The 116,851-nt window shown below is 34.6% G+C and overlaps 10 protein-coding genes and 1 non-coding gene across 26 annotated transcripts; 5 read left to right on the top strand and 6 right to left on the bottom strand.

Annotated features, from left to right (window-relative positions):
* Positions 1 to 4,807: 4,807 nt before the first annotated feature.
* LOC132639991 (uncharacterized) lies at positions 4,808 to 13,767 on the top strand. Of its 2 annotated transcripts, none has more exons than XM_060356388.1 (12): positions 4,808 to 5,236; positions 8,341 to 8,487; positions 8,652 to 8,766; positions 8,879 to 8,973; positions 9,428 to 9,540; positions 9,801 to 9,838; positions 10,173 to 10,408; positions 10,787 to 10,880; positions 10,972 to 11,162; positions 11,615 to 11,834; positions 12,146 to 12,313; positions 13,057 to 13,767. In XM_060356388.1, exons 1-12 carry the CDS (start codon positions 5,015 to 5,017, stop codon positions 13,209 to 13,211), a joined length of 1,794 nt encoding a protein of 597 aa, XP_060212371.1. In that variant the 5' UTR covers positions 4,808 to 5,014; the 3' UTR covers positions 13,212 to 13,767. The 2 variants fall into 2 exon arrangements, with proteins under 2 accessions (XP_060212371.1, XP_060212372.1); XM_060356389.1 differs by having other exon boundaries at positions 4,809 to 5,236; positions 9,437 to 9,540.
* Positions 13,768 to 26,986: 13,219 nt separating this feature from the next.
* LOC132642151 (protein terminal ear1 homolog) lies at positions 26,987 to 29,210 on the top strand. Its single transcript, XM_060359414.1, has 3 exons — positions 26,987 to 27,101; positions 27,552 to 27,714; positions 28,452 to 29,210. Exons 1-3 carry the CDS (start codon positions 27,028 to 27,030, stop codon positions 28,635 to 28,637), a joined length of 423 nt encoding a protein of 140 aa, XP_060215397.1. The 5' UTR covers positions 26,987 to 27,027; the 3' UTR covers positions 28,638 to 29,210.
* Positions 29,211 to 29,911: 701 nt separating this feature from the next.
* Positions 29,912 to 36,949, bottom strand: LOC132639990 (probable LRR receptor-like serine/threonine-protein kinase At5g63710). 3 transcript variants are annotated; one of them, XM_060356387.1, is made up of 12 exons: positions 36,743 to 36,949; positions 35,126 to 35,287; positions 34,628 to 34,760; positions 34,454 to 34,525; positions 34,130 to 34,273; positions 33,775 to 33,846; positions 33,427 to 33,492; positions 32,394 to 32,464; positions 32,183 to 32,326; positions 31,555 to 31,896; positions 31,077 to 31,471; positions 29,912 to 30,464 (listed from the first exon to the last, which is right to left on the bottom strand). In XM_060356387.1, the coding sequence occupies exons 1-12, from the start codon at positions 36,753 to 36,755 to the stop codon at positions 30,153 to 30,155; spliced, it is 1,926 nt and encodes a 641-aa protein (XP_060212370.1). In that variant the 5' UTR covers positions 36,756 to 36,949; the 3' UTR covers positions 29,912 to 30,152. The 3 variants fall into 3 exon arrangements, with proteins under 3 accessions (XP_060212370.1, XP_060212369.1, XP_060212368.1); XM_060356386.1 differs by lacking the exons at positions 33,775 to 33,846; positions 34,130 to 34,273 and adding an exon at positions 36,285 to 36,445; XM_060356385.1 differs by lacking the exons at positions 33,775 to 33,846; positions 34,130 to 34,273.
* A 5,943-nt stretch (positions 36,950 to 42,892) lies between these two features.
* LOC132639989 (probable LRR receptor-like serine/threonine-protein kinase At5g63710) lies at positions 42,893 to 49,199 on the bottom strand. Of its 4 annotated transcripts, none has more exons than XM_060356381.1 (11): positions 49,040 to 49,199; positions 47,563 to 47,724; positions 47,065 to 47,197; positions 46,891 to 46,962; positions 46,564 to 46,707; positions 46,298 to 46,363; positions 45,257 to 45,327; positions 45,029 to 45,175; positions 44,404 to 44,745; positions 43,923 to 44,317; positions 42,893 to 43,379 (listed from the first exon to the last, which is right to left on the bottom strand). In XM_060356381.1, exons 1-11 carry the CDS (start codon positions 49,050 to 49,052, stop codon positions 43,068 to 43,070), a joined length of 1,857 nt encoding a protein of 618 aa, XP_060212364.1. In that variant the 5' UTR covers positions 49,053 to 49,199; the 3' UTR covers positions 42,893 to 43,067. The 4 variants fall into 4 exon arrangements, with proteins under 4 accessions (XP_060212364.1, XP_060212365.1, XP_060212366.1 ...); XM_060356382.1 differs by having other exon boundaries at positions 45,029 to 45,172; XM_060356383.1 differs by lacking the exon at positions 46,298 to 46,363.
* Positions 49,200 to 55,819: 6,620 nt separating this feature from the next.
* On the top strand, positions 55,820 to 58,352 carry LOC132642150 (uncharacterized). Its single transcript, XM_060359413.1, has 3 exons — positions 55,820 to 56,229; positions 56,825 to 57,264; positions 58,050 to 58,352. The coding sequence occupies exons 1-3, from the start codon at positions 55,948 to 55,950 to the stop codon at positions 58,099 to 58,101; spliced, it is 774 nt and encodes a 257-aa protein (XP_060215396.1). The 5' UTR covers positions 55,820 to 55,947; the 3' UTR covers positions 58,102 to 58,352.
* A 725-nt stretch (positions 58,353 to 59,077) lies between these two features.
* LOC132639988 (protein trichome birefringence-like 14) lies at positions 59,078 to 77,149 on the bottom strand. Of its 3 annotated transcripts, none has more exons than XM_060356377.1 (5): positions 76,918 to 77,149; positions 63,122 to 63,378; positions 61,762 to 61,965; positions 60,681 to 60,876; positions 59,078 to 60,381 (listed from the first exon to the last, which is right to left on the bottom strand). In XM_060356377.1, exons 2-5 carry the CDS (start codon positions 63,276 to 63,278, stop codon positions 59,553 to 59,555), a joined length of 1,386 nt encoding a protein of 461 aa, XP_060212360.1. In that variant the 5' UTR covers positions 63,279 to 63,378; positions 76,918 to 77,149; the 3' UTR covers positions 59,078 to 59,552. The 3 variants fall into 3 exon arrangements, with proteins under 3 accessions (XP_060212360.1, XP_060212361.1, XP_060212362.1); XM_060356378.1 differs by lacking the exon at positions 76,918 to 77,149 and adding an exon at positions 74,855 to 75,093 and having other exon boundaries at positions 63,122 to 63,458; XM_060356379.1 differs by lacking the exon at positions 76,918 to 77,149 and adding an exon at positions 74,855 to 75,093.
* A 5,194-nt stretch (positions 77,150 to 82,343) lies between these two features.
* On the top strand, positions 82,344 to 84,804 carry LOC132639986 (10 kDa chaperonin, mitochondrial-like). Its single transcript, XM_060356376.1, has 3 exons — positions 82,344 to 82,522; positions 84,161 to 84,300; positions 84,390 to 84,804. The coding sequence occupies exons 1-3, from the start codon at positions 82,418 to 82,420 to the stop codon at positions 84,436 to 84,438; spliced, it is 294 nt and encodes a 97-aa protein (XP_060212359.1). The 5' UTR covers positions 82,344 to 82,417; the 3' UTR covers positions 84,439 to 84,804.
* Positions 84,805 to 90,486: 5,682 nt separating this feature from the next.
* On the top strand, positions 90,487 to 94,920 carry LOC132639985 (protein disulfide-isomerase-like). Its single transcript, XM_060356375.1, has 11 exons — positions 90,487 to 90,682; positions 91,550 to 91,580; positions 91,672 to 91,959; positions 92,387 to 92,572; positions 92,664 to 92,789; positions 93,122 to 93,256; positions 93,361 to 93,480; positions 93,923 to 94,040; positions 94,130 to 94,242; positions 94,340 to 94,580; positions 94,716 to 94,920. Exons 1-10 carry the CDS (start codon positions 90,531 to 90,533, stop codon positions 94,574 to 94,576), a joined length of 1,506 nt encoding a protein of 501 aa, XP_060212358.1. The 5' UTR covers positions 90,487 to 90,530; the 3' UTR covers positions 94,577 to 94,580; positions 94,716 to 94,920.
* A 957-nt stretch (positions 94,921 to 95,877) lies between these two features.
* Positions 95,878 to 98,022, bottom strand: LOC132639984 (protein DOG1-like 3). 8 transcript variants are annotated; one of them, XM_060356367.1, is made up of 4 exons: positions 97,830 to 98,022; positions 97,636 to 97,694; positions 97,168 to 97,231; positions 95,878 to 97,041 (listed from the first exon to the last, which is right to left on the bottom strand). In XM_060356367.1, the coding sequence occupies exons 2-4, from the start codon at positions 97,644 to 97,646 to the stop codon at positions 96,241 to 96,243; spliced, it is 876 nt and encodes a 291-aa protein (XP_060212350.1). In that variant the 5' UTR covers positions 97,647 to 97,694; positions 97,830 to 98,022; the 3' UTR covers positions 95,878 to 96,240. The 8 variants fall into 8 exon arrangements, with proteins under 8 accessions (XP_060212350.1, XP_060212353.1, XP_060212355.1 ...); XM_060356370.1 differs by having other exon boundaries at positions 97,168 to 97,318; positions 97,830 to 98,017; XM_060356372.1 differs by having other exon boundaries at positions 95,878 to 97,059; positions 97,636 to 98,019.
* LOC132642957 (U6 spliceosomal RNA) lies at positions 96,166 to 96,265 on the bottom strand. The gene has a single exon (XR_009583427.1). It is a non-coding gene; the product is annotated as a U6 spliceosomal RNA (small nuclear RNA).
* A 6,971-nt stretch (positions 98,023 to 104,993) lies between the features above and the next one.
* On the bottom strand, positions 104,994 to 111,583 carry LOC132639983 (diacylglycerol kinase 2). The gene is made up of 8 exons (XM_060356365.1): positions 111,427 to 111,583; positions 109,062 to 110,256; positions 108,194 to 108,569; positions 107,833 to 107,909; positions 107,409 to 107,528; positions 107,155 to 107,319; positions 106,486 to 106,623; positions 104,994 to 105,493 (listed from the first exon to the last, which is right to left on the bottom strand). Exons 2-8 carry the CDS (start codon positions 110,160 to 110,162, stop codon positions 105,338 to 105,340), a joined length of 2,133 nt encoding a protein of 710 aa, XP_060212348.1. The 5' UTR covers positions 110,163 to 110,256; positions 111,427 to 111,583; the 3' UTR covers positions 104,994 to 105,337.
* Between the last annotated feature and the right edge of the window lie 5,268 nt (positions 111,584 to 116,851).

Here is a 116,851-nt window from a genome sequence, read left to right as displayed (position 1 = left end):
TAAATAGTGGTGCATATATATCTACGTTACACCGGTGCAAATTTACCTTTTTCGCTAACGGAAAAATTTTATTAAAATTAAAGTCATTGTAACTTGTAAGGGTTTATTTGCATCTTTTCACAAATTTCATGGGTATATTTGCACGTTCTCACACATTAATGATTTTTGCCTCCTTTAATTCAGCGATTAGTTTGAATTTATTGTTTATATGACGAAATTTCTTTATGTGTCATCTTCCCATTAAATCCACCATAAATGCCCTTAAATTATTTTATGCATATGCAAAGAATAAATTGCAATTTGATCACTTACACTTATTAGGAATAAATAAGGAATCTTGAGTTTTTGAGAAACTTTTTAAATTTTTAATTTAAACCAACGAGACAATATGAGGAAATTAAGGGAAATGAAGAAGATGTTAATGGAGAGAATTCGGATCCATAAGTAGTAGACAAATGCTAAATATATGCTTCTTCCCAAAGTTACTGAAAGAAGTTGACAAGATAGCCTGGTCATTTGAAGAAAGTAAACCCCTCAGCTATTAATTTATACTTCGAATTTATATGGCTCACATTTCTTTTTAGTTAACCTCATAAAAAATAATACGTTTATATATTTAGAGGCACGTGGATATTGTATGTTGATTGACAAGAGGAAATAAAAAGAGAAGTGTGAGTAAATTGTGTTCATAAATAGAAAAACAGAAAAGCAGAAATGCAAATGCAGAAACATTAGTTAAACAAAGAAAAAAACAGAAACAAATAAAAAATTATTCTGAGCCCACAAGTTTCTTGTTTGTTCTTAAGAAATTTAGTCTCCTCATTGTTGCCCACGATAGAACGCATAATTATTCTATAATAGCAGCACTTGAAATTACAGAACTTCAGTGAACTTAAATGACAGAGCAAATGACACTTGTCTTTTTTTTTAGAAACAATGCAAAGAAAGGGGGAGAAATTTCATATTTTCAGTGCGTGAAAAAGTAAGGTCAAGCCTCTGAATTTATAAACATTAAAAGAGTGAGATGAACACGTGTAATCCCATGGGCGAATCATCTGAGGGTGTCAGGCGACACCGCTTCGTTGGGAAATTATATTAAATACACATATAAATAATTTTAGAAACATACATATTCTATTAGATAACATCACTTGACAACATGAAATACCTGCCCTGATGGTTAGGCCATTGATTTCAAGCTGAGGGTCAAAGGTTCGAAGTGCTAGTGCGCATTTTCCACAACTTTTTAAAGCATTTTTAAAATGGACCGAGCTTGAAACACACAATCTTTTTAAAAAATACAACTTTATAAAGTTATTCAAGACGGATTGAGCCTGAAACACACAATTTTTAAAAAATGAATTGAGCCCGTGAGGATTGATCCTTGTCCCCTTAGGTTTAAAATGGATTAAACCAGTATAACAATGGTTATTTTATCATAATCAATGCTATCATAATTAACTTAAAGCCAACATCTTGCAAAACATTACCCTCCCTTTTCACACACAAAAAAAGTTCCTCCTTTTTTTCTGGCGCTGCTTGCTATTAACTTGATATGTTAATGTTCATAATCTAATATTTGTTGAAATTCTATTACTTTTTACATAAATATATCTATGTTTAGTATAAAAATAGCGGATTCGATTGAACTTGTGGCACTAAGGCTACATCCACCAGTGACCATAGTGATATGTTGATCGCTTATTTAAATGTCGACACCGCTTGTCGAAATTCTTACGTAAGCCACTAGCCTTAGAGAATTGCAATGTGAGAGGTTGCTTTATTCCAAAAGGTATTCAGTTAATAGTGAATGATTGAAAGCTATATCGAGACACGAGAATTTGAGTTGATAAGGCTGAAAGTTTATTTAAAAGATATTCTTAGCAAGACAAGCAAAATATATTCTCAACAAGACAAGCAGAGTTAAGTAAAAATGATGAGCATACGAAATATGTTTCGTTTAGTCATGGAAAAAAAACGACCTTGTCCAGAGATAATATATGCAACTCAAAGTGACACACCTCACGCTTGGTTGCTTATATAGGTTTTAATTTCTCTACTCTACTTGATGTGCTGTGGACATGTGAGAAAGAGTGGGCATAACATTACCTAAAGCAAATCCATTGGACTGAGATCGTTTGATATGCGGATTAAATTATCCCGAAATTATAAGTCTTGGACTAATTTATTTCATTTGGGAGATGGGATAAGATTATCTCAAGGTTAGTAGGATATCTCATCCCTAAGATTGTGTTTCATTTTATACTCTGTTTGGTATAAGGTATAAATTTATCCCAAGATATATTTATACCTTCTACCAAATATGGTATAAAAAATTAGTGTTGGGATATCCAGCTTATACCACTCACCAAACGACCAGAAGTGTATTAATTACGCCTCGCTTTTCTTCTAGTATGATTTTTATAAATAGAGTTGCTCTTTATGTTGTACTTTCTGGTTTCCATGTAATTTCGATTATGTTTAATAGTAATAATGTAGTAGGACCAACCACTTTCGTTTTCCATTTCCCCATAAATGTTAGCTATGGCCATTTCAATATTAGTTGTAGCATTCTAGAGCCTGTTTAGATGGGTTTATGCTTACAAGCTGTTTTCAGCTTATAAGCTGCTTTAGATAAGCTAAGTCAAATGGATCCAATTATTTTTTTGAGTTTATTTTAAGCACAAAATGACTTTAAGCTGGCTAATTAAACACTCAAAAAAACTGAAAACAACTTATAAGTAATTTATAAGCAACTTATAAGTCAATCCAAACGGGCTCCTAGTCTCAAGTTAGTCATCAAACTTCTAAATCTCATCTCATTAACAATAAATCTACACTTCCTTTCCTTAAAAGTATAATTTGAAAATGACTTGGGCCCTTAACCCAAGAATTACATAAGTGTACAACAACAACGAATTATGTTAATCTTTATAAATGCAGTCGTACATGAACTTTTGGATAATGCGAAAAGAGCGAATTCCAAAAATATCAAAGTATTTGTAGTGATGTGTTTCAAGTGTTTTTGAACGAATTGAAAAACCTTTCTTCCTATACGCCTTCTCCCCTCATTCTAAAATTTTGTATGCACTTATTGGTGTGCACCAAATCATTCAAATTTATTATAGTTAAGTGATCTTAATAAAGTGAGGATGTATGTTAATTTACGGTGGTTGAGTGCTAAAGCAATATGCATGCAAACACATATCATGCATACATTGACTTGGTACACATCTCGGGTCCGAATAAATTTTATCTTTATTTAATAGGCTATGTACGCGCATGCTACCGCTGAACACCTTATTAAATCATAATAAGTTGATATAGTTTGGCGTAAATACAGAGTGTTACTTGATTTTTACCCTTTGAATAGTAAATTTAATCAACATTTAGTATTTATAATAAATTAATAAATGCATGACTTGTTTTCAAAATAAACATATTTTAGTACTTATCACGATTAACTTAGTATATACTATCACCCCATTAAATTACTATAACTTAAGTTGATATGATTAATACTAAATTTTAGGTTGAGATCATTTTTGCTTAATTGTCGCGTCCACTTTTAAGATTCCAAATCCCAAGTATACTCCTTTCCTCCCTCAACCCCCTTTCATAAAAAATATGTCCTTGTTCCAATCGCCACGAACTACGGCTAAACTTCAAATATTTTAAGCTTAATACATTGGTAATAGTCTCTTAAGTTGCTTAGTTAACTTCATTTAAACACTTGAACTACAACACATGATAAAATACTCCTACTAGACATTTTTGATTCAAAGTTCGGAATTTCATTTTGCGCGTGTTCTCAAATGTTTATTAGGTAATTAATTTAATCATACAAAATATGTCGATCTTCTTTAAATATACACATCAACCTTAATTAGAAAATGCTTTGAATTTTACAGATTATTGAGGCGAATGCGTATAATTAAAAGAAGTGACATATTTTAAGTGGTTAATATATCTACTTAATGAACATTTGAGTACACATGAAAAAGTTTTTTTTTTCCTTTCAAAATTGAAACAAAAAATGTCTAATAGGATCACTTTATCACATGTTTAGATGCTTAATTGGAGCACGCCGTAATTCAAATTTAGCAATAGCAATAGCAATAACAGGAGTTAGGAGGTAGGCCGAAGAAGAATTGGGGGAGGTGATTAGACAAGACATGATACAACTTCAGCTGATTGAGTACACGACTTTAGATAGGAAGGTATGGACGTCGAAAATTAGGATAATAGGTTAGTAGGTAGTGGTATTTAGTTATCGCGTAGTCTCTTCAATGTGTATTGCTCTTTATTGCTGCATTTGTTTTGCCTCTTGTTATTAGCAATATTGTTTAGTACTCACATATTTTCTTACTCTTCGATGTGTATTAACATTTATGTGGTATCTTGTTATTTTACTGTTATACTTCTTGATCTACTTCGAAGTATTTTTCTATTACTTTCACTTTACTTTCCTTTCTTTGGACCGAGAGTCTTTCGAAAATAACCCCTCTGCCCGCACAAGGACAGAGATAAGAAGCCCGTTTGGATTGACTTATAAGTTGCTTATAAGCTGTTTTCAATTTTTTTGAGTGTTTGGTTGACCAGCTTAAATATACTTAAAAAAATAATTAAGCCTATTTGATTTAGCTTATCTAAAACAGCTTATAAGCTGCAAATAGCTTATAAAACAAACAAAATAAATTGAGCTACGTCAACTTAATTTTTTTTTAGCTTATAAGCCGCATGTACACAGGCTAAAGATCTCAGTATTTAATACGGGTACTAATTAAATTTGAGGTTCATTTTGCTTAATTTTCGGGTCCGCTTTTAAGATTCCAAACAAGTCCCAACTACACTCTCTTCTCCCTCAAAAAATATCTCCTTGTTCCAATCGCCTCGATATTTATTAGAGTATATAAACCTCCACTCTCACATTTTTTCACTCTTTTACTTCTCTCTCGAGATATTTATCGCCGCCTGTAACTAATTGCACTGTAAAACCAATCTAGATCGAACGATGGCGCCACCGGCGAATGGAGGTGGCGGAGCAGTGGCGGCGGAGGCGGCGGCGCAACCGCAGCAACAGCGTGGAATTGGACAGATGTTGACCGGAGTAATAAGGATAGCGGTTTTCTGGTACTTTGCGTCCAAGTTTTTTTCGCCGAAGAAACCGATTTCATCCGATCCGTCTGTTCCTAATTTCCAGATCTCAAATCTGTTTCATAAAGGCGAACCTCTGGTTAGTTAGTTAATTTCATCTATCTATATGTAATTAGTTGTGTTATTCATCTAATTTGAAATTAGAATTAGTTCGTTTTAATTGTGTGAAGTCTATTATATATATGTATGCATCATGTCCTCGATCAACTGAAGCTGTGCTCCTGTCTATAAGTATTATTAGTATTCATCTAATTAGAAATTAGAAGTAAGTGCGTTTTTACTGTGTACAGTCTATTATATATATATATATGCATCATGTCCTGAACTAACTGAAGCTTGTCATGTCCTGTCTATAAGTAGTATTAGTATTCATCTAATTAGAAATTAGAATTAAGTGCGTTTTGACTGTGTGCAGTCTATATATATATATATATATATATATATATATATATATATATGCATCATGTCCTCATCAACTAAAGCTATGTCATGTCCTGTCTATAAGTAGTAGTAGTATTCATCTAATTAGAAATTAGAATTAAGTGCGTTTTGACTGTGTGCAGTCTATATATATATATATATATATATATGCATCATGTCCTCGATCAACTGAAGCTATGTCATGTCCTGTCTATAAGTAGTAGTAGTATCATCTAATTAGAAATTAGAATTAAGTGCGTTTTGACTGTGTGCAGTCTATTATATATATATATATAGATATGCATCATGTCCTCAGTTAACTGAAGCTGTGTCATGCCTTAATCAGTAGTATTCATCTAATTATAGAATTAGTGCTTTCAGACTATCTGCAGTCTATTATTTAAAGTTAATTGTCAAAAATACTCACCTAAACTATGACCTTTGCGCCAATTAGTGCATTCGGACTATGTACACGAGAATGATGTATAGTTGAGGTGTGAACTCGCTAAAAAAGTGATAGTTTAGGTTTTCCTCTATCTATCTGTAATTAACAGTAGTATTCACCTAATTAGAAATTAAATTAGTGCGTTTGGACTACGTGCAGTCAATTATACATACATATATATATATATATATATATATATATATATATATATATATATATATATATATGTATGCATCTTTTACATTTATTGAAGTATTCTAATCTAATTTAGCTGAAAAAATTAGTTAAATTGACTCTTGAAAAGCGAATTATATCACATAATGTGGGACGGAGGAAGTAGTATTCATGTAATTAGAAGCTAGAATTAGTGCGTCCAGACTGTGTGCAGTCGATTATATGTATGCATCCTTTACATATATTTAGTTATATGTATACATGATTTGATATGTATTTGAGTGGGATTACACTGGGTATGTTGTTGTGTTGTATACATGATTCGAACTGAAAGTAGTAAGTTTAGTTGAATCTGATGTTGAAGTGTGTAATACTAATAATCTATCCTAAAAGCTTAAGCTATTAGAGAAAGCACACTTTTGGTTAGTCTTCCTTTATCTATCTGTAATTAGTAGGATTCATCTAATTAGAAATTAGAATTAGTGCGTTTGGACTGTGTGCAGTCTATTATACTCCGTCAGTTCACTTTGACTTGTCACGTTTGACTTCTTGGGAGTCAATTTGATTAATCTTCGAAGCTAAATTGAGTTAGATTTGTTTAATGTTTTAAAATTAAAATTTAGATGTTCAAAAACTATATGAAAAACTACATCTTAAAATGTTGATCAAAGGCCATGTAGTTTGAGTAAAAGTGAACGGAGAGAGAGAGAGAGAGAGAGAGAGAGAGAGAGAGAGAGAGCGCAGGCGCGTGTGTATATATATGCATCTTTTACATTTATTTTTTCATATGAATATATGATTCAAACTGAAAGTAGTATAAGTTTAGTTGAACCTGTTGCGAAAGACTATATCAGCCTCTTATTATATAGAAATTAGAATTAGTGCGTTCAGACTATGTGCAATCTTTACTGGTCAAAGACACACACCTAAACTATCACCTTTTCGCGAGTTTCATACCTTAACTATCCATGGTTCCTTTTACCTGCCTAAATTATCATTCCTTTGTATTAAATACACCTCGATGCTGAGTTGGCCTCCACGCGTCTGCTGTCGATTGATTTCAAATATTTGGCCAACTCAGCATCGAGGTGGGTTCTCCATTTACCTACCTAAACTATCACTGCCTTTATATTAAAACATATCTCGCTGCTGAGTTGGCTTCCAGGCGCTTGTTGTTGATTGATTTCAAATATTTGGCCAACTCAGCATCGAGGTGTGTTCTCCATTTACCTACCTAAAATATCACCCCCTTTATATTAAAACACATCTCGATATTGAGTTGGCCTGCACGCGCATGTTGTCGATTGACTTCAAATATTTGGCCAATTCAGCATCGGGGTGTGTTCTAATACCAAGGGAGTGATAGTTTAGGTAGGTAAAGGGAACAATGGATAGTTAAGGTATGAAACTCGCGAAAAAGTGATTGTTTAGGTGTGTTCTTGACCAGTAACTCTTATTTTTATACATGTATGCATCTTTTACATTTACTTTTCATATGTTACATGGTTCGAACTGAAAGTAGGGAGTTCAATTAAACCTGCTACAAAGAGCTATATCAGCCTCTTATTATATAGATGCTGCGGTGTGTAATAATCCATCTAAAAGCTTAAGCTATTAGAGAGAGCATACTTCTTTTTTGCTCGAGTATATGTCAACATGCTCACCCGCGTGCACGGACACGAGATCTTTTCTCATTGGCTAAGCACGCAAAATTCTTTTTGATAATCATGGCGGTGAGATTCAAACGCAGGATTCATAACTATTTTATAAGTTTTAGAATTAGAATCTTGTTAGAAGAATCAAGGACTTTTGTTTGCCCTTTGAGATGTAAAAATGGCACTAAACCCTGCCTTTATGCTGCAGAAATCTATATCATTCTTACCTTTCTAAAAAAATATGAAAATAAATGGAAAAAAAGAAGACGAAATGCGGTCATTATGCAATGAAAATAAATCAATTGTGAAAATTTTGATGAATTAGACTGCAACGGGTTGAGGTAAAGAGTAGTGGGGGCAGGGGAGCCTTTATTTCATCTTTCCATTACACAATTATGCCAAGTATTTCTGAGAACTACTTTGTGAATACAACATCTTATTAACTACAATTATGCTCAACTTAAAAGTTTCTGGCATGGATTTTAATAGGACATGTGGCTCTATCTTTCCGAACAAGAAAAATTCAGTGATTTTGGCAATGAAGGTGCACTTATTTGGCATGAGGCAAATATACCATATGCAGTTTGGAGACCAGAGAGTACCAGGACTCTTTCTTTGAAGTATCAGCCATCTGAGGTACCATTAACTGCCTTTAAATGTGTTGTTCAATATGAACAAACATTTGATTCAGGATACTGCCGTTCTCTTTTGGATGCATGGGTCTTTACTGTCTTGCACTATCTTTTTACTTTGGCACAGTACTTATCAGCACTTGGCTACCTATGATTGTTTCCTCTCAGGCAGTGAAGAACAACGGGAGTCTTTATGCTCATGTTTTCTTTGCACGCTCTGGGTATTCTCCTGATCCAAATGATCCTGAGTATCAGCCATTGGCTGCTTTTGGACGGACATATTGTAAGATCTTGATATCAGTGAAGCTCTTGTCCTTATCTATGGTGAATTGGTGATAGAAGGTGGAATTTTGTGAGTGCCTAATTCTAATGTGCTTTTTTTTTTGTGAACTCAGCTATTGTGACATATTTACCCAAATCTAAAGCAAACAAGAAGAAGAGCCTTTTAAGAAATTCTGAGGACTCGAAGGAGGATGTCACCATTCCTGAGGTACACCCGTGTTTTTATATTTGGACTTGTGTTTCTATGTAATATCTGTGGGCTTTTTTTTTCTGAGACATTTGTTTATGCATTTAATGCCTGATGAGTTTCTTTCCTGCCTCCATTTTCCTCAAATTTACCCTTGAGATTCCTACCTTCTGCTCCCACCCAACAGAATGAGCCTTCTGACTGCAGAATGAATCTTCTGACTATTTAATTATGGCATCGGTTGCCAGCCATCGGAATGAATCTTCTGCCTATTTTACATTATGAAATCGGCCCCCAGCCAGAAGAATGAATCTTCTGACTAGTTTACGTTATTACATCAACTCCCAAGCCCATAGAATGGGTCTTTTGACTATTTTACATTGTGGTGTAATAAGTTTTGTTTGTGAATATGCATTGTCATCCCTTCACAATATATGACTTTCTATACCATGTAATCATGAGGTTTGATGAGCAGTTTCCTCAGGCAGTTCAAGAAGCTCAAGATGATCTTAAGGAGGATGGTCCTCCTGAATGGATTTCATATTGGAAACCTAATGTTACAATCAACTTGGTCGATGATTTCACAGGGTATGCCTACTTGACCAGCAATTTCTTATAGAGTTCTGGTTTGAAGAGTAAATTTGTTTTTATCTAGTTATGTTTTCTGTAACCAAATGAGAATGAGAATTTGACGTTCAGTATACTGCAGTTATATGTTTGTGTTATTTAACTAGATGTGTCTCTCTCTCTGATCTGTTTTAACTGTTTTTCCTTTTTCTGTATACAATTCTAACATACTGTTATTTCTCTTGTTTGTTTTTCCACACTCTGCTCTTTTCTTTTTTCAGATACACGGGAAATGCCATTCCACCTATTGTTGCTCCTTGTATCCTTTACTTCCTCCGTCTCTTTATTTTTCTCATGGGTTCCTTTTACACAATGCATTCAGCTAAAAAAAGTTGCAATAGTAAGATGCTTCTGCGGAAGGCAAGAATCATCTCAATTAAACTTGTGGAAGTTTTTTTTTTTTTTTTAATGAAATAATTGTGGAAGATATTAGTGAACTCTGAACTTGTTAGATGCAAGTTTATGATTTCCTTCATGCTGAATCCTTTCTTCTTCTGCTCTTTTATTTACTCTGTGAGTTGGCATCTTTGTCTGCTTTTTTTGTTCACAAAAGATATTTTCACACTGTTCAATTCCTTGACCTGGCTTGTTAGACATGAACATCGAATCTACAACAGGAAACTACTATCCGACTGTTTTCTTCAATGAGTTTTGGTTACTTAGGGATAAATTAATAGCTCTCAATGATACAGTAACAGAGGTGCCTCTGCATCTAGAGGTGAGTCCCATAAGCATGACAAAATGGCAGCTATTCCTGCAGATGGACCAGTCCTTCCAGATTCATCGTAGTTATGGTAGCATGCTCGAGGGGGAGTCTGATGAACTAAAGGTATCATTTACTTTGCTTTGCAGTACACATTGACGTAACATTTTTGCATGAAATATCCAGATGCGAATGATTTGTCGTTAACCCTGAGTAGTGTGTACACAAACATGGATATTATGCAGACAACTGAATATACTGGACATTACGAAATAGAAAAGCAGGAAAATCACATTATTGGTGTATATTCTGTTTATTTTATCTAGACTATGCGTGTTTTTTTCTGTTTGCATGTCCTGTTCCCCTAAATATTTCAAAAAGTTTCAACTCCAGAAGTCCAAACGAGTTGTGGCCATGATGTGAATTCTTAGCAGCATCTATTATTCTCACACAGTTCAACTGTTATTTATGTGTTTGACATGTGATTTATTACACTTTTTCCAGAGAGTGTTTTTGGAAGGAAATCCGTACCTTTTGGGGGTGACCATGATTGTCTCAGTAATGCATTCACTATTTGACTTCCTGGCATTCAAGAATGGTAAGTATAGTAGTGAGCATTTGGCCTTTTAAGGAAATTACAGGAAGTGTGGAGTAGATTGGAGTCAGAATAAATTTGATTTTCCTTGCAGATATTCAGTTTTGGAATAAAAACAAGTCCATGGAAGGGCTGTCTGCAAAATCAGTGGTCGTGAACTTTGTTTGCCAGCTTATTGTATTCCTGTACTTGCTCGATAATGATACTTCATGGATGATACTTGCAAGTTCCGGTGTTGGTTGTTGTATTGAGTTCTGGAAAATAGGGAAGGCCATGCACGTTGAGGTATGATCACTAATAATTGAGTCAAATTTTTGTTTAGCTTCTTAATTGCCAGTGGTTGGAATAATAACGTCTTCTAATTTCATGTTGGTGTTTGATTGTCAGTTATCTCCATTATTTCATTGTTTAACCCTTATATTCTTCTTTATTGACTAGTATTCAGGAGACACAAATACCCCAGACAGAGACAAAGTTCCATGTGTCCTTGTCTTACATAATTGCTTCTCACCTAATTGCTTCTTGTGGGGTCTCATATTATTTAGTATGATGAACTTGGAAATTTGAGTGGCTTAGGGGATAGAATACTTCATGGAAAACTAATTTATGATGAGTAATTGAATTCAAACTTATGAATGTCTCCTTCAGCACTAATTATTCTTTTTTACATACTGTGACTGGTTAAGCTTAAATTCAAACCACCAGTAGTTTTATTATTAGTTGTCCTTGATTTCTAGATTGACAGATCTGGTAGAATACCTATGTTGAGGTTCCGAGATAGGGAATCATATGCTGGAAATAAGACGAAAGAATATGATGATCTTGCCATGAAGTACTTGTCCTATGTGTTGTTCTTCCTTGCCGTGTGCTTTGCCATATACTCTCTAATGTATGACCGCCACAAGAGTTGGTATTCGTGGATCCTCTCATCCCTGACAAGCTGCGTTTATATGTTCGGTAAGTTTCTGTAGTATTTTCATATGACTGCTCTCCATTTCCCTTGACTCTTTATCTTCTGGTATTTAGGATCTTAATAACATAGTTCTAAGGCTCGCATTGCTTGAACAATGTGATGAACATTTTCAGATGATCTTGCAGCTGATATTACAATTTCCATGAATAGATATGTAGAGATGGAGAAGTGCACAGTTTGCACTTTCTATAAGCTTGTATTCTTAAAACCATTTAAAGCAGGGACTTCTAATGTCATATACTCCTATCACTTTGCTTCTTGTTAATCTTATTATTTTCTACTCTTACTGCTGCAGGTTTTATTATGATGTGTCCACAGTTGTTCATCAATTATAAGCTGAAGTCCGTTGCTCATATGCCTTGGAGGCAGATGACCTACAAATTTCTAAATACCATCATTGATGATTTGTTTGCATTTGTGATAAAAATGCCAATGCTACATCGGCTGTCCGTGTTCCGTGATGGTAAGTTTTTGAAGTAAAATTCTTTCTAGTCTATTGATTGTTTTTATTGGGTTAAGCAGTGGTGTCGTTCTCTTCCATGACTTTTGGAATCCAAGCTAGTATTGCCTGTTCAGTGCTGTACTTGAATTCATATTTGTATCATAAGCTCAAAGCCGAAGAACATAATATACTCTTTTTAGAGAATTTCATTGACCGTCTCAAATCTTTCCATTATGACACCAAAGCCAAGGTCTTGAGATTTTCTTGGTTAACCAAGTGACCAGCTAGATAAGAACATTCACGGAAAATGATCTATGACAATATTCCTTTAAGATGTCAGTTTTTTTTTAAAAAAGCAATATTCTTTTAAGATGCCAAGTATGTGTTTTCAGTGTTAGAGAATTCAATAGTGGGTACTATTTACATTTTCACAGAAGCTCGAACTCTTTAACCATTATAAAAGATGAACTTGATTATTTGATTGCAACAGCTTATATGCTGGATTCAGTTTAGAGTTTGCCATTTATAGGTGCTGATTGTGAAAGCCAAAGGAGCGGCGAACAAACATAGCTTGGACGATACTGTTCCTTTTACATCCTTCTTCAGCTTAAATGATGTAGTTGAGCCATTAATTTTTGTGGCGTCTTGTCTTAGACGTCTCTCATTGCAAGTGTTCTATGCGTTTCTGTGGTTCTATTCTGTTAGCTTTCACCCAATTGGCCAATTGGGTTACTGATATTTCATCTGCCTTTGCTGCTATGCAGATCTTATATTTTTAATATACATATATCAGAGATGGGTTTATCCAGTGGATAAGAAACGGGTGAATGAGTTTGGTTTTGCTGCGGAAGATGTGGATCAAGCTGCTAGTAGTTCAGATACTCCAGCATTGAAAGAAGAGGAGAAGAAAACTAACTAAGCTGAATTTTCACTTACGCTTTAGGACAACATCAATGAACTGTAAAGCTCAGAAAGACTTCGTTTTCTGTTTAAATTTTGTTTACGTTGTAATCAGAGGTCAGCTCAGGTATTCGCCGAAGGCTTCTAGCTTTTGCAAGAACTCAGCACCTGCCACCATGAAGGATTGCTTCTGGATGTTTAGTAATTTCTCAAGACCTTTGTTTAGCCATGTTCTCAGAGTTGAGTAGCTTCATCGAGAATCTGAAATCACAGGCAGACACTTGAGGGGGAGCTCTGGTACTTTCAGGACAGTAATCTCGTCGCCGTCTTCCTTAAGTTCCCATTCTTAAGTTCTTTTTGAAGCCAGAACACCAGAATTATTGTCCTAGGTTTTCTGGATTTGTTTTTCTTATAATGCTGTCGGAATCAAATGTTTCGGGTGTGACTATAGTAACTGCCTTTTGACTTTAGTAAATAGCAGTTTTTGAATAGCTTGCATATGTGATAATCAAACCAGAAAATATTGTACTAGTTAGTTTCATTTCAACGGGCACTTAGATCTGTTGATCCTCTTAGTAGCAGAATTTGCAAGTGGCATTTCAATATTTACATATGATTTATCTGAAAATAGTTCGAAGTGGAAGTGTCTGAATGTGAGAGAAAAAGTCTGTCCAACCAATCAATCACCCACGTTTTTTAGAAGTGAAAGGACAAATATAGTTCCTTGTGTTTGGGAATTCATCAATCCAATTTCAAGTTTGATTTGAAGTAGGCTTGTCGAGGTCGTATCGAAAACAATCTCTTTATCTCCTAAGATCTGTGTACATTCTACTCTCTTCAGACTTCACTGGTGGAATTACACTCTCCAAAGAGTAGCTCTCAACTTTAAAATCGATTACATTTTACCCAAAGTTAATATTTTGTAAAGAAGACAAACTTAATCCTGCCATATTTATATTTACCGACCAAATTTAATTCTGCCAATCATATTTATGTTTACCTGCTGCTTTTCATAAAATCACGTTACCATCAACTGATTATCTTTAACCTTCTGAACAGTGTATCTTACATTATTCATCAAAAAAAAAAAAACAATTAATGATTTGCTCATTTAGTAAATTTTTTTTAGAAATGAGAGTTTTGATTATTTTTGCAAATGGTGGAATTTCATAATTTTGAGAAAAAATATAAGTTAAAAATTTAAATTACATGTTCAAATAAATTTTTAATTTCAAATCAATGAAATCATGTCCAAAATGCCCTTAAATAGCGGTGTTCCTTTTAATGGCAGAGTTTGCAAGTTACATTTGAATGGATCGAAGTGGAAATGTTCTGAATGTGCTAGAAAAAAGTCTGTCAAACCAATCAATCATGCACGTTGTTTTTGAAAAGTGAGGAAATGACAAATATAGTTCCTTGTGTTTGGGAATTCATCAAAAATAGCCTTCTAGTTATAGACTTGAGCAGTTCTACTCCTTTATACTTACCAAAATTGAAAATCTTTGATGGAATATTGACTTGTAAGTAGCCATTTGAATTTGGGATGGATTTCTCCAATTCATTTCTCTCAATTCATATATTAAGAAAAACTCTGAACTTTAGGATTTTGACAATAAATTGTGCTAGTAGAGGTTCGAAGGAGACATGAACACTGATTCATTCGCTATTTAATACTCACTCCGTGCCAAAATAAGTATCGTTTTAGTTGATTTCAGGCACATTAAGAAATCAATAAATTCAATATATAATTAATTAAATCATCCCTATTTAATAAAAGTAATATAATTTTTTCCTCTTGAATATTCTGCATTTTATTAATCATTTTAACATTGGAAAACATTCTTTACAGATTCCAACAATACAAATATAGTGTGAATACTGTTTGATCGCTATAATTGTTATAACTCCAATTTTTTTACTATTAAACGTTTCTTGAGAATTGAACAATATTAAAAAAAATAGTTCTTTAATACAAGGAATAATTGGAAAAGATATACTACCAATTTTTATCTTAAATATCTAAAGCAACTGATTTTTTGGGACAGTTTTTTTTTTTTGATAAAGCAATGCGTATTTTGAGATGGAGGGAGTAAAATATAGAGTAAAATTAAGCATGTGGTATGAATGAGAAAAAGTGAAACATAATGGAACACCTAAATTATTCAGTTTCGATAAAGGACTTTTCATTCTTTTTCAAAAGTCAATAAAAACAACTTTCAAAACCAAACCAGGAGAACTTTTTTCTATGCAAAGTCTACTATAGTCCAAGACAAAAGTAACTCCTTTGTCCAGCATAAACTAGAACAAAAACATCCTCCTATTTTGTACATAAATGAATAGTTCACTTTGCTACTTTCTGAATCAGATTGGGATATTATATGGTACAAGGTATGGTGTGTTAGCTAAAACAGGAATGGTCAAACCAAGAAACAACAAAAATAAGCAAAATCTGAGAAATGGCAGTTAACGTAAAAGGATATAGCCAAATCTTCAAAACAGTGGAGTTGTTTGAATTACTGCATGCATATTTTCATTGAAATGTGAATAGAGTAGGTATTTTCATTGAAAAAGGAAACCTAAAGGCAAAATAGCATTAAATGATTTGTCAAAAAACACTGTCCACCAGCATGGTTTTGGTTTTTTAGTAGAAGCAACAAATAGTAAATCTTTGAGAGCAGTTGCTTGTTTTCATAGTCGAATAAGGAAACTGTCACTTGTGAGTTGGTAAACTGATATTTCGATTTCGATATTTCAAACATTTTCTACGTGACATATTTTATTGATTCAGTTTTATAAAAATGACATATTTTTATATTTAGTAAACATTTAATTTTAAATTTTCTATTTTCACCTTAATGATATTATTTATAGTCATAAAATTCTCAATGACTGATTAGATTACAAATTTTCAAAAGTCTATTTAAAAAAAAACCATACTCAATAAAATATCTTCGTATAAATTGTGACGGAGAATATTATTTATGAGTAGGTGCGCACTCTTTGGTAAATAGCAAAACTAAGGACTTTAGTATTTGGACTTCGATATTTCGGTACTCCCTCCGACTCAAATTATCCATCGTGATTATCTTTTATACGCTCTTAAGAAAGATTAATTAGGAGGAGTTTAATACTATTTAACCTTTATTGGTATTTGGACAATTATAACATTAATGCATGATTGAGGTGTTTGTAATCTTCAAGAACAATAATTATTAAGGGTTAAAAGAGAAAAGTATAATTAATTTTGTCTTGAACTTCTAAAATGATAAATAATTTGAGACAATTATTTTTAGAAATCACGACAGATGATTTGAAATGGAGGGAGTATTATTTAATTTGTGAGTAGGTGTGCTGCTTTGGCAAAAATTGAAACTAAAAATTTTAATATTTCGATTTTGATATTCCAATATTTTTTGTGCATAGGCATATACATGCTCTGATAAATATTGAAAAAATTGAAAATGTTGATATTCCAATATTATTTCGATTTTCTGTATGAATAAATACAACAACAACAACAACAACAAGCCCAGTATAATCCCACTATGTGGGGTCTGGGGAGGGTAGAGTCTACGCAGACCTAACCCCCACCTTGAAAGGTAGGGCGGCTGTTTCCGAAAGACCCTCGGCTCAAGAGAGGAGAGAAAGAAAGACAAGACAAGACAAAAGGTTAGATATGATCAAGCGTATTGAAAACAATATGAAAGCAAGGAATAACAAAACAAGAAAGTCATGGTAAAAGGAGAATTAACTGCTATAAATAACTATGAAAATGAAAACAATGAAGGTAAATAAGCCATTATTAACTTCTGTATGAATAAATAAAAACTTAAAAAAAAAAAAAGAGTTGTACTTGAGACTGACTGCAGCTTTTAGAGTGGTTGTGAAGTCAGAAGCATGCCATTTTGCTTATTGCAAATTCCTTCTTTGGAGTAATTTGGTCAGCCAAAGGACAAGTAAGGTTTCCTTCCTTGTTCATCTTTCTTTAGGCCTGGGACTAGTTTGTGGCTATGTTACATATTTAGGAAAAAGTATACGGAATATTAACTACTAATATGGATTACTATATGAAAATCTATACAGTAATACAGAAATTTATGTAATAATAAGTTAAGTTATCTAACTTATATACTTTCATTAATAAAAATTTGAGTTAAAAATGAACTATACGAGTTATAATATAATATATATATATATATATATATATAGCTTTACACTAGATATATAATATGAATAAGCTTTTATTTCAAAATTAATGAGATTTTGGGAAAGAGCTTTTGATTTGTTATTCTATTGTGGGATTCAAAGGTAGATCCAAGATTGTGACTTTAAATTTTACTTGCTCTGTCTCTCGAACTATTTGTCGTGATTACTAAAAATAATTATATCAAATTATTTGTTGTTTTAGAAGCTCAAGGCATAATTGCTTACCATTTCTTCGTTTTACCTTAGTAAATTTTATTATTAATGGAAATAACACATAAATGAAGTAAACATTTAATGGAGAGAGATTATAATTTAGACATAAATAAGGATAACCCCCTGTTTGGATGTTTGTTTCCCGTGGTTCTTTAATGTATGATTTTCTATGAAACCATGTTTGTATCCATTATTCTTAATTTATATTGTATGGTATTGTAATCTTGTAGTTATATAACCATGAAAAAGTTCAATTTTTGTAACCACGAATTTGGTGATTTTTGCGTGGTTACGTATTTCATTTCTCTATTATACCCCCACCCACTCACCACCCCAACCACCACCCACTACCCCTCGCCACCACCCAACCCCACCCTACCACCCACTACCCCCACCTCATTCCACAACCACCTGCCCCTCCACTATCCCCACACACTACCTTCTTATTTTTTAAAGTTCTTATTGTATTCTTTACCTGACTTTTATTAATATATATAAACTAATTTCTAATTAAGAGTTAAGGGTATTTTAATAAATTATATGTTATTATATAGTGTCATACAATCAAACTAAACGATAAATTTGTTATTAAACCACAATAAACGATACAGTCTATCCAAATATCGTGTTCATTAATACAGTATAATAAATATAACACCATACTGTACCATACCGTACTGTACATTAATGAACCACAGGAAACAACATCCATACAGAGTGTAAAGTAGTTAAAATACCCCTCTTAATTAATTTTTTTTAAGGAAAGTGTAAAACAAAAAAGCGATAAATAATTTGAGACAGAGGGAATAGTAATTGTGTGTTTAATCTTATCTTTTTATATACAGTATATACTCCATCAAGTTCGAATTATGTGTTCACTTAACTTTTTTCACATCTCTTAATAAAATATTAGCTATTTTTTTTTAGATATTTCGACCAATTTACTCTTATTTTATAATACTCTTGCTTATTTATTGCTTTGAGTAAATAGGGATGAATCTGATAAAAATAAATTTTTTTTTTCTTAATTTTGTTAAATGAACGCTTCGTGAATTAAAATAAAAAGATTAAATGAATACTTATTATGAACGGAGAGTATAATAGATTTGTAACGCATATTTAGGGGTCGTTTGGTGCATGGTATAAGCTGGAATATCCCAGCACTAATTTTTTATATCATGTTTGATAGAAATAAATTTATACCTTGTACCAAATAAAGTATAAAATGCATCTCATTCTAAGAGATGGGATATGGTATAAAATAAACCAAAAGATGAATAAATTAGTTCCAAAATTATTATAATCTCGAGATAATTTTGACTACCTACCGAATACCGCTTGGGGTTTTGCGAAAGTTATTAAAAGATGTCAAACTCATAATTTAGTGCTTACATTTCTGTGATTGAGACTAACAATTCTGAGATTGTTGTGTCACGTTGAGTATAATATAAAAATAACATCATACTGTAAAAATAGAGCATGCAGCTCAATGAAGCAAACATCTCGTATTTATAGTGAATCTGAAGCAAGAGCCACACCGTAAGAGGAGTTAGTTTTTACTTGTGCGAAATATTTACATCAAATCATATAAATTTATTATAATTAAATAATTTAATAAAATGAGAATATATAATCATAATTATGTTCTACATATAATCATATATTATGAATATAGCTCTATTTTCAGACTCCACGTTGTGAAATTTCACTGAGTTATTATTATTGTTGTATGAATATAGCTCTGTATAAAGACCAAGGGCAGATGCTCTGTACCAAGGGAAGATAAACTTTTAACACCAAGGTGTCATACCGACCCACATATCAGTATCAGCATCATCAGAAAAATAATATTCCTATATCACAATGTAATACAGTAGTAGTACATATTTAACCGAAATAAAATAATGTTCAACATTTCTTTTTCAATGTTATTAAGCTCTTATCCTTGTATCTAAACAATGGAAATGTGAAGACAAGAATTAGAGGATGATGGTCTAAATCACAAAAAATCCTCGAGAAAAGGTTGGGCCGCCGTAGAGGGAAATGCATTAAATGAAGGGTAATAGTTATAGTACACTTCATCATTACTCATAGACTTTTTTTTTTTAGTTAAATACCACTAAGAAAGTTAGTGGATATTTTTTTATTAATAAAAGCAAAGTACAATAAAACCAATGTTCCCGACAAAACTAAATGAAAGCAGCAAACAATATAAAGAAAAGGAATCTGGGTTTTCTAAATAAGCCCTTGAATCTCGATCAAAGAAAGCATCTCAGATGCAACTTAGCTACACTCCGCCTATAGAATGAAAGATCTGCACCCTTATCATTAGTCAGATTTTTTTTTAATTTTAATGCCACTAAGTAGGATTTAGTGGGTGTTATTTTAGTAAACTAAAATAATATTTAGTGAGGAACTTTAAAGATGAAGTACTAGTATGAATTGAGAAATAAAGGAAAATAAAAGTGAACGGAAATGAAAGTTTGAAAAAATAGCCTTTCAAATAAACACTTCTCTCACATTGATGGTTGAAAGTGTTATATGTGTGCTTATATTAAGCAACACATTCTCTAGTTCATAAAGGATTGAGAAGAGGACCACCCCTCGCGTCGTCGTCGCTTGGCTCTGCTTCGGATTTGGATTTGGTCAAATCACAAATGATTGATTGCTAATCTTTTTGGATCAAATTTATTTTATTTCCATTTTCCTTACTTAATGTTTTTAATCCGGAAATTAATTAATTCACGCGAAATTAACTTAATTCATTAAATTTGCGATTTTTTTTTCCATGTTCAGATCAAAAGAATTTTACGGTATAATTATGATTGATGTAAACGATCGATAAGTAAGGTTGAAGATTAAGGTGCCGTTTGGTCATAAAAATTATTCATCTTTTTTCGAAAAAAAAAATCACTTTTTTTTTAAATCAGCGTTTGGCCATAAAAATTTCGAATACAACTTCAAGTTGTATTCCGAAATATTAAAAACTTAAAAAACATATTTCACAAAAAACTACAATTTTAAAAATTATGACCAAGCACAACACCAACTCCAAAATTCTAAAAAAAAAAGTGATTTTTTTTTATATCTATGAACAAAAGACCTTAATTAACTACTTCACTTTTTTTTTTTTTTAAGTAACTTTCCACTTAGAGGACTTAGTGGATCTTTTATTTATTTAATAAAGAAAGCAAAGTAGTGTTTCAAATCAAATAAAAGACAACAGAACGGGGAAAGGGGAAAATGATAAGCATAGCAGGAGCTAGGAGCTTCTCTCTCCAAAAAAACCCAAATCGATCCTAAATCCTGTTTCTTCGATTGAATATCTGAGCTTGAATCTCCATATGAGTTGTCTCCTTTGTAAGACTTGGTCATCTTTGTAGTTGATTTGTCCCTGTTGCAGTTGTCACTTTTGTATTTCTTTCTTTGTTTGATTAATTATTTCAAATTTCTTATATAACACAAGATCAATGAATTCAAAAATTATAGTAATATTTTTGATAAAAATAGAGCTGTAAAAAATTGATCACGTTAAATCACTAAATCTACTTATTCATTTGTCCTAATTTACGCGGGACTTTTTTATATTAGATAATCTCATTTTTGATATACCATTAGATTTCTAAATTATTTTTATTGTCTAGTATGCTAAAAATAATTTTTTTATTACTTGTTCATTTTAGTATATCAAGAAAATTCTTTTTTTATGTTTCATTCTTAATATTAGCTACTCCTTCTCAATATTTTGTGAAATGCTAACGGTTTTGGGCATAATAATACTCCTATCTCAAAATATTTATCGTGGTTATTAAAAATAATTGTCTCAAATTATTTATTATTTTGGAGTTTAAATCATAGTGAATTTTTTTTTTTTTTCATTTTTATCTTAAAATAATTTTATTATTAATAGAGATGACACATAACTAGAGTGAATATTTATTGAAGAGATTATAAATTAGACATAAATAAGACTAAAATTAGTCAAATGTTGCTCATAATTAATATTTTTAAGGGGCTTGTAAAAAAAGATAAATAATTTGAGACAAAGTACATTATACATCCCTCCGAATAAAAAAGAATGTCCATTTAACATTTTTTTGAATAAAAAAGCGTGTTCACTTATCAAATCAAGAAATAATTAGCTTTATTTTTTCATATCTATTCATATTAAATGTTATGCGATGAAATTTAATAACTATTTAAATGGCAGTTTAACCAAATTATCTATTTTTATTTAAAAGTTAATATTTTTTAAAAGAATGACAAATAATTAAGTGGATACCTTTTTTTTTTAATTCGGGAAGATTATTATTTCTTACAACAATAATAATAACAATCTAGTGAAATTTCTCTGATAAGGACAGAGTGTATTATTTCTTAAAGTGTGCAAAATTTATTATGGACAAGCAAACATAAAATCGAGTAAATAGAACACCTATTTTCTTGAAATTTTAAATTCATAGCCATGAAAGTAGGGTATATAGGGTTTCCATCACACCGTGTGACAGTACGTAATGATTACCTTTTTTGGAGAAATGAAAGATTTCTCTCCGCATCTCCTTCCCTAAAATCACCAGTCCAGAACTAAAATACCCAAAAAAGGTATGATTGAATCAAATATCCCAAAAAAATTGCGATAAAAGTATTTTTAACTTAATTTTTTTTACTGTATTAAAAGACTTAATTATAATTGTGCAATTAAATCCTTTAATGCAGTATACTGCATTATAGGATTTAATATTTTTTTTTTATAATGCAGTATTTTACTGCGTCATAGAACTAGTAAAAAAAAATTTAGGTCAACTTTTTTTTTCAATATTTTGATCAATGATTAGTCGTGTGTCAAGACTTCGAAACGTCAATATTTTATATAGAATCTGTTTTTTTTTTACGTACAATAAGTAGGCTCAATACATCAAGGATACGTAAGCGTTTGGATTATCATTTTAGGGGTTGAAAAGGTGCCCGAAGTAAATTTTATTTGAAAACTTTAGATTTAAGTGTCTATCTTCATAAGATTATTTTAGTCAACTTTATATGTCGAGAAAATTAGTTAGCTTTATTTTCGAAAATTGAAACCACAAAAGTGAAATTGACATTCACAGCTACATTGCCCCAAAATTTTTACCTTGAAATCTATTGCGTATCATCATATTATAAGTAAAGAAAACTAAAAACTTCATGCCAATTTGGGGAAAATTGAAATTGAATAGGATAACATGTGTTTTTTTAAAAATCGGCTCGGCCAAACCGCCTTGCGGCCGTTTGTCTAGGTAGATCTCGAAAAAATACGCATAATTAAAAAAAATCACGTAAAACAGATATCCGAACGTAAAGTTATGACCGTCTAAAGTTTGACTACTTTACAACTAGCTTTTCTCTATGTATTTTTTAATACGTTTTTATCTAATTGAATTAGATTTATATTCAAAATAAAGTTATGTCTTGATTAAAAAATAACAAGCTTAAATCAAAACCTTAAAAAATAAAACACTTAAACCTAAAGTTTCCAAACAAAACTTACTTCGGGCACCTTTTTAACTCCTAAAATGACGATCCGAACATTTATGTATCCTTGATGTATTGAACGTACATTATAGTAGGAAGAAAAAAAAAATCAAATTGAATATAAAATATTGACATTTTGGAGTCTTGACACATGACTAATCATTGGTCAAAATATGAAGAAAAAAAAACACTAAGTGTTGCACAAAAAAGGTTTATTAAAATAAGATGTTGCGATCTTTTTATGGAAAACAAATAGTAAGTGTTCCAAGTGTGTTATTTTTTAATGCGTAGCTTTATTTCAAAAATGTTGCTAAAAAAAAAGAAAAAAACCCGTATATTCGAAATAAAGTTACGTTTTAAAAAATAACACGCTTAAATCTAGGGGTGGACGTTCGGTTCTTCGGTTCGGTTTTATCAAACTTCGGTTTGACTATTTCGGTTTTGATTTTTTGAAGGTGGACACCGAACACCGAACCAAACTAGTTTATTTCGATTTTTTGAAGTTTGGTTCGATTTTTTTGATATGATATTAGAAGCGATCTCATTTACACTAATCCATATTCTCAAAAGCAACAAAACATAAAACTAACAAATTAAAATTAAAATCAAACAAATAGGATACACAAGAAAAGAAAACCATAACCATAATATATGATTACTAGGTGTTATATACATAAAGTAAGAATAATTAAGAAAATGCATAAAAGACATACATTATTTCTAAAGACACATCATAGTCACCTTTCTTTGTTAAGGATATTTGATTTTTTTAACTGAAGTGAAAAATTAGAGATACAAAAGCAAAAGAGAGCTTATTACCATTGGGTTTTTTTTGGGCTTAAACTTAATGGGCCTGGACTATTTTAATGTTTTGGGTAATGTATAAATTTCGATTTAAATTTCGGTTCGGTTTCATCAAAGTTCGGTTCGACTATTTTGATTTCGGATTTTTGAAAGTGAACACCAAACACCGAACCAAATTAGTTTGGTTCGGTTCTTTCGGTTTCTTGAAGTTCGGTTCGGTTTGGTCCGATTTTTCGATTTTCGATATTTATGCCTAGCCCTACTTAAATCTAAACCCTAAAAATATAAAACTTTAAACTAATGACAACAAGTCCTCAAACAAAAAATGGGCAACTATGTATATGGAATACTTAAACATAAAGTTTTGAAACAAAACTTCCTTCAGACACCTTTTTAAACCCTAAAATGGCGATCCGAACGATTATGTATTCTTAATGTATTCAGCCTACATTATTATATGCAGAAAAAATATCAGGTTTTATATAAAATATCGACGTTTTGGAGTCTTGACACAAGATTAATCATTGGTCGAAGTATTGAAAAAAACACTAAGTGTTGAAAAAAAAAGTTGAGCTAATTTTTTTTACTGGGCATTTTTTTTTACTCGGCCCTATAACGCAGTATTTTACTCCGTTAAAGATACTTTTGTCACAATTATTTGGGGTATTTTGATTCAACCCCACTTTTTAGGGGTATTTTGGTTCTGGACGCCTCACACCCTCCCTGTGTATATACTCTCTCTTCGTTCACTTTTATTTGTCATTTTTTGATTTTGCACGCTCGTTAAGAATTAATAAATAAAATATATATTTTATCATAATAATTGTATTAATTTTTGTATAGTTTTAATAAATTTGAAAAATAATTTGAAAATGAGTAATAAATGTTTAGGATAAAACAAGAAAAAAAATTTGTCTTCTCTTGATATACTAAAATAGATAAATATAAATAAAAGTGAATAAGTAAAAGTGGTATACAGAATAAGTAAAAGTGAACGGAGAAAATAGTAACTACTCTGTCTCGCACTTTTTATTGCTCGAGAGTCAATTTAATTAACTTTTGAAACTAAATTAAATTACTTTAATTTAATATTTTAAAATTATAATTTATATATTTAAAAATTACATAAAAATATTATAAATTTTAATTTTCCCATACCAATTTGATAAAAAATACTCCCATCTTAAAATATTAATTATATTTGATGTAGTTTAAATCTAGAAAAGCCTAAAGTAAGCATATGCATAAATTGTAACAAAGGGAGTACTAGTGTATACTAGGTGGCAACAAAAGGTGGGGCTCTTTAATTTCTTCTGGCTATATATATAGGTATACATGTCCTTCATGTACTTGTAATTATATTATATACTCCTACTATAATGATCATGATTTAACCAGGAACGGGTAAAAGTTCATTCTCTCTCTTTTTCTCTTCTCCTCCTCCTTCTTCTTCTGATTTTAGCAATGACACCTACAATTTCAACTAAAAAAATACTTAACCCTGAGGCTGAAGAATTCAAACCAACTTACATGGAGAAAAATGGAGTGCCTTCTCTACCGCATCATATCTTTCACTCCACATCATTTGCTAGACAAGGTAATGAGTTAGTTGTTTATCAACCACAACAACAAAATAATGAGCTTGTTATGTATCAGCCACAACCACAAAATACTCAACTTGTTGTTTATCAGCCACCACCAGTGCCATCTTATTTATCACAACCTTGTTACTATTACCAACAAAATGTTCCTCTTTACAAAGCTCCTTGTTATTGGTTACCTAAAGATTTTCAACCTCATCAGCAGCAGCTTATTTCATCACCTGAGAAAATACCTGATCAACATAAGTCTTGTTTTGATAAAGATGAAAAAATATTTGGTGTTGAGATGAGAAAAAATGGGTTTAGGGGTTCATTTTTCTCACATGGTGAGAGATTTAGAGGGCAAAATAACAGGCACTTTTTGCCACCTAGGTTGAGAAGGTCAAAAGTTTTTTTTCTTGGAAAAACCAACCAAGTAAATGCAGATACTGGTTCATACAAATCTTTGTCTCCTATCAAGAAAGATACTTCTGTTTTGTGGAGTAAAAAAACTACTGTGATGATAAGAAATATACCAAATCAGTTCAGGTCTGTCTCTCTTTTACTCAAAGGTTGCTTTAGACCACAAGTGAAGCTGTGGGAGTATATGTTTTTCTTGTCTTTCATCTTAGTAATTTTTGTTTAGACCATTTTCATGTTAATTCGTTTTTGCATGTTGTTTTTTGAACCTAGTCTTTTGTGTACTTGTTCTTGAAATGGGGTTTCATTCATTTGTACTGTAGTACACAGTAAAAAAGCTATCTTTTCTTTAGTCTTTTACATACCCTATGATTTTAGGTTATGTCACACTATTTTTTTTTAAGTTAAACCATAAGAATGATTTTTTACCCTTGATTAATGACAAGATTTAGGAGTATGTGTTTTTCTCGTCTTTTCATCTAGCATTTCGCTTTTATTTTTCTTCCATTTTCATATTATTTCGTTTTTGCATGTTGAAATTGAGATTTGAATGCAAAAATCTATCATGGGCCAGTCTTGCTTTTTGTACTCATGGAGTATTCATTAGTATTTCCCTTTTGGTTTCAACCATTTTCAGAATATTTCATTCTGCATGTTCAAATGAGTTTTGAATGCTGAAATCTATCTATTGTGGGTCACTTTTGGGTTTTTGCACTTACCTTTCATGTACATGTTCTTGAAAAGATGCTCCATTTATTGACCAATGTGCTTTGGTATGTTGATTTGGCTACTAGTTTATCTGACCTTTAGTTTTACCAGGCATTTTCAGACTTTAATTTCACTGTCTGTTCCCATCCCAATGTGCCATTACTATGGTGATGCATGCACTTAGTATTCATCATGTATGATTCATTAGGTATTAAATGCAGTTTTTGTGTGCTTTTCTTCCATTATTACCTCCTCTATTTTCCCCAATTGTATGCATAATAGCTTACTTATTAAATGTGACTTTTGGTTAATTTTGGTATGCATATTTATGAATCTGTTAGTTACTGACAAAATTTATTCTTTTTGCAATGGATTTTTAACAGGAGAGAGCATTTCATGTTTTTTGTTGATCATTATTGCAGTAAGAATCATTGGGAGTATGATTTCCTCTATCTGCCAATTGATTTTGGGTAATACTTCCAACTATTTAATGTTATTAATGACCCACTTTTACTAACACGTGATGTTAGCTTCCCTAACTACACTAATGGTCTCTTAAAGGATTTTTAGAGTACTATCAAGTCTACTAGGGGTTGTCCGGTTACTAATCCTGATATAAGTTTAGGGATTACATTTATCCCGTGTTTTGTTATTTGGTACTAGCTAATACCAGTATAAATTTTCTACCAAAATCTTGGCATTACCTATCCATTTAGGATGCGGGATTCTAATCCCGCAATTATAATTACGACCCCTTAAAATATAACGTCAAGTAACTATCTATACAAAATGAGATTAATAACCTGAAAATACTGTCAGTATATACAAGTTAAATCCTTAACACATTAATTTTTCTTTGTATGATCTGACTCTTTCTGTTTACGTTTTTTTAATTAAAATTTTTGGGTTGATAAATGCAGGACCGATAACAACATGGGCTATGCTTTTGTTAATTTCACATCTGGGCAAGCTGCTTCAGAAATTAGTAAAGTGCTCAAGAACTTCAAGTGGCATGGTGTCAAGACTCCCACTGGGATTTGCTCTTCGAGGAAAATTTGTGCAGTAACTTGGGCTCGGATTCAGGTAAAATGACAATACATTTCAAGTTTTCTTTCAACATATAAACTGCATATTTTGGTAATTAAAAGGTTCTGTCATATTTGATTCCTGGGATTGATTGCTAGTTCTGTTCTTTTGGAAGCGTTTCACTTCAGTCTTGTTTGTTAAGAAAAATTTAACTGTTGACTTTTTAAGTTGGATCAAATGTTCAAAACACCAAACAAAGGACAAAGAGCTAAGAAAATGCTGCAATGTCAGATTTGTTACTCCTCACTCCCAAATATATTGATTAGTACGTTTTGACAAACTGAATTTCTTTAGTAATATTTGATGTTTAGAAAGAAAAAACAACCTAAGTATTTATTAACTTGGTAGTGTTTATACATAACATGAGACAAGAGAGATGAAAGGGTGTTGGATGGTATCAAAGATTTAATTAATATTAATTAATGTCTTTGTTAACTAGTGTTCCGATACTTTAAAAGACCGATAACATGGATCTTACGGACTGACTGTAGTATTACTTGAGGACTTTTATAATTTTCAAGAAGTTGTAACACTTCAGTCTAATTTTGACTAGAGGACAATGAGTACGAAATTGGTGAAATTGCACATTAAGCATTCATACAATTTGTAGTCCAGTCTTTTGGTTACATTATTCTTAGTAATGTTGTGGTTGATATTTACTGCAATAGACGACATTTTTCTGTTATCACTTTTGGTTGCTCTTTTGTTTAGTGATATGCTTGCTTAAATTTCAGGGGAAGGAACAATTGGTGAAGCACTTCTCGTGCTCGAATTTTCTATGTGGCACGGATGAATATCTTCCGGCTGTTTTCTCTCCTCCGAGGAATGGTGCATCTAGCTTGACAGAGCCAAAACCTATTGGCAAACTGGCTCTAGGTCCTCCGATTTCTTCGTCCTCTCCTTCGGCCAATGATGATTAGTTAGAATCTTAGTTGCTATATATGTTTGCTCGAATCCTCCAAAAAATCCTAAAGATCACAGCATTTTTGGACGAGCCGAACAAACATAAATTTAGCAGTGTGACGGGGTAGGTGAAGGTTTTATGTTTGTACTGAATGTATGGCCAGTGTTTTCATTTTCTCCCCGTATCTCGAGTTTTCGATGATCTGGGGTGAAATGGAAACACTGGATCATCATGTTATTGTCTTGGGAATCTTAATTAGGTCTTGTCTTAATGTTGTATGTTTAAGAATGCTGTTTCCTAGTTTAGTGACTCGCGTCTCCAATGTAGTATGTAGTCAGCTTGTAGTAATTGTTGAAGGCTGTCTATCATGCCTTCGAGTTTGAATGTAAGTTTTTCTTTTTATGTAAAATTATACATGTGAGGTAGCCCTAGCATGTGCGTAATTTTCAGTTTCAGTTTTTTTTTTTCCTTCTTTCTTTTGAGCTTGACTTTTGTATATAATGATGCAAAAGAGTAGTCTTATTATTACAAGTAACTAATAATAAATGAAATTAATATTCATACGTAAAACAAAGATACGTAAGACAGTATGTTTGGATTGAATCTTATTCGAAAAGACTGTTTTGGCATGTACACAACTGAACAAGTTTATGTGCACTTCTTGAAATAATTTATTTGTTCCTTAACATTATGGTTAAAAAAGTAGAAAGGTGAAATAAATAATCTTATCATAATTTGATCACTTGAGTTGTGTTATGAAAAAAAAGGAAGATTTAATGGAAATACCAAACCAAATAAACTATGAAAAGGGTTGACAATACTCTCTTATGCTTTTTATCCCTTTAATTGATCTACAGGAATTGGATTCCTTTACATTTAAATTAGTGATATGGACAATATATGGAATTGAATTAATTGAAAGGGAACTCTTGGAATACAACAATAACTACTACTCATTAAACGAACCGTTGGGGTCGACTATATTATTCTTCACTGACTATATTTCTTCGTTTAAACTAAATTAAGAGGTGCCTCATTCTGGAATAAACTGGTGGAGTCGATTAAATGAATCTTTCACTAACCATGTTTTTCTATTTAAACTAAATTAAGAGGGAATATAAAACTAAGACGACAAATCCAATAAGAAACTTTTGGTGCTTTTACTCAACTATGCATTTCAGTCGCGAGATTGACTAATCATCTTTCTCTAATAACAAAGTAAGCTTTCAACCCGCCGCCTTATAAGGAGCGGGAGCAGGGAACTGTAATTGTGAAGGAAAAACATGTATATTTTATATAATACTATCCCAAGAACCAATGCTCTTTTAAGATGAATTTATTGGATATTTTACAAAATATATAAGAGTTCTCTATATATATACCTGGTTCAAAGGAAAATGCCACAGTACAGCATATGATAAAACTACACTTAAGTTGACATATTCCTAGCAGCAACAAAGCTAAAGCTATACTGGAGCTTTGAAGTAAACAAGCACATTATTGCAGAAGTTATATATACAACTTGCATTTTCTATCTTGCTTGAGACAATTGTATAGCTTCTTGATCATGCGTCGAGTCTTCAGCCCACATAAACTGTTGCGACATGAGCGAAAATTGTTGATTTCTTACTTCTTCAAGTTGCTCCCACTCTGCCCATTTTTCAGCCAAACCTACACCCTTCAGCATAGTAATCACTTCTGCCATTTTTGGACGTTCCTCGGGTGAACTTTGGGTGCAAAGCAATGCAACTTGAAGGATTGTCTCAACTACTTTTGAATCATAAGTTTTCATGTTTCCATCCACAATGTCATCTAGCCTTTTCTCTCTCAGTAGTTTCTTGATCTGTAGTTTTTTTGCAATAACATAGTCAAAATAGAAGCAAAAAGGAAAATTTAATGACCATCATTAGCCAAAGACAAATGGTAACGCAATATCAGCTATGTTGCTCAGAGTCTTCAAAAATGTAGATAGTTAGGTGTCAAATCCTCCAAAAGTAGTGCATTCTGAAGGATCCGACACTGGTGCAACAACATTTTTGGAATGACTGAGCAACATAAGTTATCAGGACGTTGGACATTCTTGAGCATGAAAGCTACTTCCACATTTTGTCGGATATGATCATTTTTAATCTTTTATGACTGTACATCCATTTTGACATCCACAATTCTGCAACACACATCTTGTGTATATGTTGAACCTTACAGGTCCAACATTGACTTCCGCATAATGACGCGTATTAGAGTCGTTTTATAGAACTTGCCTTTCATTTTAGTAGACATCCTCTTATCGCATTATATTTGTGTAACATTATATTTCAAACTATACTATTTAGTTCTATGGATTAGATTGAAACCATAGAGCCTATATATACATAAATGAAAGATCCTCCTATAGCAAAAGAAACAAAGTAAAATATTTGGTATTAATTCTCAGAAGAGTGGAAGTAGGACTTACATGATCCAGTAGTAAGACATCCTCCTCTTCTTCAAGCCGCGAAAAATCAATCGCGCGTTGCCCTGTTACAAGTTCTAAAAGGGTGATGCCATATCCGAAGACATCCGTCTTCTCAGATAACTCTCCAGTAGACAAGTATTCAGGGGCAATATGGCCCATTGTCCCGCGAACTTGTGTTGTAATATGAGTCAGTTTCGTATCAACTAGTTTTGCTAGTCCGAAATCTCCAAGAACGGGCTCAAAGTTATCGTCTAGGAGGATGTTTGCTGCCTTTAAATCTCTATGAATGATCTTAGGGTCGCAATGCTCGTGTAGGTACTCTAGACCATGGGCTGCTCCAAATGCTATTCGTCTCCTCATTGGCCAATCCAGAGCTTTCTCTCCGAGTTTTAAATCTAATGAAAAGGGAAAATGAGATGAAAAAATACTGAATAGTATCAACAATAACCAAAAAAAGTTTGAGTACTAAGGGGAATACCTCTTAACCGATATGCAACGCTAAGATTCTGCATAAACGGATAAACAAGAATTCTCTCGGAAGAGGTTATACAGAACCCGATCAAACGTAGAAGATTCCGATGTACTGCATCACTAATTAACTGAACTTCCCTCAGAAATGCAGCCGCTCCACCAGGATTGTGGTAATCTATGAGTTCTTTCACTGCCACTATCGTGCTACCCGAAAGATAGCCCTTGTACACTTTACCAAAACCTCCTTGTCCTATAATATTGCTTTCACTGAAATTGTCCGTTGCAATCTGAATATCGCGCCATGAGAACCTTCTTAGTTGGCCTAACGAAATGTTTCGCTCAACGTCACCTAAAATGCCATAAAAATAAACAGCATTTGCAATTATTAAGGAAATTTGTTTAATACAGCAAAACCATATACAGTCAGACCTCTCTATAACAACCATCATATATAACAACATTTCACTATAACAGCCATGTTCTCTGTGGAACTGATCTTTCATGTAATATTATATTATACGTTCTCTATAACAACATTTCGCTATAGCAGCCAAAAAATATCGGAACAAACAACACTGTTATAGAGAGGTTTGAATGTGCTCTTTCTGTTGAAGAAATAGGATTAAAGCGTATACCTTCGACATCAAAAAATTGATCATGTTTGAGTTTATGCTTATAATTGCATCTATATGTGACGATAGCGCCAACTAAGAGAAGAAAGAATGCACCGCAGCTTGCACCAATAATAACAACCTGGAGTTTTGGTCTTCTGCTGGAAACTGCTGAAGCAATCATCATTTGTTGGCTAGAACTAGAGGATGCACTTGTGAGAAGAAGACTATTAACCTGGGCCAGAGGAGCCAAAAATACAGGGTTGCTGAAAACCATTGCCACAAGAAAGATGAGTTCCTGAAAAACTGATACGACGTATCGAATGATCATTAACCAATATAGTTAAGAAACTAAGTCAATATTAACTGCTCCAAGTTGAATGATACAGTTATGAGAAACGTTGAAGTTAAAGGGGAGCCTTGGAGCAGCGGAAAAGGCGTCTTTGTGTGAATGCATAGGTCATTTTGGGTCAGTTGAAGGAAGCATTGGAGCAATGGTAAAATTGTGACATATAGGTTAGGATTGGAGCAACGGTAGAGTTGTTTACCTATGGTTCACGGGGTCGCGCTGTGGAATCAGCAAAGGTAAAGAATGAACCTAATGCAATAAAAAATCTATACTTTTAGGAGTAAATATTTTTTTAGCAAACTGTACAGCCAAGTACTGAATGCATCAACATGATATTGCTGTCTCTAGGATGGTTGTGCATGACAAAAATAAGTTCGATAACGGTCTTGTGTGTTTCAGGATAGGTTAAGCAGAACATTGATCCTTTTGAACTTCTCATCATGGTTGCTAGAATTGAAAATGAAGAGTTCTGACCTGTGAGAGTAATAAAGCAATATATAGAAGATTCGATAATATATTACTTAAAAAGAGAACAGGTTTGGGTATCACAGTAATCCTCTTGGTGTTTTATGGTAGAAGAAAATTGAAAACCATCGCTTCATGAGAAAAAGGAAGGAAGTATATTTCCGAGCTAAAGGCTTCAAGCCATGTTGCTCAAACCCTCCAACTATGCTGCCGCATCCATGTTGGATCCTCCAGAAATGCATATCTTTTGGAGGATGCGACACACACCCGACAGTATATTTTTGAAGATCCGAGTAACATAGGGTACATGGTCCAATAACCCGACTAGGCAGTACAAATCGAATAAGACTGTGTAAAGACAATATATCTATCTGAAAGGGAAGATCTTAGAGCTCAACATCAAAATGAAAAGGCTTAACAAGTTGGAAAGAAAGATAATAAATGATGAGATTACTTGTATGTTGGTATTGAAAACAACTGCAGTGGGATACCTCCAGTCAGATCATTGGAGGACAGGTCCCTGTGAGAGATGAAAAACATGTAAAAACTACAAGCAAGAATAAGTTACCATAAATAAATGAAAACTTCAATCAACAATTTTTCTACTATGCCTCAATCTATGTTGCTCGGACCCTCCAAAATGCTGCCAAACTCATGTCGGATCCTCAAAAATGCATAGCTTTTGGAGGGTCCGACACCCACCCACAGTAGTTTTAAAGAGTCTAAGCAATATAGGCCTAAACCCAACCGAAAATTTCAAAGGAAGAGTAAAACACGGCCGGAAGGTTAACCTAGTTCTTATAGTTCTTTTAAGCCTGAGATATTTACAAGTGAATTTGGCATAGTTCCAGTTAGGTGATTTCCTCTCATGACCCTGATAGAGGACAAAAAGACATGTCATAGCAAGACTTTGTTGCAAGAATAGTCTATACTAAAATGTGTGAAACTGGAACTATTTAATAAGAATTGTGTTAAGGTCTTAGTATTTATGTTGCTCGGACTTTCCAAAACTGTTGTACTACTCGTGTTGGATCCTCCAAAATTGCACTACTTTTGGAGGATCTGACATGTACCCATCTCCATTTTTGAAGAGTCCGACAACATTAAGTCTGGTATTTTAGGAAAAAGGAGAGACCAAAGAAAAAACAAGTACTTAGAAATGCTTAAGATTGTTGAGCTGACCCCAAGCTGGTGGAATAGGTCCATTGAAACTATTGTTTGCAAGATTTAAGTTTTGCAGATTTGACATGCTGCTAAGGTAATCAGGTAAGGCACCAGATAGATCATTATTTTGTAAATCCCTGCAAAGACCATTAGCGTTTTAGCAACACTTCACAAAACTTTCCTAGGCCCGCCGAGAAACTGAGGATTAGTGTCAGATGCGGCACGATTTCAACTTTATGGGTTCTAAAGTACGACATCAAGTGCTAATAGCTGGATTCTTAATTTTAATGTGTATATATTTAATGAAGCAAACTTACGGGCTAACCAAAAATTTCAATTTGGTTATCGACGGTGAAAGTGTTCCTGAGAATCCATTAGAAGCTAGGCTCCTGCTTGATTACAACAATAGCTACGCTTCAGTTCAAATCAAGTAGAGGTCACTTATATGAATACACTTGATTTACTTAAAACAAAAAGAAAAGAACTCTTACAGGGATATGACATTTCCATTTCTGCATGTAACATGAAACCAACTGAAACAGGGAGACACTAAATTAATGTTCCAATCTTTGATTCTATTGTTGGAATCATTCAAAGCCCTCAGCAACTCTATTAAAGCATGACCTGAAATGATGACAAAAATATTATAAATAGCATATGATTCTATAAAAACAAACAGTTACCGCGATTTTATTAGCAACATATTTCGAAATAGTGCAAAACATAGGACTCGAACCTGTGACTTAAGTCACAAGTCTCTCAACCTTTGACACTTGAACTAAGCCCTCGGGGCTTAAGAAGAACATACTCTTATTGAAATGGAAACTATACCTGTTTATTTTTTTCTAATGAAAGCAGCATGGATTTTATGAAATCACAAAATTCAACAAAGTAAATAGATAGGTCTCTTCCCCTTAAAAATGAATTATATTTATCAAAATTATGCAGTTTTCACAGATTCAATAACCAAATACTATATAGCTTCATACCTTCAACATCATGATCATTTGCGGAGAGACCATTGCTGCATAAAAGTAGGAGCATCAGCAAGTTCAAGTGAAAATGCCGGAAAGAAAAGGCTGTGGACATTGAATTTTCTCTATTAACCAGAGGAGAGCTTTCAGCTGATCCTTCTCCTTGTTTCTGATACTCTATACAACAACAACAACAACTATTACACCTCAGTTCCAAACAAGTTGGGGTCGTCTATATGAATCCTGACTGCTTTATTGAATTTCAACTCACATCTACGGAGGAAATGCAAACAAGAATAACAAATAGACATCAACATGACTTGCAATTTGTAGAGAGAAAAGAAGCATGTAAAGCTTCTTCTATGTAATGATAACAAGGAAGTAGGCCTTGTAGTTGCAGCACAATGAGAATATTACCAATTGGTTCAAGAAGTGACCTCTTCTTTTCTGCTACCAATTTATTTAATGCTCATACAGTTATACTGAGCAAGAACAGAAGAGCCAAAATGACTATTTCTGAAAGATTATCCTTTCTAGACAAGAATATCTCAGCAATCATAAAAAGGCATGGGACAAACTAATACCTACCCCTATGAATTAACCATACAACAAGCAGTGACGGAGCCAAAATCTTCACTAAGGAGAATCAAAATACAAAGAAGTAATCACACAAAAAATCCAAGGGAATTCAACATATAGTATACTATATACTCCCTCTGTTTCAATTTGTTTGAACCTATTTCCTTTTTAATCCGTGCCAAAATGAATGGCCTCTTTCCTAATTTGGAAACAAATTCACTTTATGAATGATTTGCAGCCACACAAATTTTCAAGGCTTATTTTGAACCACAAGTTTCAAAAGTCTTCCATTTTTCTTAAATGTCGTGCCCAGTCAAATGGATTCATATAAATTGAAACGGAGGGAGTAATAATTTTTTTTTTATATGTATCTACACAGTGTAATTTTCTAGCGAAGAGTGGCTCCGCCACTGGCAACAAGGAAGGGAGCAGAGTCACAGTAACAAAAGATATCAGTTTGTGGGCTCAGTCATCTTCTATGCCTTTTTAATTTTGCTATTGTGTTTTTACAGGACAAGCTTGGTGATTTTAAAGCATTTTCATGTTCCACCAGTTCTGGCCCTTCTGGTTACAGGTAAGAACAAACTTTACTTACACTTTAGACATAGGGTAAAAGCAAACTTTTTTGTATATATGTGAATTGTTGAATCCCCTTGATAGTTACGTGTATTCATGCACAACCTCATATAGCACCTTGGACCTGCTCATGCATGATGCACCTCTCGGCTCTCTCCAGTTAATTATAGACAGACATATCTGTTGCAGCCAAGAAACTTGTAACTAGAAGTCACTTCAATTAAGCATCCAATAAAGAGCCTTTAGAGAGATAAACACCATTTCTAATGCATTTAGAGGCTAAGCCGAAATTATCTTTTACATCCATGCGAAATCCAGTTCAATATACCCAAAAAGATCAAGAAAATAATATAACAAGTTGGAGTCGATTATATGAATACTCACTGCTTCATCTAAACTCAACGCATGTCATCAATATAATAACATGTATTTATGCAGATAGTATTTAAATATATTCAAGTGAGGAAGAAAACAGACCTGGAAAAGCCATGTATTTTGAAAGCTCCAATAGATGATCAAGAAATACAAGGAAGAGCAGTAGTAGTAGTAGATAGTTGATGACATGATGAATAGGTGAGATTCAAATGGCAATTGGGGTTTTAGTGTAGTGTGTAAGGGGGGACCCACAAAGCATTCAAGAAAAGCAAGAATAGAACAATTTTGTGGAATTGGAGGGGTGGGGTGGGTTGTTTGGGTGGTGGTGGAGGGGTGGGTGGGTGAGTGAGTGGAACTAAAAAAAGAGCCTTCGAGTTTGAATGTAAGTTTTTCTTTCCATGTACCTGATGTACGTAATTTTCATGTAAGGTGGCACTAGCATGTACGTAATTTTCATGTAAGGTGGCACTAGCATGTACGTAATTTTCAGTTTTTTTTTCTTTCTTTCTTTTGAGCTCGATGTTTGTATATGTTGATGCAAAAGAGTAGTCTAATTACAAGTAACTAATAATAAATGAAATTAATTGATAGATTATGTAAATATTTTGTAATATTTTGTAATCTCTTATTTAGGTTAGAATATTTTGTAATGTTTTATACTCTCCTATTTAGGTAGGATATTTTTGTATATTAACCAATTCAAGGAATGAAAGGAAACTATGAAAAATAATTCTTTCACGGTATCAGCAGTCTAGGTTTTTTTTTTTTCCTCTCCTCTCTCCTCTCCGCTGCCCTAGCTCCGTCGGCTGCCACCTTTTTCCGCCACCATGTCCGCCTCTAAATCATCCTTCCACCCCGCTTTCGCCGTCTCCAACATCCGTAATCACATTCCTGTGGTTCTTGAAATGGAGAATGCACAATACGACACAGGGGCAGAATTGTTTAGAATCCACGCCATATCCCATAGGGTCATACACCATATCATCGCACCAGAGAAAGGGAAGCAGGCAGCCCCTCTCTCCGATGACGACAAAGAACTTTGGTCGACCCTTGATGCGACTGTGCTCCAGTGGATTTATTCCACGATTTCGAATGACCTCCTTACTACTATTCTTGAACCTGGAGCAACGGCCATGGAAGCCTGGGATCGCTTGCGTGACATCTTCCAGGACCATCAAAACTCCCGTGCCGTTATGCTTGAATAAGAGTTTTCCACAACTAGGATGGAAGAGTTCCCGAACGCGTCTGCGTATTGTCAAAGGCTCAAGAGCATCTCCGATCAGTTAAAAAATGTGGGGGCTCCGGATTCCAATTCCCGCCTTCTTCTTTAGCTTGTTTCGGGTCTCACCGACGCATTCAAGGGTGTGGGAACGCAGATTCGTCACAGCAAACCATTGCCTCCTTTCACTGAGGCACGTTCCTCACTCGTTCTAGAGGAACGAGAACAGGCGATGCAGGCGGCCCACTCTACTCCTTCGGCGATGGTGGCTGCCACAGGTGGTGAGGGTTCGACTTCTTTTTTTGATAATACTCATTCGTCTGGTCATGCTGTGAATAACAGGGGCAAAAATAACAACAACAAAAGCCGCAATTCTGGCCGTCGGAACGGCGCTGGCCGTGGCAACGCTGGCGGCAGCCGAGGTCCTAATGGCGGAAATCACCAGCCACCGCCAGGCAGCTGGTCGCGTCACCCGTCTCCTCAGCCGTGGAAGCTTCCAAATTATGCTTGGGGATGGATGCCACAATGGGCCGTGCTACCTTGCCCTTATCCGTCAACTTGGCCGACGTCTTCGCAAGGGCCCTCGGCCAAACAGCCGGGCATTCTCGGCCCTGCTCCCTAGCCTCCGCAGCAGGCATATGCTGCTGCCCCGTTTCAGCATATGTATGCCCCGTCTTATGCTCCCACGGACATCGAATCGGCAATACATACGATGACTATGAATCCTCCGGACCAGAAGTGGTACATGGACACCGATGCCACATCTCACATGACATCCACGAATGGTAATCTCTCGTCTTATTCTAATTTGAGCAATCATCATCATGGTATTGTTGTTGGTAATGGTCATTCAATTCCAATTCACGGTTGTGGTCATACTCATTTGCCTCCCCCAAACCCTCCTTTATCGTTGAAAAATGTCCTCCTCGCCCCAAAACTCATTAAAAACTTAATCTCTATTAGAAAGTTCACTATTGATAACTCTGTGTCTGTTAATTTTGATCCATATGGGTTTTCTGTGAAGGATTTTCAGACGGGGATGCCATTAATGAGATGTGAGAGCCGGGGCGATCTATATCCCATCACCACCACCATCACAAACACAACCAATTCTCCATCAACCTTTGCTGCTTTGTCTTCTTCTCTTTGGCATGATCGTTTGGGTCACCCGGGAGCGTCAGTTTTGAATTCTCTTAGGATCAATAAAAACATTGAATGTAATAATTCTAGTTGCTCTAGTATTTGTCGTTCTTGCGTGCTTGGAAAACATATTAAGTTGCCTTTTGTTCCGTCTAATTCAAACACTTGTATGCCTTTTGATATTATTCATAGTGATTTATGGACTTCTCCTGTCTTAAGTTCCATGGGTCATCGATATTATGTTCTTTTCTTGGATGATTTCTCGAAATATTTGTGGTCTTTTCCGTTAGCTAGGAAATATGATGTCTTTGCTAAGTTTTTAGAATTTCGGGCCCATGTCCGAACGCATTTTGAACGAGAAATAAAAAATGTCCAATGTGATAATGGGAAAGAATATGAAAATAATGATTTTTGGCGTCTTTGTGAGTCGAATGGGATGTCTTTCCATCTTTCTTGTCCTCATACGTCCTCACAAAATGGGAAGGCCAAAAGTAAGATTCGGTCTATCAATAATGTCGTGCGCACTCTTCTTGCCCACGCTTCTCTTCCGCCTTCCTTTTGGCATCATGCATTGCAAATGGCAACTTACCTACTCAATATTTTACCAAGCAAGTTATTGAACCATAAGTCTCCCCTCCATGCTTATATCATAAGGAACCTATGTACTCGCACCTTCGGGTCTTTGGGTTTTGTGCTACCCTCTTTTCCCGTCAACTACGATTCATAAGTTGCAGGCTCGGTCTACACCTTGTGTATTTTTGGGGTACCCATCAAACCATAGAGGCTACAAATGCTATGACTTATCATCACATAAGATCATCCTTAGTCGTCATGTTGTTTTCGATGAGACTCGATTTCCCTTTGCTAACTTTCCTACTCCTCAACCCCATACATACGATTTTTTGGATGAAGGGATCCCCCCTTATATTTTTCATCACCTCCAAAAATCGGGACCTGCCCCCTCCACTGCCTCCCCGCTCGCTGCCCAGCAGCCCACTGCTCCTTCACTGCCTCCCGTCACCGCTGCTGGTCCCACGGTGAGGCAGCCCTAGCTGGACCGACTGCCAGCCCCAGCTAGCCCGACTTCCAGCTCCCGTCCCCTTGCTACTGTCCAGCCGCCTATCCCCACTCCCCGTCCCACCGTGGTCACCCGCAGCCAACGAGGTATTGTCAAGACTAAACGTCAGTTTAACTTACATACCACGGTTACGAAATCTCCTCTACCTCGTAACCCATTGGCCGCTCTTCGTGACCCGAATTGGAAAATGGCTATGAATGATGAATTTGATGCTCTTGTTAGGAATAAGACGTGGGATTTGGTCCCCCGTCCACCTAATGTTAATGTTATTCATTCTATGTGGATTTTTACTCATAAAGAAAAGTCTAATGGTGATTTTGAGAGGCATAAAGCCAGACTTGTAGGTGATGGCAAAACTCAACAGGTTGGCATTGACTGTGGTGAGACGTTCAGTCCGGTGGTGAAACCGGCAACTATCCGCACTATTCTTAGTCTTTCGTTGTCAAAGCATTGGCCTATACATCAACTATATGTGAAGAATGCTTTTCTTCACGGCGAGCTCAAGGAAACTGTGTATATGCATCAACCTATGGGTTTTCGGGATCGCACACATCCTGATTATGTTTTCCTATTGCGGAAGTCTCTCTATCGGCTTAAGCAGGCTCCACGTGCTTGGTATAGACGTTTTGCAGATTTTGTGTTTTCCCTTGGCTTTTCTAATAGCAGGTCTGATAATTCTTTGTTCATCTACCATGAGGGGACTGAAATGGCATACATTTTACTATATGTTGATGATATTATACTCACTGCATCCTCAGACGCTCTCCGTCGTTCCATCATGGATAGGCTTGGTTCCGAATTTGCTATGAAGGATTTAGGTCCTTTGAATTATTTTCTTGGCATTGCTGTGACCCGTCCCAAGGTGGGGATGTTCCTCTCTCAACGTAAGTATGCCGAGGAAATCATTGATCGCGCGGGTATGTCATCTTGCAAGCCCTCTCTCACTTCGGTTGACACAAAACCGAAGGTCAGTGCTACTTCGGGTGCTCCTTATGAAGATCCCACTTATTGTCGTAGTCTCGCAGGTGCTCTTCAGTATCTCACTTTCACGAGATTAGATATTTCATATGTTGTCCAACATGTGTGCTTACATATGTATGATCCGCGGGACGATTATATGCATGCTCTTAAGCGGATTGTGCGGTATGTTCAGGGCACTCTTGATCACGGATTGCATCTCTACCCCTCATCGATCACCGACCTTGTCTCCTACACCGATGCAGATTGGGGTGGCTATCCAGACACTCGTCGTTCTACGTCGGGGTATTGTGTATTTTTGGGTGACAACTTGATTTCTTGGTCGTCAAAGCGACAACCAACTCTTTCTCGGTCTAGCGCTGAAGCAGAGTATCGAGGTGTGGCTAATGTTGTCTCTGAGTCTTGCTGGATTCGCAATCTTTTATTGGAACTACATTGTCTGGTTCGCAAAGCTACGTTGATATATTGTGACAATGTGAGTGCCATATATCTGTCTGGTAATCCGGTGCAACATCAACGCACCAAACATATTGAGATGGACATTCATTTTGTGCGTGAGAAGGTTGCGCGGGGACAAGTTCGAGTCCTTCATGTCCCGTCCCGATATCAGATTGCAGATATTTTCACTAAAGGTCTTCCTCAGGTCCTTTTTGAAGATTTTCGAGACAGTCTCAGCGTTCGTAAACCTCCCGTTTCGACTGCGGGGGTGTGATAGATTATATAAATATTTTGTAATCTCTTATTTAGGTTAGAATATTTTGTAATATTTTATACTCTCCTATTTTAGGTAGGATATTTTTGTATATTAACCAATTCAAGGAATGAAAGGAAACTACGGAAAATAATTCTTTCATTAATAATCATGCGTAAAACAAAGATACGTAAGACAGTCTGTTTCGATTGGATCTTTTCAAAAAGAAGCTGTTTTTGGCATGTACGCAACTGAACAATTTTACGTGTATTTACTGAAATAATTAGTTTGTACCTTAACATTACGGTTAAAAAATGTAGAAAGATGAAATAAACAATCTATCATAATTTGAGAAGTCTAAAATGCAAAAAATAAAGAAAATTATGTAGTATATAGGAACGACTTCGATCACTTGAGTTGTGTTATGAAAAAAGGAAGATTAATTGAAATACCAAACCTATATAAACTATGAAAAGGGTTGACGATACTCTCTTGTGATTTGTGAGTATGAATTACTGATTGTATCAAGGATGCTTTTTATCCGTTTAGTTGATCTACAATGATATGGACAATATATGGAATTGAATTAATTGAAAGGGTAACTCTTGGAATACAACAATAACTACTACTCATTAGTAAAAGAACCGTTGGGGTCGACTATATTAATCTTCACTGACCATATTTCTTCGTTTAAACTAAATTAAGGGGTGACTCATTCCGGAACAAACTGTTAGGGTCGACTATATTAATCTTCACTGACCATATTTCTTCGTTTAAACTAAATTAAGAGGTGCCTCGTTCCGAAACAAACTGTTGGGGTCGATTAAATGAATCTTCCCTATTTAAAATCAATTAAGAGGGAATATAAAACTAAGATGACAATTCCAATAAGAGACTTTTGGTGCTTTTATTCAACTGAGCATTTCAGTCGCGGGATTGACTAACCATCTTTCTCTAATAATAAAGTAAGCTTTCAATTCGCCGCCTTTTAAGGAGCCAGAGCAGGGAACTGTAATTGTGAAGGAAAAACATGTATATTTTATATAATACTATCCCAAGAACCGATGCTCTTTTACGATGAATTTCTTGGATATTTTACAAAATATATAAACATATATATATCATCAAAAGGTGCACAAAATATAATTAGTGTAAGAGTTCTCTATATATACCTGGTTCAAAGGAAAATGCCATAGTACAGCATATGATAAAAACTACACTTAGTTGACACATTCCTAGCAGCAACAAAGCTAAAGCTATACTGGAGCTTCGAAGTAAACAAGCACATTATTGCAGAAGTTATATTCACAACTTGCATTTTCTATCTTGCTTGAGACAATTGTATAGCTTCTTGATCATGCGTCGAGTCTTCCGCCCACATAAACTGGCGCGACATGAGCGAAAATTGTTGATGTCTTACTTCTTCAAGTTGCTCCCACTCTGCCCATTTTTCAGCCAAACCTACACCCTTCAGCATAGTAATCACTTCTGCCATTTTCGGACGTTCCTCGGGTGAACTTTGGGTGCAAAGCAATGCAACTTGAAGGATTGTCTCAACTTCTTTTGAATCATAAGTTTTCATGTTTCCATCCACAATGTCACCTAGCCTTTTCTCTCTCAGTAGTTTCTTGATCTGTAGTTTTTTCGAATAACATAGTCAAAATAAAAGCAAAAAGGAAAATTTAATGACCATCATTAGCCAAAGACAAATGGTAACACAATATCAGCTATGTTGCTCGGACTCTTACATTTTAGTTAGGTGTCAAATTGGAGTAGTGCATTTTGAAGAATCCGACACGCGTGCAACAACATTTTTGGAATGACTGAGCAACATAAGTTATCATTTTTCATCTTTTATGACTGTACATCCATTTTGACATCCACAATTCTGCAACACACATCTTGTGTATATGTTGAACCTTACAGGTCCAACATTGTCTTCCGCATAACGAGGCGTATTAGAGTCGTTTTGTAGAACTTGCCTTTCATTTTAGTAGACATCCTCTTATCGCATAATATTTGTGTAACATTATATTTCAAACTATACTATTTAGTTCTATGGATTAGATTGAAACCATACAGCCTATATATACATAAATGAAAAATCCTCCTATAGAAAAAGAAACAAAGTCAAATATTTGGTATTAATTCTCAGAAGAGTGGAAGTAGGACTTACATGATCCAGTAGTAAGACATCCTCCTCTTCTTCAAGCCGCGAAAAATCAATCGCGCGTTGCCCCGTTACAAGTTCTAAAAGGGTGATGCCATATCCGAAGACATCCGTTTTCTCAGACGACTTTCCAGTAGACAAGTATTCAGGGGCAATGTGGCCCATTGTCCCGCGAACTTGAGTTGTAATATGAGTCAGTTTCGTATCAACTAGTTTTGCTAGTCCGAAATCTCCAAGAACGGGCTCAAAGTTATCGTCTAGGAGGATGTTTGCTGCCTTTAGATCTCTATGAATGATCTTAGGGTCGCAATGCTCGTGGAGGTACTCAAGACCATGGGCTGCTCCAAATGCTATTCGTCTCCTCATTGGCCAATCCAGAGCTTTCTCTCCGGGTTTTAAATCTAATGAGAAGGGAAAATGAGAGAAAAAAAAAATACTGAATAGTATCAACAATAACCCAAAAAAGGTTGAGTACTAAGGGAAATACCTCTTAACTGATATGCAACGCTAAGATTCTGCATAAACGGATAAACAAGAATTCTCTCGGAAGAGGTTATACAGAACCCGATCAAACGTAGAAGATTTCGATGTACTGCAACACTAATCAACTGAACTTCCCTCAGAAATGCAGCCTCTCCACCAGGATTGTGGTAATCTGTGAGTCTTTTCACTGCCACTGTCGTGTTATCCGAAAGATAGCCCTTGTACACTTTACCAAAACCTCCTTGTCCTATAATATTGCTTTCACTGAAATTGTCTGTTGCAATCTGAATTTCACGCCATGAGAACCTTCTTAGTTGGCCTAACGAAATGTTTCGCTCAACGTCACCTAAAATGCCATAAAAATAGACAGCATTTGCAATTATTAAGGCAGTTTGTTTAATACAGCAAAACCATATACAGTCAGACCTCTCTATAACAACCATCATAAATAACAACATTTCACTTAATAGCCATGTTCTCTGTGGAACCGATCTTTCATGTAATATTATATTATACGTTCTATAACAACATTTCACTATAGCAGCCAAAAAATATCGGAACAAACAATGCTGTTATAGAGAGGTTTGAAAGTGCTCTTTCTGTTGAAGAAATAGGAGTAAAGCGTATACCTTCGACATCAAAAAATTGATCATGTTTGAGTTTATGCTTATAATTGCATAGATATGTGATGATAGCGCCAACTAAGAGAAGGAGGAATGCACCGCAGCTAGCACCAATAATAACAACCTGGAGTTTTGGTCTTCTGCTGGAAACTGCTGGAGCAATCATCATTTAGTAACAATTATCATTTGTTGGCTAGAACTAGAGGATGCACTTGTGAGAAGAAGACTAATAACCTGGGACAGAGGAACCAGAAACACAGGGCTGCTGAAAACCACTGCCACAAGAAAGATGAGTTCCTGAAAAACTGATACGACGTACAGAATGATCATTAAGCAACATAGTTAAGAAACTAAGTCAATATTAACAGCTCCAAGTTGAATGATACAGTTATGAGAAACGTTGAAGTTAAAGGGGAGCCTTGGAGCAACGGCAAAGTTGTCTTTGTGTGAATGCATAGGTCATTTTTGGTCAGTTGAAGGAAGGATTTGAGCAATGGTAAAATTGTCTCTGTATGACCTATAGGTCAGGATTGGAGCAACGGTAGATTTGTTTACCTATAGGTCACGGGGTCGAGCTGTGGAATCAGCAAAGGTAAAGAATGAACCTAATGAAATAAAAAATCTATACTTTTAGGAGTACATATTTTTTTAGCAAACTGTACAGCCAAGTACTGAATGCATCAACATGACATTGCTGTCTCTAGGATGGTTGTGCATTAACAAAATAAGTTCGATAACGGTCTTGTGTGTTTCGGGATAGGTTAAGAAGAACATTGATCCTTTTGAACTTCTCATCATGGTTGCTAGAATTGAAAATGAAGAGTTCTGACCTGTGGGAATATTAAAGCAATATATAGAAGATTTGATAATATATTACTTAAAAAGAGAATAGGTTTGGGTACCACAGCTATCTTCTTGGTGTTTTATGGTAGAAGAAATGTGAAAACCATTGGTTCATGAGAAAAAGGAAGGAAGTATATTTCCGAGCTAAAGGCTTCAAGCTATGTTGCTCGGACCCTCCAACTATGCTGCCGCATCCATGTTGGATCCTCCAGAAATGCATATCTTTTGGAGGATTCAACACACACCCGACAATATATTTTTGAAGATCCGAGTAACATAGGGTACATGGTCCAATAACCCGACTAGGCAGTACAAATCGAATAAGACTGTGTAAAGACAATATATCTGTCTGAAAGGGAAGATCTTAGAGCTCAACATCAAATTGAAAAGGCTTAACAAGTTGGAAAGAAAGATAATAAATGATGAGATTACTTGTATGTTGGTATTGAAAACAACTGCAGTGGGATACCTCCAGTCAGATCATTGGAGGACAGGTCCCTGTGAGAGATGGAAAACATGTAAAAACTACAAGCAAGAACAAGTTACCATAAATAAATGAAAACTTCAATCCACAACTTGCACTACTTTTGGAGGATCTGACATGTACCCATCTCCATTTTTGAAGAGTCCGACAACATTCAGTCTGGTATTTTAGGAAAAAGGAGAGACCAAAGAAAAAAGAAAAAACAAGTACTTACAAATGCTTAAGATTGTTGAGCTGACCCCAAGCTGGTGGAATAGGTCCATTGAAACTATTGTTTGCAAGATTCAAGTTTTGTAGATTTGACATGCTACTAAGGTAATCAGGTAAGGCACCAGATAGATCATTATTTTGTAAATCCCTGCAAAGACCAGTAGCATTTTAGCAAAACTTCACAAAACTTTCCTAGGGCCGCCGAGAAACTGAGGATTAGTGTCAGATGCGGAGCCAGGATTTCAACTTTATGGGTTCTAAAGTACGACATCAAGTGCTAATAGCTGGATTCTTAATTTTAATGTGTAAATATTTAATGAAGCAAACTTACAGGCTAACCAAAAATTTCAATTTGGTTATCGACGGTGAAAGTGTTCCTGAGAATCCGTTAGAAGCTAGGCTCCTGTTTGATTACAACAATAGCTACGCCTCAGTTCAAATCAAGTAGAGGTCACTTATATGAATACACTTGATTTACTTAAAACAAAAAGAAAAGAACTCTTACAGGGATATGACATTTCCATTTCTGCATGTAACATGAGACCAACTGAAACAGGGAGACACTAAATTAATGTTCCAATCTTTGATTCTATTGTTGGAATCTTTCAAAGCCCTCAGCAACTCTATTAAAGCATGACCTGAAATGATGACAAAAATATTATAAATAACATATGATTCAATAAAAACAAACATTTACCACGATTTTATGAGCAACATATTTCGAAATAGTGCAAAACATAGGACTCGAACCTGTGACTTAAGTCACAAGTCTCTCAACCTTTGACACTTGAACTAAGCCCTCGGAGCTTAAGAAGAACATACTCTTATTGAAATGGAAACTATACCTTCTCTTTTTTTTCTAATGAAAGCAGCATGGATTTTATGAAATCACAAAATTCAACAAAGTAAATTGATAGGTCTCTTCCCCTTAAAAATGAATTACATTTATCAAAATTATGCAGTTTTCACAGATTCAATAACCAAATACTATATAACATCATACCTTCAACATCATAATCATTTGAGGAGAGACCATTGCTGCATAAAAGTAGGAGCATCAGCAAGTTCAAGTGAAAATGCCGGAACGAAAAGGCTGTGGACATTGAATTTTCTCTATTAACCAGAGGAGAGCTTCCAGCTGATCCTTCTCCTTGTTTCTGATACTCTATACAACAACAACAACAACAACAACTATTACACCTCAGTTCCAAACAGGTTGGGGTCGCCTATATGAATCCTCACTACTTTATTGAAGTTCAACTCACATCCATGGAGGAAATGCAAACAAGAATAACAAAGAGACATCAACATGACTTGCAATTGGTATAGAGAAAAGAAGCATGTAAAGCGTCTTCTATGTAATGATAACAAGGAAGCCAGCCTTGTAGTTGCAGCACAACGAGAATATTACCAATTGGTTCAAGAAGTGACCTCTTCTTTTCTGCTACCAATTTATTTAATGCTCATACAGTCATACTGAGCAAGAACAGAAGAGCCAAAATGACTATTTCTGAAAGATTATCCTTTCTAGACAAGAAGATCTCAGCAATCATAAAAAGGCATGGGAGAAACTAATACCTACCCCTATGAATTAATCATGCAACAAGTAGTGAAGGAGCCAGAATCTTCACTAAGGAGAATCAAAATACGAAGAAGTAATCACATGAAAAATCCAAGGGATTTCAACATATAGTATACTATATAATAATTTTTTTATATATCTACACAGTGTTATTTTCTAGCGAAGAGTGGCCCCGCCACTGGCAACAAGGAAGGAAGCAGAGTCACAGTAACCAAAGAAATCAGTTTGTGGGGCTCAGTCATCTTCTATGCCTTTTTAATTTAGCATTGTGTTTTTACAGGACAAGCTTGGTGATTTTAAAGCATTTCCACGTTCCACCAGTTCTGGCCCTTCTGGTTACAAGTAAGAACAAACTTTACAGTGTCAGAGCTAAGTGCGTTCGTCGAAAAATTACACTTTATACATAGGGTAAAAGCAAAATTTTTTGTATATATGTGAATTGTTGAATCCCCTTGATAGTTACGTGTATCCATGCACAAGTTTGCATTTTTTTGAAACCCCTTATTAAAATTTCTGACTCCGTCGCTGACTCACTTTACCACCTCATATAGCACCTTGGACCTGCTCATGCACCTCTCCAGTTAATTATAGACAGGCATATCAGTTGCAGCCAAGAAACTTGTAACTAGAAGTAACTTCAATTAAGCATCCAATAAAAAGCCTTTAGAGAGATAACCACCATTTCTAATGCATTTAGAGGCTAAGCCGAAATTATCTTTTACTACCATGCAAAATCCAGTTCAATATACCCAAAAAGATCAAGTAAATAATATAACAAGTTGGGGTCGGTTATATGAATCATCAGTGCTTCATCTAAGCTCAACACATGTCATCAATATAATAACATGTATATATGCAAATAGTATATTTAAATATACAAGTGAGGAAGAAAACTGACCTGGAAAAGCCATGTATTTTGAAAGTTCCAATAGATGATCAAGAAATACAAGGAAGAGCAGTAGTAGTAGTAGATAGTTGATGACATGATGAATAGGTGAGATTCAAATGGCAATTGGGGTTTTAGTGTAGTGTGTAAGGGAGGACCCACAAAGCATTCAAGAAAAGCAAGAATAGAACAATTTTGAGAACAATTTTGAGGAATTTGAGGGGTGGGGTGGTTTGGGGTGGGGGGTGGGGTGGGGTGGGGTGAGTGAGTGGAACTATAAAAAGAGTCTACTTGGTGATGAGTTGGTGGTGAATGAGAAGCCCACTACTAATAACACATTGTTCTCTCAGCTTTAATGCCTTTATTATCACTTTAATATTCAGATGCTTATGAGGGCAATCAGTGAGATAAGAAGCTTCTTCTTTAGTATGATCATTATTCCCCAGTTGTTTAAAGGAGAACAATATCTTTTTTTAATTGGATAATGATCATGTCACATAAAGGGGTTTTGAAGCAACAATAAAATTATTCTTTTGTGATCTATTATAGGTTAATAAGCTTGTGTCAGGCTATTTACATCACAGTCTCTTGGAGTAACGGTAAAGTTTTTTTTGTGGTTTGATCTATTGGTCACGGTTCAAGCCGTGAAATAGCTACTGATGCTTATGTCACAATAGGTCACAAACATCACACCCCCTTAAAATAAGACCCTTTTCGAACCCTGTATGAATACGGAATACTTCATGCACCGAACTGTCATTTCAATAATTAAGTCACAACACTCTCACAAGTTCTTGGCCTCAGTGATATTTTCTTTTGTCTGTAACCTCCTTTCCCTTCTTTGTTTTTTTCACCTGCATGCCAATCCGGCTTTGGAGATATCAAACTCAAAGAATTTGAAGTACAATTACAATTAAGGCTCCTTACTAGGATTATATCATTATTTTTGCGGAAATTAATAAGATATGGTTGTTATGTGAGAAGAGGATAAAGAAAAGCCAATCTCCGAATAGGGAATGCTTTTTGTGATCTTACGCATGAAAAAGTCAAGTATTATGTAAAGGATGAATTATCGGAATTTTTGCTTCATGAAATGCTTTTTAGCTAGAAATTTAAGCACATATAGCTTTATTTGACAATTAGTTGGAAGCCGTTCAACATAAATAAAAGCGTTGGGTATATTAAGATTTTCGGATATGAATTCAATTCTAAGTCGAAAAATGCCCATAAATAGGATATTATTACATAACCCAACAATAATAGGAGTATTATGTGTGCACTGATTACTTAAAGCATTTTTTTTAAATCTTTCGCCTGCATTCTATCGTACATAAAATAAGATACATATTCTTGCATTACCTATGTGGAGTTTAATAAATCCAACTATGTGTTGTATTAAGCTATGCGGCGATTATTTTTTCTTATGCAACCAACCAATTATAAAATTACTTCACTGAAATTTTATGCTAGAATTATTTTGTTAGTGTGTGGAAAACCAAACGACCCCTTAATATCTTTTTGTAACTCCAACTTTAAAAAGGTGCATGCAAAGATGATGTAGCCATGGTTTTCATAATGTTTTGCATTGACTAAGATCAGAAAAGGTGATCTTTTTTTAAAAGACGCTTTAATACAATTATTCATCATCTTTTTTATCACATTCCACTGAAATTTTCACCATAAGAGTGGATAATGGACGAATAATTGAAAAGCATATGATTGTTTTCTCCACTTCGCCAATTTTCACTATAAACTGAAAATATCATACTAAATTGAGTAACATATGATATGATAATCCTCAAAAACGATGTATAGAGTGTTTTTTTTTTTTTTTGGTCGAAAGATAGAGAATAAACACAATTGTCAACAATAATATGAAAGTGTTAAAAGTTTCGATTATTAATAGTGGGAACCCTTTAATATTCATAATCAATTTAACGTTCGTTCATAATAAAAGATTGTTATTTCCTTCATCTAGTAAAGACTATCTTTCACGTATAAATTAGTCAAACGCCAAAATGTTATTTGTCAAGAATATATTTTTCGTCATATCAAATATAATCTAGCCAAAAAGAGGATGCACCCCCATCGAATTAATGATCATTTTCTTTTCTCTCATCTAAAAATAATATTCTAAATGTTTGCATAAATAATAATAAAATTATGATCACGGGAGCTTCTGAATTGTTGAAATTAAACATATTTGAACAAATTATAAACAATATTTGATTGAAACATAATCAATAAAATTTCACACGTTTTATGTTTACAAATTTAGTACTACTACATAACTTCATGGCATTTCTTCGGTACTTGTCTTCTCCTCTCCTTACTCGCTAAAAGCTTAATTTTCTTATGCAAAAGAATGAAAAACAATAATAGAGGTAAAAGCAAGAAAAAGCTTCTCACAAAAGCTTAAGTTAAGAAAAAGAAAAAGGCTTAGAGATTTTGACAATACGTTGGCCAGACATGACCTAAAAGTAATGTATGATGTTATTAAAAATAATAATTAAGTATATGAAAAGTTAGGCATTTATCCTCTCCACATAGGCATCTTAGATATGGTATTTGGTTCCAAATTTTCCAAAAGTGTCATCACAAGTGTGCTTATACCCACCATTTCTTGTGTATAATTCTTTATTCCATAAACAGAATGGAGAATTTAAACTTAAAGTCAATGAATACTACTCTTTATATATGGAGCTAGACGCAGTGAGCTCTGTCGAACACATTATGTTTAGTCTACATCAGTAATAGGAATAACGGTAAAGTATTTAATTCATTTAATGCTCTGAGATGCAAGTGAATTGACATAAATAAATTGAACAACTAATTAAGTATCTTAATAAGACTAATATATTTGCACTTAAATTCAAAATGTTCCACGATTTCCACGTATATGCAAGATTAAAACTAGATTTCATTACATTAAATATGTGTAGCTTATTTTGGCTCGAACTTCCTTCGGATATAAAATTAGGCTTTGGCAGAGGCTGTAGAGCCCAACTTTAGGCCCAACAGTCTGAATTCTTTAATTTCAAATTCGCGATTTTTCAACTTCAGGCCTGCATGTTTGAAGTCGATCCTGAAACGGCTAAATTTTAAAAAAATTGTAACATTTTGACTGTTGTTTAAATAGCAGTACTACAAACCGTTACATTTTTTTGTGCGGATTGCCCTTCAAATGCACTGGTCTTTAATTTTTGTCCCTTTCACCTAATACCATGAGGTTTGGGGTTCGAACCCCGGCTCAGTAAAGAAAAAAAACAATTTCGCAAGACAGAGTTTTGTAGCAAAGTTAGACCTTAAGACAAAGTTTTGAGGCAAACTCTTCCTTAAGGTAGAGTTTCAAACTCTGCCTGAAGGTAGCAAAATCTCTGCCTGAAGGCAAAGTTTTGCAAGTTCATCTCTGCCTTGCGAATCCAAACTCTACCTTGTGAATTTTTTTTAAAAAAATTGACTGAGCAAGGGTTCGAACCCCAAACCAAGGGTTCTAACGAAAGACCAAAATTAAAGACCACCAATTTAATGGCCAAAAATTAAAGAACACCCCAAAATAAGGCTGTTTCTGCGAATTCCCTAAACGGTTATTCTTGCACTTCGCCTGTAAGATTGGCCAAACTTAGAAAGACTGTCCATGTAAACAAGCTCTCTAACAAATGGTTGAAACCTGTGGCCCAAATCTGATAGACATATATTGAGCTTAGTGTTTAGCTCAAGCCCAATAAGGACAGTTAGATCCAAGAAAGTTCTTATAATATAGTCACTGAAAATTAGGGGCAATTCGCGCGAATGCCCTTCAAATGCGTTGGTCTTTAATTTTTGCCCTCGTAATGCGTGGTCTTTAATATTTGCCCTTCTAAGCTAAAAAATAATAAAAAAGACGTTACTACCCCTACCCATCACATATAAAAACCTGAAAGTCTGTAACGAACCCCAAACATCCAATTAAACCTATCCATCATTCCAACAACAAACCTTTCAATCGTTCCATCGTTCCAACATTTCACCGGAGAAATCTCCATTGATTTTGCTGCTACAACATCGGAAAAGATAAATACATAATATATAGCGTTTCAATTGAACGTAATTCAACTCAATTTGATGCTTTATTAAGTTTAGATTTGTTAATATTTGAAAATAACAACAAATCATCTTCTATGAACTAAACAATTGATATTCAGTTGAGATTCAACATTGCGAATCATAATTTTACTCAACAACATAGAATTGATCAAATTTATTGCTTTGTTCTGATTTTGATTAGTTTATACGTTCCATTTGATTAGTATACAATGCTCAATGACTTAGACTTGAAATTATAGTAACTTCAGTTGACAAAAAATAATCAGGCAAAGTTTTGAACAAGTATGCCGGAGGAGGCAGAAATTCACCATGCAAATGAACAAAGTATGCCGCTAGAGTCAAACTTTCATTTTCATAAGCAAAACATCAAGTATACAAGTGTTAAGAACTAGAAAAGTATGCCGGATGAGACAGAAGTTTACTTTACAAAAGAACAAAGTATGCTGTTAGAGGCAACTTTTATTTTCATGAGCAAACCAAAAATTTACGCAAGTATTAAGAACTAGAAAAGTATGCCGGAGGAGGCAGAAATTTACTTTACAAAAGAACAAAGTATGCTGTTAGAGGCAACTTTCATTTTCATAAGCAAAATAAAAAAGTACACAAGTGTTAAGAATTAGACAAGTCTGCCGGAGGAGGCAGAAGTTCACTTTACAAAAGAACAAATTATGCTGTTAGAGGCAAACTTTCATTTTCATAAGCAAAACATCAAGTATACAAGTGTTAAGAACTAGAAAAGTATGCCGGATGAGGCAGAAGTTTACTTTACAAAAGAACAAAGTATGCTGTTAGAGGCAACTTTCATTTTCATAAGCAAAATAAAAAAGTACACAAGTGTTAAGAATTAGACAAGTCTGCCGGAGGGGGCAGAAGTTCACGTTACAAAAGAACAAAGTATACTGTTAGTGACAAACTTTTATTTTCATGAGCAAAACAAAAATTTACGCAAGTGTTAAGAACTAGAAAAGTATGCCGGAGGAGGCAGAAGTTCACTTTACAAAAGAATAAAGTATGTTGTTAGAGGCAACTTTCATTTTCATAAGCAAAACAAAAACATTATTAACAAAACAACACCAAAAACACATAAGATTGCATAAAAACCAAAATTATTAACAAGACAACACCAAAAAATCAAGCACACATAAATTAACTTAATTCATGAAGTTATGCCGGAACAAGCATAACTTTATGCCGGAACCGGCATAATTTCAGTTTACAAAATTACAAAGTATGCCGTGAGAGGCAAACTTTCATTTTTCATAACCAAAACACCAAAAACACATAAGATTGCATAAAAACCAAAATTATTAACAAGACAGCACCAAAAAACCAAGCACACATAAATTAACTTAATTCATGAAGTTATGCCGAACAAGCATAACTTTATGCCGGAACCGACATAACTTCAGTTTCAAAAACCAAGAACTCTGCCGGACCCGACATATGTTGCCTCAGACAAACACATTCTTCACAAAAATCAGATTATTAAATAAAAACAGCAGCAACAACATAAAACAGTTGTTCACAGGCAAAACTTCAACGATTCAACAAAGAGAAAACCAAAACGCACATCAAAATCAACTAAAACATATTACGACATTCATAATACGACATTCAAAAAACCAAAATATATACATGGGGAATGAAACTAAAGTTCAAAAAATCATATAGACACTATAACAAAACACTATAATTTTAAATAAAAAAGGATCAATTAAATATAAAAAACGATGAAGACAAGGATATCAATTCAACAAATAACAATTTAACATAAAAACAAATATTGAAACGAGCAAAAGATCCAAATTCGTACCTAAGTTTTAGAACAGATGAGACAAACACAAAACAGAGGAGGAAAGAAGAAGCAAAAAAAAGAAAAGAAAATGGCAAATGACGAAATAAAAAGGATTTTAATGGGGTAAGGGTAATTTTGTCAAAAAACTTTCATTAAACAGGCGGCAAGGGCAAAATTTAAAGAAGACATAAATAAGGGGCAAAATATAAAGACCAGCCCAAAAGAAGGGCACTCCGCGCAAAAAATTGGAAAATTATTACTATATGAATACATTATGGAGTTCATATTACTAGATGAACATTATGACAAATTAGTCAAAATGTTTCTGAGAGGAAATTGCATACAAGTTACACATATAAGTTATAAATTATAAACTGTATCAGTCAATAAAGTGATGAAACCAAGTCAACTGCAAGTCTATCTTTTAACAAAATAACATTCATAATTTTGCTGCCTCAAAATTCTTTTAATTTTTTTTTCCTTCCTATGAAGAAGATCAATAGCATGGTGCAGATTATTTTAAATGTGTTCGACCATAGGATTGAGCTTCCGACACTTGCCACTTAAACCAAGCTTAAAAATTTATCTACAGAGATAAGTATTTATACCAAATCAAAAAATATATGATACGTATGTTTACATTTATTTTTATTCTTAAGCCATATTTAAATAATATATATTTTCTATCTTGCTTATTCACTTCATCGTAATAAACTAATAGTTTGAGGTAAATGTCGGAACATGAGGTCTTAAAGATCTTTAGAACCTTCAGCTACACATTATTAAATTCTACAAAAATTGGCCAATTTATTCCAAGAAAGAATAGACTTGTTGACTTCTAGAAAGCCTTCTTAAGTCACAAGTGGTAGAATTTAGAAAACGAGACACATTTGTCTTGTAGAAAATGGCATTGACAAAGTCTTTTGTACCCTATAATACATATAGCCATTAATACTGCTTCTTGAACTCCAAACAAATTAGAGGTAATTTGCATACTTTAATCCAAATTTTAAGCCATTCTTGAATTCAAATTAGAGCCATGAAACAAGATCATCTTCATACTTTAGACCCTTTTGTTGAATCAAAAAGTGTTTACAATCAGCAAAGCAAATTATCAACCACACTTTTACCATGCAACGAACAAAGACAAGAAGAGAGTGCTGATATAGAGTTCCAAACTTGTGAAGATATAACAAATGATTATTTTCCTTGTTCTCCACCTCTATGGACTCAAAGGCCATTAGGAGTCGCCAAAAATCAAGCTTCTACCTTACCATGCTATGACTATTTTGGCAATCCTTTTCCAGGATCAAGATTACAAGTAATCAGAGTCGGATTCAGATTTAAATTTGATGTGGAGAACCGTTAGATTCTTATAGCTGAACCTCATTATACTTTTGAAATTATGAGTTCAAATATCATATTTATTGTGATTTATAGTCAAACCTCTCTATAATAACATTTCACTAACGGCCAATTTTTTCTTGGAATCAATTTTTCATGTTATGGTATACTATGAGCCCGTTTGGATGGGCTTATGCCTATAAGCTGCAAACAACTTATAAGCTAAAAAAAAAATAAGTTCAGGTAGTCTAACTTATTTTTTTTTTGGCTTATAAGTTGTTTTCAGCTTATAAGCTGCTTTAGATAAGCTAAGTCAAATGGGCCCAATTATTTTTTTGAGCTTATTTTAAGCACAAAATAACTTTAAGCTGGCCAGCCAAACACTCAAAAAGCTGAAAACAACTTATAAGCAACTTATAAGCCAATCCAAACGGACTCTATATGTTGTTCTTTATAACAACATTTCTCTATAGTAGCCAAAAGCTATCTAGACAAACGACGTTGTTATAGAGAGATTTGACTGTATATATATGTGCTCTGCATCACAATACTGAGACTGTTTGCATATGCAGGTGATCAAGAATGGTAGGAGGCACCTCATGGAGATGATTCAGGACTTGCCAGAATCATCTTTTGAGCTGTCATTGAAAGATATTGTTGATGATCAACAAAGCACAGAAGAGAGTAAACAGGCTACAACAGTAAAAGGGAGCGATCAAAAAGTTAGAATGCCACAACAGAGAAAAACTTTGAAGAGGAGTCAAATATCAAGAAGTGAAAGCATGGAAAGTGGGGTTTTCCTACTGAAAATGTTCCTCCCAGCTTCTATAGGTAGCAAGAAGAAACTAAAGCCAAGGAACTGCTCAAAAGTTTCTTCAAAAACATCGGTTGATGAATCAGAGAAATCTGTGAATAGGGACTGGTGGAGGATTATATATGTAGTTCTTAAAGATAATAAGTATAGCAGAAGCATCAAGAAAAGCATGAGTGCCAATAGCAGCAGCAAAAGCAGGTAAAAGTTCATCTTTTCTCCCAATAGAACATCATAAAGCCTAGAGAATAGAAAGTGAAAAAGGGCAGCCCGGTGCAAGAAGCATCAAGGATCGCACCCCAAAAGGTTGTGATGTAGGCAACCTACATTGACGCAAGCATCAGTGGTTAATTCCACGGCTTGAACCTGTGACCTGTAGATCACACAGAGACAACTTTATCGTTGCTCTAAGACTCTCCTTCAGAATGGGAAGTCAGTCACACCCACACAAAAAAAGACAGAGATTCTTTATTGTAAATTTTCAAGGCATTATAATGCATGAACCATAACTTTGCCTATCTGCAAAGCGTAGTTGACACCAAACCAAGATTAAAATATGATACTCCAACTATTTTTGGGAGTGTCCATAGTTATGAGTGTTTTTGTGTGTGTGAAATGTTAAACCATGGGCTGAGACTTGAGATAACTTTTTAGCTATGTTGCTCAGACTCTTCAAAAATGTCGTGGGGTGCACGTCGGATCCTCCAAAAGTAGTGCATTTTTGGAGGATCCCATAGGGGTGCGACAACATTTTTGGGAGTTCGAGCAACAAAGCTTTTCAGTGTAGATAAAAATAAAACTTCAGCTTAAGAGGAATTGGCTAGTTAGACACTATTTCAAATTGAATATACATTGCCACATTAATAAGCTCACTGTGGCAAGAAGCAGATTGCACGTTGTGGGAGAAATGAGAATAAAGGGGGCTCAATGTTGTTTTATTGATTTCAACTTCTCGTACCTTAACTTCTGTTACCTGATATTTGCAGGCTGGTTGAAAGCAACTGCAAAGAGAGAAAACAGAGAGGGTGCTTCTTTTAGTTTAGCAGAAAAAAGAACAAATAGAATAAACAGCAAATACTGCCAGGATGTAGAAAAATAAAGTTGCAAATATGTGAAGTTTCTGCATGTAATACTCCAGCACAAGCTTTTTTATGTAACTGCGGTCTTGTATATCATTTACAATCATAGTTACAATGAGGTTTTAGGCTAAAGAAATCCAGATATGATAATGCAAATGATGCCTACAGGAAATGAATTCACAGCATTTGCAATAATCTTTTATCAATAAATTAAACCTCTTTATTCTTTACACTGACCATCAATCTTGTATATAAATCTAGTGCATCATCAATAATTTGATTACTTTTATACTGACCATCATCAATTTATCACACAGCTCTACTCCATCATTCGGAAGAATCGGCTATGCTTTGCACAACGGCAGAGTCTAATAATCTTTTTTCATAGTATTGAAAAGAAAAGAAAAAAAACTCGTTTTACTGTTAAGTAAGAGGTTCTTTCAAGAACAAAGAACAACAGTGGAAAATCAAAATTTAGTGGTGGAGAAATGGTGAATGAAGACTAATTAATTTGAATGAAGTCAGAAATTATTGACAAAATGACTACACTTATTAATAGTCAAAACTAAGCTTATATGACTTGGAAGTCAATTGATTTGAGTAGACTCAAAAGTCATGGATGACTTTCCCTTCCATCATCTACCTCCATATGTGCTATTTCCAATTAGACTTGGAAGTCAATTGATTTGAGTATTATCTAGTTTTTCTCTTCTTTAATTGTCGATCTTGAGCAATATTTGTTGATTGTAACACTTACTAATTCTACCCGGACAAGATTCAGTTAGGAAAGCAGCACATACCCAGGGTAGCGACTATTTATTGAAAGGACTCTGCAAAGCAGTAACACGATGTATATATGGTTTGACACCTGCCTGATACTAAAAGGTCGGAAGGAGAAGTTTTATAAGCTTTGAATGGAAGCCCAACCAAAAACACTCCAGCAAAGTATTGTAAACATCTATTGATAAATAATAAATGGTAATGATGTTACAACAACGAATCTATCAAGACTAAATCTCTAAAAAACATCTATCAGTATAGGCAATTGGTATAAATCTCAGTTCAAACTAAAGAATCCCTAATATTCTGATGAGTGTGAGCCTACAGAGGAAGAAACTTTTCATGAAAAAAAGCCATGGATGTTGTCAAGCTGCAGCAGCTTCAGTATCCTCTGCAGATGAAGCATTTTAGTCCATAGCGCATTGCATTTTCATCTTGCTTCATGTCTGATTTGACTTGGGAATAGCTGCTTTTTCTTCCTTGGTATATGAATAACTCTACTTACAAAAAGAATACAATAGAATACACGAGCGGGCTAGCAAGCTGAATTGGACAAAACACGAGTGACAGGTCATCAACATTGGTCAGGTTGTATGAGCTTCATGCTTTTTTCATCAGATTCTATAGACACTAAAGTTGTGCATACAAGAGTTCGTTCCACGTGTCAGGGATGCCGGGTAGGCACCAATGCAAGCAGTCGTTTATACCTTCTGATGCTTTTATACTGTAATGAGATATATGACCCTCGTCCCTTAGTTCAGAAATAGCTGTTATATCCAATAACTTAACTTTTGTGCCCTTCACAGCATCCCCTATAACTGGATCACTTGATTCCTCTTGCTGGACTTCATTTCCGTTAGTAAGTGGAATAGTATTGTCACATCGACCTCCAGTATTCCAGTCCCCATTGAGGAAATGTCTGGGGGAGATGGTCCTGAAGAAAGCCTTAAGCTGTGGACGTGAAGCAATCTGGGAATCAAGCCATCTGGAAATACTATCAACTGTGAAGTTTTTAGCATTTCCTATTTCTGCAAGCTTCCTGTCTACAACAGGCTTTCCATTTACATGCATCACCCATCGGTTTGCGTTAATCTTCCCTCTGTTCCAGTGATGACCTGTATTCAGCACCACAACATCAAATTGATCAAGATATTTCCTCAGAAAGGCAGGAGGTTGATCCAAGTTCATCGCAGACTTTGTGGCAGGATCTGTGACATTGAAGGGCTCTATACCACAAAGACTTGCTGACCAGTAATACAAAATTGTGGTGTTTGTTTTCTGAAACCTATAAGCCCAGCCATCAGGACGTACAGCACCACGTGGTTTGACCAAGCCATACTTCCATCCTATATTTTCAACTTCAAGTTTGTCCTCACCGCCAGTGACCATACACATGAGAGACTGGAATTGCTGTCTGCCTAGTGAATCTCCAATAAAAGCAATAGTTTTGTCCTGCATTCTGAAATGAAGTTCATTAAGGGGTTGAGGCAGTAAATGTGAAATCTGCTCAAAATAATTGGTTCAATGTTTGCCTTTTAATATCTCATCTCTTAGTAACATCTTATCAATCTCTTAACACAGGCGACTACAATTTTAGTTGCAAAACTGCATGTTCCTGAATATCAACACGTGGTGATATCAAAACTAAGTGACAAATTCAAACTTCAGATGGATACCGGCATAATGTGTAACTCATTACCCACCTCACTCTACTGCACTCGAGACAACGATGGGAACAATTTAAGAAAAACGCTATACCTTCTCAAGAATTCTGAACCATTAAAGTCTGGCATCTCACAATTTTCTGGTTGCCAACGATATCCCTCATAGGAAAAGTCAGTACGTTGGGTCAGTCTGCATGCCCACATATCTGATAACCATTGCTTACATTTAAACCCAGAGTATAATGGTCTCCTACTGTCTGCCATCCACCTGCCTTTAGCAAAATTGCAAGCTACAAAAATGGAACAGCAGCATGAGGATACAATATCTTTAATCTTTTCAGATGAAACGTCAAATGTAACAATTAGATTAACCTACTTAAATGTACATCAGCTAAAGACTTCTGAGAATTCCCCCCTTACACATCAATTCATTCAAGCTAATCTCAGAGCCAAACTTGAGAATTTTCATAGATTATAGCAGTCGGGAGGGATATTGGTCACAACCAAACTCAAAAGGACGCTAAAGCTTCAAAGGCCAAAATAAGTAGTTTCTCCCAACCGGTATATTATGTATAATCAACGCAATGGATCTCATTCCCATTTTCTCTCATTTTTGCATTGATAGGAAGTCATAGAGATTATTTACTTTAATTGAAACATGAACTCCAGTTATGGTGCAAGCGGTCCATTGCAAATCAGCCTTTTTTTGGTCTTGGAAGAACTTAAAGTCAAAGTGTTTTGTAGTTGTTGCAATCTTTGGTACAATTGGTCTAAAATAGAATTAATGCGTCTCTAATTATAACTAACGTTGGTCAGAGCATTTCTGCACTTCTTATGTTAAAACAGAACTTACAACTCCTTCTCTCAACCAAATATGTGTCTCAATCTTCCCTTTTCTTTTCCTAAAAAAGGCTTTTTCTTGTAATTGATCCTTCATTGAATTCATAACATGGTATAAATACTGATCAGCAAAAGACGATTTTGAATCCTTGCAAACCATTTAAACACATTAGTCCAAAAGCAATCGGCTCTTTTAAATTTTCTAAAGTAGCAATGTGCTTTATAACAATATAGCAACGCAAGGAAATAGGAAAGGACCACCTCTTGAAGGGAAAAAGGAAAGAGTGTACCATATCAGTTTTAAATAGAATGAGAAAACCAAACAGAAACATTACCTTTTCTCTCTAATCGGTAAGTCATAATTTTTTTATCATCTCTCCTTTTGGTGGAAGGCGTGACTGTGACATTCTTAACAGAACTATCAAAAACTTTCAATCTATCTTCCTCTATTCTGCCTTCTTCTATTTGTGAATTTGAATGCTCGTCCACTATTTGTTCGTTTGATCTCACTGAAACTGCAGATTCATCCACTGAAATCTCTACAATAAGAATGGAAATAGCAGTGAATACTTCGAAAATAATTTATTGAGATCATTACCTTACTGATACGAGCATTATAGACTACATAACATCACAAAATGGTGCTATAAACACTAAACAGGAGGAAAAGAGAACTAATTTAAGTCATAAAGATTATAGCTCCAAATGCAGCAAAGGTAAAGACACACAAACTTTCAGAGTTTGAAAAGACTAGTTCCTTGGCAAATTTGTATCTTTGCCCTGGTTTTCTTTTACTTTCTTCTCTCCTATAACTAATCGTCTTTCAGGCAGTTACTTCATTAGAACCAACAATAAGCACTTGATTTTTTTGGATGAAGACATCCAAGATTGGAATTAAGGGGAAAATTAATTCGATTTTGGCAAGTATATGTCTCAGAAGAACAGGCAAATATGCCAATAAAAAATATCTATCAAAATGATCAGGACGGGCATGTAGCTGCGGTCAATCCATCATATCTTCGTCGAAAAAGCTGAGAAAGAATATTGTTCAGAGGAAATCGGAGGCCAAGAACCATAATTAATTATGGTACTAAGCTCAACCGTGCACTAGTCCAGCATAATCCATTAATAAAATCATATCAATGGCATGCATGAAGAATGAAACTTCAACCTGAGTGTTCCATCTAATCATTGCCCTCTCCTATCATGGCGTCTTATTAAGGAAAAATAAATTCAAATCGGAGGGATATGAGGGATTATCGGGAAACAGAATTGTGCACGATCAAGGTTGGAGTGGATCGTTAGTGGTCAATTACAAGTTTAGAACAAGCAAGGATATCTTCTAGGAGTAATATTTTCTTTGATTACTCATAAAGGATAAAGAAAAGGGCCAGTCACTAGTCTAATTATCACTAGACGACTGCATAAATATCCTCCCATCAAAGTGTCGCATTTGAATAAGACATGACTATTAGAGTATGGATAAATGCTTGATTTTTAAAACAGAACTATCAGTGCAAGATAAGATAAAAAGTTGACCGGAAGACAATAAAAGATATCTTGACTTATAAGTTCATAGTATCTTTTTTATCTCTGGTGTAATATCTTTTCTGACAAACATGCAAAAAGATTAATCGTGAAAAATACAGCTTTGACATGTTATTAATGCTCACAGGTTTTCAATCAAGTACAAACCTGCGGACTGCATTATAAACTGATCTTGTGCTGACAATAAGCTAGTAAGAAGTGGATTCTTCTCCCAGCACCAAAGAAATATGGTTGTAAATAAGATAGCAGCCAGGAAAAAGGAGAACTGTCCTCCCCAAAATCTTCCAACATTTCCGCCTTTCATTTTTCTATGCACACTCCAAGCAGATATATACTTGTGAGTTGCTGCCGTTCTTCCGCTACAACACGAATGAGCTTTTGTACATGTGTGAAGTGAAGAACATCTGGGAGATTCGGACAACAACCATCAAGATTTTAGCTACAACTTTCACAGCCCTGGGCTCTTGAAACTATATGATAGAAGCTAAAAAAAAAAAAAAAAAAAAAAAAAAAAAGAACCACGTCAAGGTAACTACTCAAGCACTCAAATACAAATGTACTTCATTAAATCAGAACAAAATGTTGGAAATATTCAAGATTAACGGAACTTCTACGACCTCTCAAGTTACAGGAATCTAAGAATTAGACGTTTCAATGTACAACATTACTCTCTCCATCCCAATTTATGTGACACTGTTCACTTTACAAGAGTCAATTTGACTAAACTTTGAAGCTAAATTGTACTCCCCTATCCCAATTTATGTAATACACTTTCCTTTTTAGTCTATCCCCAAAAAAATGATACATTTCTATATTTAGAAATAATTTAACTATAAACTTTCCCTTTTACCCTTAGATTAACTCAATATTTTAAAATTAACATTTATATATTTGAAAACTACATGAAAATTGAAAAGTGCTATAAGTTACAACTTTTCTCATATCAATTTGGTGAAAAAATACATCTTAAAACGTTGGACAAAGTTCATACAAAGTTCATACAGTTTGAATCTTGGGAAGCGAAATGTATTGCATAAATTGGGACAGAGGGAGTATTTTATATTTCTCCTCTCAAGTTATTCATGAGATTTCAGCTTAACAATTCACGATCTGAAATTAGGCATATCATATGTTGCGTATAGCATTTCAAAGCGTTCATTACCTTCTCGTGTTGTCTCATATAATTTTCGCTTTTTTCTCTTTGATTCTGAAAGAAACTACATGATTTTTTTTTTGTAATTAAAAAAAAAGAATTATATAATTATTATACTGTCACAAGGCCACAACCACATGAGGTAGGGGACTTCTTCAATCTTGAATACACACTTTGGTATTAATCTCTTCGTACTATAATACCATTTACCGTTAAATCAACATTTCGTTAGCAGAACTATTATGAAAATGAACATATTTGCTGGTGAATCAACTATTCTTTAGCTAACAAAAAGCTAGTCTCAAATGGCAGCATCACAGCGAAAAACAAAACACCAATGCCATAACTTAATACAAAAAAAATAACACAGCATTTCGATACGAAATCAAGTTTTGTCCTTTATTTTGCAATTCTTTATTGAAAAACAAACTTTAATCCTTTTCAACTTCTTCTATAACAAAATCAATTTACCGAAAAAACAAGAGAAGTAATATTTAAATTACCAGGAAGAGCATTATATAAATTAGGAGCAGACTAAAACATAACACAAGAACCAAAAATAAAAAAGTAAACAAGCCCCAATTGGCATATACCTTTCCTAAAGCTACCTTTCCAAATACTAGTCCCTAAATGGCAGCATTACAGCAAAAGTAAGGCAGCATTACGATACCAAATCAAGTTTCGTCCTTTATGTTATGAATGGGCCCGAACCAGTTTAATAAATGGACCAGTGGCAGAAGCAGCCCAACACCATATTAAGTGGTTATTTTGGGATCTAGGCTGATAAATAGTGTCGGATAGGAGCAATTGCGGTTATGCGAATATTGTTGAGTCTAAACTCAAAAGTCTGCTTCTTCTCATCCCCATTCTCAGTATCTCTGATTCTCATCTCCTTCTTTCTATCCTTTGTATTTCAGTCAGATTTCTATTGTTATTTCCAGAATCGTTATTGTATTGCTACTGTGTTTGGATTAGTACAAGTTGTTAGACGTGTTAAGAATTTGGTTCGTTACTTTGGTGCTTTCATTGCTCCTCCTCCATGGATGCCTCTCGTTTCTACCTTTTTCCTACAGTGAACGCTAGGGTCATGGATTTGCTACTGCAGATGAACGCGAATTGTTCTTATATGCGCCGAAAACTCGAGGACGTCCAGAACATCCTTTCTGTTTGCTCCCAAAAGTTGGCTAACGCTCAAGAAAGTTCGGCTGCCGATACATCTTTGGCTGATTGGCGCGAAACAGCGAAGGTCGCACCATCGGAGATTGCTTCTGATTTGGACGATGGCAACGCCAGCCCTACAGAGAATTCCAAGGTCCCTCCAACGATGTTAGAAACTCTCACATTGGAGCAAGAAAATCTAGAGTCCGTGGGTAACTTCCTTTCAATTGGTCATTTGGACACTCTGCTCGTCCCCAGCAAGACATTTGCTGAAGATGATGTTGCAATAGACGAGAAAGATAAAGCAGCTCCAAGTTCAGAGGGTAGCGAGCACCACCTGTTCGATGAATTTCCTCAAAGGAAAACCAAATTCCCGCTGGTTTACCTTCACTCGACATTCCAACATATACGCATAGGGCAGTTGGTTGTACTTCCCAGTATGCTCTATGACACCAAGGAGGAATTTACGGTCAATTTAGAGCTAATTCCGCATAGCCCTCTTCGTTTATCTACTTGCTTTGTGCACAACTCAACTAGCACTGTTGCTTATATTGCATTTATAATGACTTTACGCACTAATTGTGAACCAAATTTGAAGGAAGTCTTTAAAGATATATTCTACCTTGCACGTAACGTTCATTTATGCAAATGGTACGACACTGGTCAGAGACCACAACTTATATTGCCATCTGAAGCTGCTAAAATGAGGAGACACAATTATTTGAAGGATCTTAACCAATCCGATTCTCTGATTAGGCTAATTTTGTTGCAATATCCTTGGGTCAGTTGATATTATTTTTGACTCAGTATTTTTCAACGAAGATAGTACATTTAAATTTGAGTTTGCGTTGTCTCCTGTTGTCAGTGAAGTAATGTTCTATGTGAGGCTTGGAGAAAATATTGGGACCATCACAGCCCTCACTCCAGCATGACTCCAGCTCTCTCTCTCCTCCATAGCCTCCATCTACAGCTTTTTCTCTCTCCTCCATAGCCTCCATCTACAGCTTTTTCTAGTTCTTTTGCTTTCTCTCTCCTCCAAATCTTTTCAGATCTACCCTCTGTCGACATCAGCGACCTCTGACAGTGCCGGATAATTTTTCCGGCGACCTGTCAGTGCCGGAGAAAAAAAAAAAAAAAAAAAAAAAAAAACTCCGACGACCTGAGTTGCTGTCGGCAGAATCACCGGTGACATCTGACAGTGACGGTGACCACATCAATCAACATAAAACTCCTTCAGTTTCAGTGACTTTCATTAGAAACATGCAGGGCTCACACCTTTTTTTCATCAGTGGGGATAAATCCTTTGAACTCAGGAATACAGGGGATAAATATTATAACTGGTTTTCATTAATAGAAAGGGGCAAGAGATATACAAGCAAGATCAATATGGATATTCAGAACCTGAGATGGGTGTGCGAAGCGCTTATTCAAGCATCAAAAGGCACTGGTCGACTATATAGAAGGTGGGGTAGAAAACAACAACACAATCTTTTCAGAGTTTACCAAAATTTCAATGTTTATGGTAGATTTGTTCGCATAGAGGTTTGGCATGGTTCATCTAAAGCAGCAGTGATAATCCCTGAGATCAGCCTCAACAGTGGATGGTCAGATATTGCGAAGAAAATCCTTCAATTTCTGAAAGAATTCAGCGAAGCAGAGCCACTGCTTCCTCCTCCCCCATTGACAAAATCTTATCGTGCAGCTGCTAGCATTGACAGATGGCCAGATATAAGTCAAGGAACCAACAAAGGAGAATTGAATGGAAAACATCCTTTGCACAGAAGCTTGGTTGGCACCTTCAATGATCCATTTCATCACAGTCCCAATCCCGAAACTATTCAGAAATGGTTCATTAGTAGATGGAGAGTTACTGCTGGCATCAAAGTCATACCTTTAGACCACAATCAGTTCCTCTTTGAGCTTCCTTCCAGGCAAGAGGCAATAAGGGTAAAGGCAGGGAATTGGTTCTGGAACGGAAGACATCTTTCTTTATCTTGGTGGTCGCATGACATTTTCTCATTGCAATCTGGTAACTGCTCGGAAAACATATGGTTGAAAGTTTTTGGAATCCCTCTAAATGCTTGGTCAATGGATACTTTTGAACATATAGGGGCTCGTTGCGGGGGTTATGTCGGTGTTGATGAAGATACGAAGAACAGAACCCACCTGATCTGGGCTCGCATCTGCGTCAAAAAATCAGCTATGAAGTTTCCGGCAAGTTTGAATTTTGAATTTGATGATAGGATCTTCGAATTGCCAATAATTAAGGAAATCCGGTCTTTTTCTTTACATGCTGGTCCTTCAACTGGTTTGCCCGAGGTTGGTAATAAGATGGGATCAAATTCTCTCTCAGCTCCCCGTGCTAATACCATTAATGATTCACGTGACACACGTGTGGAAGAACCTGTGGAGAAAAGAAGGAATTCGAAGGATTTAAACACAAATGGGCCGGCCTTATTCTCTTCTAATAGTCAGGGTAGTAAGAAACACTACAAAGGGAGAACTTCATTAGCTTTGAACAACGGTTACTACACTAAAGGCCCACTTACAAGCAAACACTTCAAGCAACACAAAAAGAAGCAAGTGTGGAGATCATCTGTACCAAAGCTGGACCCATGCTGCTTCAGAGCTTCATCTTCCTTGAATGCTTCATTCTCTTTTGATCCTTTTGAACTAGAAATTCAAGCTTTTAGTCTCAGGGATTTAGAACTCATGGAGGGGACACTGTCCGAGCCTGAAGCAGATGATGAAGCGGTTCACGCAGGGCACTCGATGGACCCACATATACCCAAACCGATATTCTCAGCACTGTCAGTTTCAAATGAATCTGACTCTGGTATCTCATCTCAGTCCTACAACAGTTTTCTTCCTTTGCCTTGGCATGATCCACAAATTCAAATTGTTGATATCCCTGATGTGGTGGAAACCTCAAAATGGACGAAGTTGACAATGATGAAGGCTTGCAAAGTGTTGGGGGTAAATGTTGCTGGGTTTGAACACGAACTTCTGGGAATTATTCTGAGAATGGAGGAAAAAAGAAAAGTGCAGATTCTTGAGCAAAAAAATAAAACAGGAGAATTAAAGAAAGGGAAAAGCAAAGCAGTTACTGAACTTAAAAGATTGGATTGGGGTCTCCAGGACGGGAGTGGGAAGAAAGAGAGGGGCAGGTCTCAAAAGGCTCATTCCAGATGAGAGTTAAAACACTCAGCTGGAATGTGCAGGGTCTCAACAATAAAGACAAGAGAAGCACTTTGAAATCTCTTATTCACAAGTGGGGAGTTGATATTATTTGCCTGCAGGAAACCAAAATAGAGACATGGAATCCATCTCTAATCAGGCAAATTTGGGGAAACAGATGGATCTCTTGGGCAGAAGTCAAAGCAATTGGTACCAAAGGTGGGATATTAATAATGTGGGACAAAAGAGCTTGGAAATGTGTTGATTTTGAAGCAGGAGCCTTTTCTTTATCATGTAGATTCGAAAGTCTTGCTGAGGATTTCAAATGGGTTTTTACTAGTGTTTATGGCCCTCATACCAATCCAGAAAGGGAGGATCTTTGGCTCGAGTTAGCATCTATCAGGGGATTGTGGTCTGACCTATGGGTCATAGGAGGGGATTTCAATGTGTGCAGATTTGTGGGGGAAAGATTGAACTGCGTTAGAAGATCAAGGGCGATGCTGGGCTTCTCCAACACTATTCTAGACCTGGATTTGATTGACCCTCCACTTCAGGGAGCACAATTTACCTGGTCAAGAGGGGAGGAGTCTCTCCAAGCCTCTAGAATTGACAGGTTCCTTATCTCAACAGAATGGAGCGAGATGTTCAATACTATCAAACAGTACCCCTTGCCTAGAGTTTTTTCTGATCATAAACCAATTATCCTGGAAAGTGGAGATTGGGAGACCACACCTTCTTATTTCAAATTTGAAAACATGTGGCTTCAAGCTGAGGGTTTCATGGACATGATAGAAGGATGGTGGATTTCTTACACTGTATTAGGCACCCCAGACTTTGTGCTAATGCAGAAACTAAGGAATCTCAAGAAAGACATTACTAAATGGAATAGGGAGGTCTATGGAACAATCGAGACTCAAAGGAACAAGGCACTCAAAGAACTTTGGAAGCTGGACCAGTTAGCTGAGCTCAGAGCTCTCTCTACAGAAGAGAAAGGTCAGACATTGAATCTCAAACTTGAAATTCAGCAAATAGCAACCGCTGAAGAGATCTCATGGAGACAAAAATCAAGATGTTTATGGTTGAAAGAGGGGGATAAGAATACAAAGTTTTTCCAAAGAATGGCCAACTCTCATAGAAAGGGCAATACCATTGACAGACTCAAAATAGGGGATGAAGTAATTGAAGACAAAGGAAGGATCAAGGATGGTATTCTGGAGTACTATCAACAAATTTACAAAGAAACTGAATCTTGGAGACCCTCAGCTGTCTTTGAAGGTCTGTCAAGTCTCAACACAGTGGATAAAGAGGACCTTGAACTTCCTTTCACCGAAATGGAGATTTTAGAAGCTCTCATGACTTGTGCCCCTGACAAAGCTCCAGGCCCTGATGGTTTCACTATGGCTTTCTTTCAAAAATCATGGAACTTCATCAAAGCAGACCTGCTAGCAGCTTTTAATTTCTTTCATCAGAACTGCCAAATGGTGAGATCATGCAATGCCTCTTTCATTGCTCTTATCCCAAAGAAGAAAGGGGCCGCAGAGCTTAGAGATTATAGGCCTATAAGTCTTATAGGCAGTGTCTACAAATTGCTGGCCAAAATTTTAGCTAAGAGGCTCGGAAAAGTGGTGGATTCCTTAGTTTCTGGACAGCAGAGTGCTTTTCTGAAGAATAGACAGATCACTGATGCATCTATGATTGCCAATGAAGTGCTAGACTGGAAAATTAAAAGTGGTGAGACTGGGATCCTATGCAAATTAGATATTGAGAAAGCTTTTGATCAGCTTAACTGGGCTTATTTAGTCAACATTTTGAAGCAAATGGGTTTCGGGGAAAGGTGGATAAGGTGGATTTATTTCTGTATTTCGACAGTGAAGTTTTCAATTCTGGTGAACAGAAGTCCAGTTGGGTTTTTCTCTTCTCAAAAGGGACTCAGGCAGGGGGATCCATTGTCCCCTTTCCTCTTTATCATTGCGATGGAAGGATTATCTCAGTTGTTAGCAAAGGCCAAAGAACTTCAGTGGATTCAAGGGTTCCAAGTGGGCAGAAATCCTTCCACCTCAGTCTCAGTCTCTCATCTACTCTATGCAGATGACACCCTTATATTTTGTGAAGCTGATTGTCAGCAGGTCTCTAATCTCAACACTACCCTCATGATCTTTGAGGCCATCTCTGGACTTCATATCAACATGCGTAAGAGCACTATATATCCAGTGAATGAAGTGACCAACCTAGAAGCTCTTGCTGATATTCTTAGCTGCAAAACAGGCTCCTTTCCCACCACCTATTTGGGACTTCCTTTGGGTGCTAAATTCAAATCATCTGGGATATGGAGTGGGGTCATTGAAAGAATGGAGAAAAGACTAGCCACTTGGAAGATGCAATATCTCTCATTGGGTGGCAGGCTCACCCTCATCAAAAGTGTCCTAGACAGCATTCCCACTTACTTTATGTCACTCTTCCCTATGCCAACCTCAGTTCTAAAGCAAATTGACAGGCTTAGAAGGAAATTCCTATGGGAAGGTAACAGTGTTACTCATAAATTCTCTTTGGTCAAATGGCAATCAGTTATTCAACCCAAAGGCCAAGGGGGGCTGGGGATTAGAAATCTTAAGTTTCATAACAACAGCCTACTCATGAAGTGGCTTTGGAGATATGGTCAAAATGAGGCAGGGTACTGGAAGGAAATCATCAAAGCTAAATATGGTATTCAAGACCACTGGACTGCAAAGAAAAGCAATGAACCACATGGTGTTGGAGTATGGAAACACATCAGTAGTCTCCAAGAGGAATTCTTCCAGGCTGTCTCATTCAAGGCTGGAAATGGGCTCAAGATCAGATTTTGGCAGGACAAATGGCTTGGGGACACTTTAGTAAAAGATTTATTTCCCTCACTATTTCTGATAGCTTCTAACAAAGAAGCAACATTAGCTCAATATAGAGTTAACAACTGTTGGACACCAATTTTAAGGAGAAACTTACAGGATTGGGAAGTTGATGATTTTCTTTCTCTATTAGAAAGTTTGGGACAAAGTACTTTGGTGGCAGATTTTCAGGACAGAATACTCTGGGGCAATTCTAAGGAAAAGATTTTCACTGTGAAGGAATGTTACAACAACTGGTGCTCTCAAAATAGCCTTTTAGAGGTTTGGCCTTGGAAGCTTGTATGGAGAACCAGACAGCCTCTCAGAGTTACTTGCTTCACTTGGACTGCACTGAAGGAAGCATGCCTAACACAAGACAATCTTAGAAGGAGAGGTGTAATAGTTGTTAACATGTGTACCATGTGCAAGCAGACCAATGAAAGTGTCAACCATCTATTTTTGCACTGCCCTGCAGCAGCTAGCCTCCGGTTTTTCTTCTACTCTATGCTTGGTCTACAATGGGTAATGCCCTTCAACATCAAAGATGCATATGCTAGCTGGATACTCTGGAGAGTTGACAAATCCATTAAAAGAATTTGGAGAATGATCCCAGCAGTAATTTTTTGGACCCTATGGAAGGAGAGAAACAACAGATGCTTTGAAGGAATCTCAACTCCTATTTGCTCTCTAAAGTCTAGGTGTTTAGTTAGTCTTTTTAGTTGGCATTTTTTTGCCCCTGTAAACAATGTGGGTAACTTTCTAGATTTTATCAGCTCCTTTTCTCTAGTTCAGTAGAGATAGGATATCTTTAGATTGTTCTACAGGTTTTGCCAAGCCTGCCAGCTTTTCCCATCTGTAACCTTGCATCTTCTTGATGTTTTACTAATGAATTTTATTACTTTACCAAAAAAAAGAAAATATTGGCATTTCTGATCTCTATGAGGTGTGAGGTTTCCAATGCGCTGCATTAAGGAAAATTAGACAAGACAAGAGTACTTCGATACACTTGCAGGAGCTTAGAGTGAAACCAGCTGCTCACACGGACAATTTGATTTACTTGGGTGACACTTTACTTTCCTCCATTCAGATGCCATATCACCTCATCTTTCATGTAGTAACTACATTTAGTTTAAGCCCTATCTCAGGCACATTCTTCCAGTTTCACTTGCATAAGATACTCCTAATTGTCTATCAAAAGGTTCCTGAGGAGTTTAAGTCAAATGGGGTTCTTGTGCACCTACCGAATTACTATGTCGGCTTTGTTCTTAATAATGATTCTAACATGTCATTGCATTTTGGTTTATGTGTTTGTGCAATGGAAATTGGACGAGCCAAGGTGCTCGTGTGTTTGGTGGGGAATGCTTTTACTGGAGAATCACTTGGGTTGTTGGAAAGTTGCCCATTCTTTGAAGTTACATCTAGAACTATAAAGAGCGTTGCACAAGGGCTATTACTTTCTATGAGGCGACCGGGTGGAAGAGCTCATTTTCTATCGGCTTTTGTTTGTGCTCTTGAATGCATTGTAGAAAACATTGCAGCTCTCTTTTCCTTCTACAGGCACTGTGAACAAAACTTGAAGGTAGTTTTTTAAAATATGGAAGAGAAGAGTAGTCTAGCCAAATTAAGACAAATAATGAGTTCCTTTATGAGTGTCTTAGAACTTGCTATACCTCTGAATTACAGAGCATTTCTTTGCTGGTTCACTATGCTGAAAATGTTAAAGGACTCATTTCTTTGGTCGAATTACATCTACATGGGTGCTTCAGGAGGTTTTTGGCCAGAAGGCGTTAAAAACTGGAGTGAGGATCTTTTGGAATTCAAGCTGACTGTATTTTATAGAGTTCTAAGAGTTTATGACGAAATATTCACAGGTATTATGGATAAAACAGTTGGTGATTCGTTAAAGAGTTTGATATTTCATGAGCTTTTGTTGTCTTTAGATCGATTTTTGACTCCCGTTCTCGATGGATCCCTGCTGAAGTTCATTATTACAGCTATTGGTGGTGTTTGCCAAGTGATACACTTGAAAGCTACTATAGCAGTGTTAGAATGCGTATGGATCTTTTTCCGTCAGCCCGCACAATTTTCAGGACTTTTTATGCTACAGATAAAGTGGGAAAAGAGACAGTTTCCCTTGGCTAAAGCTTATAGTATGGCTGCTGGAATGATTTTTGATTTGCTTCAACATCATGTTCATGAGGTCCTAATGTTGCTTGAGCATGTGAACATGGAAATGGGGCTTGGAATGGCATTATGCCATATGGAATTTCTGTTATGGTTTAGGGAGCAAGGTATAAGCCGAGCATTTTCCTTGGTTTTGATTCTAGTCTGCATATTCCACTCAAAGGTTGACGTCGCGGACTCTTTGAACATCTCTACACACACTCTTGTCATTATAGAATATAGTACTGGTGGTTTCTCTCTAGTATGCATATGGGCCTTGGGCGCTATGATATTAGTGTTACTCTACTCGAACCTTGAGGACAAGGTTCTTATTGAGGAGGGGAGTATTGTTATGAATGGGCCCGAACCAGTTTAATAAATGGACCAGTGGAAATATTACATAGAAGCCTCAGGCAGAAGCAGCCCAACACCATATTAAGTGGTTATTTTGGGATCTAGGCTGATAAATAGTGTCGGATAGGAGCAATTGCGGTTATGCGAATATTGTTGAGTCTAAACTCAAAAGTCTGCTTCTTCTCATCCCCATTCTCAGTATCTCTGATTCTCATCTCCTTCTTTCTATCCTTTGTATTTCAGTCAGATTTCTATTGTTATTTCCAGAATCGTTATTGTATTGCTACTGTGTTTGGATTAATACAAGTTGTTAGACGTGTTAAGAATTTGGTTCGTTACACTTTATTTCACAATTCTTTACTAAAAATACATAAACTTTAATCATTTTTCAACTTCTTCTATAACAAAATCAAAAAACAAGAAGCAAGAGCATTATATAAATTAGAAGCAGACTAAAACACAGTAACAGAAAAGAACCAAAAAATAAAAAAAGTAAAGAAACCCCATTTGGCATATACCTTTCCTAAATCTAACTTTCCAAAAGCCAGTCCCAAAATGGCAACATTAACACAACAAAATAACACAGCATTTCAATACCAAAACAAGTTTTGTCCTTTATTTCACAGTTCTTTATTAAAAATACAAACTTTAATCCTTTATCAACTTCTTGTATAACAAAATCAATTCAATTACCAATACTAGCAAGAACATTATAAAAAAATTAGAAGCAGACTAAAACATAACAGAAAATAACAAAAAAATAATAATAAAGAAACCCCATTAGACAGATGGCAGCATTACAGCCAAATTAACACAGCATTTCATTACCAAATAAGTTTTGTCCTTTATTTCACAATTCTTTTATTAAAAATCTAAACTTTAATCTCATTTCAATTTCTTGTATAACAAAATCAATTCAATTATTACCAGCCATTACCTATGAAGATCTAAAATCATAGAAACGTAAAAAAAAATTAAATTAAAATAATATATATATATATATATAAAGTGTACCTGCTTTTTTTAACAATGCTGATAGATCCCTTGACCTTTCTCCATTCACATTGGCTGCTATTAATAGATCGATGTATTAATATATGTGTAAATGCAGATATACGTATATGTATATATATGTACAATTATGAAAGAATGGAGAATTGGCGGGTCGGGTCTGAAAATGGAGCTTTGATTTCAGTTCGCCGACATTTGATAAAGATAGAGAGAGAGAGAGAGATCTGGTGTGATCGAGACTATAGTAAATTTGGTGGAATTTTGTGTTAACCAATAGGAAGAGGGTTATTTAATTTGAGGAGTTGTGTAAGTCAAATTTGTAGCCGCATGCATCGGAAAATGACTAGATTGATTCACAAGTCCATCATAAAATTGCAAAATATTACTTTTCCTCTGTTCCAATTTATGTGATACATTTTTTCTTTTAGTTTGTTAAAAAAAGATGATATGTATTTAGAAATACTTTAACTAAATAAAATTTCTTTTTACTTTTAATAAAATGATTTACAGCCACATAGATATTTATAATATGTTTTATACCATAAATTTTAATTTTTTTCTTAAACTCTGTATTTAGTCAAATTATATTACATGTATTGGAATGGAGGGAGTACTTTCTTTATAGGTCAAAGTCATAGACAACCCCCTAAAGTTGTCCACATATTCCTCATGGCCACCTAAACTAACGCTTGTTCTGATTGAACACATAAACCCCTCCGAATTTGTACCATTTAGACACCTTTTTTTATAATTAGCAAAAAATATAAAATGTGTGTATTACACTGGCTGTGACGTGGCAAAATGACCAATTAAAAATAACATGTGGCAGAGGGGTTAAAAAATTATTAAAAAAAGAACTTAAGTAAAAAAAAAAAATTGTAAACTTAAACGATTAGCCAGCCGCCACCACCTCCGTCCGGTCACCACCTCCATCTAACCGCCGCCCAACCACCGAAAAAAACATCCATTACTTTCCTCCACCCGTCATTGCCCATCCTTTCTCCACCACCGGTCTTCTTCCTCATCTCCATCTTTATCTTCTTTCTCTTTTCACAAAAATAAAACCACCATTTTTTCTCCACCCATAAATCACCATTAAACCACCCAGTTACTACTTCCGCCACACCACCGATGTTCATACCACTATAAAGTTCTTGCTAAATATAAGTTAATCAATGAAAGATGAGAATGCACACTTAATAAAAAAAAGAGTGGTAGTAGTGGTGAGCATTTTTTCTGTGAACAACATAGTGATGGTGCTTTTCAGATTTAAAAAAAAAAAAAAAGCACCAATTCCATAATACAAGAAAATAACACAGCATTTCCATACCAAATCAAGTTTTGTCCTTTATTTTGCAATTCTTTATTAAAAACCAAACTTTAATCCTTCTCAACTTCTTCTATAACAAAATCAATTTACCGAAAAAACAAGAGAAGTAATATTTAAATTACCAGCAAGAGCATTATATAAATAAGAAGCAGACAACATAGCACAAGAACCAAAAATAAAAAAGTAAACAAACCCCAATTGGCATATACCTTTCCTAAAGCTAACTTTCCAAAACTAGTCCCAAAATGGCAACATTAACATAACAAAATTAACACAGCATTTCAATACCAAAACAAGTTTTGTCCTTTATTTCACAATTCTTTATTAAAAATGTAAACTTTAATCCTTTATCAACTTCTTGTACAACAAAATCAATTCAATTACCAATACTAGCAAGAACATTATAAAAAATTAGAAGCAGACTAAAACATAACAGAAAATAACAAAAAAAAAAATAAAGAAACCCCATTAGACAGATGGCAGCATTACAGCCAAATTAACACAGCATTTCATTACCAAATAAGTTTTGTCCTTTATTTCACAATTCTTTTATTAAAAATCTAAACTTTAATCTCATTTCAATTTCTTCTATAACAAAATCAATTCAATTATTACCAGCCATTACCTATGAAGATCTAAAATCATAGAAACGTAAATATATATATATATATATATATATATATATATATATATATATATATATATATATATATATATATATATATATAAAGTGTACCTGTTTTTTTTAACAATGCTGATAGATCCCTAGACCTTTCTCCATTCACATTGGCTGCTATTAATAGATCGATGTATTAATATATGTGTAAATGCAGATATACGTATATATATGTATATGTACAATTATGAAAGAATGGAGAATTGGCGGGTCGGGTCTGAAAATGGAGCTTTGATTTCAGTTCGCCGACATTTGATAAACATAGAGAGAGAGAGAGATCTGGTGTGATCGAGACTACAGCAAATTTGGTGGAATTTTGTGTTAACCAATAGGAAGAGGGTTATTTAATTTGAGGAGTTGTGTAAGTCAAATTTGTAGCCGCATGCATCGGAAAATGACTAGATTGATTCACAAGTCCATCATAAAATTGCAAAATATTACTCTTCGTCCGTTCCAATTTATGTGATACATTTTTTATTTTAGTTTGTTAAAAAAAGATGATATGTATTTAAAAATACTTTAACTAAAAGCTTTTCTTTTTACTTTTAATAAAATGATTTACAGCCACATAGATATCTATGATATGTTTTATACCATAAATTTTAATTTTTTTCTTAAACTCCGTATTTAGTCAAATTATATCACATGTATTGGAATGGAGGGAGTACTTTCTTTATAGGTAAAAGTCATAGACAACCCCCTAAACTTGTCCACATATTCCTCATGGTCACCTAAATTAACATTTGTTCCGATTGAATACATAAACCCCTCCGAATTTGTACCATTTAAAACCTTTTTTACAATCAGCAAAAAATATAAAATGTGTTTATTACACTCGTCGTGGCGTGGCAAAATGACCAATTAAAAAATAACATGTGGCAGAGGGGTTAAACTATATAAGAAGATTTTGTGAACAATTTTATCCATCACCTTTGAACGATCTATGATGTATTACAAATACTAAAAGTAATAGTTATTAATTGGTGTCATATAGTGTTGCAAATGAAGGTAGTATTATCAGTCAACGCAATCTTTTTTTCTTAAAATCTCTTATTTGGTTAAATAAGAATGAATATATTTAAGCACAAAAAATATACATGAAGAATTAAATTGATTATTGAGGTTCATTTTATGGTTTTATTTTTCCCTTAATTTCGTTTAAAATTAATCTTAAATCGCCACATTTAACTAGCATAAAACCTTGTCACATAAAATTATGAGTGAAACTAAAACTTAATAAATACCAAAATAATTATTTCCATTTATACTAAAAAAAATATAGGGAAAATTTCAGAAATATACAAGTTGGTCACTTACATTGCAAAAAAATAGCCCAAAACTTATATGCAAAAAATAGCCCGACATATACAAACACTTATACCAACATATACAAATATATACAAACATATACAAAAAATTTGGGCCATTTTTTGTAAGAATTGAAAAAATGGGTTAATTTTGGTAGCATTGTTACCCTAATTGACATACAGTGTAATTTTCTCAAAAAATTATCTGCACACAAATTCATAAAAATGCTAATGTTTTTCAATTTATGATCCTCATCGAATCGTAATTATTTTCATACTTTAAATCATGTTATTCATAGAACATTGAATTTTTGCTTTCCTTTGTATCTATTAAATCTCCTTCCAAACTTCCTCATAAATAATTTTTTCTTTTAAAAAATATTCAATTTGTGACTAAGAAACTAATAATTTTAAAGAATTATCAACAAGAAAAGATTAATATAACATTAGATTAAGTTAATTATGCAATAGAAAAATGTGACACAAGTTATATTTTCTTAATTAAAATTACTATTTTTATATGATGAGTTTGGGCCCGGGCTTAGCACAGGCCTCAAATGTATATACGTATATATGTACAATTTTTATGAATAATGGAGAATTGGCGGGTCGGGTCTGATTAATGGAGCTTTGATTTCAGTTTACATACCGACAATAGAAGAATGAATTGAAGAGGATTAGTTTGGTAGATTCCCAGAAAGTGAAAGGTTATTTTATTTTGTGGGATGGTGCCAGGGGCAAATCTACTCATTAAAAATGAGTCACCCGACTAAACTCGATATATTATGTATATAATTTTAAAAATATATTTAATATTAATTAAAAGAATACATGGTTAAACTACATTAAGTGGAGCATTGATTAAGTGTTCTTGTGGGATTGAACTTACTAAATGTAATTTTGCGTCTTTTAAAAAAAAATATCTCATCCTCTTGAAATTCGGAATTTGACTCCGGATGGTGGAGTCAAAATGTGTAGTAGCCGCGTGCATGGGGAAATGACTAGAATCTAGATTGATTGACAATTAACAAAATTGCAACAATATTAGTATTACTACTCTTTATTTTAGTTTGTGCGGTGGTATTTAATTGGTCATAAATAAAAGCTAAATATAAACACGATCTGTTAAAGTTGTCTATCTTTTAAATCTGCACATCTCAACTGAGTTTTTAAGCTACTACTAAACACCTAACTTATCATTTTTTTTGCGCGGATTGCCCTTCTTTTGGGGTGGTCTTTAAATTTTGCCCTTCAAATTTGTGGTCTTTAAATTTTGTCCTTCATATTTGTGGTCTTTAAGTTTTGCCCTTTGCTTGGAAAGGTGGGCGAATACATGAAGTTCTCGGTTTGAATCCCCGCTCAGGCATAAAATAAAAAAATAATTTCGCAAGGCAGGACTGGGGGAGTGTATGTCGGATCCAGCATACAATCTTTAAGGAAAAGCTAAAGTTATGCCGGATCCGGCATAACTAAAAGTCTGCCCCATAAGGCAGAATTTTTCCTAAGACATAGTTTAGTTATGTCTTATGGGGCAGAATTTTAGTTAAGGCATAACAAAACTATGCCCCATAAGGCAAGAACTTTTCTTAAGGCATAGACTTCGCCTTATAAGGCGAAGTTTAATTTATGTCTTAAGGAAAAGTTCCGCCTTATGGGCATACTTTTAGTTATGTCTTTGGGGCACACTTTTTAATTAAAGCATAATTAAAAGTTTACCTTGAAAAGTAAAAAAAATAAAAAATAAAATATAAATATATATATATATATATATATGCTTCAAGGCAAAGTCTGCCGGAGGGGGCAGACTTTTAGTTAAACACAACTAAAAGTCTGTCCCCTCCGGCAGACTTCTAGTTAAACACAACTAAAAGTCTGCCGGAGGGGCATAGCAAAATTTAAACTTTGTCTTATAAGACAAACTTTTAGTTATGCCTTAAGGAAAACTTACGCCTTATGGGGCATACTTTTAGTTATGTTTTAGTGGCATACTTTTAGTTAAGGCATTACTAAAAGTTTACCTTGAAAAGTTAAAAAAATAAATATATATATATATATATATATATATATATATACATATATGCTTCAAGGCAAAGTCTGCCCCCTCTGACAGACTTTTAGTAAAACATGACTAAAAGTCTGCCGGAGGAGCATAGCGAAATTTAAACTCTACTTTGCAATTTTTTTTAAAAATTTTGACTGAACGGGGGTTCGAACCCGGAACCTATGGGTTTTAGCCGAAGGACAAAATTTAAAGTCCACAAATATGAGGGGCAAAATTTAAATACCACCCAAAAAAAGGGCAATTCGCAGAATTGCCCCTAATTTATTGTACAAAAAGGTGCCTATTAAATACGAGATTTTAAATAATATGTGGCAATCTCATTTTAATTTTCTTAATTCTCACTCATTTTTTCTATTTCTCCTTTGATACTCTTCCATTTCATTTATTAATAGACCTCAGAGAATAAAGAAACCCAACGCTAATTCCCTCACTTAGTCACCTTCCTCACTTTTGACCATAGTTCTTTTTTTTCTTCATGCTCTTCCTAATTAATATTGTAGAAACATTAAAGGGATCATTGTAAAGTTTCAATTTTTTTTAAAATAATCGTGTTTAAGAGGTTAACCCGATAGTCTTGAACTATGTAACGGTTCACGTGAGCATAATAGAATCATCGGGATACTTGAATATATATTTTATTTTTCATAGCACAAGTTGAAAGGTTTTGTATTTAGTGACCAAGGGCACAAGTTAAATAATTTAGGCTAAGGATGAACCTGGGCACAATTGGAGCAACTGTAAACTAATTGTGTCTCAACAGTTGCACACAATTACACCGTTTCGTATTAGAGGAAAAAAGAAGACGAACAAAGTACATATTATTTGTATGATTTAGTTGTGTCATTCCTTGTATAGACTAATGTTGTTATTCAAACTAATTTCTAGCCAGCTTATCATAAAACACAATATTACTGTTCAAATATCATGATGCATTGGACCAAAATATACCAAGGGATTTTGTATACTGTATTAGCCGCCACAAAAATAATAGTGGATCAATGCACAGTATACATATAAATTATAGAGCTTAGTTACGAAACGTAACTACTTATATACGAAATGTAGCTATAGTTACTTTATCAGGCGAAAGAGTTATATTAGGTGGGTATCAGCTGTATTAACGTATATTGTGTCAGTGCGCATGCGTATCACATATTTGGTACAAAATTTTAAGTGTAGCTAGATTTCATAATTTTTGAAACTATAGATATGTATTATAAATACAGTCTAAATATTTTGCCACATTGCCTAATTTTTGCAATATTTAACTTGCTGATTTAATCATTTTTTTGTGCGGAGCGCCCTTCAAATGCACTGGTCTTTAATTTTTGCCCCTCAAATTGTTGGTCTTTAATTTTTGTCTCTTTCGCCTAATACCATGAGGTTTGGGGTTCGAACCCCGGCTCGATAAAAAAAAAAATAAAAAAAATCGCAAGGCACAGTTTTGTAGCAGAGTTAGGCCTGTTCGGACCAAAGTTAGAACTTAAGGCAGAGTTTTGGCTGGCATGCCTGAAGGAAAAACTCTACTTGATCAGGTAGAGTTTGATGTTTTGAGGAAAACTCTGCCTGCCTTATACCTAAAGGCAAAATTTTGGCCCGAACAGGCCTAACTTTGCGACAAAACTCTGCCTTGCGAGGCAGAATTTTGCATGCGAATCCAAACTCTACCTTGCGAAATTATTTTTAATTTTTGACTGAGCGGAGGTTCAAACTCAAAACAAAATGGTTCTAACAAAAAGAAAAAAATTAAAGACCACTAATTTAATGGACAAAAAATTAAAGATCACCCCGCGAATTGCCCATCTATCATAGTCAAATGTGTAACTTGGGCCTATAAAAACTGGGCCAGATAAGGCCTAATACACATGAGTGCTAATACAACTCTTTTGCGCGGTCTCAGCTAATAGAGTATGTTCTGCCGCCGCCTGATACATCGAGTGTTGCTAACACGCAAATTATAGCTACGTTTTAAATTATACTACGTAGTTATATTGTCAAATAATGAAGGTTATTGTTGGGCGATGGTCAAATGTACTGGGCCAGAAAAGGCCCAATAGCAGAGAAGGTCCCAGGCTATTAAAACCCTAAACCCCTAGAAGGTTCTACAGACATCGTGAACTTGTATAAATTTCTTTGATCCGTCTGTCTTTGCTTTGCTCCACATACGAAATACAAAAAAGCAAAGGCAGGAATGGCGAAACGGTTGATGCCAACATTGAACAGGGTTTTAATAGAGAAAATAACAGCTCCTGCTAAAACTAATGCTGGTATTTTGCTCCCCGAAAAGTCCTCCAAGGTCAGTCTTTTATTCTTTATTGACTGGGCAAAAGACTAATTGCTTTCTTGAGTATTCGATTGAAATGGGTTAGTGTTTAATTCTATTATGAAGTATTATTATTGTTGCTCAAGGGGAGTTTTGGCGTAACTGGTAAAGTTGCTGCCATGTGACCAGGAGGTCGCGGGTTCGAGCCGTGAAAACAGCCTCTTGCAAAAATGCAAGTTAAGGCTGCATACAAAAGACCGTTGTGGTCCGGTCCTTCCCCAGACCCCGCGCATAGCGGGGATCATTAGTGCACCGGGCTGCCCTTTTTTTATTATTTTTGCCGTCATTTTTGTGGATATAATTAGTTCAATAGGTTGAATAAGTGTGAAATTTGGAAAATGTTTGAAAAGCTGTTGCTTTCTTAAGTATCCGAATGAAATTGGTTTTAATTGGGCAAATAAAAAAAGGGTCCAAGCTAAGAATTTAACTAGTATTGAGAAAATATATAGTTTGAGACACTTGTAATTTGTTGAGTATTCGATTGAAACTGGTAAATGGGTTAGTGGCTTTATTGTATTACCAAGATTCATCCTAGTTTTATTGTTTCTACAGTTTTCCTTTGGGTCCTATATTTATGGGGTCATTGATTCCATAGGTAGATTTGAGTGTGAAATTTAGAGCCTGTTTAAGTTTGAAAAGCTTTTGCTTTATTACGTATCCGAATGAAATGGGAGGAAAAAAGGGTCTCAGAATATTCTAGGGATATTGGTAGTGCTAAATTTGGAGAACCTGTAGAGTTTGACTGATATGGGTCCAAATAAAGCTGAACAAATATTCAAGACTTATGTAGCTGATCTTAACTGCCCTTCATTGAGACGCAGTCGATTGGTTGATTCTGGTTTGCTGTTATATTGTCTTGGATATGCATTCCAGTTTTAGATAAAGTTGGGATATTTTTGTGTTTGTGGTCTTGTGAATTTGGACCACATATAGTTTGGAGGCATAATTCACTTATAAATTTTGTTATAAAACATGTAGTTTGAGAAGCCTCTAGTTTGTTGAGTATGCGAACCTCCAATTGCTACATAACTTGGTTATTGATTCCATAGGTTGATTAAATGTGAGATTTAAAAAACATTTAGTTTTGAAAAACTTGTGAATTGTTAAGTATCTGATCGAAAGGGGTTTGAATTGCGTGGGAAAAAAAAATAAGGGTTCACATAGCGGAACTCAGAACTCAACTACTTTGGTATTGCGATTGGGGATATTCTTGGGGTGTTTCAAGTGCTAAATTTGGAAAGTCTGTAGAGATTGTTGAGCATTTGACTGATATGGGTCTGCATAAAATATAGAAGATTTGTATATCTGGTTTTAACCTGACTTTGAAGGAGATATAGTTGATTGATTAAGTAGTTGTTAGTGCAATATTATCGTTGATATGTTACAATTTTAGCTGAAGTTGGGAGCTTTTTTGTGTGGGGGGGGGGGGGATTCAAATTTGGTTGTTGGTTAATTGATTCAGTTGTAGTTTTATTTGGTTGGTAGCAGTTGATTGGTTAGTTGAGCTAGTGCTCTATTATCTTGGATAGCTAACCCAATATTTGCTAAAGTTGGGATCTTTCAATGTTTCTGTATTCAAGTTTAATCAAGTGTGGGTCTTGTGAATTTCAGCTGAATTCCGGCAAAGTGGTGGCTGTTGGGCCAGGACTGCATGATAAATCAGGAAACCTGATTCCCACTGCTGTTAAGGAAGGTGACACTGTCTTGTTGCCCGAGTATGGTGGCACTCAAGTCAAATTGGGAGAGAAAGAGTGAGTGCACTTTATCATTAGAACATTGTATTGCTGTAAAGTTGAGAACTTTATTCATTTTCTTAACATTCTTGATGATCTTCTGGCAGGTTTCATTTGTACCGGGATGAAGACATTTTGGGGACACTCCACGATTGAGGATTGATATATTTGAGTTTGTTTACTCATCGCGGTTAATTTAAGCGGGAATGATGGGGTTGGGGGGTTAGTTTCAAGGATGTTTTTGGTTAAGTATTCGAAGTTGACAATTGTGTTTTATATCTAATGCAATGATAGTTGAATAACCTTTGCAGTTCTCTACTTTTTAGTACTGAGTTCTTGACTTGGAAAACTTTTGTATTTGTGCAATTGAGGGGATTGTGGTTGACTCATTATGTTTTATGGCAAATGTTAAGGGCGATCAAATTCAGAATGATGACAATATTCTGCTTTTTGCTTCTGATTCCAGCTCTTAAGATTTTTGTCTAGTGAGGGAATTCTCATAAACATATGGTTGCACCTTTATTTTGGGCCTGTTGGATTCTTCTGTTTTTTTCCTCTTTCTATTAGCTATTAATTAATTGTTATCTTGCATGCGCTTTTAGGGTGTTTGTATGAAATACTTGGTTTGCGTGTGGAATTCTTTCTTCAGTTCGTTGAAAAGGCTGGTAATATTAAATAGGGATAGGCCTTTGTAGTTGTCTTTTGTACTTGTCTAAAAGGCTCTACGCTTTATGAAGTTACTGTTGTTAGTTACTCCTATTTGATTATTGGCGTCTATTATTTTGTTAGGTTTGTGGCTGTGGCATTTATGTCGTTGGATTTGGTGATTGGTATTAATTTAGTGCACAATTAATTAGGTGGGCTGTTGTAAAGGTCTGTAGTGTGTGTCTATACTATGTGATGGTACTGTAGAATTATGTTAATTGTTAGTAGTAGAGTTTAATGGTTTGCCATCTCTATTTTTTTGGAGACTTGTAAAGCATATCACTTGGTTTTGTTTTTTTAACGAATCAAAGTTGGTTTTCATAAGCGGCCAGGCTTTCGAATAGTGTGCTTTCATAAATCGTAAGTGGTCAAATTTTTAAAATAGAACTTTCGAGATCTGTTGACACCTATTCCTACCAGAATAGGAATTCGGAATTCGGGCTCACATTGCTGTTAACAATTTTTTTCAGCAAATAAACTGGCAGTAAGTATTCTGAGTTTAAAGTCACTTATTGAGTAGATGAAAGGTTTAACCCATAACTGATACAAAGGAATTGATATATGGCGGAACAGCCTGGCAGGCTCCTATATTTGTTTATTTTTGTCATGCCGGTGTTTGTAAATTTCTCAACTCAATCAAATCAAGCATCTCAAACCGTTCCGACGTCGTGTGTTGCTCACTTGTCCTGATATGGAAGACGCGTTAGATTCACCTGAATAAATTGGTGCCACATAATCATTTATTTTTATAAAAAATAGTTTTTTTAAATAAAAAAACAACTTTATCCCTTTTTCTTATTAAAAAATACTAACATTTCTCCTCTCTCTCCACCCTCCCATCTCTCTCTTCCACCCATCACCAAAATCATATTACAATCAGCTTACTTCATTGATCAAAGCTCAACACTTTGCCAGAGCCATTGAATACTATTTTAAGAGAATTGCCATTGAATACTATTTTAAGAGAATTTGGAGGTAGAAATGGTAGAGGTCGGTTTAGGTACGGGTCGGGTCATGAATGGGATGGTTTTGATGGGTGGAAGTATTATCTTCCTCTTTAGTATACTCTCTATTTACTTCAACTCACAGAAAGGAAAATAGGTCGCATTTTGATTTTTGTGATGATCATTTTAAGCATTTAAGAAAAAGAAGAAGAAATATGGAGTGGGAAAAGCAGCAGACAGCGGATGAATTGAACAGGGACTGGAAAAATTATTTTGCTTTATTATTTTCTGTGTTCTTTTTTTCCTCTTTAAAATAATTATTTTTTAATCAAAATTTTTACATTCATGCTCTTAATTCGTGTGTATCACACTCATTTTGTCCAACTCAACATGATAAATGCCACATATGCTTGGTCAACGGTCAGAGGGGTTTAAAATACTTGTTTTGATTGAATTGAGAGGTTTAGTTGGCAAACTCGTAAGTATGATCATCAGCATGACAAATATGGACAAGTATAAGGGCTATCAGGCCATTCCGCCTTGATATATGTAGCAGAGAAGTAAACAAAGTTGTCAAAGGATATATCAAAGTTCTGGACACAAAAGTTATAACACACCTTAACAGTCATTATAGGACATGATTAACCTCACGACAAAGGTTATATAGAAAAATATCAGGAATTGGGGGTTAGTTGATTAACTGCAAAGTTATAACCTTTGCAGTTCTACTTTTTAGTACTGAGTTCTTGACTTGGAAAACTTTTGTATTTGTGCAATTGAGGGGATTGTGGTTAACTAATTATGTTTTATGGCAAATGTTAAGGGCGATCAATTCAGAATGACGACAATATTCTGCTTTTAGCTTCTGATTCCAGCTCTAAGATTGGGCCTGTTGGATTCTTCTGGTTTTCCCCTCTTTCTAGTTTATTAGTATTATTTGTATGTTGCATATGCTCTTAGAGTGTTTGTGTGTGCCGAATTCTTTCTTCAGTTCATTGAAAAGGCTGGTAATACTAAATAGGGATAGGCCTTTGTAGCCGTCTTTTGTGCTGGCCTAAAAGGCTCTACTCTTTATGAAGCTACTATTGTTAGTCCTTTGATTAATGGCGTCTATTCTTCTGTTAGTTCTGTGGCTGTGGCATTTATGTCTTTGGATTTAATTTAGTGCACAATTTGGTGGGATGTTGTAAAGACTTTAAAGGTTTGTAGAGTGGACCAACTTTATGTGATAATAGGCTTTAGATTTATATTAATTGTTAACAGTAAAGAGTTTAATGGTTTGCTACCTTTTCTATTTTTTGGTGTAACGTGTGGGCGTCTAAAGCATAACACTTGTGCTTGTTTTACGAATCAAAGCTGGTTATGAAGATAGATTTCAGAATTGTGGTTTCATAGGCGGCTGAGCTTCAAAATAGTGTACCTTCATGTCATAACTCATAAGGAGACAATTTTTTAAAAAATCAAACTTAAAATCTGTTTATTTTGATACAGAACAGGACGTCGGGTGCACATTGTTGTGACAATTTTTTCAGCAAATAAACTAGCAGTATTCTCAGCTTAAGATCACTTATTGAGTGGATGAAAGATTTAACCCATAACCAATATAGAAGAGAAGTAAACAAACTTAAAGGGATATATCAAAGTTCAATACAAAAGTTATTTAACACTGCTTAACAGAATAACAGTCATTAGATGATATAATTAACTTCACGATAAAGGTTTCTCAACAATATTAGGACTTCAGGGTTAACCCGCGAGCTCGTTTTTAGCCTTTTGTCAATGAGTATTTTATTCAGTATTTCTTATGTGATGATACTAAAGATGCAGTAGATATTCTTCCTAAATTTTATGAATTGTGAATGAAACAATACACAAAATAAAAAAGATACGACCTGACTAATCTTAGCTTGTAGAAATGAAAATACAAAGAGCTTGAAGTATCTGAACAACACTTAAGAAATAAGTAACGATCCGAATCAAGTTTTAAAAATAAACACGAACAATCATTTCCTCTTTAAAATAATTAGTTTTTAGTCAAAATTTTTACATTCACGCTCTTAATTCGCATGTATCACACTCATTTTGTCCAACTCAACATGATAAATGCCACATATGCTTGGTCAACGAGATACTTGTTTTGATTGAATTGAGGGGTTTAATTGGCAAACTCGTAAGTACGAACATCAAAATGACAAAAATAGACAAATATAAGGGCTATCAGGCTATTCCGCCTTGATATATATAGCAGAGAAGTAAACAAAGTTGTCAAAGGATATATCAAAGTTCAGTACACAAAAGTTACAACTCACCTTAACAGCAGGGGCGGATCTACACCTTGCCGAGGGTGTTCACTCGAACACCCTCGGCAAAAAGTTACAGTGTATATGGAGGGTAGATTTCATGTGTTTATGTAAATATATTAACTTTTGAACACCTTGAACAAATACAAAAGGTTAGCTCAAGTTGTCCAGGGTGTTCAAAATTACCTCTAACATCCTAGGTTTGATTCTTAGAGATAACATTTTTTTTATATCTAGCTTTTGCTATTTTTTTCGAACACCCTGAGTGAAAATTCTAGATCAGCCACTGCTTAACGGTCATTAGAAATGCAGTAGATATTTTCTTATGTGAAGATACTAAAATGCAGTGTGTATATATATATATATATATATATATATATTTTGAGCAATTTGCAGTAGATATTACTTTTGAAGTTTTATGAGCTGCGGCTAAACAGTACCCAATTTTTTTAAAAAAGTATACAAGCTGATTAGATCTTAGCTTGTAGAAATGAAAATACAAAGAGCTTCAGGTATCTGAATAACACTTATAAATACGTAACAAACCACATTAGAATCAAGTTTTTTTTTTAAAAAAATAAACACGAGCAGATCATTTATAATAATCATATAGAATATTACATCTCAATCAGATCGACGATATGCCTGGTTATAGAAAAAGTTATAGTATGAAATTTTAAATTCAACATAAATACTAAGTAAATTTATATATTTGGTTCTAAACCTTGTTCAATATCCAACAAAATAAAACCAAATGCATGTCAGTTTTTGATGTCATTCGATCCGGTTCGATCTTTCAATTTTTTCTTGAACACACACACATCATACACAAAACATAACTGTTCGATCTCGAACGTGAATTAGTTAATCAGTCAAACATTTGTATCCAACAAACCAAAACAACTATTTATATCCTACGTAGATATAACGTGTCTATAAGCTAACTTAACTACCAAAATAATAGTTACATTATTAAGCAATTCTTCATTTCAATTTTAAAAAATTACTTGAGTATACGTCCCAAAGAGAGGCACACCTTATGTTTAAGGCTTACGTCTGGAAGATTGGAGCTTACGACTTGCATAATTTACCCCTCTTTTTGCTTGCTCGAAGGCTCTTTTAGTACGCCTCGCCTCGGGACTCAGCCAAAAAATGAATTTAATTTGAAGTTCACTGAAAAAGTCAAACATGGAAAGGGAGATATACATAATCCACGACTTAGGTAATAGAATGAAAATGATTCTCTATATTATGTATTCAAATCTAATGGTTAAGGAAGTTAATTGAATTTTATTCGTATATTGACTAAATTATCAATAGATGTTACAGTATTAATTATTTTGCCAAATTTACATTAAGCAAGTTATTATATTTCACAAGGAAACAAAAAGAAGCAAAAAAGGAAAAAACTTGACATAATCCCCATGATTGCACACATTAAAGGAAAATAATTAAAAGACTTAAATTTTTCTCCTATTTACTTTTGTGAAAAATCTATTTTAATATTTAAACTTACTAAGATTTACAAGTAATACTTATGGAAAGTGGGGTGTGGAGTTGGACCCCATAAGTTTAGTGTGTAACAATTATCTGTCCATTTATTTATGTGAAGTTTAAAATGTTAATAATATAACATAAAGTGTTGGGTTAATAGTAATTCTGGTCCTCAATAATCGGTAAATTTTAATTTAATCCTTATTATAATATTTGACTAAGGATATTTAACCTTCAATTATTTGGAATGTGCACTTTTAATCTCTTTGCTGTTTAATATTTTTAGAATTACTAGTTGTTCCACCATTTAATTATCCATGTGTTATGTTAAACTTGTGCTCTTACTCCATATTTTTTAGAATAATATACTTCTAAAAATAGTACAAATATGGCATTTTCTATATAAAGGGACAAAAAAGACACATTTAATTAATTGAAGGTTAAATGTGCTGAATCATATATCAGGAGGACCACGATCAGAATTTACCAATAACTAAGGAAGGGACAAAAATGCTATTCTCTCATATTAATTGAAATAAATAATTGACTGAATTGAAACTGTTGTAAAAATAATAGTAGTAGTTTAAAATTCAAATAGTATCAAGCATTTAATTTTAAGACATCCAGAGAAAGAGTAAATATGAATCAGATTCACCTTCTAATTCTTTTGACACATGCCTTGACCAATCACAGATTTACACGTCATCAACCAAGGTGACATGGCCCCTTTTATTGCATTATAAAAATACAAGCATTTTCTCAGTTTGTCACAACAATAAAAATACATTACATAGAGAAAATAAAAATGGAGTGGAGTGGCATTTTGGTGATTCTATCAGTTCTTTTTACAGTTTGTATAGCAGAAGAGAAGGAACATGTGTTAACATTAGACCATACAAATTTCACTGACACTGTCTCCAAACACAACTTTATTGTTGTTGAATTTTATGCACCCTGGTAATCCTTTTTAATTAAATGTTAGCTATTAGATTTTTTTTTTGTTCATAGGCGAATTTAGGATGAGTTTTGTAAAACTTGTACATATGAAGAGATTTAAAATGTATAACTTTAAATTCTGAATTTTCCTTTGCTTTTACGTGTCGAAGAGGATCATCTTTTCTTTCTTGTTGGCTTTTAGGAACTTTTTAAATGTTGAGACGAATTTAGGACGAGTTCTGTGCTTTTTCGACTAAAACTTATAAGTACATATGAAAAGATTTAAAGTGTGTAACTCTTAATTTTGAATTCGCCTTTGCCTCTACGTGTTGAAGAGGATCATTTTTGTATCTCATGTTGGCTTTTAGTATTTTTTTAATGCTAGGATGAATTTAGGACGAGTTGTGTTGTTCAATTGAACCCATTGATTTTCGGCTAAAACGATATATACATGTGAAAAAATTTAAGAATGTATAACTCTCTAGATTCTGAATTCGCCTATGAGTTTATGAGTTGAAGAGGATTTTGTGTTTAGGCATGTTCTGTTAAAGGATTTTTGATGATGTTTCTGTTGATTACTAACATTTATATAGGTTTTGTTTTAGTTTTAGCTTATGGTGTTACTTTGATCTAATGGATTCTGTTCTGGTAATTTTAAATCTTTGTAAAATAAAATAAAAATAAACTTCAGGTATTTCTTTTTGTCTAAAGTCAACTCTTAATAACCGCAGCCTTCGAAACTCGGAACGATGGGCCTGACCTTTTATCATTTCTCCACTTAAATACCAGATTTAGTTTGCTTAACGCAGGAATCTGAACCTGTTTTAGCCTGAATAATTTAAGAGTCTTTTTTCGCAATCTGATAGTCCATTTTTATCAATATAACAGGTGTGGACACTGCAAGAAACTTGCCCCTGAGGTACTAACTCTATCAGAATATTAATTTGACATTTTTCACATTTTTTTGTAAGTCATTTGATATGTAACAAAAATGTTCCTTATTTTTCCAGTATGAAAAAGCTGCTTCAATTTTGAGTAGTCATGATCCGCAAATTGTTCTAGCTAAAATAGATGCAAGTGATGAGGCAAATAGAGGACTTGCAGAGGAATATAAGCTCCAAGGCTTCCCAACTATTAAGATCTTGAGGGATGGAGCAAAGAAAGTTCAAGATTACAACGGTCCTCGCGAAACAGATGGCATTGTAGCTTATTTGAAGAAACAAGCAGGCCCCCCATCTCCTGAAATTAAGTCGAAGGAAGATGCTGCAAGGCTTATCGACGAGAAAAAAATCATTGTTGTAAGTGAAGTGGCATGGTTTTTTATCGGTTCTCAATCATTGTTTAGCTTATTATTTCTCAGCATTATATTCTATTTGTTGTTGGCTTGTCGCCATGGGTGTAGTTAGGAGGAAAAAGGAGGTTCGCGGAGAATTATACCATGTATACTACCTCAAAAAAAATAAATTGTGTCACTAAAAAAAATTGGAATTAGTTACGAACTTCGTCGTCTAATCCGATGCTAATCGGCCGTAAAATAATTTCCTGTTTAGCTACAGAATTTGTCTGTTGCTAATTCCTGTTATTTTAGTAGTGTGTATATATAGTAGATATTGAATCCTCTTGGCTTCTTCGTATGCTTACGTCTTTATATTTTGAATTCCCTTAGAAAAAATCCTGGCTTTGCTATTGGTTGTTGTTAGTTAAAATGCTTGTGATTTCTTTCAGGTTGGTGTATTTCCAGAACTCTCCGGAGAGAAATTCGAGAAGTTTATAGTATTAGCTGAAAAACTACGAGCTGATTATGATTTTGCTCACACCGTTGATGCCAAACTCCTCCCTCGGGGTGGACAGGTTGATAAGCCAACCATTCGTCTCCTTAAGCCATTCGATGAACTCTTCGTTGATTTTGAGGTTGTATATCATTTTCTGTTATGATTATCTTGTTTGATGTCGACTTGTTTGATATCATTTTCAATTTATTACTTAACGTGTATTCGTGCAGGATTTTGACGTTGATGCAGCGGAGAAGTTCATTGCAGATGCTAGTATTCCGATTGTCACTATTTTTAACAAAGATCCAGAAAACCAAGTTTATGTTAGCAAATTCTTTAATGGTCCTAATGCAAAGGTATTCTATTAATCAGTAAATTCTGCAGTTTTATGTGATATATCAATGTCAACATCAAGTCTTTGCTGCTTTATAGTGAATTCTACACTACCATAGTGGAATCTGTTGGGCTCAAAGATACTCTTAACATTGTATGAAATTACCCAATTTGGGCCAAGCCCACATTGTTTTCCTCAAAAGGGCCCCCAAAACCTGCACGGTTTTCTATGTGGGACATTGTTCGCACACACTCAACATAATCTGCATCCCTTCTTTTTCTTTGACAAAACAGCTAATACTATCTTCATATCTTAAGGAGTTGACATTTTCTTCTCCGTGAACGTGATATGCAGGCATTGCTTTTCGTGAACTTTAGCACTGAGCTCGATGCTTTTCAATCCAAGTATAAGGATGTTGCGGCCCCTTACAAGGGGGACGGATTGAGCTTTCTGTTGGGAGATGTTGAGGCTGCTGCAGCTGCCTTCAATGTCAGTAACATTCTTTCAACCTATCTGATTAATAATATTGGCTTTGCCAATGACCATATCGTTAACGACACACATTAATTTTTCGTTTGATATATGGATCGCAGTACTTCGGACTGAAGACCGAACAAGCACCTTTGATCATAATAATGGAGAAAGATGGCGAAAAGTATCTCAACGCACATGTAAAACCTGATGTTCTTGCTTCATGGTTGAAGGATTACAAGGTAATGACTTATGCACTAGAGAAACAGTACATTTTATTTTACTTTTAGGCAGAATAGATCGAGACTCCTCTGAACTTGACGAGTTTTATTCGGTGCTCACCTGAACTTTATATTGGCCTAATTACCCTGGTCAACTTGGCAATTTAATAGCCTAGACACCCCCCCACCCCCCACACCCCCAGGATGCTGATATGGCAAAGAGTGTGAATACACTGTCTTTTATGCTCATAGGAGGGAAGAAAAAATCGGAAAATCAACTTCAAAGTGGAGTTTCATATAGCTGCAGGATTGAGGCGTAGTAGTAGTTAATTATTTTTTTGTTGCGGTTGTTGTGTTCGACTAGTATTTTCTTTAGTTAAGGGTCATTTCATTCGGAGTTTTCTGCATTTAAGCGACGTACTTGCTAATTTTCCTTAGTTTTTCCTTTATCACTTTGTTACAGGACGGTAAATTGAAGCCATATGTGAAATCAGAACCAATCCCTGAGGTTAACGACGAGCCAGTGAAGGTGGTTGTTAGGGACACTCTTCGAGACTTGGTTCTCAACTCGGGCAAAAATGGTACGTGAACCAGTGTTGACACTTTGACAATGAATTACTTTTGTTTCATTTTTGTGAACTAATATCTTGTTTGGTTCTTTCTAAAACAGTATTGCTAGAGTTCTATGCACCTTGGTGTGGCCACTGTAAATCACTAGCTCCAATTTTGGATGAAGTAGCTTTGTCATACGAAAAAGATTCCGATGTTCTGATTGCAAAACTTGTAAGAATTATGGGACTTAAATTACCTTTTAAACATGTTGTTATGTTAATTCTGCAAACTCGCGATATACTTACTTATTTGTACTCTTCTGAATCAGGATGCAACTGCAAATGACATTCCTAAAGGTGAATTCGACGTTAAAGGATTCCCAACTTTGTACTTCAAATCTGCTTCGGGTAATTTATCCCAGTATAACGGCGAGAGAACAAAAGAAGCCATCATTGAATTTATTGAGAAGAATCGTGATAAGCCTGCTGCTCAGTCGGAATATGTGCAAGCTGATTCCACCACATCGGAATCAGTAAAAACAGATTCAGCAAAAGATGAGCTATAAATGAGTTAAATTCTTGTTCTTTCATCTGATGATTATAAAGATTACTGCATTTCTTGTTGTGTTGAATTACTCGTTAGATCGCCGATAGAATGATCAAAGGAAAGTTCTGATATAATTCTACTTTTTATCTCATTTTCAGGTTTTTGGGATTGTTCGACTCCATGGAGGACTCAAGTTTTGTTGTGAATTTGCTGCTTTTTATGTTAATCTTTGAGTTTAGGTGCTTTTTGTATTACAGTTAAATGGTTGCATCATGTGCACCATTTTATGTATCAGTCGTAGCTGAATCTTGACTATTATTAATATCAATTCACAAATCCTCAACTCAGTATTAGTTATTTTCAGTTTTCTTTGTTCAATGCTCCAATGAAATTTAGCAAATGATCAATGGATACTAGTTTGTACTAAAACATAGATTTTAATTTGTTATTGGTTTCAATTATATATTAATAATAGAAGAAGTTTATTTTCAATGGAAGTCTATATAGTTTTCCTTTATCTTCTTATTCAAATATCTGGGAGATTTTGACAATCCACAACAGAACAGGCAAAAATAATTGAATTAATGGCCAAGATGCTCATTTTAAACTTATTTCTAGATCTGCTGCATATTTGTTATACCTTTTTAGGCTGAAGTCGGTTTTTTTTCCACTCGGTGTTTGGTATCCGTTTTGAAGTCGACCAAAGGCACGACACAACTCACCGGGCTCGGGCTCAAACGGAGACCTCTAGTTAAGAATGGAGAGATATTTAACACCTTTGGTGGTTAAGTCGGTTGTTATTTAAGATTATCTCATGACAACTCTACATGACAAACTTCAACTTTTGCAGACTGCTGCTTTGTTTTCTTTCTTCCATCCACACCCCACCCCATTACCTTTTTTCTATTTTTTCTGTTTGCTTGATGTCAATTAGCTGGTTTTATATGCATCACCTCATGTATCCATGCAACTGACTGGCAAATTGCAGTTGAGTATTTAAAAATAGAAAAATCCTTGCTCATTGTCCGGTTCCGTTTCACATGACATTTTGCTCCTTTTTTTATTTTTTATTTAATCTATTCTGAAAAGAATGTCACTTTTTCTCTATCTTTAAACTTTGCGTTTTGTGCTTAATGGGACGCTCTTATAGCCACATAAATGTCATGACATGCTTAAGTTTACAAACTCTAAGGACACTTTTGTATGTCGCAAAAACCTTTCTTTCTTAAACTATCTAATCAATCATCGCCATATAAGATAAAACAGAGAGAGTACATGGTTTGCTATTACTCTTTAGCCTACTTTATGCAAGACTGCAAAAACATAAGGGTCTAAACATCTTCATATGTCAACAGAACAGAAGAAAAGAAGTCCTAAAAGATCTTCAATACTCTTAACTAATCATGGTTCTGCATACACGGAAATGAACAAAAAAAGGGTCTAAAAGATCTTCATCCTACTAGAACCTAATAAATTAGTAGTAATACCATTAACTCCTTGTGCAGCAAGAATATTCATAAGTACTACTATTCTTACTATTATTTCTTGATTTGTGCATGTCATCCTTATGCAGCAGCCATGCTGATCTTCTCTCCACGATTCCGACTTCATAATATAGTACTCAATTTATGCCTGTCATCCTTGCACATCGGCCATGCTGATCTTCTCTGTATCGTTCCGATTTTATTGTCTGGCATGACTAGCATCCTTTTTCTTACCCCATTCATGAATCCTCAAGTGAAGCTCAGCAGCAGCAATCAAGAAATGAACAGCTTGAATTGGTGTCAAAATTCTCAAAATATCTTTAAGTGTCCTTAGCCTCAAATCATCAGCTTTTCTCAACACATCCAATAAACCTTCCTCTTTTTTACCAATATTTGTTTTGATTTTCTCCTCTTCTTCTTCTTCAACAACTTGTCCTCTTTGTTCCCTCATCATTTCACTCACTACATTAGACAATTCCACCATTGATGTATCAGCCACACTTTCTTGAACTTTTGCTAAATTTTCACTTAACTTTTTTTCTTCCCTTATTGTCTTATTTTGCAACTCATCAATTTGCCCAAGTTGGCTACCACTAAGATCTCCTAAATCACCAGTTCTAAATCCTCTGATTAACTCATGAAGATTTGCCTCAAGTTGGATACCAGATTTCGAGTACAACAAGTGAAAAGCCATACTAGGCCTCCACCCTCCGATCCATAAAAACGCGTCTTCAAGATTACTTCTCCATGATGGATGCAACATGCCCAAAACATCAACATTAGCGCATCGCGATTTTTCTGTATAATATTCTTCGTAGTGTTTCATGACTCTCTGAATTATAGGTGATAGGATCCTGTGGTTGTTGTTGTCTTTCGAGGCCCGCACAAGCTGATCCAAATCTTGGTTTTGTTCGACGAGCCATTGTTCGAAGAATCTGTGAAATGTCTCTCCATTTTGAACTCCGTTTCTGCTAGTATTCACCAAGTGGTTGGCCATGATCTATGAAAATGAAACAAACTTGCCGTTGGAAATATATTAGAGATGGAAGTACTAATTATTAGAAAAGAATGCTTGATTAGATTAATAAATAGATAAGAAGCAATAATAATTGATAAGAAAAGGCACCGTGTCAAGGCACGCTATGGAAGACGCTTCGGCGTTATCCAAGTGTGAATAACAAAGCAATGTCCTGCTCTCAAGATACGAAAAATCACTTTAGGGATCTTCTATTGTGCTGTCAGGTAGAAGTTCCGAAAAACTCTAAAATCTTGCTAACCTTTTGTAAGAATTTAGACAGGCAAGAGATTATTGAAGGGACTGAAATAAGGACATAAAGTACGAATAATAAAGTGACATCTTGTTCCCACGATATGAAAAACCACTTAAGGCATCTTGTATTGTACTTCAAAATCTCAAAATTTCTTTTATAAGAATTTAATTAGAGTGAATAGGCAAGAGATTTTTGAAGATATTGAAATATAAAGACTCAAAAGGATGAAATAATGGAAACTCAAAATCGTAGGGAAATCAATGTTTGATTTTTTGGGTTGATGGGGTAAGTATTTATAGAGAGTTAAATCTAAATAGATGTACCTTCTGATCATTTCTTCAGTAAATAAAGAGATGTCTCCTACAAAAACTGGACAAATATTCTGTCTCTTTTCAACAATAACAACATTAAATTTCCAAATCACTCAAAAAACAAAAACAAAAAAACACATGAAAATTAGGATTGTTAGGACAATATTTCCAACAAGTATATATGAACAAAAGTTGTACATGCATACCTGTTGTTTGCCTGTAAAAAGAAGTCATGTCATGGAGAATGTGGATTTTTTGGGACAAAGTTAAAAGAAATTTATAGGATTATATAGCCGACATGAAGTTTTTTTTTTTTAAAAAAAAAAACCAGAGCATAAGAACCGGTGGGCAACGTAAGCAGTAGTAGCTAGCTATATCTAAGACTCAGTATCTGGCCGGAGTTGCACAATATTTTGTCAGTCATATTCCAAAGGGACTGTCCACTTTAATTTATTGGCTTGTGTGCACTGTATCTAGTGGTTGACCATATTCATTAATAGTAATAGTGTTCAAGTCAGTTTGTGCATCTAATTTTGCGAAATATCTATTATTTTCATTAATATAGGTATCAGTCTCCGTTTATCAATGTTCGGACATATGAGAAAAAATTACCTAATATTTTTACCTTCACTAGAATTTGAACCTGAGATCTCACGATTCTTAAAATACTAGACAAGTTTTTCTACATTGACAAGACACTTTTATACTACTAAATGTTTAAATTTATATAATACACGTTTTTTTTAGTCTGTCCTGCACTCCTGCTTTACTATATTTGGAGATAATTTAACACTCTAATGAAAATTTGTTCTTAATAAAATAATTTATACCGATAAATATAAATAGTTAATACTTATTTTAGATTACAGAGTTTGAAAGTCTTCTTTTCTTCGGATAAACAAAACTTTGGTGTTTCTTCCGACAGTTCATTTTTGTAAGCACAATATATGCACGGGCAATGAATTTTATTTTCGAAAAAGGCTCAAATATGTCATCAAACTATCTGAAATGACTCATTTATGCCGCTCATGCAACTCATCAATAGTTTGGCTCATTTATGCCATCGTCGTAACCAAAATCACTCATCCATGCCATTTTTCATTAACGCCGATTTTTATAATACCAGATATGACACGTGACTTCCAATTAGAGGTCTACGTCGTTTAATTAAACCAACCCAATTTTAAATCCCAAATTAATAAAAAGTCTGACCCATACACCTGACCCACTCACAACCATAATCTAGTTGGAGGCCACGTGTCATATCTGGTATTGTAAAATCGGCGTTAATGAAAAATGACATGGATGAGTCATTTTGGTAACGATAATGGAATAAATGAGCCAAACTATTGACGAGTGACACAAATGGGCCAAACTATTGACGACTGAAGCCTTTTCCGTTTTATTTTTTCAGAAAAAAAGCTAGTATGAGTTAATTAGAATTCATATTTTAATTTTTGAAACTTGTATCACTCCCCAAATTATGAAATTCTGGACCACAACAAGTGGGCATGTATGTGCATTTTCGTAGTATTTATCTATTCATTTAGTTACTCTAAAATTTGCACCGATCATTGTGCCAATGATGTCGTTTATTCCACTGGTTTTCTTATGCCAATTGGACTTGAGTTGGACACTATTCTTTCTTTTCTTTTCTTTTAATAATAATAATAATAATAATAATAATAATAACTGTGATATGAAACTGTCCATAACCAGCTTGCGTGCAGCACGACAAATTTTAAATACTTGTTACTGCTTACCAACAACATATAGACCGATTGGTGATTGAACTAGTCACGATTCGAACCTCCGGTGTTAGGAATGGAAGAATTTCTGAACAAGTAAGAAACAAATAGAGTAGAAGACCACATGTATAGCCCAGTACCAATGAGGTCTCAGATCCAAATCTAGGTGAAAGCAAAAAGAATGCAAATAATTTATTTTACCGTCTAAATTTTGATAAAAAAATATTGATCACCCGAACGTCACAATTATAAAAATAATAAACTAGAAGCTTAATGTATAAGGCTCCAACGGTGGGCTTTTTTCCTTTTCCTTGCGAAGGGTGCAACGTCTTTTGTCCATTTTTTTGCGCGGATTGCCCTTCTTTTGGGTGGTCTTTAAATTATGCCCCTTATATTGCTGGTCTTTAATTTTTGCCCTTTGCATTGCAACTCTGAGCGTTCACGCAGAAATCATGAGGTTCTGAGTTTGAACCCCCGCTCAAGCATAAATAAAAAAAAATTACAAGGCAAGGTTTGGGTGGCGTGTATGCCGGACCGGGCATACTCTTGTTAAGGAATTACCAAATTTATGCCGGACCCGGCATACTCATGCCTTATGGGCAGACTTGGCATAAGTATGCCGAGTCCGGCATAACTTTGGTAATTCCTTAACAAGTTTATGCCAGTAGGGGCATACTTTTATGGGCAAACTTTTATGCCGGACCCGGCATAAACTTGTGAAGGAATTACCAAAGTTATGCCGGACCCGGCATACTTATGCCAAGTCTGCCCATAAGGTATAAGTATGCCGGGTCCGGCATAACTTTGGTAATTCCTTCACAAGTGTATGCTGGTGGGGCATAGCGAAATTTAAATTCTGTCTTGCGATTTTTTTTTAAAATTTTAACTGTGTGGAGGTTCGAACCTGGAACTCCTGAATTTTAGCCGAAAGGCAAAAATTAAAGATTTCAAATATGAGAGGCAAAGTTTAAAGACCACCCCAAAAGAAGTTGTCTTACTCTCCACAAGTTGCTCCAATTGCATGTTTTTTGATCTAAAAATTCCAAAAATAGAAACTTCCTACGTACGTCATTTGTTAGACTTGTTACTTCTCAGTGCTAAGTTTGTTTGATGGTAATATTTAATACCATCTTTGTATCCGGTAGAATCTAATATAGTTCGCGTCACTTCCTATTAAAACGTAATGTTTCATTTTATATGGCGATGTTTGATTAGACACGACAATTAACAAAGAAAGAAAGACGGATTGGCACATACAGCCCATTTGGATTGACTTATTTTCGGTATTTTTAAGTCAAAACAGCTTTTAAACACTTTTGTAGTGTTTGAGTATGATAAAAAAAATAAAAAATTTAAGCACTTATTTTTAACCAAAAGCCATAAGTTAAGATTTCTAACTTAGGACTTTTGGCTTACAAGCATAAGTTATAAGCCCATCCAAACGGGCTCATAATAAAACACTCTTAAAGCTTATGATATTAAGCAAATCGTGACAATTCTGTCAATAAACACATCTAGTTAAGAAAAGGTTTAAAGTTCAAGCATCCAAAAATATAGAACTAGAATATTACTACTATATAGAAGCACCTGTTGGGGTGCTTTTTCGCCGTCCGTTGTGGGCCATTAAAAAAAAAAATTGGGCCCCATATTAAACCGGCCCATAAAAAAAAATTGTAAAAAAAAAAATGCGGGCCCCATATATATTAAACAACAACTAATATTAAAAAAAATTGTGAGCCCCATATTAAACACCAACCAGTATTAAAAAAAAAAAAAAAAGTGGAACTCACGGGAAAAAAAGTGGACCCCATATTCACAAAATCAAGCAATATTAAAAAAACAAACAATATTAAAAAAACAAACAATATTAAAAAAAAAAAGTGGAGCCCACCACATTCAAACTCACGGAAAAAAAAAAGTGACCCCCATATTAACAGAATCAAGCCAAAAACAAATTGTGGGCCCCATATATATTAAACAACTAATATTAAAAAAAAATTGTGAACCCCATATTAAACACCAACTAGTATTAAAAAAAAAAAAAAAGTGAAACCCACCACATCCAAACTCAAGGGAAAAAAAATAAGTGGACTCCATATTAACAAAATCAAGCAATATTAAAAAACAAAGTGAATCCCATATTAAAAAAATAAACAATGTTAAAAGAAAAAATTGTGGGCCCCATATTAAACACCAACCAGTATTAAAAAAAAAAAAAAAAAAAAAGTGGAACCCACCACATCCAAACTCACGGGAAAAAAAAAGTGAACCCCATATTAACAGAATCAAGCAATATTAAAAAAAAAAAGTGAATCCCATATTAATAAAACAAACAATGTTAAAAAACAAATGCTTAGAAAATCAAACAATTAAATCAATAATGATGGACTCATTGCCACATACGTATCAACCCATTAGTGAGAGCAAATGAAATTATTGTGCAGCAACATACTTAAAATACTTATATATTAAAATAAGATAGAATTTACTTACTTTTTCATTTTTTTCCTTACTCTAATAAATGTGAAAAGAGATTAATGTCATAAAAGAAAAAATAATATTAAATGGAGATCAAATAATTAATAAGCTAAATTAGTGAAATTCTAATTCTAATTGACGTTTCCTTAAAAAACTGTGTAAAAAATAACATGACAAGTAAAATGAGTTAAACAAAAAATATTTACTAAAAATTAAAAAATAGAAGTTCTTCATGGCCCCATATTAAACACCAACCAGTATTTATAAAAAAAAAAAAAAAAAAAAAAAAAGAGAAGAAAAAAAGTGGAAACCAGCACATCCAAACTCACGGGAAAAAAAAGTGGACCTCATATTAAAAAAATGAATGCCATATTAAAAAAACAAACAATGTTAAAAAAAAAAAGTGCTTAGAAAATCAAACAATTAAATCAATAATGATGGATTCATTGCCACATGCGTATCAACCCATTAGTGGAGCAAATGAAATTATTGTACAACAACATACTTAAAATACTTATATATTAAAATAAGATAGAATTTAATTACTTTTTCATTTTTTCCGTACTCTAATAAATGTGAAAAGAGATTAATGTCATAAAAGAAAAAATAATATTAAATGGAGATCAAATAATTAATAAGGTAAATTAGTGAAATTATAATTCTAATTGACGTTTCCTTAAAAAACCGTGTAAAAAAATACATGACAAGTAAAATGAGTTAAACAAAAAATATTTACAAAAAATTAAAAAATAGAAGTTCTTCATTTAAATAGAAAATCAAATTTCTACTTTGTTTCATCTTAAACATGTAAAATTAATATAATAATTAGAATTAGAATTATCCAAATCAAAATTTGATAAAAAAATTATATGTATTACTTTACTATTACTACTATATAGAAGAGCCGGTTTATAGAGACAAGATCGTCGTTCGTGTTCGGTCCTACTTTTTTTATTTAAGAGTAAAAAAATGATATTTTATACTTTATATTACCAACTCTTCTAAAAAGTAGATAGAAATAAAAAATAAAAATAAACTGGACCCCACCCTCATGAAAAAAAGTGGTCCCCACCCTCTCCAAACTCATCAAAAAAAAAAAAATGAACCCCGTATTAAAAAAAGAAAAAAGGCAACGTTAAAAAAAAAAAAAAAAACGTGCACCCGATATACTAAAAAATCAAACAATATTCATGTAATTCCCAAAGTATCCCCATCAAGTCAATAATAGTGGATTCATTGCTACATGCATATTAACCCATTAGTGAAAGCAAATGAAATTATTGCACAACAAAAAACATGGACCTCATATTATTACTTTTCTTCAAAATATTTAATTGCTGTATTTGCTATTCCGCCATGTCATTTATTTGTTATGTTTACTAAAATGAATATAGTTAAAATATATATATTTAAAAAATAAGATACAATTTAATTACTTTTTTATTTTTATTCTTACTCTAATAAATGTGAAAAGAGATTAATATCAAATGAAGATCAAATAATAAATAAGATAAATTAATCAAATTCACATTTCCTTAAAAAACTATGCAAAAGACAACATGACAAGTAAAATGAGTTAAACAGAGAATATCTACCAAAAATTTCTACTTTAGTTCATTTCAAACATGTAAAATTAATTTAATAATTTAAATTAGAATTATCCAAATCAAAATTTGATAAAAAATAATAAGTATTTTACACTTTTAAATTAATCGAATTAAAATTGAAAGTATCAACTGATGCTTAAATATTACTATTATTTTATCTCAAAAAGAGGAAAATAGTTTTCTTTTAAACAAGTCTTCTCTTTTAAAAAGTAATTCATAAATTTTCGTAGCAAACACGAATAAAATAAAGTTTTAGATACGGAGCACAAACTACAATGTTATATTAATCGTATTTTGAACATAATATATATATATATATTATTATTACTATCTAAACACAACCATATATAAATAGATACACTATAATTCGAAGTGTTGGCGCACGGGCATAAGCCATCTAGTACTAAAAATAAATGCGGCCATTTAAAATGGAGCAAAGGGAGTAACTAATAAGGATAAACTAAAAATGCAAATATTAAATAATCTCTAGAAGTAGGCTAATCTTTTCTAGAATAACTAAACAAAAACAAGGCCAAACGGATTGAGACGAAGATAGTACTTTCAACCTAGTACAACTAATTAGATGATGTATTCATTCAACAAGTTGCAACCTGGGCAACTCAACAGAAACAAACCAAATACTAACAAAATACACTACCTTAAACTGACATGGTGGGACCAATTTTTTTGTCATTTCCTTTTTGGGGATATTCTCAAAACTCAAAAGTGTCCCCTCAGTTTTCAAATTTAGGTGCGTCATAATAATAGTTCCTTCCGGAAGTTTGATTGGTTCCTTAAGGAAACAAGCAGTCAAATCACAAAGTACAGCAAAAGTCTATATCCAATGAATGCATCAACTTGAAATCAAGTGAATCTATACCATCAAAGATTGCTTGTCCTGACCAAACAATCCAGTAGATAAAAAAAACAACAACAGAGACACTGCATGCGTTACCTGTGCATATTTCAAGAACTAACAAGATAATAGTATTAGTTATTAGGGGCTTGCATTGAACATAACCAACCTAACATTGGTGACAAATCTTGACTACATTAAGATGACATTTTGTTGAAATGTTCCAAATGTTGAGTCTGCAAAAGTCACGTTTTGAACTTTTGGACATAGTGTTTGTTTGGAGTTTTCTGAAACTCAGTTCTTCAAATCTTTCAAAAATTCAAAAACTAGTTCCAAAACTAATCTTCATAAAATAGTCAACTTCCTTTTTGTGCCAAAAGAAGCTCAAACAAACACTTCAAATTTTCCAAAAAACTCGAGTTTGTAAACTCACCTTCCGGAGAAGTTCAAACAAACACTAACATTCCAAAGAAATAACTCCTCCAAGAGAAATTTATGCCTCTTGATGTCGTATAAAGCAACATACCATAATACTTACACTGCATAAATTGCTATAGCAATATAATGATTTACTATGACATTTCCTTTAATCTGCCTCATCAAGCAAGATGGGAGTTAAGAGCAAATGATATAAACGAAGAATGAACAGGTCTATCATAAATAAGTGGCTACAGTATGTCATAGTCAAAAATCATATCAAGTTTTTCTTATCATACCATCTGTAACAGAACCTGGTAAAGCCACAATGAATTCTATATGTTGTCAATAGTTTAAGAGATTTCATACTGGGAGAAGACCACAGCCGTAAACTCAAAATTTACATTTGGAACTCACATCTCTATAGTATCTCGTATCTCCTATGTCAAATAAATCTTTTCACTCTCTTTACTGTACAAAATTTTTCCTCAGTAAAAACTACTCGTTAGAAAAAGAGTAAGAAAAAAAATGTGAAAGAAAATAGTTGTGTTTCTATGAGCTGAATGAGGTCAGTCTATGAAAGTGAAAATATTCACCAAGGGTGAAAATCAAGAAAGCTGGAGAGCAATCTGCTGAAGAAGTACCTTCTTTTGGGCTGCAGTTATGAGACCTTTACATTCGGCATCCACCAGAACCTCTGTCATAATAGCAGCCGCGTGACCTCTAGGCTCGTTGGACCCCGATGCCTTCTTCAACATGAACATCTGGAAAGGTACAGGATAGAGAATTAAGAGGCCAGATAGAAAATAAGAGTGAATCCTTCAATCTGATCCAGAAATTTCGGATTGAATTTCAGCACGAAAGACAATTAACTCCACAAGAATCTTAACAACTTTGAATAAAGTCAAGCGAGTTACACACACATTTTGGATGGAAGCACCCAACTGGAAATTATCTTCCATGAAACATTATGTAGCAGAGAATAAATCTCAAACAGAATAAAACGACTGAAAGACATTAATTATGACATTTTAAATGAAATAGTGAAAACTATTATTTGCGAATTGACCCTTTAGAGGAAGGTATACGCACATGTACCAAAACGAAGAGTTTAATATGCCCTTAACTCAAAATACTAGAAAAGAGAAAATTTAGATACCGGAAGCCTCTACTGTAAATAACTGGATTATAATTCATGAGCAATACTGATAGATCTTCAAGCACCATTTACATAACTATGTCAATCAAAAGAAATAACATCACCCAGGGGTTAGTTTAAAGGAAAATGCCAAGCTAGTATAGAGCTGGGCCACCATAGAATGACAGAACAATTCCGGGTTAAATAACTAAACGAATAAGCTTAGATTTACAACCTATTTTATGGAGTCCAATTTATGAGTTCAGCCTTATGCAGTCTTTAAGTGCAAAACCAGAATAAAAATATGCCAATACCATTGTATGCTCTTAAAACAAATAAAGATGGGTAATCTGAAGTATCAACAACCTAACTCTTTTGTAAAGTCCTCTTGAAACGGCATAAGCAAAGAAATGTTTGTCCATTCTTAAATCTACTGCTACAACAACATACCCATTCTTAAATCTACTGTTTCAGAAATATCCACTTGATCAATAGTCAGAAATCAGGCAAGATACATACAAAAGGTTTCAAATTGTAAATAATCAGAATCTGCTTTATTTTTAATCCTGTCACTTCATGTCAGGAATTATGTTAACTTGACCGAGGAAATTTAAATACCTGTCCATGATGTGTTATTTCTAAACAACCCGGTTTCTGTATGAAAGGCTCCCCATCAATTTGGACAGGGAAAGGACTAGAAGCATGTATTCTTACAGTTCCCCCTTGGGCTAGCCTCCTCGCTTGAGAAAGTCCAACCTAAAAAACAAAGATTGTAAGAAGGAAAGTAAAATAGTATAAAATGACTGAAAGCAGTGATAAAGGGTAAAAAATGAAAGAGGCAGACTTGAAAGCAGCAGCTACTTTGGTGATCTCAGTAAGTAGCTGAAGGAGAATGCTTTCAGTATACATACTTCAACAACAACAACAACATACCCAGTGTAATCCCACAAGTGGGGTTTGGGGAGGGTAGAGTGTACGCAGACCTTACCCCTACCTTGGCAGGTAGAGAGGCTGTTTCCGATCCTTTCAGTATACATGCTTAAATTTGGATATTCAAGAGACTAATTTCAAGAGTAAGTTCAGGGAAAGTAGGCTGTTATACTAACAGCGAAAGAAGCTTTAAGTACAAAACAAAAAATCAATCATATTAACTACTTCCTCACAGGTTGGTATTTTAATTTGCAGAACATCATCAATTAAAGCTTACACAACATGAACCAAGGGCAAATGCAAAAGTTAGAATTTGACGAACAGATAGAAATGGAAGGACAAGGTAACTTTCCACACCTGTAGCTTGCCAAGGTGCCATGCTCCAGAAACACTAACAACTTCAAGTATTTTGTCATGCATCGACTGGTCGTTGAAGTCATCGTCATGCTCGAAATCATTTTGCCATAGATCTACTCCACCCATATAGCTACCAATATTTAGCACAATCAAGCCCTCGGTATCCTGATAGATTATAAAATAAGGGGATCAATTACAATGAAAAACGTGAAAGCAAGAAACAGTTTGACTTCCAGATTTTGCAGTGTGTATACCTTGGGAATCTCTATGTCCTTCCCATCAACTTCAAGCCATACTTGCCATGGCAAATCTGCACAAGTTCTGTCCATTATATCTCTAGCACCTTCTTTTGCATATCGCAATTTATTTACAAACTGTAGGAGAAGCTTGATTAGACACACAGACAACACAAACAGTAAATTGCCAGATGTAATTTAATTTAAACAGAAGGCAACTAAAGCATAGTGATCTATTGACAACAAGCAATCAGAATCAATCATCGTCAACGATGTCAATTGAAGCTTTGCCCATTGTTTTTCTATTTATTATTTCCCGAGAACATATATGGCAACTGAAAAGATTATTCTCAAGGACATACAAATAAATATTCTCATATAATTATGTCATGAAACAACTGTAGCTCAGAGATCACTGAGGCTCAAAATGGCATGTTCATACCTGACTGTTAAATTTCTCAGGGTTTTCTTCCCTGTTCATATGAAATTCATATGCAACCTTTGCATCACATCCTATACCTGTAACAGAAAAGCTTCAGTAATTAGATAGATCAAAAGGTACTAGTGACAGGACTGGCAAGCAGCATCTAGAGAGCACATTAATTTTTAGCGCAGTGCTGGTATAAGTACTAAAAGGCAGGTCCAAGCATCACAGCTAAAAGTAGCACAATAAAAGGATCTTTCATTGAATTCTCGGCTAGCATCATAAACCCCCTTCCCCCATCCTATGACATGGAAATAGAATCCAAACCCCAAACCAAATAAGACAACAAGTCAAAATGTGCAAACAGATGGAAGCTTACCCAAGTAATTCAGCATGAACTTTGATTGCACCTTGGGGGTGTCATAGGCAGATTTTTCTTCAATTATGTTGACTTTCCAACGATCAAGCATTGTAACGGCAGCATGGTTCAAATCATGCAGAAATGGTCTTAGTCCACCTTGCCCTTCAACCATCGCAAATCCACCACCCCATTGCAGGACTCTAGACAAATCATTACCAGTTCCCAGAGGAAGAACTGCTACTGGTGGAGGTGATTCAAAGTTATGCCGCTCAATTGCATCAAGAACCCAAGCAACAGTCCCATCACCACCACAGACCAAGACACGAAAGTATTGCAAGTTACTAAATAATTCTAAACCAGCTTCAGGCCCTTGGGACTGACCAAGTTCGAATACCTGCATTTATGAAAATGAAATTCTTATTCAAGTGAATGCTTGAACATAGAGAAAACACTTTCATCACTGATAAATTGCGAGAGGAAAGGAGGACAACAGTAAAAAAGGCCTTTCTGTAATTTTCAATAGATTATAACTTCACAATTAAATCATTCTCAAAAATTTTGTTCATCCATTCTCAAAAAAAAGTTTCACAATAAAACAAATGACTCCAAAATGAGCTCAAAATAAGGAGGAAATGAGGATGGTGATCGAGCATTTGTATCTTGGAAGCATGAGGTTCATCCTGGCCAAAGCAAAAGATAGGGCCAAGCTACAAGCTTAAGTAAGCGTAAGAACCTAGTTGGTCCATTCAGATGGTTTAAGTACATCTGCTATAATTTGCTTGTTAGCTAATTATTCTAGTTATTTCCTTTTAAAATAAAGCTACGTGTGGCACAGCTAAATATACAGGACTACGAGCTAACTTTTAGCCTTAAATTGAAAGTTCACCTGAACAGGATTCAACAGCATGTTTAATCTCCTTCTTAGAGCCGGACCATTTTGAGCTCCACTTTTAGTGTTTATGAAAACCAAAAGAGGTCTAGCATCCTGAGGCAAATCCACTAGCGCATACTTCTTAGATCTGCCCAAAATTCTACTTTCCTGCTTGTTCCAGGCTAATCCATTCTGGCTACCTTTTCTGCCACCCAGTTTGTTACATTTTACAGAGTAGCCATTATTTGTCTCACTGTTGGAAAGCTTCAAAGCCACCAGGGATCTAATCACATATTCCAGAGCTCTCTTTGCAGCAGAACCGCTTTGCACTTTACCATTTATGAGGTCATTTCCATGTCTGTTCCGATGACGCTTTCGTCTGATGTGCCCATTGGTATTCATTTTATCTGCCAGAGAACTTAGTGTTGCACTAGCTTGTAGATCTTTAACATAGAGTGGAGAAAGAATAAGCCTTCTGAGAGGACCCAAATCACAAATATCACCAGATTCTTCAGACATCTTGGCATGGCATTTGACATGTATCAATCGTTGACACCATAAACAGTACCAAGTAGGAGATGCATCAAGGAAAGGAACACCGCAAGGTTCATCACAATAGAAACAAAATGCAGACATCTCAGGATTCTCATCCAAGTTAGTCCATCTTTCAGACCAATGGTGCCGCACATGGCTTAAACCAGCCTGTGCTACACACTTGCAATCCTTTGAGGCAAACTGAGAACAACGAAAATGGGCTGCGACACCACAAATAGAGCAACGATGTACTGGAGAACGTGATGCAACTTTTGTACCTAAGCTATGTGGAGAAACGAGTGATGAGAGGCACACGCTGCATGTGGATGGCTGTACACCATAAGCAAAATCTTCAATCCATGTATGATGGGATAAGGGAACCTGCAGCTTCTCCCACACTTGCTTCTTTGCTACAGCAGCAGCTTTAACCCAATTGAGAGATGTCTTCCGTTGCCACTTAAGGAATACATATATGATTACCAACAGTCCAAGAGATCCAGTAACCAACCATGCGAAGATATAGGAACTAAAAAAGTCCGAACTGTTCAGCAACCTCAATAATGAAACACTGATATCAACCATTGTTAAGCCAATGTCTCATTATTCTTTTTCAATTCCTATAAAATGCCTGGAGGCTATCACCTATGGAGCCAATTCTGGTAATTGAAACCTTAACCTACAAAAAGAAACTTTGTTTCATTAAAAAGCAAGATAAGCGAAGTAAAGAAAACTATTCAACTACATCCAGAAACATATCACACGCTAAAAAGCATATAGTCTCCAAAGACAAATGTATGCATAAATGATATGACGAGCAAGGATAAAGGACAGCAAATTGCATTTCCATCAGAGTACTGTTCTATCAAAATGATATCTTAGAACTGAGAAGAGGTAGATGAAGCTAAACATTACATACAATAAGAATATAGGTTTTATGAAAACATAACAAACGAGCCTGTCTTTCATAAGGACCATTGAGCTATTTCAAATCCTAACAAACATAATCTGACCTCAGTAGATTCGAAAAGGAACACTGGCGAACAAAATTCAAGCATGTATAATGGAGTTTTTAGTAGGTCCAAGTAATAACACATGTATTAACATGCAATAAGGTTAATGCATAAGCATGTAATTCATGAGTTATATTGTGTCACCAAACATCCATTAAAAATTAAAGAAGCAAACTACACTAAACCTCATTCCTCATGTTTTTCATTTACAAATAAAAAAACCCAACAAAAAGTCGACAACCCACTATCCCTCCCACCCCGTAAGATGGGTTGGAAGTAGAACTCTCAAATCACCAAACCCTTCACCATTCACAATGGGCTATGGTCATTAAATTCCCATTACATCCCAAACCACACAACCTTGGAACTAAAACTGATATAAAGCTATACAATCAGCCGATGGTCTATCGGAAACAGCCTCTTTACCCCCACAAAGGTAGGACTAAGGTCTGCATACATCTTACTCTCCACAGACTCCACTTTGTGGGATTACACTGGATATGTCGTTGTTGTTGTTATAAAGCTATACAATCAGAAACCAAATCAAATGCATATGTATATCTATATCACATTAAAAAAAAAAAAAAACAGATGTCTATACATTCACATAAACAATATTAGTTCATATCAAATCGATCAATAAACTACGCTTCAATAATCAATCACAAATTAGCTCAGATCAGCTATACAAATCATAAAATCAACATACAGAATTGGTCTTCAAAATTGACTTTAGATCTACAAATTAAAATCACATACATATATGAAGATCGCTCCAAAATACATTATAAATTATTTTTAAAAAATAAATAAATTAAGAGTGCGAGATCGGAAACCTGAATAATAGGCAAAAGGGATTTGCGAAGATGAGCTCAAAATTCGACATTTAATTTAATGGAATATATATATAGATCACAAAAATTTCTCAAGAATCTCTATTCATACGTTAAAAGGTCAAAATATCTTGGCTGGAAAAGTATTTGAATTTTAAATGAAATAAAATAAAATAAGTGAAAGCAACCTTTAAAGGCGGGATTTCAATTTCTAGTTTCTAGAGCTTAAAAAAAAAAAAAGACTTGACTTTTTTTTTTTTTTTAATTATTAGGGGGTGATTAGTAAATGGAAAAAAATTATTATGATAATATAATGTTCACTTGAAACAATATGTCACTAATATATCTCTATAATGATATCGTTAATCTAAACACTTTTTAGTTGTTACCCTTCCCAAATCTAACTTGTGAGATCACAGTAAATTATTGTTTTATATGAAATGGTTATTATACACTTATAATAACATTTGATATTTAATTCTTATTTGGCTGTTATAGATAAACATTACGCAAAAGGTTTTTTTTTTCCAGATGTTTTATATTGTTAAGAAAATAAAATATTTAAATTGATTTCTGATAAAATTTGATTGTCATAATAAAATAGTATTATAGATATATGTGACTGTATATGTAAATCTTTTATACGAAATGCTTGAATATTGATTCCGTCAAAATATTATGAAATCGTTTTCCATTTGGCATGACCAAACTACTTTGACAAGAAGTCGAATAAAAATGGAATGAGCAATTCAATGAACTCATAAATAGTAGGTATTTATTTCCTCATCTTCTTTTTGGTTAAGAGATTTTAGGAATTTTAGTTAATTCTAAACTTGAACTCCTATTTTTTAAATTGTCATTTTTTTAATAGTTAACAACGAAGAATGAAAGATTCAAAAGTATAATAGTTTTATTGAAATTCAAACTACGATTTGATCTATACTTTTAGATCACGGAATTAAGAGCTCGTTTAAATTGACCTATAAGTTGCTTATAAGTTGTGTTCAGCTTTTTTAGTATTTGGCTGGTCAGCTTAAAGTCATTTTGTACTTAAAATAAGCCCAAAAAATTAATTGGGCCCGTTTGGCTTAGCTTATCTAAAGCAGCTTATAAGCTGCTTTTTTAAGCCCATCCAAACAGGCTCTAACTCTCTCTAGGGAATGTAGTGCGGGCAAAATCATAGCCATTATTTTAGTAACTCGTCCAATTCGCAATCTTAACGGATTGACGCTACACAAAAATGGGTAATTTGTGGAGGCTAAAAGTTGTGATTCGTGGGGGGTTTTAGCCTCCACTAGCAACTAGCGGAGGCTAAAAGCTCCGCGAATTGCAACTTTCAACTTCCGCAAATTACCCCTTTTTTTTTGTAGTGTGAGTTATAACTCGTTTGCTTACTTAATCTAATAGATTGATTGCAAAATGAATCATCAAATTAAAATGTTGAAATAGTGTAATTCAACAGATCAAAATGCAACCTGGTCAAATCCAAATATTCAAAACTTTGTCTCATTATTGGAGGAATATGAGAAAATTTTGGATCATATTGGAGGAGTTCCATTATGACTCATCTTATTTTGACTTTTTATTCAAATAATATTCTTAACAGGTTAAATTATGTCATGTTTGTTAACTTTACTCGTTTAAGTTTGATATAATATGTCTATTTGTCTTGTCACCTTTACCTTTGTGCACGGCACTGTTGAATAATATGAACAAAATTGACTAGGACTATGTCGACGTAAATGACGATTAACTTTTTAAATTTTAGAAAACTGTATTTTATTAGCAATAACGGTCGACGAACATATAAAATGACGTGAACGTCGTTAATCTCGACTTAGCCTTCGATGCAGTTGTAGTTGCCTGCTGTTTGGAAAAAAAAAAAATATACTTCTTTTGAGTAATGAGATCAATTATATCCTTATGCCTAACAGCTGCCACGTGGCATCATCCCAGCCCTTCAAAGTTATTTTCCCCTCAAATAATTTTTTACCCGCTAAAATAATCCAACCCAACCCGACCCGAATTTGTTTTTTCCAGCCAAGGGGTAATGGGTTGGGTCCGTATCACTTTGGCTGGCAAAAAAATATCGGGTCGGGTCGGGTTGAGTTATTTTAGTGGGTAAAAAATCATTTGAGGGGAAAATAATTTTGAAAAGCTGGGATGATGCCACGTAGCAGCTGTTAGACATAAGGGTATAATTGACCTCATAGTATAACGGTAAGGGTATAATTAGCCCTAAAGTATAACGAAGGATATGGATGAACTATTTCCCAAAGTTCAGGGGTAATTTTGGCCTTTTCCGTATATAATATACTTATTTAGACACAATTATATGGATCGAGTAATTGAAAACACCTGCCCTCAAACATCTCCTTTCTCACTCCTTCACATATCTCCTCTTTTTCAGGATTCTATAATTCTTAAAATATTCACAAAAAAATCAAGACATAAAATATTATCTTTGTAGCCAGTGGCGGATCCAAGATTTTCACTCACGGGGTTCGAAAAAAAACAACAAAAGCTAAATATAAAAAACTATGTTGTCCCTAGGGTTCGAACCTAGGATGCTAGAGACAATTTTGAACACTTTGGACCGCTTGAGCTAATCTTTTGCATTTGTTCAGGGTGTTCAAAAGTCAATATATGTATATAAACACGAAAAATTTACCCTATATATATACTGTAATTTTTGCCGAGGGTGTTCGTAAATTTTTCGTGTTTATGTACATACCCTCGCCGCCATGTAAATCTGCCCCTGTTTGTAGCAACAAATTGATATGACGTTCTTCCTCAAGATCAACAAAGTGTTGCCAGACCCTTCTTGATAATGAAATACTTTGAGAAGATTCGCACCGTTCTTAGCTCGAGAAATTCAATACTTTGGCCCTTGGTTGAAAAAATAAGAAGGAAACGCTAAAAGAATTTATTTCTTGAAATCAACTTCAAGAATATCCATACAGTCCTTTGCTCGAGATACACCATTTTAATTTAATTTGTCTCTCATAAAGAAAAAAGAAGGAAATGTCAAATGAAGTTATTCCTCGAGATCATCAATCTGAAGTACTGAAGTATACCAGACGATTTTCTTGCAAATTAAACCAAGTACATCACAAGGGAGTCCACATCAATCAAAATAATCCTACGTTCAAAAAACATGTTAGCTTCAACTCTCGAATTATGTATGGAGGACAATTCAAAAAGAAAAATCAAGGATAACATAATTGTGAAAATATCTAAAAAATAATGCGACCGACGTACTTGGACTGATCTATATAAATTGTAAGGGAATAAAGATCAATTATCAATAAGAACTAAGCAAATATAACATGTGTCACAATTTGCAATTTGAAATGACTAATGAGATCACACACTCCACAATTAAAACTTCGTATTACATATATATATATATATATGTTTGGCTGCTTTGCCATATAATACAAGAGAGATTACCACCTTTCGTGTCAATGTGTCATCATATATAGTGCACACAAAAGGATCTCCCACTTTAATACGTGTGCATAAGTTGGAAATCCATAAATATTTTAGGATTAATTTAGGGTTATAGAATACTTTAGAATAAGAATATATTATCATATAATATCACAATATATAACTTTTGACTTGAATCACACCCCACACCTCATCAAAGCCCGGCTTAATCCGTACTCGAAAGAGCAGTACCCAAATTATAATTAATTAACTCAATTATTAGGTCAAAAGAAGAGGAAAGTTAAATCTCTTTTGTAAAAAAATCAACCAATGTTTATCGTACTAAAAAAGAGGGTGGAAAAGAAGAAAGTGGCTTTTGATTAATATCAAGTTGTAAGAATTATTAAATGTATAGAGTTATTAAAAGTGGATCTCCTTGCTTTTGTGCTGGAAAACTTTAACTTTTTAATTCCTTTTGTTTCCCTATATTTCTTTGATACAATTGGAGAGAACAGGCTTAGCTGGAAATGTGAGGTAGACACCACATCTTCAATCGAATATAATTTTTTTGAAAAATATTTTATATTGTCAATCATTTTCTAGACATAAAATTAAACTAGGTGAAAGTATAGTAATTTAGTATTAGTATATGGTTCGGGCATGTACATAGGAGATGTACGGAGGCCCTAGTGCGGAGGTGTGAGAGGTTGACTATGGATGGTTTCAGGTGAGGTAGAGGCCGGTAGGCCGAAGAAGTATTGGGGAGAAGTGATTAGGCAGGACATGACGCAATTGTAGCTTACCGAGAACATGACCTTAAATAGGAGGTTGTGGAGGACGCGAATTATGATAGAAGGGTTAGTAGGTAGTGGAGTGTTGTCTCGTGTATATATCCTTTCATACTAGTAAGCGTATTATTATCTTTGTAGTTTCTTGTCCTTTGACTTCCTGTTACCATCTGTTGTTTCTTGTACTTTGATTATCGTATTAGTTTGTTGCACTTACTGTTACTTTTCTTCATATATAATGCTTATCTATTGTATTTTGCCATGACTTCTTTACTTTCATCAATCCTTGTCTGACTTTTTTTGTCATGTTTTTTCTTGAACCGAGGGTCTTTCGAAAATAGCTAGCGTCTCTATCCTAAGGTAGGGGTAAGGTCTGCGTACAGTCTACCCTTTCATACTCCATTAGTAGAATTACACTGGATATGTTGTTGTTGTAGATATAAGAATACTGTTTTGGTGATACTTTTGTGTATCCAAAGATGTTAATATTGTACAAGTGCTGATTTAAATAAGTGATGTGGCAAGAGTTTGGATAGTTGTAAAGACAGAAAACATCCGCTAATTATAAATAACAGAAGTCATTTTTTCGTTTTGGTGAATCTTTTTTTTCCTCCATTCAAGGTATAAACAAAAACTATGATATGAATCTGCTTTTAGAAATTATTTTTTCAGGAAGACATTTTTAAATTATACCAAAATTGGCCATAATGCTTCAACCAATTACGAAGAATGTGAATTATACCAAAATTGGCCATATAATTCACTACAACAAAATATGCTTTCAGCGACAATTAATTTGCGGCAATAATTTAATTACCGCTAATTATATTCTAGGATCAATTATTACCGGCAATATCAAACTTTAGCCATAACAATAAATGCTGCTAAAGGCTTTAGCGACCTTAGATCTAATGGCATTAACCAATTGCTGGTAAATGTTTTTGTGGCAATAACTATTGCCGCTAAAAGGAAAATATATTGCCACTAAAAACCTCTTTGATATAGTAATAGCTGAGTTGATATAACTATTTTGGTGATACTTTTGCGTATTGAAACTAGTTAAAATAATGTATTCTTATATTAATGATTTTTCAATTATGTACCTACTATGAAAGATTATGATTGACAAAACTCTATATAATTACTAAAGTTGTAAATTTTAATTCAAAAGAATATTCAAAGTCACATAAAATTTTGACTGGGTTGAC

The sequence above is a fragment of the Lycium barbarum genome, chromosome 5 (assembly GCF_019175385.1).
Source record: "Lycium barbarum isolate Lr01 chromosome 5, ASM1917538v2, whole genome shotgun sequence".
Taxonomy (NCBI): Eukaryota; Viridiplantae; Streptophyta; class Magnoliopsida; order Solanales; family Solanaceae; genus Lycium; species Lycium barbarum.
This window is presented reverse-complemented; position numbering and strand designations above follow the sequence as displayed.

Coding starts and splice junctions, on each gene's coding strand:
- LOC132639990 (XM_060356387.1), bottom strand. Junction 34,526..34,627: donor AATGGAAATGTCATATCCCT/GTAAGAGTTCTT, acceptor GTAATCAAGCAG/GAGCCTAGCTTCTAATGGAT. Junction 32,465..33,426: donor TTTTCAATACCAACATACAA/GTAATCTCATCA, acceptor ACGTCGTATCAG/TTTTTCAGGAACTCATCTTT.
- LOC132639991 (XM_060356388.1), top strand. CDS start 5,015: ATGGCGCCACCGGCGAATGGAGGTGGCGGAGCAGTGGCGGCGGAGGCG. Junction 8,974..9,427: donor AGGATGTCACCATTCCTGAG/GTACACCCGTGT, acceptor TTTGATGAGCAG/TTTCCTCAGGCAGTTCAAGA. Junction 10,881..10,971: donor CTTCCTGGCATTCAAGAATG/GTAAGTATAGTA, acceptor TTTTCCTTGCAG/ATATTCAGTTTTGGAATAAA.
- LOC132639984 (XM_060356367.1), bottom strand. Junction 97,042..97,167: donor CCATAGCGTGCCTTGACACG/GTGCCTTTTCTT, acceptor TCATTTTCATAG/ATCATGGCCAACCACTTGGT.
- LOC132639985 (XM_060356375.1), top strand. CDS start 90,531: ATGGAGTGGAGTGGCATTTTGGTGATTCTATCAGTTCTTTTTACAGTT. Junction 90,683..91,549: donor GTTGAATTTTATGCACCCTG/GTAATCCTTTTT, acceptor TCAATATAACAG/GTGTGGACACTGCAAGAAAC. Junction 93,257..93,360: donor CTGCTGCAGCTGCCTTCAAT/GTCAGTAACATT, acceptor TATGGATCGCAG/TACTTCGGACTGAAGACCGA.
- LOC132639986 (XM_060356376.1), top strand. CDS start 82,418: ATGGCGAAACGGTTGATGCCAACATTGAACAGGGTTTTAATAGAGAAA. Junction 82,523..84,160: donor TCCCCGAAAAGTCCTCCAAG/GTCAGTCTTTTA, acceptor TGTGAATTTCAG/CTGAATTCCGGCAAAGTGGT. Junction 84,301..84,389: donor GTCAAATTGGGAGAGAAAGA/GTGAGTGCACTT, acceptor ATCTTCTGGCAG/GTTTCATTTGTACCGGGATG.
- LOC132639989 (XM_060356381.1), bottom strand. Junction 44,746..45,028: donor TCAATTTTTTGATGTCGAAG/GTATACGCTTTA, acceptor ATGGCATTTTAG/GTGACGTTGAGCGAAACATT. Junction 44,318..44,403: donor CGTTGCATATCAGTTAAGAG/GTATTTCCCTTA, acceptor CCTTCTCATTAG/ATTTAAAACCCGGAGAGAAA.
- LOC132642150 (XM_060359413.1), top strand. CDS start 55,948: ATGAAACAAGATCATCTTCATACTTTAGACCCTTTTGTTGAATCAAAA. Junction 56,230..56,824: donor TTCCAGGATCAAGATTACAA/GTAATCAGAGTC, acceptor TTGCATATGCAG/GTGATCAAGAATGGTAGGAG. Junction 57,265..58,049: donor AATAGCAGCAGCAAAAGCAG/GTAAAAGTTCAT, acceptor TGATATTTGCAG/GCTGGTTGAAAGCAACTGCA.
- LOC132639983 (XM_060356365.1), bottom strand. CDS start 110,162: ATGGTTGATATCAGTGTTTCATTATTGAGGTTGCTGAACAGTTCGGAC. Junction 108,570..109,061: donor TGCTGTTGAATCCTGTTCAG/GTGAACTTTCAA, acceptor TCATAAATGCAG/GTATTCGAACTTGGTCAGTC. Junction 107,910..108,193: donor GTTCATGCTGAATTACTTGG/GTAAGCTTCCAT, acceptor TTTCTGTTACAG/GTATAGGATGTGATGCAAAG.
- LOC132642151 (XM_060359414.1), top strand. CDS start 27,028: ATGTTTTTTGTTGATCATTATTGCAGTAAGAATCATTGGGAGTATGAT. Junction 27,102..27,551: donor TATCTGCCAATTGATTTTGG/GTAATACTTCCA, acceptor TGATAAATGCAG/GACCGATAACAACATGGGCT. Junction 27,715..28,451: donor TAACTTGGGCTCGGATTCAG/GTAAAATGACAA, acceptor CTTAAATTTCAG/GGGAAGGAACAATTGGTGAA.
- LOC132639988 (XM_060356377.1), bottom strand. CDS start 63,278: ATGAAAGGCGGAAATGTTGGAAGATTTTGGGGAGGACAGTTCTCCTTT. Junction 61,966..63,121: donor GTTTATAATGCAGTCCGCAG/GTTTGTACTTGA, acceptor TTCTTATTGTAG/AGATTTCAGTGGATGAATCT. Junction 60,877..61,761: donor TTACCGATTAGAGAGAAAAG/GTAATGTTTCTG, acceptor CCATTTTTGTAG/CTTGCAATTTTGCTAAAGGC.